Raw genomic sequence first — 144,179 nt, 5'->3', positions numbered from 1 at the left:
CCCCCTGCTGAATTCCTCAGTCAGAGCCTGCTGGAGGGGTAGCGGGCAGGGCGGGGGTATTGGGCCTAGCGGCGGGGAGGGGGGTCGGACCCCCCCCTCCCTCGCCTGGGTCCCCGTCCTGGGTCCCCGTCTGAAAAACAATGCTTGATCATTATTTCCAACCAGATAGTATTAGTTTTTTTAATAGATTTTATTAAGTTCAATGTTTTTATTGAGTCTAATGCCTTATCTATTAAAAATATCTAATAGCGTGGTGGCCTTAAGAGAACCTCTAAATTGAGAGGGACACGGAGGCTGCCATATTTGTTTCCTTTTAAACAATATCAGTTGCCTAGCAACCCTACTGATCTATTTGGCTGCAGTAGTGCCTGATTAACACCAGAAACAAGCATGCAGTTAACCTTGTCGGGATTCAGTCAGAAACACCTGGGGCTTGATTCACAAAGCGGTGCTAACCTACTTAGCACGTCTAAAGTCTTTAGACGCGCTAACCAGGGTGCTAAGTAGGTTAGCACCGGATTTCTCAATCAGATCGCGCGCTAACTTTGCGAGCGCAAAGTTTTACGCGCGCTAAGTCCCATAGACTTTAATGGGCACTTCGCGCGGAGCGCCCTGCGCTCTGTGCAGTACGCACGTAACGTTTTACGCGCGTAAAGTTTTATGCGTGAAAAGCTTGTTTAGACGTGCTAAGGGGGTTTTCACAGGCGTGCTAACAGTTAGCACCGCTTTGTGAATCAAGCCCCTGATCTGCTGCATGCTTGTTTAGTGTCTATGGCTAAAAGTATTAGAGGCAGAGGATCAGCAGCAGGACAGCCAGGTAATATGCATTGTTTAAATATAGCAGCCTCCATATCACCCCTCACTTCATGTGTGTTTTTAATAGTGTATTCACACTTTGTGGGTTGTGTGACGTGCATGCTATAGGTAATGTGAGGCACACTATGCGCAAAAACACATGCGTGATATTTCATAGCACAATCAGTTGCTGCGGAAGGTGCACATTTTTTTGCAGATGTTATCCAGAAACGTAGTAGACGTGTGTTAGCATAACAGGATCCATTACAACACAGAGATGTGAATATGCCCATACTATTGTGCGGGCAGTCACAGCGCATTGTGTTATTGCGCAATGAGCACCCTTAAAGGACATCCAAGGTGAAAATAAACTGATGAGAAAAACAATTGTATCTATCCTCCTTCTTCTAAAAATTAACCTTTTTTAGATATCCCACAGTTTTATTTTGTATTTAAATCTAGTTTTTAAGTTTTTACTGTTTCATTGTCTCTGCTCTATGACACCTTCCCTGAAGTACCGGTATGCTAGAGCTCAAATGTATGAATTATTGACTCTTTTTATCATTTTCCTACTCCCAGAAGCCATTTACTGACAGGAAAGTGTATCATGGCTATAATTACTTATCAGTGAGGGTTATCTTACAGTCTGACGCAGTCCGCCCCGGACAGAAACTGTCACTTGCATACCTGATGTTTAACTTTTTCAGGCTGAGAAAGAAAAAAAGGAACACAGCCTAGTTATTTGTGCTTGCCACTGTACATAAACGTCTATCTCATCGTGTCACATGTCGCCTCGGTTGTCCTTTAACCACTTCAGCCTTCAGATGTTTTTCATCTTATGCATCCAAGCAATTTTCACCTTCCATTTATTCACCAATAACTTTATCACTACTGATCACAATGAATTGATCTATATCTTGTTTTTTCCACCACCAATTGGGCTTTCTTTGGGTGGTACATTTTGCTAAGAATTATTTTTTTCTAAATGCATTTTAACCACCTGAGCGGTCTAGACGAGCTCAGCTCATCCAACGCCGCCGGAGGCTGCCGCTCAGGCCCTGCTGGGCCGATTTTAATGAAATAAAAAGCAGCACACGCAGCCGGCACTTTGCCAGCCGCGTGTGCTACCTGATCGCCGCCGCAGCGCGGCGATCCGCCGCGTGCAGCGGCGAAAGAGGGTCCCCCCAGCCGCCCGAGCCCAGCGTACAGTTCCGGCCAGCGCTAAGGGCTGGATCGGAGGCGGCTGACGTCAGGACGTCGGCTGACGTCCATGACGTCACTCCGCTTGTCGCCATGGCGACGAGGTAAGCGAAACAGTGTTACTTCTGGCCGCCGGAGGCGATTAGAAGAACGCATCCGGAGCGCCCTCTAGTGGGCTTTCATGCAGCCAACTTTCAGTTGGCTGCATGGAATAGTTTTTTTTTTATTTAAAAAAAACCCTCCCGCAGCCGCCCTGGCGATCTTATCAGAACGCCAGGGTGGTTAATGGGAATATTAGCTTTAAAACAATACATGCTACCATACTTAAAACCCACATATTTTATTTGCCCATTTGTCCCGGTTATTACACCATTTAAATGATGTCCCTATCACAATGTATGGCGCCAATACTTTATTTGGAAAGGAAGGTGCATTTTTTCAGTTTTGCATCCATCGCTATTTACAAGCTTATAATTTAGAAAATAATAGTAATATACCCTCTTGACATGCATATTAACCATTTAAGCTGCCTGGATGTTATTGTTACATCCAGGCGGCTGCTGTTGCGCTGCTGTGCATGCCCCCGCGCTCCGTTGCCGCCCCTGTTAACCCGGAGATCAATGAACGGGAACATAGTTCATTGATCTAAGTCCCCGGTAGAAAGACCGACGGCTTCTTGTTCCCGTTGTAGCCCGCATGCTGGTCCGAGATGCATGCCGGCCCTCGTGATGACGCATCCGAATTCCTCTAGCCTTGCACGGCTATAGGGAGTCGCACTCGTGGCACCATTTTTTTTCTGCATTCCATCCGTTTTTTTCCCCGCTCACAAAATGACTGGCAGCCTATTAATTTCAGTAGGCTGCGTATCGCTGTCAGATTCTCCTGCAGGGCAAACACTGTCCTGAAGATGGCAATACATCTAGGGATGATGGGCAGATTCGACCAAGAGACAAATCTCAAATTGAATCTGTTTAGAGAGAGATCTGTCGGCTGCCCATACAACGCAGGCCGATTCCAGATAAATTTCATGCTGAAATCGATCCAGAATCCGACCGCCTTGCCGCCCTGACGCTAACCCCCTAATGTGTAATGTTCCCCCCGGTGCCCAGTATATACATTACCTGTCCACGGCCTCTACTTGTCCCCTGCTGGCTCCGGGCGCACTCTGTTCTGTAAAATTGTGGGCAATGGATATTAGCATCGGGGTCTGCTAGAATTTTGAGCCCCTTTCAGACATTAGATGATCATTAGTGAGTGTTTCAGCTGACAGACTGATGTCAGATTGTCCGTACAGGCATCACCAGTCTTCCGTGTGCATCCAATCTTTGGCAAGTAGCAACTTAGGGTGTGTATACGCTTCCAATTTTGATAGGCCAGTCACCGGCCAACCTCACCACCTTCATGGTGTATGATGGCCAAAATATTTTAAATTCTATGAACAGATTGTGTAGATAAGCTCTCATACTTAAAGAGACACTGAAGCGAAAAAAAAACTATGATATTATGATTTGTATGTGTAGTACAGCTAAGAAATAAAACATTAAGATCAGATACATCAGTCTAATTGTTTCCAGTACAGTAAGAGTTAAGAAACTCCAGTTGTTATCTCTATACAAAAAAGCCATTATCTCTACCACTTTTAAAGTCGTGGAGAGAGCGGTTATCTGACTTTTATTATCTCAACTGTAAGTGAACTGTTTACTTTTCCTCTGCTAGAGGAGAGGTCATTACTTCACAGACTGCTCTGAAAGACTCATTTTGAATGCTGAGTGTTGTGTAATCTGCACATATTAGAGAATGATGCAATGTTAGAAAAAAACACTATATACCTGAAAATAAAAATATGAGAATATTTTCTTTGCTGCTAATCTTCTAGTAATTATTCATAGTACACAACCAATTCATTATATCATATATATTTTTTTTTCGCTTCAGTGTCTCTTTAATGGAAGTGGTAAAATTGGCCAATCAAAATTGGATGTGTGTATGTACCACTACTGTGGCGGGATGTTTCGGCTTCCTGCTCCTCCCCGCGCTGTAGGACAGAGGAAAAGGAATGGTTTATTGATGTTTACGACAACTCAAAGAGTATATAGAGGTTATCACTACAGCACCAGTAAAGAACTAATACATTGACTGGAGGAGGTCCTCATGTGGGCCCCTCAGTACCGACATTCCGCGCCACTGCCAACCGGAACATCTCCCGCCCCCATCTTGGCAAGGTCTGCGATTTCCCCCATTACATAAACATGAGGAAATGTCACTCCAGCCACTTGCGGTGTCATAGGTGAGCTTGGATATGAATATAATGTAAATCAATTTACACAAAAAGCAAAAACATACGCAAACAACGTAACTCTCTAGACATTGTGAACTTTCAGACTACACTGTGAGGAAACGCGGAAGAGCCGCCGTCTCTCATAGTGAGGCGGCTGTTTCCGCGTCCAGCAGGGCGTCACAACGCGGAAAACCCGCCGCATGCCGCTTAGGCAGAGCGGCGGAATCCGCATTGGGAACGGCGGAATCCGCATTGGGAACGGCGGAATCCGCGTTGAGAACGGCAGAATCCGCATTAGAGGCGGCCCCCGCAATCGGTTCACAAAATACATTGCTAGACAGTACTGGTGTGGCTGGGACTGATAGTCCACCAAGGCTCAGAGTGACACGCACGCGCGCGCGCTCAGAGGCTGAGTTTAAATAACAGCCAGAAGTGAGTCAGCTGACCAGGCGGGTCGGCTGACATTTTCCACAACTCTCATTGGTCCAGCAATTAGGGAGGTCCTGGAGAGGTCCTTGTGTATATATACTGCTGGCTGTTCACTTGCTCTTTGTCTGGCGTTGCGATCACATATGTGGGAGCACCCAGATCCGTAGTCAGATCCGCAAGTGTGCCGGGACCAGCTGGAGCTGTAATCCTACACTTAGCTAGATTCTGTTGATAGCTAAAGTACTAGTTTGATTGTATTTATTTGTTATGACTTTTGCCTGCCTTGACTACCCTCCTGAACTCTGATCTTGTACCTCGATATTTCTGATACTCTGTTGCCGATCCCCGGCTCGTTCCTAGACTCCACCTCAGCCTCCTGATTCTGTACCTCGATATTTCTGATACCCCGTTGCCGAACCCTGCCTGTACTTAGACTCCGCCTTTGTCTCCTGATCTTGTACTGTATCTGTCCGTGTGTGTACGACCTGGCTTGTCCGACCTCGAGAACCGACCTTACCGTTAGAGGCGGTTCCTCGCTCTGTTAGCGACCCTTCCTCCTGAGGGTCACTTTCAGACATCCTTCCTACTGTCAGTCTGACTCCTCCCGTCTTGGAGAGCTCAGGTCTGCGGAAGGAATCTGTGCAGTACTCCTTGCTGCACTGAGGCCTAGTCCTCAAAGTGTTACTGTCACACCAAACACTACACTCTACTCAGGTGAACAGAGGTTAGCTAGTATATCGGTGATACTGCAGATCACTTATAATCTGGTATATATCTGTATTCCCAGTGATACTGCAGATCACTGGTAATCAGATACTCTCTGTGCTCACCGATCGTTACATACACAAGTCAAGTGCAGTTATATAACCATCTTCAGTGAATACCCCCCAGGCAGTCTTGTGTAATTTATTGTCCAATACTTGGGCAATGCGCCAATACCAGTATAGGCTCTGCAATGTCACAGTGAGCTGTGTGCTTAGATAATAACATACTTTGCCTCCCAGAGGTAAGCTCGCCCGTAGCTACTAAGTTCAAACACAAAGGGGCTGCTCACGTAAGGGCCAGGCTGCTCTTATGTCAGGATTACCAAACAGAATCAGTGGTGTAAGCCTGCTCACGCACATTAGTGCCTCTCACGCACATTCACCATTTGCCACAAGAAGGTTTTATTGGGGATTGTTGTTTTTTTTTCCTTTCTACAATAAATACAAGACCAAGTATAATTATTTCGGTTTCATTTGTTTTTGTTTCTTCATCTACTTTTTAGGACTTGAAAGTGACAATGAAGCGAAAAAAAAAAATGATGAGATTATGAATTGTATGTGTAGTAGAGTTGGCCCGAACAGTTCGCCAGCGAACGGGTACAGGCAAACTTTGGGTGATTCGCCTTTGCTGGCGAACTTTCCCGGAAGTTCGGTTTGCCCCCCAAAATGCTCCATTAGGGTCAACTTTGACCCTCTACATCACAGTTAGCAGGCACATTGTAGCCAATCAGGCTACACTCACTCCTGGAGCCACTCCCCCCCTTATATAAGGCAGGCACCGCCGGCCATTACACTCACTCGTGTGCCTGCAGTAGTGAGAGAAGGGACAGCTGTTGGCAGACTCTCATAGGGAAAGATTAGTTAGGCTCTTGTAGGCTTCTTAGCTTGCTCCTGGCTTATTGCTAAAATAGCACCCCACAACAGCTCTTTTGAGAGCTAATCTTGTTCTTGTGATCTTTTTTTTTCTGTGTGTCCCACTGACACTTGTGTTGCATAGACAGCCTTGATAATTCATACTGTGTGTGCCACTGCCACACACAAGACAAGACAAATAACATTTATATTGCGCTTTTCTCCTGGCGGACTCAAAACGCCAGAGCTGCAGCCACAAGGACGTGCTCTATAGGCAGTAGCAGTGTTAGGGAGACTTGCCTAAGGTCTCCTACTGAATAGGTGCTGGCTTACTGAACAGGCAGAGCCGAGATTCAAACCCTGGTCTCCTGTGTCAGAGGCAGAGCCCTTAACCATTACACCATCCAGCCACTACTCACTACACACACAGCACACACAGCAGTGACCTGTTGTGTTCAGTGAACCCACCTCATCACTGCATATACAAAACTGCAAAGACTAAAAATCCTGAACCTGTCTGTTTCTATATGAGAAATTAAGTGTTCATCATATGGCTATAAAGATGTCTCACTGAGAAGCTTGGACTATTTTGTCAGACTGCAGTAAGTCTATGGAACATTATTCAGATAGAACCTGCATAAGGATTGTATGCTGGCGGACTCGCTTATCTGATCTAGTATTTATAGCTCAGGAACTCTCATGTAATCTGGTGCTTAACTACTGCAGGACGCCAATGGGCGTGGCCGCAGCGGGAGTCTCAGGACCGCCTAACACCAATTGGCATCAAGTCCTGGGGCTGCAGTTTGCAGGAGATCGCGCGCATCTCCTGCTTGGGGGGAGGAGCTCTGCCCCGCCTTCAGTCTCACCCCGCCTTCAGTCTCTCGAGAGACTGTTAGACGGCGTCTTTTCTGTTAGTACAGCACTGCGATCAGAGAAAAAGGGGGGGGGGAATCACTTGTGTGCTGAGTTGTGCGACCCTGCAGCTATGCCTTAAAGCTGCGGTGGTCAATTATGTAAAAATTGGCCTGGTCTTTAGGGGGGTTTAACACTGCGGTCTTCAAGTGGTTACATTTCTGAGATGATGCTAACAGCATGCCTGATGAATGTCCCTCGCAAATTTTGAAGCTATCAATATATACTTCTGAGCAGTGTTTCTGGCTTTGGAACTAAGTACCATCACTACCATATAAATGATGACTTTTTTCAACAGGGGATCCCTCCAAAAAATTTGAACTAGCTAGTTCTCAATACTATAGATCCATTTATTTTTATGGTGGCTGGGACCATATTTATGGTTCCAATGAAATGTGCAGTTCCACCCATTTGTGTGCTCTGGTCATTTTAGAATATTTTGTATTTTGGTAAAAAATAAAGTATTTTTGTATTTTATGGTAATTTTATCTCTCCTACCATTTCTCTTGTCTATACATTTTTCAGCCATTATAGTTTTAAAATAAAACATGCTGATATGGATAAAACTCACACATTTTATTTGCCCATTTGTCCCGGTTATTACAACATTTAAAATCTGCCCCTAGTACAATGTATGGCTCCAATATTTTCTTTTGAAGTGAAGGAGCATTTTTTCTGTTTTTCTTCCGTCACTAATTACAAGCCCATATTTGCAAAAATACCAGTAATATAGGGTTTATTACTGTCATTTTTTGCAAATATGGGTTTGTAATTAGTGATGGAAGAAAAACTGAAAAAATGCTTCTTCATTTCATTTCATGACGTACATATTAAAAAAAGTTCAGTCCCTCGATCGAACGGAAAATCGACTGAAAACACGCATTGTGTGTACCTAGCATAAGATTAAAAAAAAACAAAAACATACAGATAAGTTAATTGGCTTCACCTTAAATTGGCCCTAGACTATGATACAAACGCTACACTACACATACATAGACATATGCCAATGGTAGGGGGATTAGATTGTGAGCACCTCAAAAGGACTGTTAAGTGACAAGACTATACTCTTTACAGCACTGCTGAAGATGTAGGCGCTATATAAAAATATAATCAATAAATACAAAAAAAAAAAAACAGCCTGCCAGCCTGCTTCCGATCCCTGGCTGGCAGGCGGGGGAGCCAGCGGTGGAACACAGGAACCGTAGGAGGAACGGGAAGGTTCTGTAAGACCCAGAGCTTGGCCAAATAAAATGGATTCTGATATCAGCAGAGGCATCACGTGTCACTGGCCACTTTACAGCACTCAGCCCTAAACTGTTGCCTAGAGGATCGCACCCCGATTTTTCCGAGCGATACTACCCGTAAGGGGCGTTGCTAGGATCCTAAGTGATCCTGGGCACTTTTGGGCACTCCAGCTGGAAAAGTGGGTGTGGCCATGCACTGGAATGTTTGTCGTGGGTGGAGCCATATTTACATAAACTTAAAGGGTCACTTAAAGTGGATCCGAGGTGAACTTTTACTCATTGCATAATTGTGTTCCTTTCCTATTGTTTATAGGGCATTCCTCAAGCCAAATACTTTTTGTTTTAATACTCTAATTCCCTATAAACTAAATAAACCACGCCCACAGGTTTTCAGAGAGCCTTGGCAGTAGCAAGGGCTCATGGAAGCTCAGTCTGGGCAGGAGGAGGAGGAGGTGTTACTAGCCATTGATTTCAGAGGCAGAGGAGAGGAGGGAGGGGATTAGGTTTTTTTTCACAGGCTTACTGATCAAGATACAGATAAGCCTGGCTCTGTAATGTTTACAAACAACATGGCTGCTGTCATTGTATCACAGGAAGAAATAATCATTTTCTATTAAAGCTGTTTGCAGCTATACAGTGGGTTGCAAAAGTATTCGGCCCCCTTGAAGTTTTCCACATTTTGTCATATTACTGCCACAAACATGAATCAATTTTATTGGAATTACACATGAAAGACCAACACAAAGTGGTGTACACATGAGAAGTGGAACGAAAAGCATGCATGATTCCAAACATTTTTTACAAATAAATAACTGCAAAGTGGTGTGTGCAGTCAGTTGCCTATAGACATTGCATGATGAGTGCTAATGACTAAATAGAGTGCACCTGTGTGTAATCTAATGTCAGTACAAATACAGCTGCTCTGTGAGGGCCTCAGAGGTTGTCTAAGAGAATATTGGGAGCAACAACACCGTGAAGTCCAAAGAACACACAAGACAGGTCAGGGATCAAGTTAGTGAGAAATTTAAAGCAGGCTTAGGCTACAAAAAGATTTCCAAAGCACTGAACATCCCACGGAGCACTGAAATGGAAGGAGTATGGCACAACTGTAAACCTACCAAGACAAGGCCATCCACCTAAACTCACAGGCCGAACAAGGAGAGCGCTGATCAGAAATGCAGTCAAGAGGCCCATGGTGACTCTGGACAAGCTGCAGAGATCTACAGCTCAGGTGGGAGACTGTCCATAGGGCAACTATTAGTCATGCACTGTACAAAGTTGGCCTTTATGTAAGAGTGGCAAGAAGAAAGGCATTGTTAACAGAAAGCATAAGAAGTCCCGTTTGCAGTTTGTCACAAGCCATGTGGGGGACACAGCATTCATGTGGAAAAAGGTGCTCTGGTCAGATCAAAAATTGAACTTTTTGGCCAAAATGCAAAACGCTATGTGTGGCAGAAAACTAACACTGCACATCACTCTGAACACACCATCCCCACTGTCAAATATGGTGGTGGCAGCATCATGCTCGGGGAGTGCATCTCTTCAGCAGGGACAGGGAAGCTAGTCAGAGTTGATGGGAAGATGGATGGAGCCAAATACAGGGCAAACTTGGAAGAAAACCTCTTGGAGTCTGCAAAAGGCTTGAGACTGGGGCGGAGGTTCACCTTCCAGCAGGACGATTACCCTAAACATAAAGCCAGGGCAACAATGGAATGGTTTAAAACAAAACATATCTATGTGTTAGAATGGCCCAGTCAAAGTCCAGATCTAAATCCAATCGAGAATCTGTGGCAAGATCTGAAAACTGCTGTTCACAAACGCTGTCCATTTAATCTGACTGAGCTGGAGCTGTTTTGCAAAAAATAATGGGCAAGGATTTCAGTCTCTAGATGTGCAAAGCTGGTAGAGACATACCCTAAAAGACTGGCAGCTGTAATTGCAGCAAAAGGTGGTTCTTCAAAGTATTGACTCAGGGGGCTGAATAATTACGCACACCCCACTTTGCAATTATTTATTTGTAAAAAATGTTTGGAATGATGTATGATTTTCGATCCACTTCTCACATGTAACCACTTTGTATTGGTCTTTCACGTGGAATTCCAATAAAATTAATGCATGTTTGTAACTATCTAAACTTTATATAAGATATATAGACAAATTACTTGTTATAGTTAGTTTTTCATTTCGGATCCGCTTTAAGGCTATAAAAAAAATGAGTTTTACTCATTTCCTGGCCGCAATAGCGCCCTCTATACTGCTATTGCGGCCAGGAATGCGAAGAATCACTCGCGTTCCCAGGCCTGTCGCTGAAAGCGGAAGTAGCTGCCGGCGGGGCCAGGAGGATCCGAGCGAGACTGCGTGGGCACCGGACAGCTGCAGGGGGCTGGTGGAAGCCCCAGGTGAGTAAAACTCATTTTTTTTATTGCCTGTGTCCCTTTAACAACTGTCTTAGTAGACCTGCCCAGCAAAATGTTGGATTAAGCTCCCCTCTCCAATAATACAAAAAAATGCAGCATATCACATATATAGGCAGTGTGACGTAAACTTAGCTAGGCTTCTGTTCTGGCTGGTCTGGGTTTCTGCTGGGCCGTCTGGCCTGCTGCCAGGTTGTCTAGCAGTCCCCCCATAGCATTCCCTGACCTCCTATTGGTCCCACTCCCATGCTCACACGGGCCTACCATTAAGGCACCACAACTCTCAGCATGACACCAAAACCACAACTCGCTGCATGCCCCTATGAAGACATCACAGCACCCAGCATGCCCCATAGAGGCACCACAGCAACCAACATGGCGCCACCGTACTCAGCATGCCCTCATAGAGGCATTACAGCACCCAGCATGCCCCCCTATTGGTGAGTGCTATGCTGCATGCTATGGTGTCATGCTGGGTACTATGGTGCCTCTATGGGGCATGCTGGTTGCTGTAATGCCATGCTGGGTGCTTTGGTGACTGTGTGGATCAAGCTGGGTACTCTGTGATGCCATGCTGGGTACTGTGGTGTTTCTACTTTGCCTGGGGACATCCGGGACACTCTAGAATAGACCCGGGGCACGTGCCACTGATCTTTGGGGCTAGCAACATCCTTGCTACTCATAGAGGTGTACAGAGATTTAGGCTTTCAGTTTGTAGACTTTTTTTAAGGTTTGGAGACAGCAGCTCCTACAAGTTAAACTTTAAACTGGGTCAGGAAATATTTATGGTTGGCCAAATGATGCAACAATAAAGCATTTAATAAAAGGTTGACACCACTCTCTGGACAAGTCGGGGCTTGCAGAGAAGGATTATTATCACCTGCATCTGACATTGTTCTGCTAAGACTGCAGGCCACAGTGATGGGTTTATCATCCCATTTACTATCAGTCCCAGGAAGTTGTGCCAGCCCTGAGTCACTCAGACATCTATATTCATCACTGCTAATGGAACCACACCAGAGCGCACCTAGCTCTGAACTACAAGGAAGTCACGTGGTCATTTACTCATGAAAGTCTCCAAAGGGCTAACAATGAACACAATTGCATGTACAGGGGTTGGACAAAATAATGGAAACACCTAACATTTTGGCATCATAATCTTTGAACATGTTTTAAGCAATCAAAACTTGACATATGTTAAATTTTTTTGTTTATTATTTTTGTTATTTGATATGTTTAATTAAAATAGGGTTTTTTTTACAGATATTTAAACAAAAGTTGGTTATAATTTATAAAAATGGCAGATCTCTCAGACTTTCAAAGAGGCCAAATGGTTGGTGCTCGTATGGCAGGCGCTACTGTAACAGAAACTGCCCGAATGCTTGGCATTTCAAGAGGTACTGCCTCAAAAGTAATGACTGCCTTTGAAAGAGAAGGATAAACGTCCTCAGCAAAGCACAATTGTGGCCGAAAGTCGAAGTTGTCTGAGAAAGACCGTCGGACTCTAAATCGAATTGTTAGAAAAGCTTGCAAGACCACGGCTCCTAAAATCACTGCAGAGCTGAATGAACACCTACAGAACCCAGTTTCCACAAAAACTGTTCGTCAGGAGCTGCACAAATCTGGATTCCACAGAAGAACTGCAATTAGAAAACCTCTGCTGTCAAAGACAAATGTTTCAAAGCGTTTAGAGTGGTGTAGAAATCACCAGAATTGGTCCCTCGAGCAGTGGAAAATTGTGATTTTCTCTGACGAATCAACGTTTAATTTATTTCCGACCTCCAAAAAAATGAGAGCAGTGCTCTCCAGCTCAGTTAGTCATGAGGTGATGACTAACTTAGCTGGAGAGCACTGCTCTCATTTTTTTGTTTTTCATATGTTGTGATTGTTAATTTATTAAATATGCACCTTGCACCCTAGCACTTAGCACTTTTATTCCCTGACGACGGCTCCAAATGGGGAGCTGAAACATGTCGGATTGGTGGTGGGGGGAATCTTATTAGCACTTTAGCAATCTCAGTGAGGAATAGGAGGATCAGATGTATGCTACAATATATTATTATCTGATCATTGAATTCCTAACCTACCTCAGTTAGTAAGACATATGAATTATTTTTAACATATTAAATAAAAGTTACATTTTATAATGTATACACTCTAGTTGGGAATCAATCCTGTGCCTCTGGTCTAATCTCTGTCAGAAAAAGTGGGCGTGGTTACTCCTTGTTTGCCTTTGTGAATTGTGTAATCACTGAATGTTAGACCAGGTCTAAAAACAGGTCCAAAACATTACACCAAACCATCAGTAGACTAAAAAACACCTGTAGACTAGTCTAAACTACTTTGTGAATTGAGGCCATAGTGGTAAGAATACAAATAGCCATCAAAAAAATCAACCAGGAATAAAGTGCTGTATCAAGAATATCAACAAAGTACCAAGCGCATAATAAAAAACAACCTGAAAGCCCAGTGTAACAAATAGCATACAGGTGAAAAGTTATAGGGCCCGATTGGCAGGGCCGGCCCGACCATGAGGCGGGGTGAAACGTTTGCCTCAGGCGGCACTTCTGGGGGGGGGGCGGCACCTGCGGCGTAGCAGGAAGTGACGTCAGTGGAGCGCAGGCTGGAACGAGGAAGAGGTGAGTGATCCCCGCCCGTTGCCTCTTATAGCTGCAGCCAGCCAGCGACGTAACAAGCTGGAGGGGAGCGGAGGATGGGGGACCCAGGCGAGGGAGGGGGGGTCCGACCCCCCTCCCTGCCGCTAGGTCCAATACCCCCTTCCTGCCAGCTATCCCCTCCAGCTCGGGCGGCCCCCCACACCCACGGCTTGGGGGGCGGGGGGGGGGCGGCGACGATTTCTTTAAAGTTTGCCTCAGGCGGCAAATGGTCTAGGGCCGGGCCTGCCGATTGGGAATAGATAAAAATATAGTGAGAATCAATAAAGTGCAGGAGTGAAATAGTGAAGAGCTTACCCACAGCCCGACACCGGGAGATTCGGGGAGACAGCCTTACACGCTCGCAGCTCTTGGATGCTTCTGATTGAGCCCCCAGAATGGGGCATACTTTCTTGTTTGTGCTGATCCAAATGGCTAACAGGTAACAAGCATAATCCCCCTGAATTCTTAACACTTACAGTGAGGAAAAATAAAATAGGGACAGGCTAGTTCTAAGTAGTGACTGTATATACAATTATGACTCTATATACAATTATCATAGGTACAGACTAACCAGCAAGCTCATGGTGAACCAGAACTCATTGGAGTGTGTGAGGGGGTACAATGGTCCTAAAAGCCCCCTTACTAAAATGCTATAGAAAACAAAAGTTTGCTTTCTTAAAACAGAAATAATTTGCGATAATTCAGGTTGGTGTGAGCGTGAGATTTCTCCCAGAGCAACACTGCTGAAGATATGCAAATTAACCATTGTTGCCCTTAGATTAAGCTAAACACACCTCCAGATCCGCTGGATTGCAATGATGTGTCAGCTTGTAATTAGTACAGAGCCATAATAATCCAACATGCATACAGACTGTTTCGGATTGGTTGATCCTCATCAGTCCATGCCATACACTGATGAGGATCAACCAATCTGTATGCATGTTGGATTATTATGGCTCTGTACAAATAACAAGCTGACACATCATCTGGAGGTGTGTTTAGCAATGGTTAATTTGCATATATTCAGCCGTGATGCACTGGGAGACATCTCGGAGCACACTCCACCCTGAATTATCGCAAATTCTTTCTGTTTGAAAGCGGGATTGTCACCATAAAAATCAAATTTCAACAGCAAGTTGTCTGAGTGTATTAAGTGATAAAGATGCTAATCCTGCATTCAAAACTTTCAAAACTTTTTCTGCTGTTATGATTTGGAGTTATCACATACTTAAGGAGCACTGGCCCTTTAGTAGTCAGTGCCAAACAGTTGCATGCTGGGGGTTCTTTTTATCTATAATATATTCCTCCTCTTTCATTTATTTCCCTGCCTAGCTGCATTTCTGAAACACGATCCCCTGCTCACTTGTGTTTACAAGCAAGGCTGAGGTGACTCAGCGATTGGAGGAGAAAAGAAAAAAAATAAAGGGCAGAAATGACATCAGGATTTAGCCTAAACTGCAGGCAAAAGACATGGTTCCCACCAGGAACAGAATTCTCTTCATTTACTATATAACATTCACTGAAATCAAAATGTGGACAGTACAATACATGTGTTAACCCTCCTGGCGGTACGCAGTTTCAGTGGCTGCGTCCGCGGGAGGGATTTTTGTAATAAAACTTGTTGTAATAGTTGTAGCTAGCACTAAGCTAGCTACCAGTGTCCCCCAAGTCCCCCGCACCTCTCTGATCCCCCCGATCGCCACTGATTATATTTACCCAGCCGCGATCCTGCGAGAGCCACAGCCTCTCCAATCAGCTTCAGTCATCGCTATGGCGACGATCGGACATGACGTCATGCGCAGTCCCGATCCTCCCCATAGCAAAGCCTGGAGCTGATCGGGAGGCTGCGCCATCGCGGGATCCCTGGGGGGTATGTATTGCGGCGGCGATCGGAGGGACTTTGGGGACACAGGTAGCTAGCCTAGTGCTAGCTACAACTATTACAACACGTTTTATTACAAAAATCCATCCCGGGGCCATGTGATCCTCTGTGGCGGCTTCCCAGAGTGTAGGTCGGGGTTACCGCCAGGAGGGTTAAGTAAGTAGCTCAAGTATTTATCTACTTATATATGTGTTGTTTTCCCTGCCATAGTATGGCTGATCCTACTGCTTTATGAAAGCAAACTTTTGGTATACAATTATGTTACATGTCACTTTAACCCATGTCCTGTCAAACACTATCCGTGACCTTTCACTTGTGCCTAAGGCCCCATTTACACTTAATCAGTTGGTTTGCATGTTTTTTTCTTCTTCATAGCAGTGCATTATGAAAAATCTTTCAGTTAAAGGAGAACTGTAGAGAGAGGTGTATGGAGGCTGCCATATTTATTTCCAACTGAAGCAATACCAGTTACCTGGCTCTCCTGCTGATCCTCGGCCTCTAATACTTTCAGCCATAGACCCTGAACAAGCATGCAGCAGATCAAGTTTTTCTGACAATTTTAACATATATGACAAGATTAGCTGCATGCTTGTTTCTGGTGTGATTCAGCCACTACTGCAGCCAAATAGACCAGCAGGGCTGCCAGGCAACTGGTATTGCTTAAAAGGAAATAAATATGTCATCCTCCATATACATCTTACTACAGTTCTCCTTTAAAACACGTATAGTGTGAACTGAGCCATTGGGAAATATGGGCATTACTTTGAAAATCAGTTGTCCTTTCAGTTATTACTGAGAGCAACTGATTAAGTGTAAATGGGGCCTAATTCTAACCTTTACCCATTAAGGCAAACCTATGAGGAGAAAGAAATTCCCCAGAATCCGTCCATTCCTTACACAAGAGGCTACTGAAATGCTTGTACATGCTCTAATCAGGTCTCGTCTCAATGACTGTAATACCCACTCTGTGGCCTACCAAAAACAGACTGGCACCTCTCCAGTCCCTACTGTACTCTGCTGCTAGTTTCATCCACCTCTCCTCCTGCTCGTCTGAGGCAGCCCCTCTGTCATTGGCTACCAATCATCCAGTTGGAACTCCTAACACTTCCATATGAAGCTCTTCATAGACTATCCCCTCCATACATTTCCTCATTAATCTCCAGAAGATATCATCCATCGCAGAACCTTCGCTCCTCCCAAGAGATCCAGCTTGGTCACCTTTTCTCACTCACGCATCCAGGACTTCTCACGAGTATCATCTCTCCTTTGGAACTCTCTACCACAGCCTGTCATGCTCCAAGCCTGGAAATTTTAAAACTTACCTTCAAGAAGAACTTATTTATACAAGCTCATAATTGGCTATAGCTAGAATTTAAAGCTTACTGTCTCATCTGCTAACCCCATTGTCTACTCCCCCAGTGTCTCAACCCCACTACACTCTAGATTGTAAGCTCACAAGGGCAGGGACCTCCCCATTTTGTTTCCCGTTTCTGTGCCATTTATCAAATGAACATCTATCAGTATTGGTGATGATATTCAAACTACTCATCAGTTGTATGTATCGGTACTTGTGTCACTGGTTGTACAGTATGGTGAACTGCTCTCTGCTCATGTATCTATGCTCCCCATTGTTGTAGATTTTGCACGTTGTACAGTGCTACGGAATATGTTGGCACTCTATAAATACAAATACAAATAATAATAAAATTGAAAGTTAGAGACTTTACTAAGTAGTGAGAAGCCTCTGGATACTTCTAGGGCTTCCTAGCTCCTTTTTGACCCCACCGCTGCTGGCCGAGACCCTCTCTTCTTCTTCGCGGCTGCGCTCCAGTCAATGTGCAAGTGCAACCATTCTACACATGCATAAGTACTTCCCCAGTCGCACAAAGCTACTTGTGCATGGTATGCCACGCGCAGTATGGCAGCGCTCATTCACGGACCGAAGCACGAACACAAAAAGCATATCCAGCCATCCTTGTCGGATATGCTTAGAGGGACCCAGCACTGGATCTGTGAGCTTACAGAGGATCAGATGCCAAAAGAGCAGAAAGTCTGGCACTATGAGGTTTATTGAACATCAGGGAAGTGCCAGTGCATACAGTAACAAGCTAGCCTCAGTAGAAGCCAGGAATCACTCTGCGAAACGGTCGTCAGGCCGTACTCCACAGGCTTCCACTCCAGCTCATCAGAACTGGACTTTGACTTTGCACTTGCACGAGACTGTGATTTGCACTAAAGCTTGCAAACACATGCTACTGTATGTACCATCACTTCCCTTATGTTCAATAAGGCCCGGTTCACATCTGCTAAATGAGCCAAAAGGATCTGGTGAGCGGATCCGGTCTCCGCTTCACCGGATCCAGATGGCTCCGTCCGTTGCTCGGTTCACAAATGAAACCAGATCAGATCAATGATTGATCGGATCCGTTTTCATTCAGCAAATACATACCTAATCTTCTGCAGCAGCCGGCGATAGAGGGTTCCTCTTCTTCCACTGTGACTACACAGCGCGTCATGTGACTAGTAGTCAGATGACGCTTCATGTAATCACATGACGCGGAAGAAGACGGAAGCCTATACCAACGGCTGCTACGGAAGATTAAGTATGTATAAACCCTCCCTCACCCACCCGCCCTGCTGCTGCACCCTCCCCTCACCCTCCCGTCGCTAGATTCACATCGGCCCATCCCCTGTGGAACGGTCCGTTTCTTCACTAGTGTGAAGAAACGTTCCGTTTCCCATTGCCCCAATGCTGCTGCATTTTTGTCCAGATCCGTTCCGCTAAGCAAAACGATCCGGAAAATTAGGGCTTGCAGCAATGTTTAGGCCCGGGGACCGGAACGTATCCATACCAACGGACGCATGTGAATGGATCCATAGGTTAACATTGGATCAATTCACATCCGTTCGTATAGTATAAGTTCCGGTTACGTTCCGGAAAAAATTGCTAATGTAAACCGGGCCTAAACCTCATAGTGCCAGACTTTCTGCTCTTTGGTCATATTCAGTGCTGTCACTGTCATCTTGAGCAAATGAAGGTTCACAGGTGTGTCCACCTTTGACAGCTGCCCCTTTACCACTGTTTTTTAACACACGTTCTGAGTACCAGCTTTTTCTCCTATTGTAGACAAATAAATGCGCGCTGCGTGTTACAACCAGGACTATAGGATATTATGTCCAAAGTGAATCAGTTCTCCAATGCCAGTGTCAGACAATGAAAGGGGGAAAGGTAGTGTCCAGAGCAGCTCTCTCAGCGGTGGGATTTGACAAGTGTCTGTATCAGAAAAAGGAGAGAGAAGAGAGCACCTCTATGGTGCAATACCTTTAATTCAGTTTGCAAATTGCAAAAGAATTTCACGTACAAGATTGCATAAATTTGCAAGCATTTCTCACATGCTTAATGTTCCACTCCTCGGTCGTCGACCGTGGCCAGCGGAGGACATAAACAATGACGATGCGTTTCGACACACCAGTGTGCCTGTCAAGTCAGATCCTGACTTGACAAAGATGCACTGGCGTGTCGAAACGCGTCGTCATTATCACCCGACACACGAAGCGTGCCTGGACTCCAGACCTACCACGGACCCTTGTTGATATCCCACGCTGGCCTAGGTCGATGCCCGAGGAGTGGAACATTGAGCATGTGAGATATGCTTGCAAATTTATGCAATCTTATACGTGCATTTCTTTTGCAATTTGCAAACTGAATTAAAGGTATTGCACCATAGAGGCGCTCTCTACGCTCTCCTTTTTCTGTTTTTCTCTCATTGCACTGGTTTAACTACCTAACGACCGCCCCAAGCGAATGAGCAGAGGCGCGGCGGCAGCCCCAGGACCGCCTAACGCCAATTGGTCTCATGGCCTGGGGACAGCTACTGCAGGAGATCACGCGCAGGCTGCACGCGCATCTCCTGCTTGGGGGGCGGAGCTCCACCCCACCTTCATTCTCCGAGCGGCGACTGACAGCGAAACCGCCGGCTGTCCCCCTGGGGCACAAGAGAGTGATCGGCTGTCATAGGCTGAAGCCTATGACAGCCGATCGCTATGATTAGCTGGCGGGGGGGGGGGGGGGGGGGGGGTGTTCAGCAAGGAAAAAAAAAAAAAAGTTAATTTATTTAAAAAATATTACAATAAATATTTGTCAAAAAACAACAACTGGGGGGCGATCATTGTGTGGGGGGAATCACTAGTGTGCTGTGTTGTGCGGCCCTGCAGCTTGGCCTTAAAGCTGCAGTGGCCTATTTTGGAAACAATAGCCTGGTCTTTAGGGGGGTTTAGCACTGTGGTCCTCAAGAGGTTAAAGAGGATCAAGGAAGTAATCCTATCCTAATACTTTCACCCATAAACCTAGCCCAACCCTGGCACACTCAGACACAAATGTCCCTGAAGGTGCCCATACACTGCCTATTCTTAGGCAGATTTGGTGACAGTGCTCGAATTTGCAGAAGACTGATTCCCCAACATGCTATCCAATCGATTTCAGGCTGAAATCAACAGACACTACTAAGCAGATTGGATGTATTTTTTTTTTTTTGGGTGGTTGAAAGGGTTTGGGCAAGAGGTGTGGAAGGGGTGTGGTGGTGTCTACGCGGGTGGCCTAGAACTGATAATGGGCGTCCCCCAGGTGTCCTCCCTGCTAATAAAGCTTCCTGCTGGGAACCAACACTGCTCGATTGTCATCTGACCTGCACCCTTTCTACAACCACCAATCTGTTCTTTAACTACCTGCCCCTCTTCAGCGGGCCTTCTTGTTTTCTCCAGTGGGGGAATCCCAGGGGCTGTGACCTGGTGGACACTTGCAGCAAAGTAGTCAATTCCCCAGTAAGGGTAATGACCCATCACCCCTTGTGGAACTCTCTGGTGATAGCTAGTAGCCACTTAAAGAGAACCCGAGGTGGGCAGATGGGACACAGAGGCATGTTCTCTGCCTCATGAAATGCCGATAGGCGGCGGCTGGTCGCAGTGGTGTTTCCATGGAAACATTCCTGTCAGTTCACGGAGAGAGTCTCTGTGAACAGCCTGCGAGCCTCCGATCGCGGCTCGGAGGCGAAATGTAAATTGTTCGGGGATCGCCGGCATCTGATAGGCTGAAGCCTATCTGAGGCGGTACAGGACGGATCGCTGTCCTGTACCGCCTATCTTGGGCAGGAGAGGGAGGGAAGGAGAGGGAGGGGGGGGGGATAGCACTGCGGAGGGGGGCTTTGAGGAGCCCCCCCGCTACACACAGATACCCGGCGGCGATCAGACCCCCCCCCCCAGCAGGACATCCCCCTAGTGGGGAAAAAAGGGGGGGGGGGGAAGTCTGATCGCCCTGCCTGAAACCTGATCTGTGCTGGGGGCTGAAGAGCCCACCCAGCACAGATCCTTGAACATTCCTGCAGTCCTTAAGTGGTTCTGCGCCCCGGAATTTGCCCACAACTGGTGTCAGGGTCAACAGGTACCTGACTGTGTAATGCTGGGAATACACGGTGCGTTTTTTGCGGCTTGATTCTGCTGCCCGATCGATTCCCCACTCAATTTCGTGCCTGATTCTGTTATCTTCCATTCGGTTTTCTTATCTTTTCCCATTGTTCCCTATGCGAAATTGAGCGCGGAATCGATCGGGTGGGTGATCGGACATGTCGGAAATTATCAATTGAGTCATCTAAATGGCTCAATCGAGTGGCAAAAACGTACCGTGTATTCCCAGCATAACAGACGAGGAAGCTATCTATACGTGGAGTCCAGGATAACAAGGAATACATACTTTCATAGAAAAATCTGGCTAGGATTCTCCTCAAAAAAGATTTAAGGTGGCCATACATCTCTCAATTTGGCTGCTGATCAACCATCTGATTCGATAATTATTATTTTGGAATTCAAATCGAATTGGATGAAAAATCTGTGCCACCAAGAGCATGCCCAATTGACGATGCGACCAATTTCGGGTCGAAACTGGTCGCATGCATCGATCGAACATGTTGCAAGATGTTGGGCCATCGTGGTCGGTCAGGTGCACGGCAGTAACGGCAAGTGATATCGGGACAAGAGACGAAAGTGATGAAAACCCCAGCGCTGCCCCATAGTTTATAACTGTTGCCCCCGTGTGTGTATTTATACATAACCTATCCTGTGTTGCCCACCGTGCATTTCCCACCTGTCTTCGGAATCCCCCACTCTGCCATTTGCAGTATACATGCCACTGGCATGACGACACACACACGCCACATGCTATACACCGATTCCTAAGAGATATGCTGAAATTGATTGGGAATCGGCCTGTGGTGTATGGGCAGCTGCCTGATCTCTCTCTAATTAGACTCAATCAGAGAGAGATCTGTCTCTTGGTCGAATCAGTACATCCAATACACAGAAAAAGAACAGAGTCTCCGGGCACCTTCCGTCCACTCGTTTTTATTGCAGTGTACAAATCGTGCATCTACATTGCAGCCATACGACTGTTCCTCAAGTGGTGATGTGGTGGAGGTGGGGGCAGGCCCCAACTGGTGCTCGATGCCCCCCCACCTCCACCACATCACCACTTGAGGAACAGTCGTATGGCTGCAATGTAGACGCACGATTTGTACACTGCAATAAAAACGAGTGGACGGAAGGTGCCCGGAGACTCTGTTCTTTTTCTGTGTATTGGATGTACTGATGGCTTTCTTCTTCTATCCCGATGTGCACACGTCCCAACAGCAGGAAGCGTCGATGACCCGGTGAGAATGGTGGTTTTCTTTGCCCATATATACCTACACTGCTCCAGGTTAGTGAAGGGAGTGCCACTCATATCTACTTTATCTTGACAACACTCTTGGTCGAATCTGCCCATCATTGCTAGATGTATGGCTACCTTAAAGCGGATCCGAGATGAAAAACTAACTATAACAAGTAACTTGTATATATATATATATATATATATATATATATATATATATATATATATATATATATATATATATATATATATATATCTTATCTAAAGTTTAGATAGTTTACACAGCAAATCTAGCTGCAAACAGCTTTAATGGAATATGATTATTTCTTCCTGAGATACAATGGCAGCAGCCATGTTGTTTGTAAACATTACACAGAGGCAGGCTTATCTGCATCTTGAGAAAAAAAACCTAATCCCCCCTCCTCCTCCCCTCTGCCTCTGAAATCTCTGGCTAGTAATGCCTCCCCCTCCTCCTGCCCAGACTGAGCTCCCATGAACCCTTGCTACTGTCTGAAAGTGCCTTGGCTCTCTGAAAACCTGTGGGCGAGGCTTGTTTAGTTTATAGGGAATAAGAGTATTAAAACAAAAGCAAAAAAGAATTTGGCTTTAGGAATGCCCTATAAACAATAGGAAAGGAACACAATTATGCAATGAGTAAAAGTTCATCTCGGATCCACTTTAAGGGCCCTTTTCCACTACCCTGCGTTTTGCAATCTAATTCCAATCGCTAACGGACTGCAAAGCTAATGGAAACGGCAGTGGCCATTTCTATTAGTGTGTTCTGATTGCGTTAAAATCTTGTCCTGAGTGCAATCGTCATCCTGCTGCGTTCTGGATGCAATTGAGCGCCTATACTGAGTATAGCAACTCAATCGCATTAGTGGAAATTAGCTTGAAACCGGATTGGAACACAGTGTGATTGTGATCGTGTTTTATAGTGGAAGAGAGCTCTGAATCTTGGATTAAGTGGTGAAAAATTGCAACTTCTATTGTTTCTGTACTGATAAAATAAACAAAACTGCACAAGATGATATCAAGGTCACATTTATTTCATTGTCATCTCACTACAAACATTTTACAAGGTCAGGAGCTTTCGTTCTTTCGTTTTTTTGTTGTTTTTGTCCGGGGTTTGGAGGGGTTGTCCGCACTCTGGAATCTCTTGAGGTCAGAGCAGAACAACACCTGGATGTAGAGAGAATTAGAGGGATGAAACGAATGAGGTTATTGCTTATTACGCAGAAAATGACTTGAGGTTCCCAATTACACCAACAAAAGAACCCAAAGCAGTTAAAGATGGAAAATGGAAGAAGAACTTGGCCAAGTAATGGAAACATTCAGAGGCAGACGTATGAATTGAGAGGTCACGTGACTTTCATTCATTGGCTGCCCGTCTACACTATCTGCTTCACATTAAAATGTACAAAGTTTCCGCAGAGTTTTTCCACCGCTCACAAGCTCCTTGGAGTTAGCCTTCCCTCAGACCTTGTCTTTGTTCTTCGCGTCCAGCGCATCTCTAACTCCAAAATATGACCAGTTCCTGATTCAATAGTCTTTGTGCATTCCCTTGTTTTATCCCCACTGTATACCACTCCCTATCTGCAGTCCACTCTTCCAATCCCAGTGGCGCAGCTAAAGAGCTCTGGGCTCTGATGCAGAATTTGGATGTGGGCCCTCCTCGCCAATTTACTAGAGACCTATTTTGGAACCCCTGACAATCACAATCGGTCCTGTGGGGGTGGCAGCAAATCAGGAAAAAGAGGCCAGGATAGGCCATCTACTCACCGGAAGTCTATGTTTGTCTCTGTGCAGACAGTCCATGAAACTGGAGAGGACAGGTAAGCCAGGGAAAGACTAATAAACTACCCCACAGCAGGCACACATGCACTGTCTCTGCCTGCGGCTCACACAAAGAAGGGGGTAGGAGCCAGGCTTGCCAAAGATTTCTAGTGCAGTGCCAATTAATCTGGAGGGTAGAGGTGCAGAGTGCATTGGTGGTGGCGGCAATGCTCAACAGAGGTGGTGCCAGCCGCGGTGGAGGAACAGCGATGCAGGGAAACGGCACATGTAGGGTTTGGAGCAATGAGTAAAATACCTGCCAAAGCTGCTGGCACACAGGGGGTGGTCACGGCCTAGGACCCTACACCAGTGTCCAAACCCTTCCCCAGCTTCCAGTTTACCCAAGAAAAATATTTAGACCACTATGCTTTGCCTTCAAATCATTTCATGACTCGGGTCCTCACTACATTTGTGATACACAACTATACTCCAAGAAACCTCCTAATGTTCCTCCATCAACCTATGTATGTCTTACTCATGCCTAATGGCCTTCCGCACACGCCTGTATGACTTTTCTCAGATTGCCTTCTCGAAGGAAACCTAAACTATAAAACAAATTGACCATTTACTCACCTAGGGCTTGTTTCAGCCCCCTGAAGTCTTCCTGGTCCCCCTGCTTTCATCCAGCACTCCGCCGTTCCTCTGGTGTCCCCCTCCAATGCTGGATGCGCTGACCCATGTCACGTGCGTCCTCTATCATGCTCCTCGCTTGCACAGTAAGCAAGAATTGCTACCACGCACGTGCAGAACGTTCCCGGTGGAGCACGATGGAAAAAGCACGCGGTCATCGCTGCGCATGGCCTGCTGGCTCGTCAGTTGGCCAGACACATTATCTATTTTCGTACATGTTTTCTACACAGAAAAACGGATTTCAACTGAGAACTTATGTTAATCAATGGGCTAGTTTACACTTAATGCGGTTTTCCTGCACAGACATCTGAAGGATAATTCTGCACATTTTGCCAGTTTTCTCTATCAATTACATTAGCTGCTGTGGATAAAACGTGCGTGTTTTCCTGCATATAAAACACAGATGGAGTGCAGAACACTGAAAGACAAGTGTGTTCCCTGCCATTTATTGCTCAGTGCTGTTATGCTGGATACACACCATGCGTTTCCGCGTCGAATGCGTCCGTTGATACGCGTCGATTCGATTATTTCCGAGCATTTCCGAACGCATTTCGCTGATTTTGAGGTCGATTGCCATGTAAAGTATGGCAAATTGACCTAACGATCCATCGAAGCTTGAATCGGACACGCCGGAAATAATCGAATCGATGCGTATCGACGGACGCATCAAACGCAGTAAACGCATGGTGTGTATCCAGCATTATACTGTATGTCTACGGACACAAGACGTCCACAACAGTAGTCGTGTCAGAAGTAGAAGCAGTGACACCTGGTGGTTATAAGAGGTGTGTGCAGCCCAAAAAGAATTTACTCAGTATTATTATTCTTACAATTTTTTATTTCTATAGCGGCAACATATTCCATATAGCTGTACAGAGTACAAAACAGACAATAGTGGGGAGCATAAATATATAAGCAGTTCAACACATTGTACAATCAAAACATCCAGCAACACAAACACAAAATACATGCATAGCTTATCAGCTCCTCAGTCAGGGACATGACCAGGGCTGTGGAGTCAGAGTTGGAGCAATTTTGGGTACCTGAAGTCAGAGTTGGAGTCGAGTAGACGGAGTCTGAGGCATTTTGGGTACCTGAAGTCGGAGGTTTCATAAACTGAGGAGTCAAGAGTTGGATGATTTTTGTACCAAATCCACAGCCCTGGTAAGTATTAGACTAAGGAGTCGGAGTCGGAGAGCCTGAGCCATTTTGGATACCTGGAGTCAGAGTTGGAGGTTTCATAAACTGAGTAGATGGAGTGATGATTTTTGTACCGACTCCAGAGCCCTGGGCATGGCTAAGTACTCTGTAAAGTGCTGCACAAGATGTCAGTGCTATATAAATACATAATAATATGATAGGACATTAGACTATGAGTATGGTAGGGATTAGTTTGTGAACCTCTCTGAGGACAGTCTGTGACATGACTATGTACTCTGTAAAGTGCTGCAGAATGTTTCAATGCTATATAAATACATAATAATAATATGCTAGGCTATAATACCATGACTATGGTAGGGATTAGATTGTGAGCTCCTCTGAGGACAGTCAGTGATATGACTATGTACTCTGTAAAGTGCTGCAGAATGTTTCAATGCTATTTAAATACATAATAATAATAATAATAATAATATGCTAGGGCTAGGCTATAAAACCATGACTATTAGATTGGGAGCTCCTCTGAGGACAGTCTGTGACATGACTATGTACTCGGTAAAGTGATGCAGAAGATGCCAGTGCTATATAAATACATAATAATAATATAGTAGGACAGTAGACTGACTATGGTAGGATTAGATTGTGAGCTCCTCTGAGGACAGTCAGTGACATGACTATGTACTCTGTAAAGTGCTGCAGAATGTTTCAATGCTATATAAATACATAATAATAATAATAATAATATGCTAGGCTATAAAACCATGACTATGGTAGGGATTAGATTGTGAGCTCCTCTGAGGACAGTCAGTGATATGATTATGTGCTCAGTAACGTGCTATAAGCTGTGGATACTATATACCGGTAAATACATAATGATAATAACTTACTCCTTGAGTCCATCCAGCGTAGGGACCCCACAGCTTCCGAAAGAAGTCTCCTGCAAGAAACCAGCATTAGTTGAAAGTTTGGAGTGAGCACAGCGGTCATTCTCCCCATATTAATCTCTTCCTGTAAATAGAATATCAACCTGAGAAAAGCTTCCCTGGCTTTCGCATGCCATCAGCATATATCATCCATCATACAGTATCATTAATGGGACACAAGCCAGGAATAAAAAATCAGTTTTACACACATGGGGCTTCTACCAGCCCCCTGCAGCCGTCCTGTGCCCTCGCAGCCACTTACAGAGCCTCCGGTTCCCCGCCGCCAGCTAGTTTCGCATTTGTTAACACGTATATTTCTTCGTGCTCCCATCCACAATAGCATCCTGCGCCTGTGCAGGACGCTATTGAGGAGGGGAACATGAAGAAGGATACGTGTGGCCAGGCCTGCGCAGGCACAGAAAGCCCGCCGACTCCCTGTCAGAGCCTGCCAGCGAAAACAAAACAAGCTGGTGGCGTGGGACCGGAGGCTCCGTGAGTGGCTGCGTGGGCACGGGACGGCTGCAGGAGGCTGGTAGAAGCCCCAGGCAAGTAAAAATGATTTTTTATTCCTGACTTAAGTGTCCCTTTAAAGTAAACCTTAAAGGACAATAATCAAAACTAATCAATTATGTGCAAACACCATGAAGGAATGAAGCAACATCTTTAATAAAGGACTCTCCTAATAATATCCGTGTATAGTGTGTGGTTTTCAAACTGTACCTGAAAATTGGCGTAAAACAAGGATACCGACGGATTAAGGAACAGTTCATGTTGGCAGGAGACGCCGCTCTGGGAAGAAGAGTGTGGACTGATCTACTTCCAGCCTCCCCCACACGACAGTGTGTTTTGAGGCATGTGACTGTCTATGTATGATAGCATAAGGCATGATAGACAACTACTCTGGCCAGCAAATAGTTGTAAAATTGACTTTTTTTTTCTTTAGATATCACACACCGTTTTTTGTTATGTTTATAAACTTAAAAAAGTAGATTTAATGTTTTGTCTGTGCACAATGACAGTGTTTTTTGTGTCCCAGAGAGCTAAAATGTGTGAACTATTCTCTGTCAGGAAAGTGTTTTAGGGCTTTAATTCCATATCGAGGATTACGGGGTTAACTCTTTCAGGCAGAGAAAGAAGAAAAAGAGCACAGCCTAGTTATTAGCATACTTGGTTCTGTACATACACGTCTATCTCAGCATGTCACTAAGGAATAACCTCTTCATCCTTGTGTCCTCCACACAGCATTTTAAACCTGTAACATCAGAAACCTGAATCTGGCCAAAGCCCCTCTCCCAGCTATAATAAATGCTGTATCAGTGGCTGAGGAATAATGACGTTACTAGGGACAGGGCAGAGAGGTGGGAGGAGCAGAAGGCTGCTGTATCCCAATATTGCATCAGGAAGGTTCATCAGTTCAGTAAAGGACTCTATACCCACAGCTTCGCTTATTATTTCAGGGAACCAAACACCATTTTTTTCCCTGCAGTCTCTACTAGTTTTTAATAGCTATAGGAGCTGCCATGTTCCCCCTCCCGTTCTAGCTGCCCGTATTTATCCAGGGGAAGGTGTGAAGATAGCATGTGTGACTTCTCTAAACTATTTGAAGCGGAGTGTCCTATTCCCCTCCCCCTCTGAAATCTTTTGTTTGCTTCTTGCCAATGTGTGCGGTACAATAAATTACATCAGTCTTTCTCTGTCTGAAATTCCTGTGGTTGGGCAGGCCCTGTCATCTGCAGAAGGAGGGTAATAAATGCCTCTGCTAAACTTATAAATGTAAAAAGAAGAGGTAAAATAGAAGGGGTTTTTTTAATCAATGAGCCACATTGTTAGCATGCATTTTTAATGTGCTATTGAGATGCCCTGGTTGCTAAAAATGGTGCTCGGTTCACTTTAAAGTGTATCCACATTTTACCAAAGATATTCTACGCTGTTTGCCTCCACCAAACCCCAAAGACAGAGCACAGCAGGGGGAAGAACACATTCTAAATCATTTATTTGTGACCAATAATCTGTATTAAGTCAAAGCGCCAGAGAACAGCAAACATTCTGCCTGGGCGGGTCCTCAGCCCTCACCGATGCGTCAGAATCCTATCCACCTATCCCTGTGTATCGCTGTATTACAAAACCAGCGGGATGATTAGGCTGGCGATGCGCCGGTTGCTATGGATGTGGGTGTGTGTTGGGTGGGTGGGGGAGAACAGAATATAGAGCACAATATGGAGAGGCAGCGGGAAGGTGGAGCTTGGAATACTGTAAACAGACTGTACCATCAGAATCCTATAGTGAAAGAATAAACAGAATAAGTGGGAGGATTATCTTACCGATTTCCCTGTAAACCCGCTCGGTGACGGTCTTGTTGCCCTGGCCCAGCTGGGGTAAGTAGTCTCTCTTAGCTATTTGCCAAACATGGGTGTCCACAGGCACGGCTTGTGGTTTGTCCAGCGCCATCAGGCATACACAGTCTGCCACCTAGACAGAAACACACAATAGTAAGTATCGTCACTTATGCTATTTGTGCTCCCCCCCCCCCTGTGCTCCCCTCCCCCCCCCCCCCCCCCAATTCATAAGGCTACACATCGGTCAGTGCGCTCCACTGAAGATCTTCTGTAAGGCCCCTTTAACACTAAATCAGTGGTCCTTAGTTATAACTGAAAGAAAACGGAGTTTCAACGTAATGCCCCTTGTTTTCCTATGGCTCAGTTCACACTATACGCGTTGTAACTGAAGTCTTTTTCACAATGCACTGTTATGGAAAAAAGGCGTACTAACGCATACTAACCCACACCAACGCATTAAAGGACAACTGAAATGAGAAGAATAATGAGGCTGCCATATTTATTTCCTTTTAAACAATACCAGTTACCTGGCAGCCCTGCTGATGTATCTGGCTGCAGTACTGTCTGAATAACACAAGAAACAAGCATGCAACTATTCTTGTCAGATCTGCTGCATGCTTGTTCAGGGTCTATGGCCAAAAGTATTAGAGGTAGAGGATCAGCAGGATAGCCAGGCAACTGGTATTGCTAAAAAGGAAATAAATATGGCAGCCTCCATATGCCTCTCACTTCAGTTGTCCTTTAAGTGTAAAAGGGCCTTTTACACTTAATGCATTGGTATGCAATAGTATGCATTTTTCCATAGCAGTGCATTGTGAAAAAGATTTCAGTTAAAACGCGTAAAGTGGGAACTGTGCCATAGGAAAACATGGGCATTACTTTGAAAATCAGTTTTCTTTCAGTTTTAACTGAGAGCAACTGATTAAAGTGGATCCGAGTTGAACTTTTACTCACTGCCTAATTGTGTTCCTTTCCTATTGTTATAGGGCAGTCCTCAAGCCAAACACTTTTTTGTTTTTGTTTTAATACTCCAATTCCCTATAAACTAACTCGCCCACTGCTTTTTCAGAGAGCCAAGGCACTGTAGCAAGGGCTTATGGGAGATCCGTCTGGGTAGGAGGAGGTTACTAGCAAGAGATTTCAGAGGCAGAGGGGAGTGAATTTGTCACAGGTAGAGAGCTGGAGATGCTATCAGCTTTGCCTGTGTGTAATGTTTACAAACAACATGGCTGCTGTCATTGTATCACAGGAAGAAACAATCACATTCTATTTAAGCTATGTGCAGCTAGCAGGCATGGGCTTAAATTCGGCTTCGGGTGATCCAGATACAGTAGTTACTACCTGGATTTCACCCAGTAATGCTGTGCGGGCTGGGCGGGGGGGGTCAAGCTTACCCGTCTGACGTCTTCTTTGCTCGTCCCTCTGCGCCTCCCACGATGTGTTCCAATGCGCCGTCACGTGATTACAAACACTTCCTCCTTCCGGGTTGAAGGAGGAAGTGTTTGTAATCACGTGACGAGCGTGGAGCGCGTCGTTGGAAGCACCGAGGGACGAGCAAAGAAGACGTCAGACGGGTAAGCTTGACCCCCCCGCCCAGCCCGCACAGCATTACTGGGTGAAATCAGGATAGTAACTATCCGGATCACTCGAAGCCGAATTTAAGCCCATGCCTGGCAGCTAGATATGCCTGTAACGCTCCCCCAACGTACAGCAATGTAACACAAGTGGGCTGTTCACACTGCCCACGTTGCGTTACATGTAACGCTGCACGTTGTTCCGAAAGTGCAGCATGCTACGGCGTTACAGCGGCTTAAGCCGCGTTAGACTGTTTGCACATGCGCAGTCATGTTGGGAAGGAGCAGAGAGCGGCCAGGCACATGGCTAATTAATATTCACTACACGTTGTGACGTGCAGTGTTTACTTCCTGGTGCGGCGATTTTCCGGCGGGACCACGTGATGCCGCATGTGTCCAAGAGTATGCATCACGGACGTCAGAGTGAGCTGCACAGCGCGGCTCACTCTGACGTCCAAATCAAAGAGCACCAGGCCTTGCGTTAGGTGCACGTTATGCGACCTTAACGTAGCACCTAACGCAACGTCTTGGTGTGCAAGTAGCCTAAGTGTAAAAAAGAGCCTAAGTGACCTCTCCAGAGTCCATAAGACATAACAACAAAAGTGGTTTATATGATATCTTTAGTGCTGGTTCACATGGACGACAGACGGCATTGGGACGGCCGGGAAGCCGCGTCGTCCTGTGACGTCTCGTTCGGGGGCGGTGGTGGTCGGCTTCCCGTCAAAACCGGTGTTTCTCGTCCCTGTAAGGGAACATGAAGCCGCCGTGGCTAGCTGAGCCTGGACGTCGCATGTGGCTTCTAGGGCCGGCCGAAACGACGCGTTAAATCGGGATCGGAGCGCCGCGTTTGCACAATCGACAGTAATCGCGCGATGGTAAACACTCCCATTCACTTGAATGGAAGCATTTAGCACAGTCCCAAATGCTTGGTGGTAAACGCCGCCAAGTGTCCGTGTGAACCAGTCCTTCCTTAATGATTAACCTTACAAGATTTATTTGCAAGCTTTCGAAACTTTCTTCTTCAGCCATGTTACAGAACTGGATTAGAACCATACCTGGGTGGGGAGATAGAACACTGTGCTTCAAACAGCTTAGAGAAGTCAGATGCTATCTTTACACCTGCCCCTGTATAAAAAAAAAAGTGCAGCTAAATGGGGAGGGGGGGGGGGGGAACATGGCAGCTCCTATCGCTCCTCCTATCACCCCTCTGCAGAAGCTGCTGAAATACGATTTTCATACACAGCTCAGTGGGGAGGAGGTCTGGCAATGCATACACCACTTCAGGCACGAGTAAAAAAAAAAAAAAGTAAGGGAGAAAATTACATCAGGGTTGGCTTGAGTCATAGGCAGTAAAGATGGAAAATGCCTGGAACAGTTTTCTCTTTATTTACTAAATAAAATTCACTGTATTTTCTTGTCCTGGGATAGTATGGCTGTCCCTGCTGCTTTAAGCAAACTGCACTCACCTTGGCCCCAACTCCCGGCAAGGCGCACAGAGCTGATCTGGCCTCTTCATAGGGAGCACGGCGCAGACTCTCCAGCCAATCGGGGCCATGTTTATGCAGGATGGTGCGTGCGCTCTCGCTGACAAACTTGGCTCTGTACCCAAAGCCGAGATTGCGGAGCTTGGCCTCTGTGTCATCAGCTGCAGTGAAGAACAAGGTGACAATGTGGATCAATCACAAATGGGCATCGCTGGATGAGACGGGAGTCCCGTTTCCCATTTTTTTTGAGATTGGACATTTTGGAAAATTCAGACCAACTTTACCAAGAATTATATGGTGTGATGGAATGTCATTGTATTAAACCAGAATAAATTGTATAGAACTATTCAGTACATAGCAAACTCAGCGCCTGCTATTTTATCAAGTGCCTCCTAGTGCCTAACTTCTATTGCTGCACATTGCAGCTCTGCGGAGGGGGTGTTTGTTGGGGGGTAGGTTAGGTTTATTCATAGTACAACATCGGTAAAGATTGCCACTGTTTAATATTCAAATTTAGGCCTGGTACACACCCAGCGGTTTTTGAAGCGGTCCGCAAACCGCTGCTGCCAGTGAAAATGCTTGGCTAATGTATTTCAATGGGATGGTGCACACCAGCGGTTTGAGGTTTTTAGCAAACCGAAAACGTGGCTCCTGCAGCACTTTTGCGGTTTGCAGAAGCGTTTCTGCCTCAATGTAAAGTATAGGAAAGTGGGAAACCGCTCTGAGAAACGCTACATCACAGCAGTTTTCCAGGCGTTTTGTTACAGAAGCTGTTCAGTAACAGCTTCACTGTAACAATATTTGTAATCTGCTACACAAAAACGATCCAAAAAACGCTAGGCATGTTTAGAAAACCTCTCTAATGCCTAGAATCGCTCTGAAATCTGCTTCAAAAACCTCTAACTTTTTGCAGATCCGCTAGAGGTTTTTGGTGTGCACTGGGCCTCAGTAGTAGTATATTGCCAATTGTAACGTTATTCTGCTAGGGGCAATCCCCTGCACCCATTTTACCAGGTGGGTTTTTAACATATGCCTAGATGGAACCTTAAAAAAAGCCTCCCTAATAAAAAAAACAAAACAAAAAAAATTATCCTAAATATAAATTTGCCTCCTGTTTTAAGTAGGCCAATTTATATAACTGTACTATTTGGCAAAGAATAAAAAGGAAACCATTATATTTTTATATTTAATAAAGAAATGTTGTTTTCCAGTTGGTACAATTCCCTCTCTGTGTAGTTTGCTGCCGGGATACAATGTAAACCCCTCAGTTTATTGGTCTATATGACACACAGTAGTTTTCTGCAGCCAGTGGGGTCGGCCTGTTACCTGCCTGCCAGCGCCTGGAGATCGGGGAAGGAGTAATAGTCCACAGAGTCCAGCCGACACAGTTGTCTTCCCAGAGCGCCACACAGTCGCTCGATCATCCCTGTGATGCGGGAGATGTGGTTGTTGGAGGTACAGATGAAGGAGAACAGGCACTCTATGGGATCCTGACGCAGAATGCGAATTCCTGCAGAGAGACAACAATGGTAACACCCGACTGTAACACAAGCTAAAACTGTGATGGTTAACCTTGGCACTCCAGCTGTGGTGGAACTACAAGTCCCATGAGGCATTACAATACTCTGACAGCTCTAAGCATAACTCAGGGAGGCAGAGGCATGATGGGATTTGTAGTTTTGTCACAGCTGGAGTGCCAAGGTTAGCCATCACTGAGCTAAAGGAAGGAATTACAGTGCATTACAGTGGCTTTAGTGGTTCCCATGGAGCGGAATGGCAGTTGCCAAGTCTACCTGTCAAAATAGTGTGCAAATTAGTAGGGAGGCTGGCTGGTATCATACTATTTAAACTGCTGTTCAGGAAATGCTTTTGAAAACCAAGAAAACTATGAGAATCCCCCATGAGAAGATGAGCTAGTCTAAAACCTGTCAGTTTTTAACTGCTTACTATTTTTGCTGGAGTGGTACTTTAAAAGTGGCCCTCCCAATTTTCTCTTCCACCATCTGTACAACACCTAGGATATTTAAAATTATCACTAACAGTTTTAAAGGGGACAGGAAAAAAAACAAGCCTGATCTCCTACCCAGAATGCCTCACGTTTATCCATATTGGCAGCAGAGTTTGATACTTGAGAAAAGTCTGCTGTTTCTCACTGCAAGGCTTCTTTCGTTGGATGACTCTCCTACCCATGTCCATTTCTCCAACTACTCACGAGGGAGGGTCCATGGCATGCAAATAACCCAGAGTAGATGCAAGATAATGAAATTCTGCATATAAATATATGTGGCTTGTAAAAAGGCCAATCCAACCCCACCAAGGTTTAATGTGATTGGTCTGTTTTCAAGCCACACCCATTTAAAACGGATCATAAAACTGAGAACTGTTACTACAGAACTTCAGATAATCCTCAGATTATTACCTGGAAAGTCTTTGGCCACTTTTTGGAAGTTCTTGTCAGAGTCTCCCCACTGTCGATAAAGTTCATTGAGACTGACGCGTAACTGGAAATAGTCCCTCAAGGTCTCTCCATCCTTCTCATACACTTTAGAGGAATCAGTAATGATAGGTCCATACTCCACACTACTGGTATCTTCTGTTTTTATATCTTCAGGAGGTATCGTGTGTTGGGGCGTGGTCTTCAGCTTCCTCTTGGCTGCTCTTTTCGGAGTTCCTGTTTCTGGTTTGTTCCCCTCTTCTTCTATGTTGGGGTACACGGTGTACCAGATGTGCTCATCCTCCTGTGTTAGCGTCCACACACGCCCGTGTAACACACCAGTCCAGAACCCGGGGCTGCTCTCCCTCCACCTGTGTGACCCAAGACAAGCAGAAAGGGTGAGTCTTTCCAAATCTCAAAGAAAAGCCAAAACAAAATATGAGTAGAATAGAATCCCTTGACAGTACACTCCAAGGGACAAGGCCAAGTAATTTACTAGATCAGAAATTGCCATACTTAAACATACAGTATAAAGTGTACTATAGTACTGTATCTTAAAGTGAACCTCCAGACTAAAAATCGACTCAGCAGCACTGAAAAGGCTTTGTGTTTCTTTAACAGTTTCACAGCATCAGAACTTTGTTTCTCTTATACAAACCTCATTTTTAGCTGCACAGAAGAAAACTGCCCGGGCATTTTCCCCCTGATGCTGTGCAAAGCATGAAGGGATTTCTGATGTTGTTCTTGTTCTGCTGTTTTGGTGTAATTTTGTTTTTTTACATTTTGAATTTGACATTTGAAGCCTAGCGTGTGCAGCTGGGAAGGGTGATCAGCGCACAGGACAGTTGGAACTTTGTCTCATGCTCCCTGTCACCTCCTTTCAACCAAAAAGATGGCTGCCCCCATGACAAAGATGGCAGCCCCCATGACAAAGATGGCAGCCCCCATGAATCACAATCACTGTGATCGGCTGTCATAGACTTCACCGCCGACACAATGGAGGGGACAGCCGTGCCACATGGCTGTCTCCAGTACAGCGCTGCTGCAGATTACAGCGCTGTACAAAGTAATTAGATGGCGGTTTCGCCCCTGGGAGACTGAAGGCGGAACGGCCCCATAGAAGGCCGGTCACGCCAATCGGCGTGGAGCGGTCCTGGGGCTGCCGCAGTGCTCACAACAATTGGCGTGGAGCAGTTGGCAAGTAGTTAAAGGTCAACTGTAATGAGAGTCATATGGAGGCTGCCTTATTTATTTCCTTTTAAGCAATACCAGTTGCCTGGCTGTCCTGCTGGTGATCTGCCTGTAATACTTTTAGCCATAGACCCTGAACAAGCATGCAGCACATCAAGTGTTTCTGACCTCAGTCAGATCTGACAAGATTCGCTGCATGCTTGTTTCTGGTGTGAATCCAATCTCTACCATAGTCATAGTCTTATTTCCTACCATATTCTTACTATGTATTTATATAGCACTGACATCTTGAAGCGGATCCGAGATGAAAAACTAACTATAACAAGTAACTTGTATATATATCGTATCTAAAGTTTAGATAGTTTACACAGCAAATATAGCTGCAAACAGCTTTAATAGAAAATTATTATTTCTTCCTGTGGTACAATGACAGCAGCCATGTTGTTTGTAAACATTACACAGAGGCAGGCTTATCTATATCTTGATCACAGCCTGTGAAAAAAAACCTAATCCCCCTCCTCCCCTCTGCAATCAATGGCTAGTAACACCTCCTCCTCCTCCTCCTCCTGCCCAGACTGAGCTCCCATGAGCCCTTGCTACTGCCAAGGCTCTCTAAAAAACCGGTGGGCATAGTTTATTTAGTTTATAGGGAATTAGAGTATTCAAACAAAACCAAAAAAGTATTTGGCTTGAGGAATGCCCTATAAACAATAGAAAAGGAACACAATTATGCAATGAGTAAAAGTTCACCTCGGATCCACCCCGTTCGCGTTCCGTCGTTTTCACTTGAGAAATGTTCACCTCCCATTCATTAGCCTATAACTTTATCACTACTTATCACAATGAACTGATCTATATCTTGTTTTTTCCGCTGCCAATTAGGCTTTCTTTGGGGGGTACATTTTGCTAAGAGCCACTTTACTGTAAATGCATTTTAACAGGAAGGATAAGAAAAAAACGGAAAAAAATCATTATTTCTCAGTTTTCAGCCATTTTATTTGGAAATAAAGGTGCATTTTTTCCGTTTTGCATCTATCACTATTTACAAGTTTAAAATAAAAAAAATATAGAAATATTTCATCTTTACATTGATATTTAAAAAGTTTAGACCCTTAGGTAAATATTTACATTTTTTTTATTGTAATGTTTTTTTTTTTTTTTATTAAACATTTTATTTGGGTATTTTTGGGAGGGTGGGATGTAAACTATAGTTTTATAATGTAATTGTGTGTTGTTTTTAATTTTTTTTACTTTTAGTTGTAGTTTTACTTTTTGGCCACAAGATGGCGGCCATGAGTTTGTTTACATGACGTCACTCTAAGTGTAACACACGCTTAGAGTGACGCAGAGGGGAGGCAGCGGCCAGAAAAAGCACAGCTTCCGAGAGAAGCTGTCGCTTTTTCAGCGGGGGAGAGGAATCAGTGATCGGGCACCATAGCCCGATACATTGATTCCGTGGCTACCGAATCCGCGGCCGGGAGTGCGCGTGCACGCGCGCGATCGGCCGCGGGAGCACGCATGGTTCCTGGACGTAGTTTCTACGTCCAGGAACCACATAGACCTAGAACATTGTCATCTAATCACAGTCTTCTGTCCCTTTGTAACTTATGCCAATTTTGTCATCAGTGGAAACCCACAGACAGATCTGATCCCAGAACCTTATTGCTGCCAAGCGAGAGTGCTAACCATGCCTCCTTGTTGCCTGCCGACTTGAAACTGAAAGGACAGTCATTGAATTCTGTTTCTCTCTACAAGTATACTTAACAACTCACCGGAAAGACTGGCCAGCCGGAAGCACAAAATTCAGCCGCAGTTCATGCCGTGGACACGGGATGGAGCGCCAGAGAGCTGGCCAGGCTGACAATGATGTGAGATGCTGCATCCTGCGTCAGTGACCTAGAGACAAGTGTCTTTTTATTAGATTCAAAGGGATACTGTAGGGGGGTCGGGGGAAAATGAGTTGAACTTACCTGTGGCTTCTAATGGTCCCCCGCAGACATCCTGTACCCGCGCAGCCACTCACCGATGCTCCAGCCCCGCCTCCAGTTCACTTCTGGAATTTCAGACTTTAAAGTCAGAAAACCACTACTCCTGCGTTGCCGTGTCCTCGCTCCCGCTGACATCACCAGGAGTGTACTGCGCAGACACAGACCATACTGGGCCTTTGCAGTACGCTCCTGGTGACATCAGTGGGAGCGAGGACACGGCAACGCAGGTGCAGTGGTTTCCAGACTTTAAAGTCTGAAATTCCAGAAGTGAACTGGAGGCGGGGCCGGAGCATCGGTGAATGGCTGCATGGGCACAGGAAGTGTGCGGGGGACCATTAGAAGCCCCAGGTAAGTTCAACTCCTTTTCCCCCTACCCTCCGACAGTATCCCTTTAATAAGTCAAAGGCAAAACAAAATTAAATCCTACACTGGTCAAAATGTTATAATACTAAAGCTATATTCATCAACACTGAACTGAACATAAATACTAAAACTGAACAACTTATTGATTTTAAACAATACATCAACTGAAACCTGATTGGGAGAGGCAATTCATTTAATATTATTATTATTTAGTACTTATAAACCGCCGACATCTTCTGCAGTGCTGTACAGAGTATATATTGTCTTGTCACTTAAAGAGACTCTGTAACAAAAAAAAAACATCCCTGGGGGGTACTCACCTCGGGAGAGGGAAACCTCCAGGGGGAAGCCGCAGGGTCCCAATGAGGCTTCCCTCATCCCTGCAGCTGCAGGCAGTTCAGCGATGGCTCGCCCGAAGTGTCCCGGAATCCTCCCCTGACAAGCGATTATTTATTTACCTTCCCTGGCTCCAGCGGGGGCGCTGTTGCGGCTCTCAGTACGGAGAAAGGTGGAAATAGCCGATCTCTGACGGCTCTACTACGCAGGCGCAGGAGACTTGCGCCTGCGCAGTAGAGCGGACCGACAGCGATTGGCTATTTCTGCCTATCTCCGAGCGGAGAGCCGATACTGCGCCTGCGCTGGAGCTGGGAAGGTAAATATTTACATCCCCGCTATTCGGAGGGGCACAGCGAGACTGCCGTGGGACACAGGAGGACAGGGGAAGCCTTGATAGGATCCGGAGGTTTCCCCCACCTGATGTGAGTACCCCCCAGGGGAACTTTTTTTAGTTACAGGTTTTCTTTAATTGTTGCTCTTAACTGTCCCTCCGAGGAGGTCACAATCTACGGTAATCCCTACCATAGTCAAATCTAGGTAAACTATCAATATCAGAGAGATACTGATTATTTACCTTATAGTCTATCTGAGCCTCTACACTAATATTCCCATCACATGAAACTGATCTGAAGCAAATACATACAGGTGAAAAACAAAAAAATTAGATTATTAAGTAAAAGTCCATTTATTTCGGTAACTCAACTTAAAGAGACTCTGAAGTCTCAAAAAAAAATTTCAGATTGCTGTTAAGTATTAATGTGCCACCTAAAACGCTGCATACCCGCGGTTGAATACTCACTATAACCCCCCCCCCCCCCCCCCGAAATACCTGGGCAAAAATCCACGACTTTCTTGGCCGTGGATTTTGCTGCCTGGGGAGGCAGAGCTTTGGGCCGTTGCTTTGCCTCCATTTGCGTCCATCTGCGCTGATCGCTGCCTCTCCTCCGCCCCTCTCAGTGAAGGAAGACTGAGAGGGGCGGGGAGAGGCGACAATCAGCGCAGATGGACGTGAGTAGAGGCAAGGCATCAGCCCAAAGTTCTGCCTCTACATGGAAGCACCGCACGAATCTTCCACGGGGGATTTCAGGCGCTAGTCTACTTTAGGGGACCCACCGCAAATCCCCATAGACACTTTCAGCTGGGCTGCAAAACGGAACAAATGGCTTCCGTTTGCTTGATGAAACCCCCACATGCCTTATATCCCCGGGTAGCTACGCATGTCCTCTAACGAATTTTGCGGGTTTCGGTAAAAAAAAAAAGTTTGAACTGACTGTGTAGGAGCCTCGGAACGACCGCAATTTCGGGTCCGTCGGCCATCTTGGTTTTGCTCTGCAGGTCGTTTCTTCCTCCTCATTGGAGGGATTGTTAGGTGGGGGCGTGCCAGCTAACAAACCCTCCAATGAGGAGGAAGAAAGAGACCTGCACAGCAGAATTAAGATGGCCGACGGAACCGAGATTTAGGCCGTTCGGTGGCTCCTACACGGCCAATTTAAACTTTCTGTTACCGAAAACCTCCCAATTCGTTACAGGGCATGCTTACCTATCCATGGGTATATGGCTTGTGGGGGTTTCAACAAGCAAACGGAAGCCATTTGTTCCGTTTTGCAGCCCAGCTGAAAGTGTCTATGGGGATTTGCGGTGGGTCCCCTAAAGTAGACTAGCGCCGGATTTCGGGGGGTACCCGCAGCAGAATACTCACTGACTGTAACTCCAAAAAAGGGACAGTTGGGAGCTATGGTTACCTCTAGTGTGTATATGAGGCTTTACATGCTGTCCTAGATCAGATGATAGGAGTAGAAGTTCCTAGAAGCCAGTTGGTATTGGAGGCAGTATATTCCACTGATCTTTCTTCTTTTCTCTCAGAAATCCTGGCTATGTCTATCTATATCCCTGCATGCAGCTTGTTTACACGCAGCCTCCACTTCCGCCAACACAGCTCATCACTTCCTGCACTACGGAAGGATGTGGGAGACAAAACTGTCCAGCATGTAACAATACAGAAGCACGCTGAGAGCTGTTACTATGGAGATAGACCAGCACACCAACACTCATTGCAACTCTGACATAGTTTATGGCAATTGCACCATCTTCAGGGGATGAAGAGTACTGCAATGATCTTTCTTTTTTTTTTTTTTCCCATCCCATCCAGCAGCAAATCAGAATTAAAATTGAGATAACTGTAGTACTGCACACACTTTAGATGGCCATACACCATACAATTAAAATATCCAATTTTTCAACAATTCGATTTTTTTCGATAAGTTGTCCCCAAAAAATTGAGAGCTTTTCATTCAATCGAGAAATCGTTTTTTTTTTCTTCTCAATTTTGGGAGATTGGATTTGTTGGAAATTTCAGACCAACTTGTTCAAGAATTGTATGGTGTGTGATGGATTGTCAATTATTTCATTTACAGTTTCAATTTTTTCTTAGCTTTCAATTATTTTATTCATGATTGGGGAAAAATTTAACATATGGGTGTGTGATATTGGTCAGATTTTTAAATTGTTAGTCAGAAAAATTGATTGCTATTCTTCCCAGTGTCCATGTTCCCCCCACAGGCTCCGTGGCTTGAATGCTATGCCGCTTCCGAAGACTGGTGGCTCTGTACTGCGCACGCGCATGTGCGTCAGAGAGGGTGCTTGCGCAGTACGGAGCGGCCCGTTTTCAGAAGCCCGAGTGCTTCCAAAAGGCTGCCGAAGTCTCTCCAACTGGAAAAGAGCAGTCCACGACCAAATTGGTTATATACTGCTAACTGGGAAGCCTGCGGGGGAATGCGGACACCGGGAGGAGAATGGGAAGTTCTACTATGACTAAGGCCTGGTGCACACCAGAGGAGTTTTTCTGAGCGTTTTGAGTTTTTAAATCTGCTGCTAATGTTATCCTATGTGTCTGTGCACACTGGAGCAATGAGGTTTTGTAAAAAACCCCATAGCATTACATTGGGAAGAGCTTTTAGAGGTTTCAAAAGCTCTTCCCAATGTAATGCTATGGGGTTTTTTACAAAACCTCAATGCTCCAGTGTGCACAGACACATAGGATAACATTAGCAGCAGATTTAAAAACTCAAAACGCTCAGAAAAACTCCTCTGGTGTGCACCAGGCCTAAGGGCAGATTGTATGCCCGACATGTGTCAGTTGATCCTGTGGTGGTGTTGCACTTCTCCTGTGGAGCTTAAAATAAAATATACCAAGCGGTTTCTTCAACCATTGTCTGGCTTGCGGATCCTTCCTTATCCATGTCTGCGTTTGGCTTGGCTCTCCAGATCCTGCACCGACTGGTATGATGCTTAGGGGGTAAAGCGTACATTAACTTTTCTTCATCATGTAGTGTGTAGGTAGCTTAAAGGAGTACTGTAACCTGAAAAAAAATAAAAGACTTCAAACTTACCTGGGGCTTCTAAGGCCGCCGATCCCCCCCCCCCCCCCCCAGACGTCCTGTGCCCGCGCTGGAACAAAACGATCCTCCAGTTCCCCCGCCATGGGTCGCTTTCGGTTTTTGTGACTTAGATGTCGCAAGCAACTGCACAGCCCTGGCCACGTGCGTCCTTGCTCTTGGTGAAGTGGCCGGGAGCGTACTGTGCAGGCACAGTCTGCATACTGCTCCTGCGCAGGAAGCTCCTGGCGACATCAGTGGGAGCGAGGACGCACAGCCAGGGCCACATAGGCGTAGTTGCTTGCGACATTAAAGTCGCAAAATCCAGAAGCAAGCTGCATCAAGGACCGGAGGATCGTTTTGTCCCGGTACAGGCACCGGACGTCTGCAGGGGGCCGGTAGAAGCCACAGGTAAGTTGAACTTTTTATTTTTTACAGGTTACAGTACTATCTGAGACAAGTAAGGATGAGACAAGGTTTACAGTGGGACTCTGAATTGCATTCCCTAGGACAACAGGAATGCAACAGATCGGGACAGCAGTGCCACATGATATCCACACATTGGATGAGGTACAGTGATGCATACATCGAATGAAAAGTATGCTTTACTTTTACGGTTAACATACGTGTTTAGCAGTAATGCATTGCAAGCATCATTATAAAAACGGTGGTTACACCACACCATCCCCCTGTGAACCAGGACTACAGGATTTTAACCTACCTAGGGTGTCTTCCAGCCCCTTGTAGTCCGTTAGATCCTTAGTATCTGTCCGGTCACCTTTGTTCTCCTGCAGTCAGCCCCAGTAAAGTCCCAGACTTAGCCAGTTGGAGATTACAACATATGTATGGCCCTGGCTGTGCGCCTCCTTGGTCGCCTTCCCATAGCACAAGCGCAGAACACTCCCAGCCACAGAAGCATGATTGGCGAGTCAGCAGCTACTGGGCTGACAGTGGAAGAACAAAGAGCGTACGTGTAGCGGCGCTAGTCAACTGTAGGGGCCCCAGCAGGAAACCTCATAGGGGAATCCTCTCAAACTGCTAGGTTTCCAATAGGTTGTAGTAAACTACATTCAATTCAGCCAATCACATCCCTTTGTGCTGTAGAAGGTGCGGTGATTGGAAAACTGTTCCCTATCAGGCTTCCTACTAGGGTCTTCTAAACTAGAGTAGCCCCCTGTAGCAATACGGCCAGTTGGTTGCTGGGGTGGTGCCGCTAGTAAAAAAAAATAATAATAATTTAATTAAAATGTTACTACAGACCTCCATTCTCACACTAACCTAATGCCTGACATAACCTCCCCCTCGTTATACCCAACACTAATCCCAGTGTCTAAACGACTGCTATTTGTCTGTTTGAAGACGATCGGCTGCAATCACTATTCACTATGTTGCAACCGATTGACTACCATCTACACCAACTCACCACCTAGGTGCCCGATTACCGGTAATTTGCATTGGCGACTATCAGACTCCTGCCAGTCCTGCGCTGAAATGACCTGTAGCCCTGTCTTCCTGCCTCCTCTCTCCATTGAGCAATACACACAGATTGGCTATAGCCGAACACCATGAAAGTACAGCGCTCCGTTCCACACTGTCGCCCTAATTAACTGAGTGTGTGTACTGGGCTTAACTACTTGTGTACCAGCAGTCTCTGGCCCCTTAAAGAGAACCTGTACTGAGTAAAAATATTTAAAATAAACACATGAGGTAACTTCAAATGAACATTGCATAGTTACCTTGCCATCAGTTCCTCTCAGAAGCTCACCATTTTCTTCTGACAATATTCCCTTCTAGTTCTGACAATATTTTGTCAGAACTGAAATATATCCATTGCTGTCAGTTATTTATCAGTTGCTGTCAGTTATAGCTGAGAGGAAAACTGATGTACCAGGTAATGTCCATGTTTCCCTATGGCTCAAGTGGGCGATGTTACAGTTTAACTGTGTGCTGATCAGAAAGCTGTTATGGGGTAATGGCCATTTTCAAAATGGAGGACGGAAAATTCCCTTGATCACAGTGAACAAACAGGATGTGGGACAGGAGAAAGACACTGAGGAGTAGACTACATGGAAGGTAAGTATGACTTATTTTGACTTTTAATTTTCAGTTCAGGTTTTCTTTAAGAGCCAGAGATTGCCGGTACCAGAAAACGGGGCTTACCAACAAATCGCCACACTGATCCCCCGCTCACCCCTCCCTCTGTTGTCGCTATGATGGCAGAGCTCTGTGAGCCAGTCAGGAGCAGATTTTATTGGCTCCTGACCCTGTCATCAATGTGAGCCAGTAAGATTGGCTCACTATGATCACGGGGTCAGGAACCAATGAAATCGGCTCCTGACCAGGTCACAGAGCTCTGCCATCATAGTGAGGCTGAAATCAACGGGTCCGTACGGCGCGGTAATTGAAATCACGCCCTGGCGGGAATAAGCAGCCACAAACAGGGTGTAGATTTCAATAACCGCGGTCCGAAAGCCGTTAAAGAGGAACCTTACTGATTATAACAGAATACCAGTAGATACAATGGCTTACTTTTTTACATTATTCACTTCTAAACTAGTCAATGTTTGCCTATTTAGTCAATGTTTGCCCATTTGAGGAATAATAAAATATTACAGTACAACAGCTGTTCCAAGTAGACAGGTTTATTTTTCTAAGAACAATATATCTTCTTTCTGAAATAAATACAAAACAGAAAAAGGCAATAAGACTCAAAAGGATTATAAAAAAACAAAACAAAACAAAAAAAACAAAAAACAAATGGAAGTAATGAAAAAGCATCTACTGGACGAGATAGATCGTGCCATCTAACTGTACGGTATTCAAAAGAACTCTTAAGAAGGCCTGTGTCGTAGTCGGATTTTAAACCGTCAAAGTTTAGTGAAAGAAATTTTTATACTACATACATGTTAAAAACAAAACAAAAACAAAATAAAAACATCGGCAGATAGTTTTTTCTTTCTTTAGAAAAGAACTCTTAATGTTTACAATTGAGAATAATTTAATTCTCCTCACACATATACATTATTTACACAGACATGCTAAAGTTAGGAAGGTACAAACAAAGTAGATTCATTGCCTGAAGCAGCCTTTTTTTTTTTTTTATAAACGCAGCAACCAATCAGAAATCAGCTTGCATCAGTGTGGAGAGGAGCAGCGTGTTGAGTGGTGGTCTAATGTGTGCACACTCTGTCAGTATCCTCTCAAAGCTCTTATGGAAAGGACTACAAACATTAAAGAGAAAACCAATCTTGTGAATTGGAATTATGCTGTAAACAGAAGGGTGTGTCATGAAAACGAATCAGGGAGAGGGTTGGTGATGAGGGGATTTAGCTTTACAACGCACAGCCCTTGGGTAGTCCTTAAACCAATATTTAAAGTCCACAATCTAGACACAATCGTGAACTTTTGGCTCTCTAAAGTAAACCAGTTATGCAACCATGCTTGTCCATGTTTCTTGAGTGTGGACATCTTGTGGTGGCCTTGACTTCCTGCGGCAGGCCTAAGATCAGCTTGTGTGAAGCTATGGAGCCATAGAGTGCCAGCTACAAAGAGATCTTGTAAGTGTGGATATCTTGTGGTGGCCTTCACTACCTGTAGAAATCCTAATAACAGTTTGTGTGAAGCTATGGAGCCCTAGAGCGCCACCTAAAGGAGATCTACTGTGTGTAGATATCTTGTGGTGGCCTCAACTACCTGTGGAAATCCTAAAATCAGTTTGTGTAAAGCTATGGAGCCCCGATGTACCATATACAAGGAGGTCCTCCATTTCCCAACCAAAGGCCCCAGATGCTAATCCATCCCTCCAGTCACTTTCATCTATGTCCAACTGTCTTATAGTCCAGAGCAAGGTGCCACCGTTAGAGAAAAAGGCTTTGACAATGGACTGGGGGTGGAGGGGGTGTTAAAATTATGTAACCTAAATATATTTCACATTTTTTGAAGAAGGCACGCATTCCTCACTATGAAAGCAGTCATTTGAGGGAAACTCATTTTCTCAAACATTTTCAAAATATTGTATCTTTTCCCATATAGTCTACATTATCCCTTAATATGCGTGACTGATATTTGTGCAAACTTGCTACTTATAAAATAATTATCACAGATTATTAAAGGGTTAATTGAGAAGGCAAGACAAAGCCTGGAAGACGGGGTGACTTTGCAGTAGTCAAAGGGTAGGCATACACTGTACAATGATCATTGGTAGACTAGTTAGATCTATATCTGCCTGCCCACCTGGTCTAGTCCCTCACGCTAGTAGACAAGACTATATCAGAAATGTTAATTCCAATCACACCACATTGCCCGATGCTGTACAAAGTTAGGAAAATGTCACTTGTGTACCACCCCTTCTCCCACATTTTGCAGCCGGGCACTTATTCCAAAACAAAACAAACAAACAAAATAAAGGGGGGTGGAGGGGAGCCATGCCTCATTAATATTTTATTAAAACATTGATCGGATACGCTGTAGTTTATAATATTCTCGTTAAAATCTATTTTCTTTAATCAAATCTAATTTACAACCATCTCATATTGCAGAGATACTGTTAACTGTAACTGATAACCTGAACTGTCAATTTGGTCTAACTGGCTGGAAGCACAATGTTGGTAATATAACAGGGAATCCCCTTAGTCTTGTGACTAAGGCAAGATGCGGGTGCGCAGGTGCGTACAATCAAATTCGCCACGACCAAATTTTGGAGCAGGCTGAAGCCAAAAGGGTTCTTATCCTGCATCTTGTGAAATTCTGGGGTGAAGGGGTATGCTTGGGGAGGGGGGGGGGGGGGGGAAGCGGTGGACATATGTACGTAATTCAGGCACCGGCGATTGTCGGTGGCTGAATTACCTCGGTTTTTTCTAATCGCCCACATTTGTCACTGAGCGCCGCTATAGCCGTAATCCACATTGCGGCCTAAGTCAGCGCCCAAATCATCGACGCAGCTCTGCGTCAAAATTAGCTGTCTCGACGCAGATAGGGGACGTGCTCTTAAAGAGTACCTGCAATGGGCGAAAAGAAAGGATTAACATTAGATACTTACAGTTAAAGGGGAACTGAAGAGAGAGGTATATGGAGGCTGTCATGTTTATTTCCTTTTAATTAATACCAGTTGCCTGGCAGCCCTGCTGGTCTATTTCTCTGCAGTATTATCTGATTAAAACCAGAAACAAGCATGCAGCTAGTCTTGTCAGATCAGACTTATAAGTCTGAACCACTGAAACACCTGATCTGCTGCATGCTTGTTCAGGGGCTATGGCTAATAGTATTAGAGGCAGAGGATCAGCAGGGCTGCCAGGCAACTGGTATTGTCTAAAAGGAAATAAACATGACAGCCTCCATATACCTCTCTCTTCAGTTCCCCTTTAAGGGAAGACTCTGCAAAATCCAATGGCTTCCCCCATCTTACTCCACTGCACCAATCCAGCGCCGGGACCCTTTGTTTTCACGGCCGCACTCCCATTCCTGTACAGACGCGGCAGCATTGCGCAGGCACGGCATACGCCAGCGCTGCAGCATGCAGACGCTCGTGCACGGCTTTTTTCCTTCGTTCACAAGCAGCTCTGTGCTGCAGGCATGGGCCATACTTGCGCCTGCACAGTGTGGCAGCGCTCATACATGGAATGGAGCATGGCCGTAAAGTTGAAGGGGGTCCAAGCAAGCATCCATGTGGTGGATAAGGATGGGAGGTAAGCATCTAACTTTACTTCTATTTTTTCTTCCCACAGATTCGCTTTAATCAAAAGCAAAGCAATCCAAACACTATTAGATAACTCAATTGGAGAAAATCACCCAGCAGACCTGAGTCTACACAATGTGTGGGCAGTGATGCTGCAAATGTACCTAAATTGACATGTGACGTGATATATACTGATATAGTACAAGGCCTACTAAGAACTTGCCTATGTTCACCATTTCTTTTTTTTAATTATACGGGCTAATTAACCAGTGATTTATCTATGCAGATGAGGCAGTCAGACTAGAAGCTCTCCTGAAAAGTAATTAAAATGGTTCCTGGCTGAACAAACACTCCTAATAACAGGACAGTGCTAAAAAAAGTTCAAAAGATCATTATTTCTGTGTGAAAGCTGAATGAAAAAGATTTTATGCCACACTGACATGGCTGTTTTCAGCCCTTAAACTGAAAATAAGAAAAGTTTGATTTACCGTTACTACTGCACATTGCAAATCATGAACTCATAATTATGTTTAGTTTAAGTTTGCTTAAAAGCGATAGACAGATAGCCATATTTTCCATCTCTGCCCCTGCATATGGCACAGAAATCCTATGCATGATTAAAAGGAAAAATAAGGCAAAAAATAATCTAATTACGTTTTCTCTGGCCTAAAATCATTGTTACATACACTCAAGAGCCATGACATATCTCATGATTAAAGTCTTCTAATGCTCTAGGATCCTTTCTCCCCCACCCCACTGGCTGCTGTCTTTCCCTTAGACATATTCACAATTAATGTAAATAATTCTCAGGCAACTGACCACGGGCACAAGAGAAACAGAGGATGAAACTGATCAGACAATCTCTTCGGGAGCTTTCCTCTGACTTGCTCCTTTCACAGGCTGTGCAGGCAAGAATCATGGTCTGGCAGCAGAGAGGACACTCATACAGAAATTATAGGATTAAAGTTTAGGCTATAAAGGAACACAATTCTGATTTTTAGGCCATTGAATTTCAGCCAGGCACTGAAAACGAGACATCCCTATTTCTGTGTTTGGGGGTGAACCTGACACTTTCTTTTCATTAAAAAAAGATCCACTATAGTCAGAAGACGGAGGAGAAACTATAGAGGAAGGTTGTTAATTCTCGGCAAGGCAGTGGTTCGATTTCACCAAAAAAAATAATCATGGATTTTAGGCTCTCCATTGCTTTGGAGCGCCAGGAGATAGGGACGGAGGGGTTCATAAGAACTTAACAAGTGTGAGTACGTTTCTGGTGGGACAGATTAGCTAGTGGCACACATTTCCTGTTCAGCTGTTCGGTGGTGGAAAGGCTCAGATGAGTGATGTGGGAGCAAAGTGAAAGTACCTGGCCTCTTATTCAGGACTGCCAGAAGCAGTTGTCTCCCATGATGCTTAGCTGCACACATCCTGATCCGCGGCATGCTTGCTGGTTTAGTGACTACAACTCTCTATGCTTCTAAGTAACGAAAAGCCCTGAACAATGTAACAGAATGATTTGTATTTCAGCAGGGACTGACAGCCATGGGAAATCTCATGATTAAACGATCTCCATGCAGGTGTTTACCACAAAACGATGTCCCAAAGCCACAGTCCTGCCTGGAAACTGATTCTGCTCTAGAATATCAATATTGTCTAACAACTTCCTGCAAAATGGACCTATTGTCCTATTTTTGCACTTTTTTTAGTGCAAATAGGATGTTTTATAAACATCCATTTAGCAGTAGCAAAGATCCAATTACACCCACGGGTGCACATGCACGGCTGTTTTGTATTGTCTATGGGCTGATGAAAAATGTTTAAAGAGTATGTTAAGTGAAATATTTTCCCCCACTTTACAGTACCGTTTATCCTCGAATACAAGTCGACCCCGTGTTTAAATCGACTCCAATACTTGACCCTCTTAAGCGGGAATTTTTAATTGACTCAATTATAAGTCTACCAAGCAAAGTTAATGGCTGCACTTGGGGACCAGGAAGAATTAACAGCTGCACTTTGGAGCAAGGAAAGGTTACTGACTGCACTGCTTATAGAATTGCAGCCATTAACCCCTCCTGTTCCTTACGTGCAGCCAATACCTCCTCCAGGCCCCCAAGTGCAGCAATTAATCACTCCCCCTTCTGCGGCCCAGTATTTCCCCCCTGCTCCTTTCCTTAATTGTGGCCAGGACTTTCAGACCTGTGTTTTCTTGGCATTTCCTTTATCAAGAAAGTGTCACTTACCATATGGTAAATTGCTGCAGATGCTCCCTATACTTTTATTTAGTGAGTCAGACCTAAATTTCTAGACTTATAGTAGAGTATATACAGTAACTTACCTCTGGCTTCTTCTAGCCCACTGTAGTCCTCCCGGTCCGTCGCTCTGCTCCCATCCACCGTTGTACCCCTTTGAAAAGCTGGCTGACTCAATCAGTCGCCGGCTACTGCGCACACATGGCCACCCGCCTCCTCGAATGCACTCCTGTACACGGAGCGTCTGGCCCATTTGCAGTAGCAGTTTTTAGTCGTGTGGCCCCGGGCTGCGCATACAGCTTTCCGACGGATACCGTGGCTGATGGGAGTAGCGTGGAATGATGGCGAAGGACCAGGAAGTCTACAGGCAGCAAGAAGAAGTAGAAGGTAAGTTAAACTGCTGTCCCTGTTACAGTGCAGAGATTTTCCTCATCCCCTGTCCCTGGGACCTCCATAACCTTATTTTAAGCTTAGTGGTCCCACAGACAGCAATAACAACTTGAAGGTTGCTCTCTGCTTTACAAAAAAAACAGGTTTTATTTTCTGCTGTAGGTTCCTGTTGAGGAGGTTGACCCACTTCCTGTAACTAACAGAATTAAAGGGGAACTGAAGAGAGAGGTATATGGAGGCTGTCATGTGTATTTCCTTTTAATCAATACCAGTTGCCTGGCAGCCCTGCTGGTCTATTTCTCTGCAGTAGTATCTGATTAAAACCAGAAACAAGCAGGCAGCTAGTCTTGTCAGATCAGACTTATAAGTCTGAACCACTGAAACACCTGATCTGCTGCATGCTTGTTCAGGGGCTATGGCTAATAGTATTAGAGGCAGAGGATCAGCAGGGCTGCCAGGCAACTGGTATTGTCTAAAAGGAAATAAACATGACAGCCTCCATATAACTCTCTCTTCAGTTCCCCTTTAAGCATAACTCTCCCAGGTAGGAAAACAGAAATCAATAGAAACCAGAGAGGTTCTTGCTCTGTCCATGATTTTTGGACAGGTTTAGAAAGTGACGACTTGCAACTGCCTTCTGTTTTAAAGGGTTATTTAAGCCCCCTCAAAAAAGCAGTTTTACTTACCTGGGTCTTCTTGCAGCCCCCTGGAGTCATCCTGTGCCTGTGCCGTCCTTCCAAGTCCCTTCAGCGAGCAGCGGCAACCCCCGCAAAGCTGGATGGTCGCGGCCAGTCTGAGGATACTGCCCAAGCCGCTCGCACCCTGATCACACTCCAGTTCACGGGAGCGTTCTTTCCATGCGCAGCAGCAATTTTCCCATACTGCATGCGCAGCATGTTGCTGCCAACAAAAGCACGTTCTGAGTGCACGTGGCCGGCCAGCTTTGCCAGGGTCATCGCTGCTTGTTGGAGGATTGTGGAAGGACGTTGCGGGTACAGAAGGACTCCAGGAGGCTGCAAGAAGCCCCAGGTAAGTTGCACTGCTTTTTTATTTTAACTTAAGCTTGCAACAATTACCCATTGTGACTATCCATGCCAAATGTGCTTTAAATGAAACAATGTATGCAGTCCTACAAAGTGAGATGATCAGGAACAGAGTAATAGAGTCCGAAACCGGACCAGTCAGCACCACTTCTTCACAATAACCAGGCTTCTCACGGCTCTATAAACACACACTATTCAGCTGATTTGGGGAATCCATGATTAATGGGGAATTCACAATTTACAACAACAAAAAAATTCTGCCCTCCCCCCCCCCCTCCCCCGAGAGCCCTCGTCTTGGTTTACTTTAAAATGGTCAGCCAGCGACCATAAGGATATCTGTTTAGAGAGTCCCTGTTTCCATATGACAAGCAGTGAAACTGTAAAGTCTTCTGTTTCTTGCTCCTCTGTATTATGCTGGGCCACAGCTTCGCCGCCCTCGCAGTGTCCACACGCTGCTCGCTGTAGGGTGATCCCTCCGATTATGGCGTTTTTGTTGCCCTTAGCAATAGCAGCACAATGTGACGCAGGTGGTCAGCCATGATAACGGAAGCTACTAGTCGCTCTCACTGGACTCGCTGCTCTGGGCGCCTTGGACTTTGTTGCGGTGCTGCACGGCCCGCTCATAGGCGATCTGTACAGATTTACGAATGTTCGATTTCCTCCCTTCCAGCATCTTCTCCTTGTCCAACTCGCGGTTCATCCCCAGAGGGACCAGCTTTGTTCTTGGCAGCCATTGCCTGCGGACAAGGGAATCACATATGGGACATTATTAAAGAGGAGCCTTAAAGAGCACCTGAACTCAGAACTTCCTCTCTGCTCTGAAAGATAATACGCTTTAAAGAGGAACTGTAACGACAAAACGTCCCCTGGGGGGTACTCACCTCGGGTGGGGGAAGCCTCCGGATCCTAATGAGGCTTCCCACGCCGTCCTCCATCCCTCAGGGGCCTCGCTGCAGCCCTCCGTGCAGCGGTGACGTCAATATTTACCTTCCCGGCTCCTGCGCAGGCGCTCTGACGGCTGTCGGCTCCGAAGTAGGCGGAAATACCCGATCGCCGTCGGGTCTGCTCTACTGCGCAGGCGCAAGTTTCCGGCGCCTGCGCAGTAGAGCGGACCCGACGGAGGTCGGGTATTTCCGTCTATTTCCGTGCCGAAAGCAGCCACAACGCCCCCGCTGGAGCCAGCAAAGGTAAATATTGAAGCTACAGTCCGGTCTGTCGCCGGCTGTTCGGAGGGCTGCAGCGAGACCCCCGTGGGACAGAGGACGGCGTGGGAAGCCTCATTAGGATCCGGAGGCTTCCCCCACCCGAGGTGAGTACCCCCCAGGGGAGGTTTTTGATGTTACAGAGTCTCTTTAAAGGAAAAACATTTCTTTGTTACAGAGGATACAAACCCTTCAATAAGTCTGCAGTGTGTCTACTTCCTGCTTTCAGGGAGGCAAACATAAGGTTAACATCCTGTGTTTACAAATTAGCTGCTCTCCCGAGGCAGCCAGCTGGCACAACTGAGAGATCAAATTACAGTTGTGATAAGTCACAGGCTAAACTCTCTAAATACACACTGGGTACATTTCTCCAGGTTTTCCTTCTGTCCTGTGCAGGAGTTCAGGTCCACTTTAGCCACATATAGTAGAATGCAGTCAATAATTTAGAATACAAAAAAAGTACACTTCCTATGGCTATATATCGCTGTATATTTTTATGAATCAATAATTAATGGCACTGCACTTTCTAAGGGATGATTATTATACAGTTATGTACAAGGTTTAAAGCCCTTTTCTTACTTTCCCAGATTTTACATTGTTTGTAAAGGTAAATAGGGAACCCAGGATGATGCCCTGGTGGCGAAACAGGTCGGGTTGGCAATGGAGCAGACAGATATGTGGTTTATTTGATTACTTACATGTGCTCATACGTGATAGGATCCATAATGTGAGGCTTTGCATTTTTCAGAAAAGATTGATGTGCGTTTAGCACTTGTTTTTATATTTTAACCGATAGTCCACTGATTTATCTGTTTCATCCATGTGGTGGTGATTCAGTCAACTGAGTGACTACAGGACTCTAAAAAGGAGCAGAGTGCGGTGGCTTTTTTGAGAAGTGTACATTTAGAGAGACTACTGATCAATCAATTTGATCAAAATCTATGGTTCTAGAGACAAAGTCCTTCACCACTAAGGGTCCGTTCACACTTTGTCCGTAGCGTGGCAACAGACAAAATCCTTTCACCATGCCGCAAATTCAATGATAGTCCCTTGGGATAATGCAGTGGATGCACTTGCAAGCCAGGGCTTCGAGAACATTCCTGTTCACCAATCCCTGCTGAGTAAGTCCCGCCATGAACAAGCGGCGCGTTTGCTGCTGATTGACAGGACACGCCTGTACGTCCTGTTTGCGGCACAGTGCCACACACTGGACTGGTAAGACTCTCTGTATACACAAACTTCATGACACTTTGGCGAAAGGGGTGTTCAAATTTGGACGTTGGAGACCTGCCCTGCTGCTGTTAATACATTAGAAGAACAATACTGGTCACCCATTGGTGATGCCATCACTCGTGGCATCAGTAGTGAAATCATCACTCCTAAACTCACATTAGATTTTTGAACAGATTTTCTACGAAAAATCTTTGAGGCTGCCAAAAATCCAGCATCTGTACATTGCGGGTAAGAAGAAGGTCTCTCTAAAGCCAATTCAGGAATTATGAAAGCAGAAATCTGGGTCAGATGGCATGATACTGGCCTTGTGTACTGCAGTTCTATTTGGTTAGCAACTGCAGGATATAACAGTAACATAATAACACTCTGTTTCCTTTATATTGGATCCTGTCCATATAGAAAACTACTCTACCAATTTCTTTGACCAAAGTTACAATTTAAAGCAGAATTGTCAGCCACAAAATGAAATTCCATTTACCCCCTACTCTGTGTTTATTACGCAGCTGGCAACCTGATCCTGCATTGCAAGCACTCTAATCCAATCAGAAATGTTTCTGCTGTAATGAATCTTATCTCAGTCAGCCTGGCTCTATTTGGACCATTGCCGACAATAAGGAAGCTTGTCATCTTCCCTCCCACATTTCTGATCCTCCCTGAGGGCAGTCCAGTGAGCAGCTGAAATACGATCTATGCTGTGCTCTCATGTGTTTACAAAGCAAGCTAGATATGACAGTGCAGTTTCTAGGAGGAAAAAAAAAGTAAGGGAGGAAATGACATCAAGATTGGCTTCAATCAGAAGAAGTAAAAATTGAAAATGCCAGGAACAGTTTTCCCTTTATTTACTATATAAAATTCACTGCAATTAAAACATGGACAGTACAATACATCTGTTATGTAAGTAGAACAACTAGTTATCTACTTATAAATGTGTTGTTGTTTTTCCTAGGATAGTATGGCTGTCCCTGCTACTTTAAAGAGTAACTGTGGGGCATAAAATCAAAAATCAATTCTTTATTTTTATCTGGTAAACAAGTAATAAGGATGCTAATCAGGCAATCCAAAAGTTAAAATCACTATTCCTTTTCTTGTTGATAAATTATCATTCCCCAGTTTACATGACTCTTATTTGGTACACAGAAAATTTGGTACACAAAAGAGAAGTTGCAGGGCATGCTGGGTTGTCTTTTTTTGCTTCCCTCAGACTTACCTAATGCAGCCTGATTGGCTGAAGCCTCTTTCCCTCCTGTTTTCCCCTCCCACACCTCTGTTCCTCTCTGATTGGCCAACATTTCTCAGGCTGAAACAATGCACTTTCTATAGTGAAGTGCAGGCAAATCAGGCAGAGGAGACTAAGGGCGGATATTACATCACTACTGGCTTCAAAATAGCCACAGTAAATATGGAAACTGTCTAGAATAGGATTCTCTACTTTTCCTTTATAAAATTCACAGGAATCATAATGTGGAGAGGGCAATACATCTGTTATGTAAGTAGAGCAAGTATTTATCTACTTATATGTTTTTGTTTTTTTCCCGAGATAGTATGGCTGACAGCTCCTCTTTAAAGTGGTGTCAATACTCACCACGTCCTCTTATTGTCAAAAAACAGAACGAGGTAGAGATGCTCTTGTGCTTCTTGAGTCATCTGCTCGCCCAGCTTGAGAACATCTACGGGTGGTACAGGAATTGGCACCCCGTGGTGAAACATTCCTTCTCGGGGCATCTTTGGGTCGATAATCTTGATAAAAGAAAGAAGCAGTTAGAATCCCGCACGGCTTAAGCCTCGGCAACATAGCGATTAGAGACACGAAAAAAAATAAAATAGCTCATGACAACTAATTTTCAGCAAGTTCAACAGACCCACAGTGATCGGTTACGGCGTACAATTATACAGCTACGGTAACAACGAGCAGAATAATAGGGGAGGAACTGATCTCTACCAGAGCCGGATAGGAGGGGTATCCCCGACACTTGGCCCACACCAAGTCTAAGGCTTCTAGAGTGGAATCTTCGTCTTCGGACAGCCACCCCGCCCCTCGTCCCTCCATTCCTTTGCGCACCACTATCAAACAACAGAAAAGGTCACACGTCACAGGCCTGCCTGGAATGTCACATCATACAGTATGATAAGAGCTCTAAAGTTTCAAATGCAGCTGGTCTAGTCAATTTTTTTTTTAAAGTGAACCCAAGCCGAAGCTCCGGAAAAAAGGAAATACTTACCTAAGCAGAGGAAAGCCTCTGGATCCTAAAGACTATTCCCAGGTCCTCCTGGCTCCTGCCACCGCTCGCCGGGTCCCTCCTTAATATCGGGGGCGCTCTCCTTTTCTGACATGCACAGCTCCGGCTTACTGCGCAGGCGTGGCTGTACTCACACAGGCGCAGTACTGTCGTGTTCACGCGTGAAGAGGAGTGCGGCCCCAATCAGAGTTCCGACAAGCCCTTGTTGAAAGTCTTTGGGTGTCCGGGAGCGGCAACGGAGGAACGGAGGGCGGCGTGGGAAGACTCTATAGGACTTAGGTAAGTATAAGCTTTTGTACTTGAGGTTCGCCTCGGGTACACTTTACGTTTTAAGCCTATTAATGACAGCCATGCTATGGCTTGAAGCAGTTAAAATATATTCATTAGAAATCAATCATATTAAATTGCAAGACACTGTGCCTCGCTTATAATTATCTACAGGAGGAACAGATTCTTCTCCCCACAACAACCAATCAGCTTGCTTCCATTCTTTTATACTGCGTTTGAAACTGAAAGGCAAGAATCTGATGGCTGTAATGGGCAACAAGAACTGTTGTACTTAAAGAGGAAATAAAATGTAATTACAGTCTGGCATAACATACATTTCCCTATTTGTTATTGCTCTACTTGCTTGTGTCCTAAAGTAATGTCATCTATGTAAAGAAAATAAAATCACAAATCCCCCCAGCTCAGAGTACAGCAGTGCTGGGAGCTGCCACTGCATGGGCATATTATATTATCAAGTTATTCAAAAATGTAGGCCTGCAGAGAAAAATGCTCTGCTGTACTGCCTTGGGAGTTTCTGATCCAGTGCAGCAAGGATAAGCTTCCAGCAATTTGTTACAAATAATGGTTTGTCCATAGGAGTTCCTATTGTGTGGCTAGCCAGCTGGAGCAGAAAAGGAATTTTGACTATAGTTTCACTGTAAAGCCCAACAATTAGGACAAGGCAAATGATTTAAGCAATCAAGCTGCTTGCTGTAAACTTGTGGCTGGTTTCAAATATGGTATGGTGTGATTGTCCTGTGGCATGAGAGCCAAGGCAGGATAATCGCACCTTACTAAGACACACAGCCTAGCTGCTTGTCCTTAGGGTGTCCATCAATTATCCAATTTCTTGAACCTCTGATCCGTTTGATGCAATCGATCAGAAATGATCGTTCTGACCATTAACAAAGGGAAAAATGATGAACAATCTGATCAGGCTAAAAGAATAGTTCTAAAATTCTGATAGACAAAACAATCGATTGACGATTATCGTTTATCACCACCTGATCTGATCAATCACACGGTCAATCATTCTGGAGGTTGTACCGTTAATGGGCACTTTCAGGGCGCTCAAAATCCTCATTTTCAAGCCTCATACACACAGTAGATGAACCTTTGCTAAGGTGGCCTATAACATCAGTATCTGCCAAGAATTTAGCATGTGTAACGTGGCCGCAATCCCCCTTAGCACAATGACAAAGGATCAACTCAGCCAAGGGCATTGTTCTCTCCACTCACTCCACCCCCTGTGTGCTGCTCAGTTGGCCCTCCCCTGCATAGCAACAGCACGTGTTGCTAGTCTAGAGGCTAGCACCGCACCTGTACAGCCTTGGATCCTCACTATCACCCAGAGTCCTCATCCCTGCTAGGCGACAGTCCTCATATGTGTGTACAAGGCTGAACATTAGATGGTGTATGCAAGCTGCAGGAAAGGGAAGCAGGCCACACCCCTCTATACCAGAAAAACATTCATGCTAAAGAGTAAGGCAGGTAGGGCAGTGCTGTACTTGCAGCACTAGCCCCATTGTAAGATTTAAGCTTTTACATTTAGATATGGTTTAAATTATGGCGGTGAATAGGGCTAGGAGACAGGTAGGTGTTGCTTACAGAGGGGATTGGTTACAGTTAGACAACCGATGGGAGATAAGCTAGTATGACACGGTGGAAAGCAATTGTTTGCCAGTTGTTGAGTCAATATAGATCTTTAATGAAATTAGAAAAAAAGCAAAAGTAGAGATAGAGGATTTGGGCAGCAGACCGCTTCTAGTTGCATATAACTTTATCTCATCCTAAGCATGAGAGATAGTGAGAAAAGTGTGGACAGCCTGACTGCCGTTTTGCAGGTTTCACCCGCTTTGCCAGAAGCCACGATTGAAGTCCGTGGCCTCTGAGGGAGCAGGTAAAACCTGCGAAACTACTGCCAGGCCGTCCACACTTTGCTGCCCGTCTTGCTTAGGATTAAATAAAGTGCAACTAGAAGTGTTCTTGTGCCCAGATCTTTTATATCTACCTTTGCTGCGTCAATTGTCTGGTGTACAGGAGGCACAGCCAAACACCTGATTCCTTCAGAGACTGATCAATCGTTCATTTAGTGGTGGCTGTATTGCTTGCCTTATCTTGGGTGGGATAAGGGAAAAAATTGTAAAGATGTTGGAGAAGAATATTTGGTTTACAAAGTAGGTATTCTGTCTGCTGTTTACAGTTCCTTAAAGGGGCATAATAGCAAAAATTAGGGTACTAGGACCACCATGGTAGCATGTACCTAATATTAGGAGCATACATTATTTTTTTCCTTATGTGGACTTGAAAGGTTGGAGAGCATATGCAGAGATCCTGCCCATTACTTTCCAAGCTATGCCACGTGTACTACTACCTTCTCCTGACTCAGGCTGTGCTGTAACAGCTATTTCTCCTCTCCTCTCTCCCTGCTGAATCTGTATGGCAGATGCAGGCTGCTCAGCCAGTGCTCAGGGAGTGCTGGGGGAGATCGTAGCACTGGGAGCAGAAGGAGCTGAGCCCAGTGTAAAAACGCAGTGTAAACAAGTCATTTCTCTTGCCAATTTCTTTATTTACGATCTTCCACACCACTTGCTTAGCGGCCTGCATTCCTATGTCCCCTTACAGCAGGGGTCTCAAACTCAATTTACCTGGGGGGCCGCAGGAGGCAAAGTCAGGATGAGGCTGGGCTGCATAAGGAATTTCACAATTGCGGCGCATCGCCGCCTCTGCCCGCCCCTCTCACTCTTCCTTCACAGAGAGGGGCGGGGGGAGGCGGCGATTGACGTCAGGAGGGGCAGAGCTGAAGCTGAAAGCTCTGCCCCTTCCAGGAAATGCCGGCGGATTGCCCCCCGGGCGATTTGGGGGCTCTGCAGCCCTCGTTTAGCGGTGGGGATGTGGCGGATTACTTGGGAGCACTGAAGCAAACTATAAGGAAGCTTTTGCCGGCGAGGGCCACAAAATATTGTACCGAGGGCCGCAAATGGCCCGCGGGCCGCGAGTTTGAGACCCCTGTCTTACAGCTTAGCTTGTAGTGAGGAGAGCTGTTACAGGTGCAGCCTGAACCACCAGAAGGGGAGGACAGGCAGGATCACTGCATATGCTCTATATAACCTTGCAAGCACACATTAAAAATAAAAAAACATAGTATCCGATGCTTCTAATATTAGGTACATGCTACCAGGGTTATCCCAGTAGCCTAAATTTTCACCATAGTGCCCCTTTAACCTGATGGCTGTTATAATTTGCCTTGTTCTAGTCTGGATTGTCTCTGGGCTTAAAAATCAGAAGTGAACCCAACCAAGTAAACCAGTCCAGCTCACAGCAATGTTACAGTGACTGCCCAATATAAAATGTAAAACTAGTGATGTACTACATGTCACAGTGACTGCCCAATGTAAAAATAACAATGTACTACTAGTTACACATTCAAAGTACTATTCTGTGTGTGTCTTTTTTTTTTTAATTCCTAGTCAGCGGCTTTGAAGTGGTTCAATAATCATACTTGAAATTAACTGCCCCATACCTAGGCCTGGCTGAGTATATTTGTGTACCTGAAGGAGAAGATCTAACTGTCCCTTAACAACAAACTATAACAAAATAAAATAAAAAACAAACACCTGATCTTGAATATAATAAACAGCAACGCTTCATTTCCCCAAATGCCAGACTAGCCAGGTTTATCTTTAAACAAACTCTTGCTGAGAAATGTGGAGGCTGCCATTGCGGATCTAAGAACAGCTGATCTGCATATTCGTTCACTGCAGCTGGAGGATTCGTGTTACAATCGGAGATTTTAGCATGGTTTTGGGAGGTTGTGAACGGCGGCCTCCACAGTTCTCCAGCGCGAGAATTACTTGTGCATTTGTGTATAACAGTTTCTGCAATTCTCTAAGATTTAAACTTTAACAGAAGAGGACAGACTGGGTGGGCCAAGTGGTTTTTTAGCTAAATTTTACATCTCAGCCAAAATTAACTAAACTTTCAAGAAATTTGAGCTTATTCCACATAGATAGTCTAACAGCACAGCATAGAAGACAATGACGGAACCTTGAGAGTTAAGCTTACGTTTAAAGTACCCTATCCTAACTGAACCCCCCTCGGCCCCCACTGGCAGGGGACTTCCGCACTTGCATCAGTTTAAATGGTGTTTGTTCACTTACTCGGGTGCTGCCCCCTACTGTCACTAGATGGTACTCTGCACTAAACGATTTCAATTTCTCTTGATGGAAAAATTGGCAATTGTTTACTGTGCAAGGTTTGCAGGGTGGCTGCAGGCAAAGCAAGTAATTTGGGCGCTGGGGATGTATGAGTGCTGCCATAGGCACCCATATTATTTGCTGCGTTTAGCTGTGGCTACAAATAGTGGTCATGGGCATGTATGGTGGCAACATCCTAACAGAGAACATGGGTGCTTATGGCAGCTCCCACACTTCCTGGCACCCGATAAAATAGTGGGCGCCGGATATAAACCACTGCACTATTTTATCGGGTGCCAGGAAGTGTGGGAGCTTCCTGGCATGGATATTGACAGGGATTGTGCCGGGATGGGATGTGTGTGTTAGCATTAAAGTGGATCCGAGGTGAACTTTTACTCATTACATAATTGTGTTCCTTTCCTATTGTTTATAGGGCATTCCTCAAGCCAAATACTTTTTTTGTTTTAATACTCTAATTCCCTATAAACTAAACAAGCCTCGCCCACAATTTTTCAGAGAGCCTTGGCATTTTCAGACAGTAGCAAGGGCTCATGGGAGCTCAGTCTGGGCAGGAGGAGGGGGAGGTGTTACTAGCCAGAGACTCCATAGGCAGAGGGGAGGAGGGAGGAGGAGGGGATTAGGTTTTTTCACAGGGTGAGTGCTCAAGATGCAGATAAGCCAGCCTCTGTGTAATGTTTACAAACAACATGGCTGCTGTCATTGTATCACAGGAAGAAATGATCATATTCTATTGAAGCTGTTTGCAGCTAGATTTGCTGTGTAAACTATCTAAACTTTAGAGAAGATATATAGACAAGTTACTTGTTATAATTAGTTTTTCATCTCGGATCCGCTTTAAAGGACCACTATCATGAAAAGCTTTAAAATGTAAAAATACATGAATAAAAAGTACATTTCTCCCTAAATAGAATGTACTATGAATTACTTTTCTTCTCTGTTGCTGTCACTTACAGTAGGTAGCAGAAATCTGACAGAACTGACAGGTTTTGGACTAGTCCATCTCCTAACGGCTGATTCTCAGGGTTTTCTTTATTTTCAAAAGCGATTGCTTTTGTAAAGAATAAATGAAACACCGAGAATCCCCCATGAAGAGATGGACTAGTTAAAAAACTGTCAGTTCCGTCTGATTTCTACTAACTACTGTAAGTGACAACATAGGAGAAAAGTATTTTATTTATTACTTATTTCACTCTGAAAGAAACATACTTCTTATTTGTATGTGTTTATATGAATTTTAAATTCTGCTATTCTTAGCGATATTGGCCCTTTAAGTCCTGGTTAAGGGGTGATGGTTAGGCATTGTTTGGGGGGGGGGGGGGGGGGGAGAGGAGGTCGGTTAGGGATAGACATTGTGTGTGTGGTGGGTTAGGTTAAGGTTAGGCATGGATAGAGAGAGTTTGAATGAGAATATGGTCAGGTCAGGCGATAGTAAAATAATCTAAGAAATTATCAATGTTCAACCATCAACTATCACAATTACATACATTTTACCGGTATTCTACTAGCCACCATCTCCGGCAGCCATATTATCGCGGCACCCTTATTTCAGTAGTGTGGTAAGTAAACAAACACCCCATGATGCTGTACACAGTTAGACCCCCAGCAGTGATCTGAATGCAGGGAGATGCAGGCAGAACAGGCATTTATCCGAGAGGGAACAGTCTGGATAGGGTACTTCATTAACTCCCGTTACCCTCTAACAGCATCCTAACATAGAGCAGCTGCTCCAATCAGAAGAGTTCAGGAAGCAGGAACTTACAGCCATGCCCAACTCGTCCCCCCATGGAATAGGACTCGTTTTCGGTCCCCGATGTGTCCTCGCTGCTGTAGTCGTGGTAATTCTCTCTCGAGAAAGATGGCTTCCCCCGTCCCTGCTTAGAGGGTGTAGTGCTGCAAAGGAAAAATGGAACGGCTTATTTTTACGACTACTGGGATAAGTGTACCCACTTCTGGCACAGGAGAAGCAGACATAGTGAACGCATTTCCATGTTGGCAGGGCAAACGGATCCCTGTACAAACAGGGGTACCAAATACAATCCCTGAGTACCACCAGAAGAGGGACTGAGGCACGATAACACACTGGTCCCTAATTGCACCATCTTCCTGTTGAGAAAGACAACACCACCTCTCCCTTATGGAAGCACAAACAGCAAATAAAAGCACATCGTTATGTGGGTTGAAAAAAAGACGCATGTCCATCGAGTTAAACCAGAAAACTAAACCAGCACAACTAAAGAGGATATCTAACTCCTTCATACTATATCCATAACTAAAAAAAAATAAATATAAAGTAAAAACGTTGTCTAGAGAAGAGGTGGATGACAGTTTAAAGGGGAACTGAAGTAAGAGGTATACGGAGGCTGCCATATTTATTTCCTTTTAATCAATACCAGTTGCCTGGCAGCCCTGCTGGTCTATTTCTCTGCAGTAGTATCTGAATAACACCAGAAACAAGCATGCAGCTAGTCTTGTCAGATCTGACTTTAAAGTCTGAAACACCTGATCTGCTGCATGCTTGTTCAGGGGCTATGGCTAATAGTATTAGAGGCAGAGGATCAGCAGGGCTGCCAGGCAACTGGTATTGCTTAAAAGGAAATAAACATAGTTGCCCCCATATACCTCTCTCTTCAGTTCCCCTTTAATACAGTAGCTTGGTCCATAATGAATGTTTCAACATATTTTTATACACAAGCCAGTAAAAAGTGTCCGTTTCCATATCAGTATATGTAATCCTTGCACGGCTTGTTATCAGCGCCTGTGAAGGGGAGGGGAGCCTTGTGAGCCAATCAGGATCAAGTTCATTGCATAATGGTTGAAGTCTATGCTGACCACAGGACAGAACAGGTCAGCAAAGCTTGAGTCTTCACCGCATCTTTGCCATTACAGCCGCCCGGATTATGCGGGGGGTCACCTGGCCATAACGTACCTAACGATTGTTGAACTCCATGGTTATCGATCAAGAGTCATTTATATGGATTATTCTCAATTCCTACATCAATGCTTGAGAAAGGGTTCGCTGGAGCCTGAAACTAATTGATGCTGTTGCGGTTATCACTTCCTTTAAGCTAGACACACACGCTAGACTCCGGATGTTGGAAAAACAAGCGATGCCCGATGGTTAGCGACAAAGGAAAGTCATCAGCGCACATTTGAATTCAGTGATGGCATAATGACGGTCTACCGATTAGATCGTTAACAGAAGCGTGAAACTGAGAACCCGGAAGAGTGAAATTCGCAACACATGAGGCTTTATGAATGGATCGGTGCGGTAAGAACGATTAACACATATTATTGACTACACCCATGGACGATTATCACATTTTTTTTACCTTTGTCGGAAAACTTTTTTTTTTTTTACTTTCTAACTATTCTCAGCCAACCCATTGTTTATCTTTCATTCCACATAACCACGGGTCTACTGTGTGTACAAAGCTTTATGGATCCGCAGAACATTGATTGAACTTTGGCTGCCTAATAGGTAGCTGCATCTCATTTTTTTTAATACATTTTCACATTTGGAGACGATTGAGACTGTATGCGGCCATAACTTATAAATGGTTTTGTCTTATCAGAAGGCTGGGGGAGGGCTTTGCTCACATTTTGTACAGCAGAGGGGATGCAAAGAGCAGAATACAGAGGCTGAGCTTTCTTTCCTACATGTGCACACTAGTGGTGGTCCTGTCTAGCAGAACTCATGGAGAAGCATGTGATTTGTTTGATCAGCTGATAGATTTGCAAAGCTCTTATTTGCTGTGATCACATCATCAAGACTAACAAATCAGGAGACTTGCATATTTTCCACCTGACCAAACTGATCACATGCTTCTCCATGAGTTCTCCTAGACTCCAAAGCATAACGTCAAACATTATGTAGAAATGAGGTTGACCCAAAAGGCAAACATGAGTTGCTTACCTGGTTCTGTCGGAGGCCGCACTGCTGCTGCTGGTGGTGCTGGACTCAGAGTCTGAGCTGCTTCGGGGGAGATTGCAGTCAGTGCGGTAGATTAAAAAACTCTTTTTCACCTGCTGGTTGCTGCTACTGAAGCCATTGGTGGGCAAGTCTGCAAGCAAGAAGACCAGATTAGAGGACAGGGATTCTGGCTTACTCTGGATGTTAGTGAGAGATGAGTAAGGGTGCCCACACATTACATTGATTTTAGGAGACGATCAATCTCTTGATAAAATAATTTTATGGACTCTACAGAAGAATCTGTGCAGCAATATGTCCACCCAATCAACCTTTTGATCAATTTCCAGACTAATACAGTTGAAAGGATCAATTAAGAGTGCTGGAAAAACTTGGTTACAAGGTATCAGAGTCCTGTTCATCTCAGCACCGGTGATTGGTGCGGGCACTTCCAGGAAGTGGAGTCTACGTGAGCGCGGGTCTTCTCCAACGCAAGGGATGATGGTCCGCCACCCCTAATGGGTGGCCGACTACTCTGCTGCCTGGTGCCCACCAGGTCGCAACCCCTAGGACTGCCTCACTAGAGACGAGAAGAACAGGAGGTGTTACCTTTCCGTAAGCAAAGAGAAAGATAAGCAAAACTGACTGGCAGGACTGGGTTGACAATCGACCAATATCTTCCATCCGGCCCAATAGAGTAAATTGGTTGTCCAGATACTGGACAACTTCCATAGATCGAGCAGAATAGAACATAGTCGATTCTCCCCCGATCTGATAAAGTTATTGAATTGAATAGTTAAAGGGGCACTATGGCGAAAGATTGTAAAACTTAAAATATGTGCATACATAGACAAATAAGAAGTATGTTTTTTCCAGAGTAAAATGAGCCACAAATTACTTTTCTCCTATGTTGCTGTCACTTACAGTAGGTAGTAGAAATCTGACAGAAGTGACAGGTTTTGGACTAGTCCATCTCTTCATAGGGGATTCTCAGCATGGCTTTTATTCTTTATAAAGATATTCCCTAAAAAGGATTTAAACAATGATGCTGGCCAGCCTCCCTGCTTGCTACACAGTGTTTTGGCATTTGGACGGAGCAACTGACATTCACTAAGAGCTTTTGAAAATAAATAAATCCCTGCGAATCCCCCCTTCCCCCCATGAAGAGATGGACTATTCCAAACCCTGTTACTTCTGTCAGACTTCTACTACCTACTGTAAGTGACAGCAACATAGGATAAAAGTAATTTATGGCTCATTTTACTCTGGAAAAACCATACCTTCTTTTTCGCCATAGTGCCCCTTTAATCGAACAGGAAAATTAAATAATGTATGGACCTCTGCTCACTGGTCGTTCGCCATTACATTCTGCCCTGTTTCAGGAAGTCATATCTACACAGATTCAAGGGGGATAAGTCAATCCCAGAAAATAAACATGTCCAGATGGGATAGTGGAGGGCTTTACTCTGACTTGCTCCATTTGGAGGGTAGTCCTATCAGAATTGGGATCAGGCAGTAAAGGATAGAATGTATACACAGCTCTGGACATTATGTACTGGTATGTCCCATATAAGGTATTCTCTATGTCAGTGACGATGCAGGAAGTCAGGCTTCACACCTCTTAAAGCGGACCTGAACTCAGAACTTCCTCTCTGCTCTAATAGATAAGCAACATCATAATAACCTTTAAAGAAAAACATTTCTTTGTTACAGCTGATACAAACCCTGCAATACATCTGCAGTGTGTCTACTTCCTGCTTTCATGGAAGCCGACATAGTGACACAGCTGAGAAATGAAACTACAGTTGTGATTACTCACAGATGAGTGGGAATTAGACAGGCTAATCTCTCTAAATACATACAGGGTGCATTTCTCTAGGTTTTCCTTATGTCCTGTGCAAGAGTTCAGGCCCACCCATACAGTGTAAGATGCCATTTTCAGGATGGAGCATACAGTTCGATGAAATCATTCAAAGATTGTGAATGTATAGAAAAGTAGGGCCTGAACTGGCCAAGCCCGGACTCAGTACTGATCGAACATTGACTGAGAATGGGTGTTCTTTTAGTAACTGAGTGGCTGTGTGAGGGATACAGGCACAACGGCAGACATCTGGTGTCGGTATAGCTTCTTACAGCATCAAGTTACAGTACAAAGCAAGCAGTAGTGCCGCTCTGGTCTGTGTTCTGCTGAAATCATAACAATAGCAATTCGTGCACACCAGGAAATCAGTGGATATCTGAACAGAATATTGATTGCTTATCAACCTGGGTACACTATGCTGACTGTGTGGGTTCATTTACAATGCTACATTCATATTAGCACCACTTCACAACTACACTAAGGCAGTACTTGGCTCCTGTAGGGAGGGTAGCCTTATCCAATAGAATAAAAATGGTGGGCAAAATTTCATTACTGCACTTAAAGGGAACCTGAAGTGAGTAAAATTATTTAAAATAAACACATAATGTAGCTGCAAATTAATATTACATACTTACCTTACCGTCCGTTCCTCCCAGAAGCTCACCATTTTCTTCTTACAGGGATCCCTTCCAATTCTGACAATATTTTGTCAGAACTGAAATATACCAGTTGCTGTCAGTTTTATATAAGCAGCTGTCAGTTACAACTGAATGTGCAAGGTAATGTCCATGTTTCCCTATGGCTTAAGTGTGCGATATTACAGTTTCACAGTTTGCTGACCAGGAAGCTGTTATGGGGTAATGGCCATTTTCAAAATGGAGGATGGTGAATTCCATTGATCACAGTGGACAAATGAAACGTAGGAGAGGAAAAAGATTGAGGAGTGGACTACACAGGAGGCAAGTATGACGTGTTTATGTTTATTTTGAATTTTAATATTCAGTTTAGGTTCTCTTTAAGTCCTTTCCAACCAAGCGTTACCCCCTTTCCTACTAAGCCACACCCCTCCACTACATCCTGGCTGTGCCAAAGTCAATTCCAACCAGGCGTAACACATTCCCTGCTAGCCATGCCCCTCAACTATGTCAAGGTTGTGCTAAAGTCCATTCTAACCAATCATAACCCCCCCTTTTTTTTTACTAAGTCAAACGCCTCAACTAATCCTGGCTTTGCCAAAATCCTTTTTACCCAATTGTAACCCCTTTTCTGCTAAGCCACGCCCCAACCTGTCATAGTTGCACCAGCAAAACAAACAAAATAATTCCGCAGCTGAATTCCCTCTGATTCTTGATGGATAGATGTATTTCTCTAACTTTGCAGTTTAAGGCCACATGCAGGTAGTAAAGCATTTTAGTCTGGATAGCATGGTAAGAGGTTAAAGGTTCCTTTGTGCTTTAATTGTTGTCTATGCCTTTACTGGGAAGACTCCCACTCACTTTCTATCCCTGGAATAACTAAGGACCTTCAGGGTGTTACTATGAACCCTGGTAGCCCGAGTGACAAACTACTGGTCAGCGATAAAAACTTGACGAGTTAACTCTTTCCTGCTGCTTAATACAAGGTTTTATTTCTTGCCATCTCACTCCAAGAGGCCTATTTCCTGTCCAGGCAGGAAGTGAGGGAGATATGATCAAACTGGGGCACAGGAAGAACTAGAAGCCAACAGACATTCACTTAATTATAAGATGCAGTTTTTGCTTCTTCACGTCTTTCCCGCAAGAACAGTTTCACCACCTCAGAGCCGGCAATCGCTACTCCAAGTCTTAAAGTGGCCACTAACTGTCCAATTTCTAGCGAAAAATCGTTCGAGAGATCAGAAATTCTGATCGGATTGATTGAAAATAATCTCAGTTGATGTGCACAATCGATTATGAATGATTATGAAAATAGTCGTCCGATTGGATTTTTGTCAAACCAAAATTTGGATTTTCTTGATTGGTTGTGATAGATAGGAAGCAAACATTGGTTCGTTGATGGTGTAGTGAACTATGTTTCTTCAGACCAGAATTTCTGATCGCGCAAACGATTTTTTTGCTAGAAATTGGACCATTAGTAGACCCGTTTACACTTAATCAGTCGCATTTTTTTTCTTCTCCATAGCAGTGCATTGTGAAAAAGATTTCAGTTAAAACGCGTTAAGTGTAAAAAGTGCCATTGGGAAACATGTGACTTACTTTGGAAATCAGTTCTTTCAGTTATAACTGAGAGCAAGTGATTAAGTGTAAACGGAGCCTAAAGGGTCCACCCTGGAAGCTGATCCTCAGTCAAACCTTGCCACCAATCAAGGCACTTTCTTCCAATGAGAAGGCGGGATATCCTGCAGATTTCACATTTGAAATGTCATGTGACCTATTTAAAAACGTCTATTTATGTCTATTTAAAAACGGACCTGAACTCAGAAATCCTCTCTGCTCTAAAAGATACGCAACAGCATAACAACATGTAAACAAAAAACATTTCTTTGTTACAGCTGATACAAATCCTAAAATAGATCTGCACTGTTTTTACTTCCTGATTCATGGAAGCAGACATATTGTTACTCTCCTGTGCTTTCAAATGGGTTTACTTGCCATAGGCAGTCATGTGACACAGGGGGAAGATCAGATTACAACTTGTGATTAGACACAAATGAGGGGGAATTAAGAAGGCAAAAACTCTAAATTCATACAGGCTGTATTTCTCTGTGTTTCTTCAGTCCTGTGTAAGAGTTCGGGGAGGCAACAGCAGTCTCATGTACAAAGGCCATTCTGTTGCCATGTGCATTTAGGGCCCATTCACACTTGAGCGTTTTCCTGGCAATTTTGGCAAAATGCTCAAACGCTAGCGCTTTTGAAAGCGCTAGTGTAATAAAACCCTATGGGCCCGTTCTTACTTGGGCGCTAATCACCGCAAATCACCCAAAATCGCGAAACTAACGCGTAGCCTGCGCCTTTTTCCGGCGATTTTCCGGCGATCGCGTTTCAAGTCTATAGAAGCGCTAAACGTGATCGCAGAGAAATCGCTGCACTGTGCAGTGATTTTTCCGTGTCAAATAGCGGAACAATCACTCCCGCGAAACGCCGGCAATTTGTTTTGCGCTTCTAATTGTGAATAGGCCCTTACTCTTAAGTGCCCTCGTTTTTAGCAACAAAGGTTATATTTTAAATCTAGTATATAGGGCATGATCCTCTCAGTGGGATACATTTATACATAATATCTTCCCTGATGCATTACAGGCCAACTGTGTGATACGTGGTGATTTTCCAACCACATTTCAACTTGATAAAATATGAGTGGTTAAAAACATTGCCATTGGGGTGCATTACGCAGCGGACTGGCAGCTGAACTCCTCAGGAAGGGTGCAGTTAAGCCTTCAACTGAACTGGTATTGGGTAGGACGGAGGCGCCGTACGTGTATACTATTTAAAGGGAACCTTAACTGAACGGGGGGTAAAGAGTTTCACTTACCTGTAGCTATTACCAGCCCCCTGCAGCAATCCTGTGCCCTCGGCGCCGCTCTGGAATCCTCTGGTCCCCTGCTGTCACTTAGTTTCGTTTTTGACGACTCACCAGTCGCCGCCCGCTATGCGTATTTGTGGACGCATTCACCAATGCAATTAGTGCTATTACGGACCGCAACACGTACAAAAATACGCGTTGCCGCATTCCGCACGCGTAGATATGCATCAACGCGTATTTTTGTACGCGTTGCGGTCCGCAATAGCGCTAATTGCATTGGTGAATGCGTCCAATAATACGCATGGCGGCCGGCGACTGGTGAGTCGTCAAAAACGAAACTGAGTGACAGCGGGGGACCAGAGGATTTCAGAGCGGCGCCGAGGGCACAGGACTGCTGCAGGGGGCTGGTAATAGCCCCAGGTAAGTAAAACTCTTTACCCCCTGTTCAGTTAAGGTTCCCTTTAAGGGCCTATTTCCACTACACGCAGATTGGATGCAGAATTGATGCAGAATGGATGCAGAAAAACTGACTCCAATAAATGCCTATGGGAAAATCTGCATCAGAAAAAAATCGCGTTTAGTGGAAACAGGCTCATAGGCTTTTATTGGAGTCAGTTTTTCTGCATCCATTCTGCATCCAACCTGCGTGTAGTGGAAATAGGCCTGTCACGGACGAGCCGTGGGAAAATAGAACACAATCGCAATCTGTTTATTGCCCAATTGTCGTTGCGTTGCCCGACATAGATTGTCTGTCTGTGGCTATCTGCAGTCAATCTGGGCTCTCTTTCTCTCAGCAGAGAAATAGCAGTAACTAAGGTACAGGATGCCTGTGATTTGTAATTAGCATATGACTGCCATATGGCTGCCTGAAAGGAAGCCAGGAAGCTAGCTCCCCAGGTGGCCCTGGATGAGCTAGCCAGTGCGGCACCGATGGGGGCAGATTTGAATGCATGTGTTGTATGATTTCTGTATGTTACATGGAGACCGTGTAGAGCACAGCTATGGAATTCATATAGTCTTATTCGTTAAAATCTGCCCAATGTGCTGATATAAAATTCATCGCAATAACCCGTCCGGTTATTGGTGTATGACCCTTCTCAGGAACTGGACCCGCTGCCCTAGTCACGTCTGACGTCATAGGAATTGGCATAATCTGAGTAATATTAATCTGTTATCAGCGCCAATGTGGCATTTATCGGTTTTGAGTTACAGCGTTTTATAAGTTTAACCCTAAATCTCTCTCCAAGGACTTGAACTGTGATTGGTTTGTAATTCAGAGGGGGCAGGCATTGCCACACCCCCGAACCAGCTTCATCAAAAGCACATTGCCAGCAGGCGGACCTCAGTCCTCCCCTGTGTACCTTCACCTGATCAAGCCAGCCAGAGGACCATGTGGCTGGCGGCCGTTTTCCTGAACTGAAACAAAGGACAACTTTCCATGTGCTCAGATTTTCCCAGAAAGGACATATTTCCACGAACTTTAAGTATTTTCTCCATTTTTATTTTCTATACTGTGTTATCATTTGTCTCTATAATTGTTGATTTTAACGATTTTCTGTGTATATTAATTATTTATATTGCATTTTAATAAAACGACGCTAACGCCATTTTGTTTATTCTGCTACCCTGCTATTCAGCCGCACAAACTGAACCTGGTCTCTGAAGAGTCGCTACTATTGTCGCTAACTAGACAGAATACAGTGTGTTTAACCGTTTTTATTTGCAGGTCTAGACTCAGCCAGTCAGTGGGCTCCTCTGTCCCATGGTAACAGAGGTGGTGGCAGTTATACCCTGAAAGTGTGTAATTTGTAATTACCGTAACTCACAGGCTCCCTTCTAGTCGGTCTGCTGCCAAAATTCCAGCGGTTTCTGCGCACAGATTGCGACCACAGCTTGCATGGTCTGTGTGCTGAAACCGATTGGAAGGCATTTTGCGGTCCGGCCACTAGGGGCCCTGTGACAAGGCCCTTAGGGTTTCTTTTAAAAATTATAAAAAAAAAAAATATTGGTAATCGCTTACCTCTCCAGATGATAGACACCAGTTCAACTGGAAAAAAAGTTTATCCAAAAAACAATCCGACAACACTTTTCATTGGTCATGGCCTGCTTCCTCAGGTCAATGCAAAGTGCCATAATTGCATAGGACACAGGTGCCCACACTTTTTCGGCTTGTGAGCTACTTTAAAAAATTAGCAAGTCAAAATGATCTACCTAGGTACAATTTTAGGAGCACACTTGTATATAGAGAATGGAAAATGTAGTGGGGTCGGGATCTACCATGAAGCCCTTCGCTACCTACCTAATGGGCACCCCTGGCATAGGGGCTAGTGTGTAGGTGCCCACACTCTTGCAGGAACTGCAACCCATCTTTGTGTGTATATATCTTTATACTTTCATCCTTCTTATGCCAAACGATACTGCACTATTGGGCTCCTAGTCTACTTCTCGCCCAGGTATTCTTGGTCCCTCTACAATATTCATGGAAAAAATACCTTCAAACTGAACTGACCCTTAGGGGAAATGTCTTTACCTACCCACATCTCTGGGGTAGGAAGGGGCCAGAAATCGAATGCGGAGAAAAGTAGAAACCTGATGGAGATTCTAAGTTTGAAATGTATTTTTTTTTTTTTTTTAAAAGGTGACGGGTGTCTCTCTGCTGCTCTACATGCAGTGATTGGCACTTAGAAGTCATGTCGGAGAGCAGGAATCACGTTCCTTCCCATGTTTCTCAAGCTGCAGTGGAGGAGATGCCTTAATCCCACCGCTCCTTCTAGACTAGTTGATAGAGTATTAAAAAAGCAGATCTAGCACCAGCCGTTTCGCAGGTCTCCCTGCTTCTTCAGAGGCACATAGTGCCTCTGAAGAAGCAGGGAGACCTGCGAAACGGCCGTCAGGCCGACCTTTTCACTCCGTGTTTGTATGCTGTACTCACTGGATTAAAGAATTTTGGATTACTGCAGCTGGTGCTAGATCTGCTTTTTTTCTACTCTATCAAGTATCAGTGTGTTACAAGGATTTTAGCATGGTGCAACGGTGACCAGAATCCAGCTGCTGTTTCCAGTCCTTACCTTGAGTGCCAGTCACAATATTTTTTTCTCCTGTATTCCTTCTAGACTAGAGGTGTAACAGATGTTATCGGCCAACAACATGCACTGCAACATACAGCCAAGCCTGAAGGACACAATATTGTTTACCAGCATCGCCCCACATGACAAACATTTGTCCGAAGTATCCGGCCTTGGACTTACCTAGCGAGGCCCCTTCTTCCGACTTGTCGCTGTCACTTTCGCTCTCTGAGCTGGACGTCGGCCTGGGGCTCCTGCCCCTTTTTCTCTGCCTCTGGGACCCCCCTATGATAGACAGCTGAGGCGGTCCGATCGGGCTGCTGATCTGTTTCGATGACAGCTGGTTGTCTCGGTTCTTGGGTGGCCTCCCGGGTCTCTTCGGAGGTCCGGCTGTTTTGGGGTTCTTCTTGGAGAAAAGGACAGATGTCCTCCTACCAACTTCGTGTGCGGGGGTGGAGGAAATGTTTGGGCCAAGTCCTGAGAGGAGAGAGAGACGGGCAGAGACAGCGCAGGGTATTAAGACTTAGAATAGGAGAGAAAACACTGCTTAGGGGCACAAAGGATAGAGAAGGAAGGCATATAGCGTGTGAGGAAGAGGAAACCCACAATGCATCCTGTCTCCAGACACAACAGTGTGACCACTCCCACATTCTCCTAGCAGGTGCTGTGGCTTGCATACCCCTACATGCAGCTCTGCAACCCTTACCTGGCACCAAAAACACAAACCGGCCAAACGTTCAGGTTTCAATAAACACGCTTTATTGAAAGGAAAAACATTTTTTGAAGACATTTCCCAAGTATCATAATTGGAATGTACAACTCGATTACAATTCAATAAAAAAAAATAAGCTCCAAAAAATATATATCTATCTATATATCTGCTAAACCTCACATTCTGAGAACTTAAACAGTGTTGCAACGTACGGATGAACGCAAGGCAATAGAAAACAGCAGTTCAAGGGCTAAACTGGTAAGCTTTGCTTATACATGTACACATAATCACTGTACAGAGTAAAGGAAAGTATATAAGTATACAGGTATACAGGACAGCCATATTTGCCAGGCGTCCAACTGATCTCTTTGGCTGCACTAGTGTCTGAATCACACACTTGAAACTAATGGCTAATTCAGTCAGACTTCAGTCATGATCTTCATACTTGTTCAGGGTTTGTGGCTCAAAAGTATTAAAGGCAGAGAATCAGCAGGACAGCCAGGCAGTATGTATGGTTAAAACAGAAATAAATATGGCAGTCACCATATCCCTCTTAGTTCTGGTGTGTTTAGAGTGAGTGTAAAAGCAAAATAATAATAATAAAAAAGTTAAAATACTTACCTATGGACATAGAGGATCCTATAGAGCAGGGGTAGGGAACTTATGGCTCGGGAGCCAGATGTGGCTCTGTTGATGGCTACATCTGGCTCACATACAAATCAGTAGGGTTTGATTCAGACGGACTGCTGTAGCTTGCACTACTAACTTACTCGCGCTACCCCAAAACGAACGGCTTCTCCAATTGTCCCACTCCGACCCTGTCAGATCCAGTGAATTTGTAGGACAAGATCCCCGCACTTTGATTGGCTCAATAGGCTGCCTGTCACTTAACAGGCAGCCTATTGGGCCAAAGAGCAGGGATCTCATCCTACAAAGTCAGCTAACTAATTGTACAAGCTGTTAGTCGGTATTTCTCCTGTCTGGCTCTCGGGGGAAATTGCTGATGTTGCTGAAACCCAAGAGAAGCTAAAAACGTGTCCGACACTTCCGTTGCCTGCTGCCATCACCATGGCAACATGGCCCTCTGCTGTGCATGCGCACACTGTCCCAGTTTGAAACATTGTATGGCTCTCACAGAATTACATTTTAAAATATGTGGTGTTTATGGCTCCCGCAGCCAAAAAGGTTCCTGCCCCCTGCTATAGAGCCTTCCCTGTCACCCCTTGTCCCCCTCCTTCCAGCGCCATCACCCCCAATATGTGTACTCCACCAATTGGTTGAATACACCTGCAAGCCCTAGTGCCCCCCATTGCTTCCATAAACGGGCGGCTTCGTCTTACACATGTGTAAGCGCCCCTGCATTCGCGCAATTCAGAGCCACCCATATTGGTGGAGCTGGAACAAGGGGTACAAGAGGCCAGGAAAGGTTCCACAGGAACCAGAGCCTTTCCTGTCTGAACACTGCTATTCCAGCGCAGGAGATTTGGACGCAGCCAGTGCCACCATAGACCATAATAGGAATTCCGGCCATAGCTGCACAGTCAGTAACTTCGGCGCCGTAAGAAGCTGAAGTTACTTTTTAAACACTGTGATTCGGCCACTGGCAATAGCTAGAAGCCGGATTTCATCATTCCCCACTATCCATGGCGGCCTGGAGGGGGAATAGTATTTAACGCCACCAGGAACTTGTGCAGAAGCAGGATAAGCCATACTGACAGTATCCTGTCCCCAAGTCTCCCGGCGGCGATTCCTCTCATACGCCTTTCCTGTCCACCGGTAAGTATCTAACTTTTTGTTTTACATTTACTTTAAAAAAGGCAGGTTGTGGCTCCTTCTTTGTAGTGATGCAGTATTTTACTCCCCCTCTTTTCATTGATGCAGGTATACTATTCTGCTGTATGCCATGTGTGGTCTGTGTGGCTTTTCCTATAGGCTGTGTTCCCACATCACGCGCGACCAGCGGGAGCAGACAGTAGAATGTCCACTCTGATGGTCCGCAGTGCGTCTGGAGCTCGGGGCAGATGTGCTCCCCCTACAGGCTATATGGGGGAATGCATCCGCCTGGCATTATCACTGACTGCACAGAAGTGCGCTCCACTGACTGCCGCGGATCCGTTGCAGCGTGACAAGTGTGAACTGCCGCTATGTATAAAACATAGGAAACCTTCACTCTCCGCTTAGCAAAGAGCTGAGAGAACCGACAAACAACAGGCTCTGTTTCCACTAGAGCAGAGAACTGACTTACACAGGAGGACTCCACAGTTATGGGCTATACAAGGCTGCCCTAGAATCTACCAAACTAGATGTGAATGCAGTTAGTGAATCATAACAGGTTACTTCCATGTAAAACTTACCATAACTGTATGCCCCTAGCGGAAACACACTATAGTTTCCATTGTAACAATGAGAACCGTTACATTCATTTGTCGCAAGTCTGTCCTACATCGCGCCCATATGACTACAGATCACTCACAGTGTCTTTAACGTGCCACTGTGACAACAAACGTACTGGGAAGACTTCTGCGTGTCATTCATTGCATAACTTCTACAGTGTGATCTTGTCGGCAGTTCTGCTCCCTTCCCCTCTGCAGACACATTGCTCTCTTTTGGACTCCATTCACTAAGCAGTTTAGAGTAGTCTACTGATGTATTGTCAACAGTAGGAAGCGCCCTTCAGTTTTGTGATAAAATGGTGTACTAATTTCAATTCAAACAGGTAAGAGTTCAAAGTCTTACCTGAGTAATGAGGACTCCTAGACAGGTAAATGATTGAGTAGTTTTGATTGAGTAGTTTATTAGCACTGGACCAGTGCTAATAAACTACTCAATCATTTACCTGTCTGTGAGTCCTCTTACTCAGGTAAGACTTTGATCTCTTACCTGTTTGAATTAAAATTAGTACACCATTTTATCACATAACTGAAGGGCGCCTCCTACTGTTGACAATACTATAAACTTCACCCCATTAGCTAGGGGTAGCGATCCTATTCTTATATAGGGCGCATTTTTCAGGAGCAGCGACCTACAAGGCCGAGTGGAGATGGTACTTCTCCACATGTACTGAGTGGTTGCCTTCACAAGCAACCCACACATGTGAGTATAACACTCTTTACATTCGTCCAAAAACTGACGGTATCACGCGATATTGGGCTCCCAGTGTCAGTGTTTTTTGTCATTTTCTACTAGTCCGATCTAGTCGACTGATGGTTTGGTCAGTTGCATTAAAGGGGAATTCACTACCCTATTAGCAAATGTTTTAGACCAGGTCCAAACCATTTGGTAATTAGGTGGGTAAAGCAGGGGAAATTATCAAAAGATGCAATTCACAAACTAGTAGCTATGACTGACATCCTTCTCCTTTGATGAGCTCTCCTCTGCATACAATTAAACTCCTGCATAATTAATTCAAACAGTCCCATCCACTTGTATTGCCTATGCGAATCCGCATGTGTTGTCTGCATGCGGATTCGCGCTAGTAGAAACGGGCCCTCAGTGAATTGAGGCCTAGTCACACTACTGATCTGACAGCTGCAGGAGGGGAAAGGCTTGGATGGATTGCTGCTCCCTAATATCTCCCCTTTCTCACTTTTCCTATGGGATTGGGCAGGTTTGCATTCCTGCTATCTTGGGCTGTGTCTGCAGTGAGTCTTGACTGGTCTGCATTCACTATGGAGTGACTTAACCGCTTCCAGGCACTGGTAATTGAAATCTACGCCCTGTGTGGCACCCGTTATCCCTGATTGTAATTAGTGTGCTAACCCCACCTCAGACTCTCTTTGGCAATGTGGACTGTACAGTCCGTTTATGGCTTAATCAGAACTCAGAATTCCGTGGAAATCAGCTTTGCTCTTGGAAGCATTGGACCAATCAGAAAATGCTGAACTTTTCTGCAATTGGACGACCACGGTAAGTTTAGCCCAATCACAAGACTGATTTTCTGGTATTCTGATTTTTTTTTTTGTGTCATTTTTTACATTATCTGATGCAAAAAAATTACAAATCAAATACCCCTCAGGATCGGGAAAAAAAAATAAAAAATCAGAAATTGGCATCGTCGTAAATTGGAAATTTCCACGGTATCGGAAATGGGAATCTACTACAGTACAGAAACTATTGTACAGTAAACTCATGTTACCTAAACCGATTGTGATGATTTCAGGCGAGTCTTCTGTCTGCACATGTATCCTCCAATGTCACCCCAACACTGGCCCCTCCCTCCTCAGCTGTCCATGAAGTCAGAAAACCTTTGTCCAACTATTACGCTGCCCCCACTGAGCGGAAGAAAATCGAGAATGTCTGTACGCATCACTTGAAAACCTTCACCTGGATCAACAGGGTCAAGAAAAAAACATTTCTGACAAGGTCCTAAAGAGTTCCTGTACTCTTCCAGCACACTTACCTAAGTAAATAGAGTTTATGTGGAGGCTCCTCCCCCAGGGTCAAAGAGGTGATGTCACGAATGCGGCTATTGTGAAGTGCTGTGCTAGTACTCCGGAGCCCCCCTCACCATGATGCTGCTGCTGCCCTTATTACTGATGCCCAGGCTGGGTAGAAGTAGCAGGTATGCGTTTGATGTGTACTTACCTGTTGACTGTAGCTACAAAAGCTTCCTTCAAAAGACAGCCCACTGGCGGTTCTGCCTGCCCAACCCCTCGCTTAAAGTTTGTGGCATGCTTTAAATCCTTTGAGCGTTTGACTAAAGGCTGTAACAGAAGTTGTGTGATAGTGCGATGCATACAGTGTTATGGCTGGGAGACCATCTCTTTAAAGTGGGATTGTCACCATAAAAATCTAAATTTCAACAGCTACTGGAGTGTATTTGCATCTATCTGCGTGGATCGCAGCCTCTCCCTGCCCCTCTCAATCTTCCTTCACTGAGAGGGGCGGAAGAGAGGCGGAGATCTGTGGTGAATTGACACGAATGGAGGCAGAGCTGCAGCTCAAAGCTCTTCCTAACCGGGCAGCAAAATCCACGACCAAAAAAGTAGTGGATTTTGCAGGGGGAGTTTGGGGGGAGTTAGAGTTCAGCCGCGGGGATGCGGGGTTTAAGTTACGGCAATCAGTTTAACAGATTTTTTTAAATAAAAAAACATGATTTTAATGAGACTTCAGAGCCTCTTTAAGTGATAGAAATGCTAATCCTACATTAAAAGCTTTCAAAACTTTTTGGTTTGGAGTTACTACATACCCTAGGAGCACTGGCCCTTTAATAGCCCTTATGGTCCTTTTGGCAATATGAGATAGGAGACATGTCAGAAAAATTGACAGTTGGGCCCCCTGACTCCCACTAGGCCCGAGGCACCTGCCTTGGTTGCCTTGTGGATGACCCTGCTCCATGGCAAGTATGTCAATTTCTTGTATCCTGTTACAAATAAACCTGACTAACAGACTCATTTCATTTCAAGCATGTCAGCACAGGCAACTTTCATATTATGTAGCATTTACCTCTAGTTATAACAATATCGTAGCCCTTTGCCTATAACAAGTATACAGATTTGAGATACCTGATCTGCGGAATAGCGCCAACTGAGCTATTTAGTGTTGCCATTAAAGGATTTGCACTAATCTGGTGATTTTTTTCTTTGTTTATGTCAACAATGGCAGCCTCCATATTTCTCTCAAATAAATTCAGAGCAGACTTGAGCACTAATTGTAGGTTTGCTTTAACGATTTGATCTGGATCAGGGAAGCTGCACAGATTTTTCCTAAAAGTCCTGGCAGCCAGCTGACCTTGCAGGCTGACACTTTCAAGCCCGCCTGTAACTTTAAGTACACCTGAAGTTAGAGAGATATGGAGGTTGCCATTTTTGTTTCCTTTTAAACAATGCTGGTTGCTTGGCAGTCCTGCTGCTCTCTGACTGCAGTAGTGTCTGAATCACACACCAGAAACAAGCATGCAGCTAATCCAGTCAGGCTTCAGTCAGGAACGCCTCACCTGCTGCATGCTTGCTCAGGGTCTATGGATAAAAGTATTAGAGGCTGAGGATCAGCAGGACAGCCCGACAACTTGCATTATTTAAAAGGAAATAAATATGGCAGACTCCATAGGTCTCATTTCAGGTGAGCTTTAAAAACATACAAAACCCCCTAAGGCTGCATTTTCACTTGCAGCGTAGTTTTCTGCGGGTGTTTGTTCTGGACACTATGTACTAAGTTATCCCACAGGAAACGCTCGATTTTTCACAGTAGCACAATGTAAGTAACCGAAAAATCTTCCAGTGTCCAAAACCAAAATGGAAGGATGTATTTTCCTCCACGAGAAAAAAAAACAAAAAAAACTGATGTGAACAGCCATAGACTATCAGATAAGAAAAAAATAAAAATAAAAAAAGAAGTATCTCCAGTGTACACATTCATAGTTACTCTTATGGTTATTTTTGTGCCCGACACTGTGGCCTCAATTCACTAAGCTTTATCGAACACTTTATTGAATGTTTGATAAATTACATCATGAGTAAAATCTAATTTTGAATTCAGTAAGGTGTTATAGACTTATCGAATGTTTTATCGATAAAATGTTAAATAAATCTATAACACCGTAGTGAATTCAAAATTAGATTTTACTCATGAGGTAAATTATCAAACGTTTGATAAAGTGTTCAAAAAAGCTTAGTGAATTAAGGCCAATATTTGGTGTGAAATGAGAGCCGTCTGCGCTTCCTCAGAGCAGGCATCGGTTTGGGTTAGTATAGGGCAGCACAGACAATTATCGTATTTTCCAGACTATAAGACCCTCCCGACCATAAGACACACCTAGGTTTAGCGGACCAAAACCAGGGGAAAAAATATATACTAAACCTGGTGCATCCATGGTGAAGGGGCATCTTGTGGATTATGCCCCCTTTGTACCTCATGCCCCCTTGTACATCTTGTGTCTCCATGTGTCCCCCTTGTATCCATCTCTGTCCTCTATGCCCCTTTGTGTCCCCCTGTGTTCTCCATTTGTCCCCGTGTCCTCCTCTGCATGGATACAGTACAGGGAGTCCCCGACATTCCCGCGTGTATGAGGTTCGTATTGGCAGGCGTTCACAAGTCAGGAACTCCCTGCATTTGGACTATAAGAGGCAGTTCCTTTTTTCCCCACTTTTGAGGGAGAAAAAGTGAGGCTTATAGTCCAACAAATACAGTATATCAGTGCAGTGACAAGACGCATTATATGCCAGCAGGTGACTGGTGTTCTCTGTTCTGCACAGTGTTGCTCTGTTTCCCAGTCAGACAGGATCACATGAGGAGGTAGTAGGTTAGCCCCGATGATATGGGCCTTGTCTCCACTATACATTGGAGGTGGCCGGGCATCTGTACAGGAAATGAGCACTCAGCACCTGTGTTGCTCTTCATTACAGTGGTGATCCCATTCAGTGATGGTAAGTGGAACGCCACTGTGGGCTAAATGCATGCAGCAGTTTGTTGGGATAAGGCTGTGTTGTGCATAAATGGGAACATCGGTCAGTGTAATCTAATCTATGCTCTCCTGATGTCTTTCCGCACTGCACACTTTATATGCGTTACTGAAAAGCACAGGAGTGAGGATTTTAGATGCTTCATTAGTTATGTAGTTTGAGATAAGTGCAATGCTTTTGACCTCAGTCGGCAGAGCTCGTTGTGCTGTAAATTCTTGGAATGCTTTGATCTCTCTTTACTAGCAAAAAACACAGAAACTGAAAGCATAAGTCCTCGGTTATTGTCTCACACTTCCCCATGGTGACGACAAGTGGCCATAAATACACATTACAGCAGTACTAATTAGAAGTTAGGAAATGTAACAAAGAAGACATTTTAAAAAAGTGCTAAAATAAATTGGCCTGGAGCATTTGCAAGCCTCTAAATAAACTGGTTGCAAAAGGGTTAAAGGATACCAGAGTTCAAACTACATAGTGTTTTGTTTTGTTTTTTACTTATCAGGGGCTTCTTCCAGCCCCCTTAGTCTTGTAGGTCCCTCGCTGTCCTCCTGTTCTGCGAATGTGCCGACTAGTAACCGTACTAGCACCAGGAACATGAAGGAGGCACACCGTCAGGCCAGCGCATGCGCAGTAGTGCATGACTTGACCAGGTCACGCACTTTACCGAGCCACACAACAGATAGAGGGTGAGGACCGGGAGGACAGCAAGGAACCTACAAGACTACAGGAGTAGGAAGAAGCCCCTGGGAAGTAAAAGAACACTATATGCAGTTTCAACTCGGGTACCCTTTAAAGTGGACCTGAACGATCTGTGCTAAAAGGTAAGCAACAGCATAATAACCATTAAAGAAAAACATTTCTTTGTTACAGCTGACACAAATCCTGCAATAAATCTGCAGTGTGTCTATTTTCTCCTTTCACAGAAGCATACATAGTGTTAACATCCTGTGTTTACAAATTAGCTACTCTACTGAGGCAGCCAGCTGACACAGCCAAGAGGTCAAATTACAATCTGTGATTAGTCAGGCTAAACTCTCTAAATACATACAGGGTGAATTTCTCTGTTTTCCTCCTGTGCAAGAGTTCAGGTCCACTTTAAGCTGGCCATACACTGGTCGATTGTTCCCATAGATATCCTTCCGATTCAATCATTTGATCAAATCTGCTAGAAATCAATGCCCCAATACGCTAGCATGATCAATCTAATTGGTCAACAGCGCCGGGCGGTCAATTTCAAACGATTGGCAGTGGGTCAGGACTGGCGACAAGATGGACAGCCCATAGCGCTGCACTGCTTCGAACAGTGCAACGCTACGGTTAGAAAGATTTGTAATAGATTTCATGCTGGCCATACATTTGGTTGATGTGGCCCAAAGAGATCGCTCTCATATCATAATCTGATCAGAGAGGGATCTATGTGATCAAATCCCTCCGCGCACACACACTAGCTTCCATCCAGTACAATCCACACTAGCTTCCATCCAGTACAATCCACACTAGCTTCCATCCAGTACAATCCACACTAGCTTCCATCCAGTACAATCCACACTAGCTTCCATCCAGTACAATCCCCACTAGCTTCCATCCAGTACAATCCCCACTAGCTTCCATCCAGTACAATCCACACTAGCTTCCATCCAGTACAATCCCCACTAGCTTCCATCCAGTACAATCCACACTAGCTTCCATCCAGTACAATCCACACTAGCTTCCATCCAGTACAATCCACACTAGCTTCCATCCAGTACAATCCACACTAGCTTCCATCCAGTACAATCCACACTAGCTTCCATCCAGTACAATCCCCACTAGCTTCCATCCAGTACAATCCACACTAGCTTCCATCCAGTACAATCCAGTACAATCCACACTAGCTTCCATCCAGTACAATCCACACTAGCTTCCATCCAGTACAATCCACACTAGCTTCCATCCGGTACAATCCACACTAGCTTCCATCCGGTGCAATCCACACTAGCTTCCATCCGGTACAATCCACACTAGCTTCCATCCGGTACAATCCACACTAGCTTCCATCCGGTACAATCCACACTAGCTTCCATCCGGTACAATCCACACTAGCTTCCATCCGGTACAATCCACACTAGCTTCCATCCGGTACAATCCACACTAGCTTCCATCCGGTACAATCCACACTAGCTTCCATCCGGTACAATCCACACTAGCTTCCATCCGGTACAATGCACACTAGCTTCCATCCGGTACAATGCACACTAGCTTCCATCCGGTACAATGCACACTAGCTTCCATCCGGTACAATGCACACTAGCTTCCATCCGGTACAATGCACACTAGCTTCCATCCGGTACAATCCCCACTAGCTTCCATCCGGTACAATCCCCACTAGCTTCCATCCGGTACAATCCCCACTAGCTTCCATCCGGTACAATCCACACTAGCTTCCATCCGGTACAATCCACACTAGCTTCCATCCGGTACAATCCACACTAGCTTCCATCCGGTACAATCCACACTAGCTTCCATCCGGTACAATCCACACTAGCTTCCATCCGGTACAATCCACACTAGCTTCCATCCGGTACAATCCACACTAGCTTCCATCCGGTACAATCCACACTAGCTTCCATCCGGTACAATCCACACTAGCTTCCATCCGGTACAATCCACACTAGCTTCCATCCAGTACAATCCACACTAGCTTCCATCCAGTACAATCCCCACTAGCTTCCATCCAGTACAATCCACACTAGCTTCCATCCGGTACAATCCACACTAGCTTCCATCCGGTACAATCCACACTAGCTTCCATCCAGTACAATCTACACTAGCTTCCATCCAGTACAATCCACACTAGCTTCCATCCAGTACAATCCCCACTAGCTTCCATCCAGTACAATCCAGTACAATCCACACTAGCTTCCATCCAGTACAATCCCCACTAGCTTCCATCCAGTACAATCCACACTAGCTTCCATCCAGTACAATCCCCACTAGCTTCCATCCAGTACAATCCCCACTAGCTTCCATCCAGTACAATCCCCACTAGCTTCCATCCAGTACAATCCACACTAGCTTCCATCCAGTACAATCCACACTAGCTTCCATCCAGTACAATCCACACTAGCTTCCATCCAGTACAATCCACACTAGCTTCCATCCAGTACAATCCACACTAGCTTCCATCCAGTACAATCCCCACTAGCTTCCATCCAGTACAATCCCCACTAGCTTCCATCCAGTACAATCCCCACTAGCTTCCATCCGGTACAATCCCCACTAGCTTCCATCCAGTACAATCCAGTACAATCCCCACTAGCTTCCATCCAGTACAATCCCCACTAGCTTCCATCCGGTACAATCCACACTAGCTTCCATCCGGTACAATCCCCACTAGCTTCCATCCAGTACAATCCAGTACAATCCACACTAGCTTCCATCCAGTACAATCCACACTAGCTTCCATCCAGTACAATCCCCACTAGCTTCCATCCAGTACAATCCACACTAGCTTCCATCCAGTACAATCCACACTAGCTTCCATCCGGTACAATCCACACTAGCTTCCATCCGGTACAATCCACACTAGCTTCCATCCGGTACAATCCACACTAGCTTCCATCCAGTACAATCCACACTAGCTTCCATCCAGTACAATCCACACTAGCTTCCATCCAGTACAATCCACACTAGCTTCCATCCAGTACAATCCACACTAGCTTCCATCCAGTACAATCCACACTAGCTTCCATCCAGTACAATCTACACTAGCTTCCATCCAGTACAATCTACACCAGCTTCCATCCAGTACAATCCCCACTAGCTTCCATCCAGTACAATCCCCACTAGCTTCCATCCAGTACAATCCAGTACAATCCCCACTAGCTTCCATCCAGTACAATCCACACTAGCTTCCATCCAGTACAATCCACACTAGCTTCCATCCAGTACAATCCACACTAGCTTCCATCCAGTACAATCCACACTAGCTTCCATCCAGTACAATCTACACCAGCTTCCATCCAGTACAATCCCCACTAGCTTCCATCCAGTACAATCCCCACTAGCTTCCATCCAGTACAATCCAGTACAATCCACACTAGCTTCCATCCAGTACAATCCCCACTAGCTTCCATCCAGTACAATCCACACTAGCTTCCATCCAGTACAATCCCCACTAGCTTCCATCCAGTACAATCCACACTAGCTTCCATCCAGTACAATCCCCACTAGCTTCCATCCGGTACAATCCACACTAGCTTCCATCCGGTACAATCCACACTAGCTTCCATCCGGTACAATCCCCACTAGCTTCCATCCAGTACAATCCCCACTAGCTTCCATCCAGTACAATCCCCACTAGCTTCCATCCGGTACAATCCACACTAGCTTCCATCCGGTACAATCCCCACTAGCTTCCATCCGGTACAATCCCCACTAGCTTCCATCCAGTACAATCCACACTAGCTTCCATCCAGTACAATCCACACTAGCTTCCATCCAGTACAATCCACACTAGCTTCCATCCAGTACAATCCACACTAGCTTCCATCCAGTACAATCCACACTAGCTTCCATCCAGTACAATCCAGTACAATCCACACTAGCTTCCATGCAGTACAATCCACACCAGCTTCCATCCAGTACAATCCCCACTAGCTTCCATCCAGTACAATCCACACTAGCTTCCATCCAGTACAATCGATTTAATCGACCAAAAATTGATTGCTCGGGCCAGCTGTTGTGGCATTGATTGCTAGCAGATAATCCGCCACATAGCGGCAGAAAAAAAATCAAGCAGCATATTCGCCATCTTAAAAAGGAACTGTAGTGAAAATACAAAATTCATTTATAGATTATTTAGTCAGTGTTTGCCCATTGTAAATCTGTTCTCACCCGGATTCACATTCTGAAATGTGTCACTGGTGGTGACATCTTTAGTTCTGCCAGGTGATCTGTACGGAATGTTTGTTACTGAGAGTTCTATGCACAGATGGAGATACTGCTTGCTTGGCAGTAGGGGGGTCTGGAGTTGTCTTCTACTTACTTGGGGCTGCTTTCAGCCCTCCTAAACTTTTTCGGTTGCCTTGCTATTCTCTGGGTCATGCCTGCTGTTCCGCTGTCAGTCAGCGACTCGGCTGGGTCGCCCACAGAACGGCGCAATCGCTGTCTCTGCCATGTGCTTCCTATATCTCGCAGCCAGGAGCACTCAGCGCGCACCCAGTTACACGTCTTAATGAGCTGCACATGTGAAAAACACTCCCAGCGATGGTAGAGTGACCGAGAAGGCGCATAGCCGAGACAGTGCATGCGCTATGGAGCGCAACCCTGCCAGGGTGGCTCTCCAGCGACATCAAAACAGAGGGGACTAGAATTCAAAGTGACGCTTTTCTCATTCATAACAGCGGAAGTTTAAAAAAAACTGTATACTTTCCTAAAGGGCCATACACAGCTACAACCTAAATCGCTCAAAATTATTGTGCATGATAACTTCAATTACAGGGGTCACATGATGTCCGCAGACTGTTAGGTATTGGCTGGACAACCATGCCTGCCTGCCATTGTTCTGTATCACTGGCAACGTTCTTGCTCATCCACCCCCATCCCCTCTCCAGGGAGCAGAAAAATTGCATACCTGGTGGGAAAGGTTTAGGACAGTCTTTTTGGGGGACCTTTAAAGTACACCCGAGATGAAAAACTAACTATAACAAGTAAAGTTCCATAGATCTTATCCTAAGTTTAGATAGTTTACACAGCATATGTATCTGCAAAAGTTTCAAAAGTTTAGGATTATTTATTCCTGTGATGCAATGAGGGCAGCCATGTTCTGTTTGTCACATTGTCCCAAGCTAAGGGCTGGAGATGCTATCAGCTTGCCTGTGTGTAAATTCACTCCCCTCTCCTCCTCCCTCCTCCCCTCTGCCTCTGAAATCAATGGCTAGTAACACCTCCCCCTCCTCCTACCCAGACTGAGCTCCCGTAAGCCCTTGCTACTGTCTGAAAACGCCAAGGCACTCTGAAAACCTGTGGGCGTGGCTTGTTTAGTTTATAGGGAATTAGAGTATTAAAACAAAAACAAAAAGTATTTGGCTTGAGGAATGCTCTATAAACTATATGAAAGGAACACAATTATGCAATGAGTAAAAGATCATCTCGGATCCACTTTAAACTAAGCAGGAGCGTACAAACGCCCAAATAATGCAAATTGACTAATTCATCCAGGAATTGTCTTTTAAAGAGAACCTGAAGTGAGAGGTATATGGAGGCTGCCATATTTATTTCCTGGCAGCCCTGATTTTCTGTCGTAAGTTGTGTCCAGTAAAACCTGAGTCGGCTGAGTCAGAGTACCTGATATGCTGCATGCTTGTTCAGGGTCTGTGGCTAAAAGTATTAGAGATGCAGGATCAGGGGGACTGCCAGGCAACTTGTATTGTTTAAAAGGAAATGAATATGACAGCCTCATTATCCCTCTCACCATGGGTTCCCTTTAAATCTATCAGTTAGTGTTGAATTCCTTCCACGCTGCACACTGGATTAGATTTCAGAACACATATATTGAACCTGGATGAAACCACAAGTGTTGTACAGCCTGTGGCAGTGCACTGTGCCCCTCAATCCCCCTTCTACTGCACCCGCCCACATAGAGGTCTTCCAAAATATTACATCTTTGTTCAGTAAACTGCCCAATATATAATCTGAAAGTGAATCGATCGGATATGCTGGACGCAATAGAGGTCTGGCAGATTTGTTCAAAGTGATGAAATCAGCTGGAAAAATCAGTATGTGTGCGCAGCTTTATTTCCAGTGTGTCAGGAACTCTAGTTTGGCCGCCATTTCTATTCAAAAACCTTTCCTCATAGTTTATGTGGCAATGCGTAGATTACAGACTGAAGAAGGACAAGAAAACTAAATTTCCACAGATTTTACCCCATCAAACCGGATAATAGCTGCTGTCAAAGCAGAGGGCAGCAGACCAGCAAATGTGCAGATAAACCGATATATACAGCACTATAAAGTCATTTTGTTTTGAAACTTCATTTGCCCTGGGCTGTGGTCACATGATTATGCCTAAAGGAAGTTGCTGGCATGGATAAGCATGCTGGGAGATAAATCCAGTATGAACAGATGGTGAGTTTTATTCCCAACATGCACCTGGGAGTGTGCAGCTTCCTGTAAGCATAACCATGTGACCAAAGCCCAGGATAAAAGAAAGCAAAGACTTTTCAACTTCAAAAACGACTTTTACAGTGCTGTTTATTTTAGGCAACAGGGAGTGCAGGGCATTCATTTAAAGGGACTCAGAGCACCTCTCATGGGCATGCCTTTAAGACTCCGACCACTACTGCAAAGTACTTAAAGATGCATACCTTTCTGTAGCTTGTGCTCTCCTCTTTCATTTGATGTCCGAATCACCGTTCTACACCAAATAGTTTTCTTTAGATTTTAATTTAAAAATCGCGGCTGCCATCTTGGCTATGTTATAACTTCCGAGTCACCCCTGTCTTCTCTGTTAGAGAAGTGCATCACTGCATGAAGCAGGAAGATGAAGTGACACGCATGGCCATTGCAAGAGGCTCCTACAGAGGGGTCATAGCATGGCTTTGTTGGTAGTCATCTGTCTTAAAGGAATGCCCATGAGAGGTGCTCGGAGTCTCTTTAAAGCGGTATTGTCACCATAAAAATCAAATTTCAACAGCAACTGGTCTGAGTATATTATGTGATAAAGATGCTAATCCTGCATTCAAAACTTTTTTTGCTGCTATGGTTTGGAGTTATCACATACTTTAGGAGCACTGGCCTTAGTGCCAAACAGTGCCAAAAAGTTGAATGCTGGGAGTTCTTTTGAATGCTGGGAGTTATTTTTATCTATAAGTCAGGGAGGATATGATGTCAGCATTAGCTTGGCAAAATGGCCACTGCCTAGACTAGGATTTTCTGCTTTTCCTTTATAAAATTCACAGGAATCATTACGTGGATAGCACAATACATCTGTTATGTAAGTAGTAGTATTTATCTACTTATATATGTGTGTTTTTTATTTCTAGGTTAGCATGGGTGTCGCTTGTTCTTTAACACAATAAATGTCCACAACATGTAGACTTCATCCCCGCCCTTCTTATCTAAACTGAAGGCACTGTATCTAAATATCTAATGAGAACAAGCAAAACATGCTCTTATCCCTGCCCCAGCTTCTACTTCCTTTCCACAGCAAACAAGCAGCAAGAGGCGGAGGACATTCTTACTCAACATAACACAATTTGGGAATGCCGACACGTGCCTTGTAGTAAAGCGCCTACCGGTAGATCCACTTTAAGCTGAGATAGGCGTCAGATACAACATATGTAAACGCATGATCAATCCTAACAGATAGCAGCAGATTTCACATCCACAGTAGGTCATAGTACAAAAAAAATAAAAATAAATATCTATAAAAAATAAAATGTACAAAACGGTGATTTTCTATATATAAAAAAATAATAAAGAATCGAGTGCACATCGTATAAACTATAAAGCAGACGCCAATGTGTTACTCTCTAGCAAGGCATGATGGGATTTCTAGAGCTGTACAGTGTCACACACTGACCAGCAACGGTACGTGAAAACAAGAACAGTAATAAAATAAAAGTAGAAAAAAAAAACCCCAACATAAACAAAGTGCTGAATGAAAGCGAACAATCACACACAAACGCATGTAAACAGAACTGAAACTACGCAGAGCTGCAGAAGAGGCCCCTGAGAACAGAAAGCAGTCAATTAATACAGGTCAGTACCTTTCCCCGTCTCCTGACTGCTGCTCTCTTCTGCAGCACTGTCCGTCTGTCCATCCTTCTCTGAAGGGCCGCGCAGGGGCAAAGATCCTCTGCCACCGCTGTGCCTCTCGCTGTGCCGCTCGCTATGCCTCTCGCTGTGCCTCTCACTGTGCCGCTCGCTATGTCTCTCGCTGTGCCGCTCGCTATGCCTTTCGCTATGTCTCTCGCTGTGCCGCTCGCCGATCGATTCCCTTCTGGACTCCTGCTGGTGGGCCATCTTACGTCGGATGGAGGTGATCTCCTTTCGAATCATCTTGGCACGGCGTGCTTTTCCTATGCTGTGCTTGGCTGCGTTCACCTCGTCCAGCCTGGCCAGCTGGATCTTCAGCTGCTCCTCCAGCGTCAGGGGCTTCCGACTGTCAGGCTGGGGGGTCCGCTCAAACTCTGCCGGAGCTGAGAAATAACATATTAACAGAAACTCATTAATTACGGTATGTTATTTGCGGCAGAACTGCAGAGAACAAAAACAAACATTATTTTATGTGCGTCAGGATAGGTTTACAGTGACAAGGCGCTAAGCTTAGCGCTGTCTAACCCCTGTAGATCAACTGCTGCCAATCACGTACTAGCAGGCATGTGGGAAGACTTGACAAATGCATGCTCTGTCAGTGTATGGGAATGCCCATTAGCAGGGGCATAACAATAGACCTGGCAAGGGATACAGCCGCAGGGGGGCCCAGAAGGAGGAGGAGAAGTTTATTTTATCCTGTCCCGAGAGACTGACAAACTAAGGGCACGGAAACTTTCTGCTCTCTGCACAATTGTTCTAATGACTGCATCTGCTTAGCCACTTATAAGGAATCATACAAAGTTTGACAGACAAAGATTTGTAGACGGTCTCAGCAGGGTCTTGTGTATACTGCCCTACCCCAACCTTTCTACCCCTCCCAAAGTGCTCTGTACTGTAGTGATGCTGGAGGAGTCTGGACAGAGTGAGTGTAATAAGCTGAGTCTGGGAGCACACTCGTCTGTCAGTTTTCTGTATGCGTTTTCTGCACACTATGTACGTGTAAAAACATGCACGTTTTATCACAGATGCTAATGTAATTGATAGAAAAAATGCACACTTGGTTCTCAGTTTACTTGTGCAGAAAGTGAGGGGGGGCATCCAAAGTTTTGCATGGGGGGCCCAGTGATTTATAGTTACGCCCCTGCCCATTTGTGAATGGTTGCATGGTTTGTACTGCATCATTTATAAAGTCTGTTACAACACATGATGGCATACGGTTACAGTGGGTTGTCATTGGACACTGCAGTCAACATTAACAGTCATACCATTAAATGCTGTGGCAGCCCAATTTTCCACTGACGGTAAACAAGGGGCAAAGAAAGTGTCAGGAAAACACCTGTTTTTTTTCCCCTCAACACCTCTTTTTGTTTTCTAAGATCTAAAAATACTATAATAAAGCAAAGGGTCTAAATATTAACAAAAAAAAACTGAAGTGACCAACCAGAGGCTTTGAGGCAGGAGCTGCTACTGGTATCTAGCTCAGGCAAGAAAGTTAATTCGGGCGCCACATGCCGGCCGGGATTTGGGCACTGCTATAGGACGTAATGCGACTTACAGCTATCGCAGTTCTCACTGACTACTTAGGGCGCCGGCAGTAGCCAAAGATCAAATTACGATAAAAAAAGGGCAATTTTTGGGGCACTGGCAAAACATGGGGCTTAAAGAACAAGTGACACTCATGCTAACCTAGAAATAAAAAACATATACAAGTAGATAAATACTAGTTCTACTTACAGAACAGATGTAATGCACTGTCCACGTCGTGATTCTTGTGAATTTTACAAAGAAAAAGCAGAGAATCCTATTCTAGGCAGTTTCCATCTTTGTTACCTTTGACCTCCTGACATTTCCTCCCTCACTTTTTTTTCTCCTCTAGCTAACTGTGGCCTCAATTCACGGAGCATTATCAAACGTTTATCAAACACTTTATCAAACGTTTGATAATTTACCTCATGGGTAAAATCTCATTTTAAATTCACTAAGGTGTTATATATTTATCGAATGTTTTACCGATAAAACGTTCATCAAACGTTTGATAAAGTGTTTGATAAACGTTTGATAATGCTCCGTGAATTAAGCCTGTGTATTCGTCACCCGCCCTCCTCCCAGAGTCTTCAGACACTCCCAATGAGGTCTATACTAGGAAGTGCACGGTCTTAGGTCATTAGAAGGAGGGGGAACTAAAGGGAAGAAGAGGAATATATTATAGAAAAAAAAGACCCCCAGCATGCAACTGTTTGGCTCTTAAAGGGCCAGTACTCCTAAGTTTTGTGATAACTCCAAACCATAACAGCAGAAAAAATTTTGAACGTTTTGAATACAGGATTAGCATCTTTATCACTTAATACACTCAGACCAGTTGCTGTTGAAATTTGATTTTTATGGTGAAAATCCCGCTTTAAGCTTCTTGACACGTACCATTTTCCCGGGTATGTCGTCCGGTCTCGTTGCCAGCTGTGACTTGCGGAAAATGCATGCCTGTCTCAAAGTCAATGCCGATCTTTTCTGCTTGCCGTCGGGCCTGACGTATCACTGCTGTCCCCTGATCCTTGAGTCGGACGGCCGCTCTGTAGAAGATGGTGTCCTTGGCATTGTACTTGATGCAGTTATTAACTATTAAACCAAAGTCCTCCTCAAACTGGTCAAAGTTTTGGTAACGATGAGCTTCTAGGTTAACCTTCATGGTCTGAAAGTCCATCGGCTTTTTAATGTGCTCAAGGTAGTCTGGCACCTGAGAGGGGGGAGCAAAAACAAAATCATCAAGACCTTAAAATCAGAATTTATTTGCCTGTTACTTTAAAGTTCTGTGGTAGTCTAAAACTCCAACAAGCTGACACTTACCTGGGGCTTTTATCAGCTCCCTGCAGCGGTAATGTCCCACACTGCCCTCTTCCTATGCGCTGTTCCCTGCCGCCGGTCCCGGTGTAATCATGCGAGTGATTACACTGCGGCTGCGTGGCCGCGCGCATGCTCGCTCCCGCGCGCTCCTCATCGGAGCTTACTGCGCAGGTGCAGTACAAGAAAACGGCGTACTGCGCCTGCCCAGTAAACTCCAGATGACGCACGCGGGAGCAAGCATTATTCGTCTACTATTAAACCGGGACCAGTGGCGGGGAATGGGTGATCGGAGGAGGACGGCGTGGGACATTTCCGCTGCAGGGGGCTGATAGAAGCCCCAGGTAAGTGGCAGCTTGTTTGATTTTTAGACTACCACAGAACCCCTTTAAGGTGCAATTACACTCAAAATTACATTTCTGCCTTAATGCGTTAAAGGGATACTGTAGGGGGGGGGGGGGGGGGTTGGGGGAAAATGAGTTGAAGTTACCCGGGGCTTCTAATGGTCCTCCGCAGACATCCTGTGCCTAATGGTCCCACGCAGCCACTCACCAATGCTATGGCCCCGCCTCCGGTTCACTTCTGGAATTTCAGACTTTAAAGTCTGAAAACCACTGTGCCTGTGTTGCCGTGTCCTCGCTCCCGCTGATGGCACCAGGAGCGTACTGCGCAGGCCCAGTATGGTCTGTGCCTGCGCCGTGCGCTCCTGGTGACATCAGGGGAAAAGTCTGAAATTTCAGAAGTGAACCGGAGGCGGGGCCAGAGCATCAGTGAGTGGCTGCGTGGGCACAGGATGTCTGCAGGGGACCATTAGAAGCCCCGGGTAACTTCAACTCATTTTCCCCCGACCCCCCTACAGTATCCCTTTAAAGAGTAACTGTCAGGCTGCAGAAGCTAATTTAAACCTCTATTCTCCTGTGTTAAACAGTTTAGAAGGAAGCTCAAAAGCCATTAGTGAAGATAAACATTTCAGTTACCTTTGATGTGTGCTTATCTTAGTCTGTTATAGACCCATAAAGACGCAAGCCGCAGCTAAACTGCAAAGCATTCTGGGGCCCTCCCCTCGGCTGCTAATGAGACGGTACAGGAGCTTCTAATCAGTCCATCGCGAAACACTGATAAATCTCGGGGCAGAGTTTCACTGCAGGAGTCAGCTATTGTTCCTAGCCACATGGCTCATTAATATTCACTGCACACCGTGTTGTTCAAGAACCAGCTTATCTGTGATCAGAAGCAGGCAGGACATGACGACACATTTGGCTTCACAAACATGGAGCCTGCCATGAGCTGTCAGGAGCATCTATCTCTGCATATACTATATACAAATTCTGTGAAATCCAAACGTGGACAGTGAAATGCATATGTAATGTAAGTACAGCCAATCTTTAGCTACTGATATATGTGTTTATTTTCTCTGAGACCCTATACCTAACAGCTCCTCTTTAAGCACAGTAAAAAAAATAATAATTTGACACACTATAAGATCACTTTGAAGTCGTTTCAATGCGATGCGATCATGCTTTCATGGCCAGAACTACTGCACCTGCGCTGAACTCTATGGACGTATGTCTTTTTTCAACCTAAATAACTATGTAATATATAATTGTTGCATGTCATTTGTGCCACAAGATGGCAGCAGAGCAGCCAAGCAGTAAAAGACTGGCATCTGCTGCCCACTAGATGGCAGGATACTTCAGGAGCCGAACAATTCTGCTGGCTTATCTGGAGTAATGCTCGAGTTTATAGGTGGCTGTTTTTTTTTCATAGACATCGGAGCCCAAGTAACTCTCTAGGTTAAAGGATACCCGAACTGACATGTGACATGATGAGATAGCCATGTGTATGTACAGTGGCAAGCACACAAATAACTAGAAAGTGTTCTTTTTTTTCTTTCTCTGTCTGAAAGAGTTAAATATCAGGTAGGTAAGTGGCTGACTCAGTCCTGACTCAAACAGGAAGTGACTGCAGTGTGACCCTAACTGATAAGAAATTCCCCTTTTTACCTCTTTCTTGCTCTCAGAAGCCATTTTCTGCTAGGAAAGTGTTTTATAGTTGGAATTTCTTATCAATGAGAGTCACACTGTAGTCACTTCCTGTCTGAGTCAGGACTGAGTCAGCCACTTACATAACTGATATTTAACTCTTTCAGGCAGAAAAAGAAAAAAAGGAACACAACATAGGTATTTGTGTGCTAGGCACTCTACATACACATGTCTATCTCATCATGTCACATTTCAGTTCGGGTATCCTTTAACATTAGGGAAGTTAACATGTGCTCTACTAATAATTGGAAGCCTACATGCTCTGGTCTCATTGCATCTACACTGAACTAGTTAGTCCTTAACCTCCCTAGCGGTATTGACAGATATACCCGTCCATACAAAGCATGCTGTGAACAGTATTGACATGCATACAACTTAATTCTCTCCTGCACTGTATACTAGACCCCTATTTGACACATTTTGGCAAGTTACAGGAAAAAAACAAAGGTTATAAAGATTAATTAAATCAGTTTTTGCACAGAAATCCTGGGGAAACTGAACGCCAGGGAACCAGAGATGAAGCGCCCTCATGTATTTTACCATATATATCAGTGGGAATATTACAGAAAACACCTACCCTGCTCTCTGTTTCATCCTTAAGGGCCCGTTTCCACTATTGCGGTGCGGAATCGCCGCATATCACCGCTGATGAAATCGCATGCGGATGCGATTCCGCATGCGGAATTTGCAGCGATTTCGCATAGGCAGGGTATATGCGATTTTAACCATGTCACTGCCTGTGTCAATTTACATTCCTTTCAATGCGAAATCGCGGGAAAAAAACGCATGCAAAAAACGCATGCGATTTCCCTATTAAATACAATGTCTGCGATTCGCCTGCATTCCACACGCAGGCGAATTCAGCAGGGTCTACCGTGCAGAAAAATCCTGCACAGAAAAACGCAAATGAAAACTGACAAGTGGAAACAGTCCCATCCACTTGTATTGCCTATGCGAATGCGTTGTCTGCATGCGGATTCGCGCTAGCGGAAACGGGCCCTCACTGCTCAGCCTGCTTGTTAACAGCCCTGATAAAATCCCTGACTGAGCATTCAGTCTGGCTTTGCTCAGGAATCATAGCTGAGTCTGTCTTCTCCGATGTCTTTTCAATCCCAAGCCTGCCCCCTTCTGGCTCTGCTTTCCTGTTCTGTATATTTGCAGCATCACAGAGAGCTGTGATGAGATGGGAGGAGCTGCTAATGTAAGGGTATATTGAAAAACTTTTTTTTTTTTTTTAATCTATATTAGTCATAAGAGGTTTTTAAGAAATGCCGATTTCATTTTGCACACAGTCCACTGAATAATATGATTTTCTGAAGAAAGGTGTCCGGGAGCGCAAAGCGCATGACGACACTGCGTCATGCACATGGTGCCTGCGCAGTAAGTCCCGACCAGGCCGACTGGAAGAGGATCCCAGGGGAGCTTTTTAGGCGAGTTAAGATTTGGGCCCTGGTATCCTTTAACCCTTTACCAGCCAAATAAATTACTTTATTTAGCAGCAGAGCCAAGTTTTTGCTGCCGCTGGTGAAGTGTGCCTTCCCCAGCCTGGAAGGGTATACAGAGTGGGCGGCAGGGGGCTTTTATAGTTACCTGTCCACCATGGTGGCAATGTCACCCCGACATTTCTTCTAGGTCCTGATCACATGATATGATATGACTGGGATCCAGGAGACAGCGTCAGCGTTACAGTGCCACCTGGTGGTGTGTTCTCCCTATGTCTGTGAGGGTTTTCTCCCCAAAACATACAGATAAGTTAATTGGCTTCCCCCTAAATTGGCCCTAGACTATGATACAGACACTACACGATACATACATAGACATATGACTGATAGGGATTAGAGCAGCGATTTTCAATAGAGTTCCCCAGGGATCCTGCTTTCCCCTTCCGTGGGACCAAAATAGTCCCACTTGTTCTCTGATGGGACCGGCAGATCGATTCAATCTGCGGTGCATCATGCCGCTCTCTTACAGGGCAGTTTTCGTGCCCTTCAGTGCTGCGTAAAAAAGCTAACGTGGTGGACATAAGGAGGCAGCGGCAAAGGAGACAGCAGTGAGCGGAGAGGAGACCGGGAGCAAGGCAGTCACCAGGTGAGTATGACTTGCACTGTCATCGTGTGTCAGCACACAGGGTGGCTGATAGGCTGAGGATGCACAGGACTCCGGGGGCTGTGTGTTACTTCTCCCCACACACTGACACCTATTCCTGCCTACCTTTAGGCTTCTTGCACACTGCAAGCGATTCCGATTCAGATTCCGCTTTTTAATCAGTTTTTACCTCCGATTCAGATTCAGATTTGCAGTGTGCAGGGAGCAAACTGCAAATCTGAATCTGAATAGGAAGTAAAAACAGATTAAAAAGCGGAATCTGAATCTGAATTGCTTGCAGTGTGCAAGAGGCCTTACTGGGAACATCTATGTTTGCCTACCTATGGGAACACATATGTCTGGTTACCTTTACTGGGGGCCCCTATTCCTGCCTACCTATACTGGGAACACCTATGTCTGCTCACCTATATTGGGAACACCTATGCCTGGTTACCTATACTGGGGGTCCCTATTCCTGCCTACCTATACTAGGAACACCTATGTCTGCTCACCTATATTGGGAACACCTATGCCTGGTTACGTATACTGGGGGTCCCTATTCCTGCCTACCTATACTGGGAACACCTATGTCTGGTTATCTATACTGGGGGTCCCTTTTCCTGCCTACCTATACTGGGAACACCTATGTCTAGTTACCTATACTGGGGGTCCCTATTCCTGCCTACCTATACTGGGAACACCTATGTCTGGTTACCTGTACTGGGGGACTATTCCTGCTCCCAATACTGGGAACACGTATACCTGGTTACCTATACCGGGGGTCCCTATTCCTGCCTACCTATACTGGGAACACCAATGTCTGGTTACCTGTACTGGGGGTCTATTCCTGCTCCCAATACTGGGAACACGTATGCCTGGTTACCTATACCGGGGGACCCTATTCCTGCCTACCTATACTGGGAACCTCGATGTCTGGTTAACTATACTGGGGGTCCCCTGTTGATTGGTGCAATTTCTATGTGGTATGATTGCCACGTTGCATACAGGGGTGATAAATGCATTTATTATGCGAGTCAATTACTGCATTTGCTATGGCAGTAGATTGGTGCAATTTCTATGTGGGGTGATTGCCACGTTGCATACGGGGGTGATAAATGCATTTATTATGTGAGACGATTACTACATTTGTTATAGTTGCAGATTGGTACAATTTCCAGGTGGGGTGATTGGCGATGTTTCTCGGCATCATTTTCGTGCAGGGGTTCCCTGAGATTTCCACAAAAAAAAAAAAAAATTGTTCTGGGTTCCTCGGCCCAAAAAAGGTTGAGAAAGGCTGGATTAGAGCGTGAGCCCCTCTGAGGGACAGTTAAGTGACAAGACAATATACTCTGTACAGCGCTGCAGAAGATGTTGTATATAAATATTACATAATACAAGCAGGTAACGACATTTCACAAGCATAAATGACATGGAGATTGGATTCTTACTTCATAGCGCTCCGTTACCTCCGAGAGAGGCACAGCCTGAGTGAATATATTGCTGGTATCTTTCTCCTGTAAGAGGTCTAGCGTTTTCCTCAAAAGAATGAGAAAAGGGGTCAGCTGGACCTCCAGAGCCAACTGCTGGACTTTAATCTGCAACAGAGAAAGAGGGGAGAGGTGATCAGCAGGAGGCGGAGGCAGCATGCGCGGGGGCGACGCAAGCTGCGCAGCCACAGTTCACCCTGTACCGTTTCTCTCTTCAGCTTCTCTCGCTTGCGTATCAACTCTACCAGCAGGCGCGCCCGCTCCAGATCGTGCCGGAGCCTCTGCCACGACTTCAGCTGCTCCTTCAGCACCCAGTTCTTGTCTGTTGGGTCTTTCTGTTAAAAGAGAGTTTTATTATACTTAAAGTTTCTCAGAAAGTACAGTTACATTATCTAAAGTGTACCCTTAGTAGCTTCAAAAAGGAAATACTTGCTTAGGAAGAGGGAAGCCTCTGGATCCTGTAGAGGCTTCTCAGGGAGTCTTTCGGCCCCCGTTTCCATACATGCCCCCCTAAAGAATTCTAACAAGGGCATGTGGGAAATCTCAACTCAGCACACAAGTGATTCCCCCCATCAACAGAGCTCTCTGTTGGTGGGGTCTGATCATGTTGTTGTTTTTTTTTTAATTTATATTTATGTCTTTATTTTTTCAATATTTTTTTTTCGCTCTTCCCTCCTCCCTCCCTCCGCCAGCCAATCAGCACGATCGGCTGTGATAGGCTTCAGCCTATCACAGCGGATCGCTTTTGTCCCTCTGGAGGGGACAGCCGAGTGACACGGCTGTCATCTGTACAGCGCTGCCTTAGATCGCAGCGCTGTATGTACTAAATAGACGGAGGTTTCACTAACAGTCTCCTAGCGGCTATCGCCTACCAAGCAGGAGATGTGCGCGCGATCTCCTGCAAAAGCCAGCCCCAGGACTTTACACCGATCAGTGTTAGGCGGTCCTGGGGCTGCCACGGCTAGCGGTTAAAGGACCACTATTGCAAAATATTTAAAAATTTAAAGTACATGTAAACACATACAAATAAGAAGTATGTTTCTTCCAGAGTAAAATGAGCCATAAATGAGTTTTCCCCTATGTTGCTGTCACTTACAGTAGTTAGCAGAAATCTGACAGGTTTTTGCCTAGTCCATCTCTTCATGGGGGAATCTCAGTATATCATTTATTCTTTACAAAAGCACCCCCTGGCAAAAAAAAAAAAAAAAAAATAATATAAAGATGCAGGCTGTCCCCCCCTACCTGTTTGCGCATTATTCTGGGAGTTGGACTGAGCAACTACCATTCATTAAGTGCTTTTGAAAATAAAGAAAACTCTGAGAATACCCCCGTAAGAAGATAGGCTAGTCCAAAACCTGTCAGTTCTGTCAGATTTCTACTACCTACTGTAAGTAACAGCAAAATAGGAGAAAAGTAATTTATAGCACATTGTACTCTGGGAGAAATGTACTTTTTATTTAATGTGTTTTCATGTATTTTAAACTCTTACCATTTTTCACGATAGTGATCTTTTAAAAAGACACTGAAGCGAAAAAAAATTATGATAATGAATTGCATGTGTAGTATGGAAAATTACTAAAATATTAGTAGCAAAAAAATATTCTCATATTTTTATTTTCAGTTATATAGTTGTTTTTTATAACATTGCATCATTCTCTAATATTTGCAGTTTACACACTACTCCGAATTCTAAATGATTTTACAGAGCAGGCTACTGAACCTTTGAACAGTTCTCTGCAGAGAAAAAAAAAAAAAAAAAGATACGACTGACAGTTGAGATAGCAAGCTTCAGAAGACAGAGCTCTCTGCGACTTTGCAAAACAGCCATCGAGCTCCACGACTTTCAAAGATAAGAACTGGAGTTTCTTAAAGAGACTCCGTAACAAAAATTGCATCCTGTTTTTTATCATCCTACAAGTTCAAAAAGCTATTCTAATGTGTTCTGGCTTACTGCAGCACTTTCTACTATGACAGTCTCTGTAATAAATCAATGTATCTTTCCCCTGTCAGACTTGTCAGCCTGTGTCTGGAAGGCTGCCAAGTTCTTCAGTGTTGTGGTTCTGCTATGAACTCCCCCTTCCAGACCCCTCTATGCACACTGCCTGTGTGTTATTTAGAATTAGTGCAGCTTCTCTCTTCTCTCTTATCTTTTACAAGCTGGATAAATCGTCCTCTGAGCTGGCTGGGCTTTCACATACTGAAGAATTACAGACAAGGGCAAAGCTGTTTGCAGGAAGAAACAAGCAGCCTGAAACTTCAGTGCATGAGAGATGCAGGGGGAAAGAAACACACAATGATCTCTTGAGATTCAAAAGGAAGGCTGTATACAGCCTGCTTGTGTATGGATGTATTTTCTATGTGTGGACATACTGTACATCAACCTACTTCCTGTTTTGGTGGCCATTTTGTTTGTTTATAAACAAACTTTTTAAAACTGTTTTAACCACTTTTAATGCGGCGAGGAGCGGCGAAATTGTGTCAGAGGGTAATAGGAGATGTCCCCTAACGCACTGGTATGTTTACTTTTGTGCGATTTTAACAATACAGATTCTCTTTAAAGGGAAGCATAGCTGAAAACAATAAAGAAGTTATACATACCTGGGGCTTCCTCCAGCCCCATACGCGCTGATCGATCCCACGCCGCCATCGTCCTCTGCCCGCAGCTACAAGAACCGGCTCCGCGCTGATCCACCAGTCGGAGCCAGTCTAAGCGTAGCAGAGATGCGCTCTTTGTGTATCTCTGCAGGAGTGTATGGAGAGATACGTAGAGGGCACACTTCTCCTGCGTAGCCGGCTCAGATGATGTCAGCGACGAGAGCCGGTTCTTATAGATGCGGGCAGCGGTGGATGGCGGCGTGGGAGCGATCCGTGCATATGGGGCTGGAGGAAGCCCCAGGTATGTATAACTTCTTTTTCATTTTTTTCATATACAGTGGAGGAAATAATTATTTGACCCCTCACTGATTTTGTAAGTTTGTCCAATGACAAAGAAATTAAAAGTCTCAGAACAGTACAGACTAACCAGCAAGCTCATGGTGACCCAGAACTCATTGGAGTGTGTAAGGGACTACAATGGTCCTAAAAGCCCCCTTACTAAGATCATTTTTGTTTTTCTTAACATCTTAGTAAGGGGGCTTTTAGGACCATTGTAGTCCCTTACACACTCCAATGAGTTCTGGGTCACCATGAGCTTGCTGGTTAGTCTGTACCTCTCGGTTTACAAGCCCTACTCCATAGAGCCAAATTAATCCATGCCATGCACTGATGAGGATCAAACTATCCGAAACAGTCTGTACGCATGTTGGATTATTATGGCTCTGTACAATTTAACAAGCTGACACATCATTGCATTCCAGCGGTTCTGGAGGTGTGTTTAGCTTCTAAGGGTACAATGGTTAATTTGCATATATTCAGCAGTGGTGCCTGGGAGACATCTCGAGCTCACTCCAACCTGAATTATCGCAAATTCTTTCTGTTTTAGGAAAGCACATTTTTGTTTTTCTTAACATCTTAGTAAGGGGGCTTTTAGGACCATTGTAGTCCCTTACACACTCCAATGAGTTCTGGGTCACCATGAGCTTGCTGGTTAGTCTGTACCTCTCGGTTTACAAGCCCTACTCCATAGAGCCAAATTAATCCATGCCATGCACTGATGAGGATCAAACAATCCGAAACAGTCTGTATGCATGTTGGATTATTATGGCTCTGTACAATTTAACAAGCTGACACATCATTGCATTCCAGCGGTTCTGGAGGTGTGTTTAGCTTCTAAGGGTACAATGGTTAATTTGCATATATTCAGCAGTGGTGCCTGGGAGACATCTCGAGCTCACTCCAACCTGAATTATCGCAAATTCTTTCTGTTTTAGGAAAGCACATTTTTGTTTTTCTTAACATCTTAGTAAGGGGGCTTTTAGGACCATTGTAGTCCCTTACACACTCCAATGAGTTCTGGGTCACCATGAGCTTGCTGGTTAGTCTGTACCTCTCGGTTTACAAGCCCTACTCCATAGAGCCAAATTAATCCATGCCATGCACTGATGAGGATCAAACAATCCGAAACAGTCTGTATGCATGTTGGATTATTATGGCTCTGTACAATTTAACAAGCTGACACATCATTGCATTCCAGCGGTTCTGGAGGTGTGTTTAGCTTCTAAGGGTACAATGGTTAATTTGCATATATTCAGCAGTGGTGCCTGGGAGACATCTCGAGCTCACTCCAACCTGAATTATCGCAAATTCTTTCTGTTTTAGGAAAGCACATTTTTGTAAGTCTCAGAACAGTATCATTTCAATGGTAGGTTTATTTTAAAAGTGGCAGATAGCACATCAAAAGGAAAATTGAAAAAATAACCTTAAATAAAAGATAGCAACTGATTTGCATTTCATTGAGTGAAATAAGTTTTTGAACCCCTACCAACCATTAAGTTCTGGCTCCCACAGAGTGGTTAGAAACTTCTACTCAATTAGTCACCCTCATTAAGGACACCTGTCTTAACTAGTCACCTGTATAAAAGACACCTGTCCACAGAATCAATCAATCAAGCAGACTCCAAACTCTCCAACATGGGAAAGACCAAAGAGCTGTCCAAGGATGTCAGAGACAAAATTGTAGACATGCACAAGGCTGGAATGGGCTACAAAACCATTAGCAAGAAGCTGGGAGAGAAAGTGACAACTGTTGGTGCGATTGTTCGAAAATGGAAGGAGCACAAAATGACCATCAATCGACCTCGCTCTGGGGCTCCACGCAAGATCTCACCTCGTGGGGTGTCAATGGTTCTGAGAAAGGTGAAAAAGCATCCTAGAACTACACGGGAGGAGTTAGTGAATGACCTCAAATTAGCAGGGACCACAGTCACCAAGAAAACCATTGGAAACACATTACACCGCAATGGATTAAAATCCTGCAGGGCTCGCAAGGTCCCCCTGCTCAAGAAGGCACATGTGCAGGCCCGTCTGAAGTTTGCCAATGAACACCTGAATGATTCTGTGAGTGACTGGGAGAAGGTGCTGTGGTCTGATGAGACCAAAATAGAGCTCTTTGGCATTAACTCAACTCGCTGTGTTTGGAGGAAGAAAAATGCTGCCTATGACCCCCAAAACACCGTCCCCACCGTCAAGCATGGGGGTGGAAACATTTTGCTTTGGGGGTGTTTTTCTGCTAAGGGCACAGGACAACTTAATCGCATTAACGGGAAAATGGACGGAGCCATGTATCGTGAAATCCTGAACGACAACCTCCTTCCCTCTGCCAGGAAACTGAAAATGGGTCGTGGATGGGTGTTCCAGCACATCAATGACCCAAAACATACAGCAAAGGCAACAAAGGAGTGGCTCAAGAAGAAGCACATTAAGGTCATGGAGTGGCCTAGTCAGTCTCCGGACCTTAATCCAATAGAAAACCTATGGAGGGAGCTCAAGCTCAGAGTTGCACAGAGACAGCCTCGAAACCTTAGGGATTTAGAGATGATCTGCAAAGAGGAGTGGACCAACATTCCTCCTAAAATGTGTGCAAACTTGGTCATCAATTACAAGAAACGTTTTACCTCTGTGTTTGCAAACAAGGGTTTTTCCACTAAGTATTAAGTCTTTTATTGTTAGAGGGTTCAAAAACGTATTTCACTCAATGAAATGCAAATCAGTTGCTATCTTTTATTTAAGGTTATTTTTTCGATTTTCCTTTTGATGTGCTATCTGCCACTGTTAAAATAAACCTACCATTGAAATGATACTGTTCTGAGACTTTTCATTTCTTTGTCATTGGACAAACTTACAAAATCAGTGAGGGGTCAAATAATTATTTCCTCCACTGTATAGTTCATCTGTGATTCCCTTTAACTCTTCCTGTACTGCAAACAATATTAGACTTATTACTGGGAGGGAGCGCCTTCTCCCTCTCAGTAATATCCCACACCATGGGTATGTTGGTTTCTTGGAACCCTTACACCCCTTTTTCTTTTCCTGGAGAGCGACCTACATTGACGAAGAATATAGAACCCGAGTGAAGACGGGCTTTCCTCACCAGCCGTTACACTGTGGTTGCTGGTCTTGCAACCTATTCTTGTGAGTATTCTGCACATACGGTTGTTGAGTGTCCCATACCCTCAACATGCTACACTATCAGGGGCTCCTGGTATCCCTGTCTCTTTTTTTGTCTCCTTTGGAAGGTCCTCAGACTCCATTGGTACCACAACCTCTAATATTAGACTCTGCTCCTAATGTTGTATTTCTTAGCTGTACTACACATACAAATCATTATATCATTTTTTTTTTACTTCAATGTCTCTTTAACCTCCCTGGCGTTCTGAAACATTGCGGCGCACAGCCGCGGGTGGGTTTTTTGAAGGAATTTTTTTTTTCACATGTAGCTAGCCTATCGCTAGCTTCATGCTTCCCCCCTCCCTGCGGCGTCCTCCCGTACCCTCCGAACGCTGCCGGCGCTATTACGCAAATCGGCCCACCAGGGCCTGAGCGGTGCACAGCGGCGCTACTGGACGAGCTCAGCTCGTCTGTAACGCTAAGGAGGTTAAAGAGAACCCGTACCCAAGAACTGAACGTCATCCCAATCAGTAGTGGATATCCCCTTTTACAAGAGAAATCTTTTCTTTTTCACAAACGGATCAGCGCTGTATGACTGATATTGTGGTGAAACCCCTCCCACAAGAGACTCTGTGGACCATGTTCCTGGCAGTTTGTTACTTTGTGGGAAATAGCTGTTTACAGCTGCTTCCAACTGCCAAAAAAGCAAGCAGCAGCTAAATCACCTGCCAGCAGTAAAAATGTCACCATGTGATAAATGTCAGAATGTAAATTAGGGATTTAAAAGCTATTACAATAGGCAAACACTGACAATCATTTATACACAATTATTGTAAAAAGGAAGCACTTTTTTATTACATTATTTTCATTTCAGTGTCTCTAAGCATAAGCTTGAATGGCTGCGCCTGCTCAGTTAGCTGATTGTGCAGGAGCAGCTCCGTGCTACTGATCAGATGCGGCCATTCTCGTGCTTGAATAAGACCGTGGCCCAGATCCTCTGCAGGGTCCCAGCAAGCAGCAGGAGGACCCGGGAAGCCTCTATAGGATCCATAAACTTCCCTTTTAGGCATTTCCTTTTCACTGTACGCCTCAACTCGGGTTTACTGTAAAGCCCATTTCCAGGCACAGATCTAAAAGTACTGAATCATCAGCATTTATACTTACCTGGAGCTTCCTCCAGCCCCCTGTAGGCCGTGCTTCCGGGCAGTTCCTTCCCCTGCAGTCTTCTCTAGTAAAATCCCCAGTCATGCTTCATCCCGTTCTGCTCCTACGCAGCAGAATACTACTGGCTACGAAAGCACGACCAATGACTTGTGCAGCCAGGGCAATGCATGCAGCTGGCTGAGGGTGAGCAGAGCAGCCTGGGAGGAAGGCGAGGAAGCCCACTGCTTACAGGGGGCCCGGAAGAAACACCAAGTAACTATTAATTAATTACCTTTCAGGTTTCCTTTAAATGCAAATGAACACATGAAGAGAAAGCTCTAATCCCTGACTTTGTGTGCGAATACCGCTGAGGACAGCATGTAGATAAATCATAATTCATTGTTAAAGCCTCCTTATAATCACCTGAAGTGTTTGGTCTCCAATCTCCTCGTTTGTTTGAGAGATTGCCCCCTGGGGAACAGAGGTCTCATCAGACAGAGGTATTCTCCACTTCATGTCCTATCGGGAGGAGAAAGGCTTTTATTTAGCGGTTATCATGAGAAGTACTTACCCATCTGTAATAGAAGTTTTAATGAATTTCAAGATCTCTAGATACAGTCAATAACACTACACTTATACGGTAAGGGTAATTGCTTTATAAACCCACAGAAGCATGTGCACTGCTAACAGAAAGCTTGAGCTTCTTCCTGTATCTACTGACGGTACTAGGACTGGTTCATTATCGGTCGATCAGATCCGTTTTCACTCTGCTTCTGTTCAGTTTCCCCATATTCCCCCCCCCCCCCCCCCCCCCCCCACAAGTGGATTTTGCCTCTTAGAACAGTCAGTTCCTTCACTAGTGTGAAGAAACATTCCGTTTTCTCATTGCCCCCAATGCAGCGCTTCAGCTTCCTGTTCCATTCCTGCTGGGCTTCGCAGTCCGGAAAAATTGATGCAGCAGGAAACTTGTGGCCCGTTCAGCGGATCACGTTGAACAGATACATAGGTTTACATTGGATCCATTCGCATCAGTTCCGGAACGGACAGTTTTTTAGCACTAATGTGAACCAGGCCTAAAGGTGTGACCCTCTGTCCTCGGTCTTGTACAGTAAACATTCTGTGTGGCACCTATTCAATGCATGGCCAGATGGACCATTAGATAAAGCCCTATTAATGAATCTGACCAGAGAAGGATGTACTGCCTGACCAAACATTTCCATGAAATCTACTGAAAATTGCCGAAGCGCCGCTGCTTGCCGGGCCTCTCCCAAGTGTATGTGCGCCCGTTCCACCCCCCGAGTTAAAGGCTCACCCCTCCGCTGGCGGGACTGCTGACCTCCTCCGGTGCTGCCGTGTTTCCCCTAAAGTAAGACATCCCCTGAGAACAAAACCTAGCAGGAATTTCAAGAATGCTTGAAATGTAAGACATCCTCCGAATTTAAGCCCTAGCTAGGCAGCATCCCACATGACACCAGCAAGTTACGCTCAATACAAAGCCTGGATACAGGAGAGCAGCATTATAATGTGAGTTCTACACAGTCCTGTATATGTGTCAGGTAATTTGTGTTTTTGTTGGAGCCAGCCCTCCTGATCTGTTGTGATAAGCATCAACAGCACTTCCCAGGACACACAGCTTAACCTATCATAGCTCTGGGGAGCCTGACAGAGCTCTCTGCCTGCAAGAAATAGACTCTTAAAGGAAAACTTAAGTGTCCTAAAAAAAAATGACTTGTACTCACCCGGGGCTCCCTTCAGCCCCCTGCAGCTGAACGGTGCCCTCGCCGTGTCTCTCCGATGCAGCTGGACTCGCCGGCGGCCACTTCCGGTTTGGCCGTCACCGGCCGACAGGCTGGGAACGCGGCTCATTAGCCGCGTTCCAGCCGCAATAGCATTAAAGAAGGCGCTATTGCCAGTGACGGCCAAAAAGGAAGTGGCCGCCGGCGAGTCCAGCTGCATCGGAGAGACACAGCGAGGGCACCATTCAGCTGCAGGGGGCTGAGGGGAGCCCCGGGTGAGTACAAGTCATTTTTTTTTAGGACACTTAAGTATTCCTTTAATTACATGATCAGCAGAACTAACTTCTTGTAATTGAGAGTCAATATCTGCAAACCACAAGCTCTGTGTATGTTGCACATGGCATACACTATGTAAATTTTGTATAGGAAAACTACTGCCCAAAAATAAGACACCCTCTGAAAATAAGCCCTAGCACATCTTTTAGAGCAAATATTAATACAAGACAGTGTCTTATTTTCGGGGAAACACGGTATAAGTACACCCATACCATGTGACACTGTGCATAGTGACATCACAACATGTATCCGTATCGCGTGGAACAAGCAATTGTGGACACAGGAGGATTGACGCAGGATGCACTATTTATTACAATCAGGCTGATACTATCCTGCAGCTCTGGCCTGGTACACACCATGCAATTTCCTGTCACATAGATGGGGTGAATCGGTTATTTCTGACAGGTCCTATCTGATTTCCAATCATTTTTCTGATCGATTTCATATAGAAAAAAAATCAGAAAATTGGTCAGACGAATGACTGGAAATTAGTGACCGGAAATAATCGGTTCGACCTGAAATCGGACAGGAAATTGCATGCTGTGTACCAGGCATAAGTGCAGGTGTTTACATTAGCTAACCTGTTGCATTGTTTTATCTGCTTAAAGGGAAGGTCTGAGCAGATAAAAAAAAATAATAATAATAATAATCTACTTGCCTGGTGCTACCTCCAGCCCCTGGCACCCGTCCTGAGCCCTCGCCAAGCTCTGCTCCCAGCCGGTCCATCTGCAACAAAGTGAACCCCGGGCCACTGGTGGGGGATCAGAGCTGCGGTGAGGGCTCAGGACAGCTGCCAGGGGCTGGAGAAGCCCCAGGTAAGTAGTTCCCTTTAACTGTTACAACTATTAATTAGTCATGTTATTGTTTTCATAGCCACTTGTTACTTGAGGGCAGTGTGAGACAATAACAGATGACTTCTGTTTCCAGTTTGTATATTCTCTGCTAGGAGGGAGACATCAAAGCATTCCAAAAATTTACAGCACAGCCAGTTCTGCGAGCTGAGGTCAAAAATTAGGCTGGCAGAAACTTATTCGGCTGGCAGAAACTTATTCCTGTCACCAAAATGGCTATGCAGAAAGGTTCAAAAGCAAAACTATCATCACTTTCCTAATTCAAATCCTCTCTCTGTTATTTGTACTCACTAGTGATTTTTGTTTTATTTCAGTGATTTCGAGTTTACTGCTATGAGGCCCTGCTGTTGTTGCTGCACTCTGAACTATGCAGGCGGCAACAACTAGCAAAAGAGGTTAATAAAATGAATATACGGTATGCTTAGGAAAACACAGAGCTGCTAATGGGTCCTATCTACATATTTCACCACTGAACACAGAGATCTGACCTTGGGAAAACCATTAATTGCTGCATCTCCAAATATGGACACGCCGAATTCTGCTATAAAAAGAGCTCATCAGTGTTGCTCTGGGGAAGATGAACCCCTGCTGACCTTCATAGACTTACAAATAGAGGAAATGTGGGCATTTCAGCTGATTCTGACCCCCCCCCCACCCTCCAAGAAAAAAAATCTGAAATCCAGTCACACCATCAGCATTTCAGTGCAGCAAAGGCAGAACGCTGCTCTTTCACCAACCTCCCCGCTCCATGTGCCGTTATCTGACCTGTTCATTGTTCCTTTGAGACTGCAAGTGCGTCTGCAGGCGGCGCAACAAGGGGACACCATTCCGCGACTGTCTCTTTAACGTCCAGTAGCTGTGTAACCGCTGCATAAACTGGCTCTTCCTCTGGATGGTCAAGCAGTTGGTGATCTTACTGAGCCTGGAAAGAGACGGAGAATAGATAAACTGATCACATATAAATGCAGCAGCGGTTTTGCATAGTACACACTTCCTGCATCTGCCGAAGGGCAAGACAAAGCGCAAGGGCTCATTTACACTACATGTGATTCCGATACTGGATGCAATTAAAAAAAAAAAAAAAGTCCTGCACGCTAGGCCCGAAAGATAAATTGAATTTAAACTGAAATCGCGATCACCAAGATCACGATTTCGGAATCGTCAAAGCAGCGATTTCTGTGATGATGTCATTTTTGCATGGGGAAAGTTTAACCACTTCAGCTTTCAGTCGTTTTCACTTTATGCATCCGAGCAATTATCACCTCCCATTCATTAGCCTATAACTTTATCACTACTTATCACAATGAACTGATCTATATCTTGTTTTTTCCGCCACTAATTAGGCTTTTTTTGGGTGGCACATTTCGCTAAGAGCCACTTTACTGTAATTGTATTTTAACAGGAAGAATAAGAAAAAAAAAAACTGAAAAAAATTCATTATTTCTCAGTTTTCGGCCATTATAGTTTGAAAATAATACATGCCTCCATAATTAAAACCAACATATTGTATTTGCCTAATAGTCCCGGGTATTACACCGTTTAAATTATGTCCCTATCACAATGTGAGGTGACAATATTTTATTTGGAAATAAAAGTGCATTTTTTTCCGTTTTGCATCCATCACTATTTACAAGCTTATAATTTAAAAAAAATTGAAATATTTCATCTTTACATTGATATTTAAAAAGTTTAGACCCTTAGGTAAATATTTACTTTTTTTATTGTATTGTTTTTTGTTATTAAACATTTTATTTGGGTATTTTTGGGAGGGTGGGATGTAAATAGTAATTTTTAATGTAAATATGTGATTTTTTTATTTTTTTTACATGTAGATGTAGTTTTACTTTTTGGCCACAAGATGGCAACCTTGAGTTTGTTTACATGACCTCACTCTAAGTGTAACATGTAAGCTTAGAGCAGCCTTTCTCAACCTTTTTACCCTAGAGGAACCCTGCAAATAACTTTTGGATCGCAAGGAACCCCTGCAAACAATTTTTTGATCTCGAGGAACCCCTGCATTTATTTTGCAGAAAGCATTGTCTTTAAAAGTATATGTAGCTGTTTATTTCACTACTCCCTATTACACTGCCACTCATTATACTGTCTCCTGAGCCCCCAATTTAGTGCTTCTTGTTACAGTACCACTTATTATAGTGTGCTCTATTATACTTCCCCCACGATGGGGAAAATGCCAAGGAACCCCTGCAGAGTGCTCAAGGAACCCTGGGGTTCCAGGGAACCCTGGTCGAGAAAGCCTGACTTAGAGGGACGTAGCGGGACGTAAGAGGCAGAAAAAGCGAGGCTTCTGAGAGAAGCAGTCGCTTCTTCTGCTGGGGAGAGGAATCAATCATCGGGTACCGTGTCCCGATTGATTCCTGGGCTAACTATCCGCGGCCGATCGCACGCGTGCACGCGTGATTGGCCGCGGGAGCGCACATGGCCTTCTGGACGTAGCTTCTACGTTCAGAAGGCTTAAATGGTTAAAGAAGCGGCTTCAAACTTACCCCAAGTCCGGGCGCGTATTGCCTGCAGCATCAGCAGTGTTGGATATACCTTCCGCACGTCCAACAATGTCCTCTCTTGCTATCTGCTGACTCTTGTGCATGGCATACTTCCTGGTTCCTGTATGTCACATGACATGCAGGAAGTATGCCATGCATTAGAGCCTACAGGAAGCAAAGTGGATAGATGGGCATCGCTGGACTCTTGCTGGAAGGTATGTCCAGTACTGCCGCAGCTTGGGGGCACAGAAGAGACACAGAGGGGGCAAGGGGACACAGAAGAGACAAAAAAGGCAAGAGAGAGACACAGATGGTGCTAATGAGAGACACAGATGGTGCACAAAGAGACGGGACAGAGGCGCACAGAGGAGGGGAACAATGCTTGATTTGAAGGAAATCGCGAATAAAATAGAAATCGTGATTTCGGAAAGAAATCACTCAATTCAATTTTTTTCTTAAATCTTTCAGGCCTACTGCACGCTGCATTTTTCTTCTTGTGTTGCTAGCATCCAGTGACAATCACAATCGTAAATCGGATTTTCAGGGTGCGGGGGGCCTCACATGGATTCAAACAACTCTGCAGAAGAGATTTACTAAAGCATAAAGGCTTGTATGATCTGGTAGCAGATCGACCATTAGATGGATCCCTCTCTGATTGAATATGAGGGATCTATTGCCTGCCTACACACTGCACAATTATTATTACTATTATTTATTGTATTTATAAAGCGCTAACATATTACACAGCGCTGGACAATAAATAGAGATGCATACAATGTAAACAAGGGGTGACAGACAAAGAGGTAGCAAACGGTTATACATACAAACGGGGTATAAAATGTGTTTTACAGAGACCCAGCAAATAGAGTCTTAGTTAGTCTATTAGAAGGGTGTCAGTGCTGGGGTAGCAAGATTAAAGATGAACTTCAGCCTAAACAAACATACTGTCATTGTTATATTAGTTTTGTTAATTAAAATAGATAGGTAATATAATGTCTTACCTACACTGTTTTAAAAGAACAGGCAAATGTTTGATTTCATGAGGGCAGCCATCTTTTTGGTTGAAAGGAGGTGACAGGGAGCATGAGAGACAGTTCCAACTGTCCTGTGTGCTGATCATCCCTCCCAGTTGCTAGGCAACATGAACAACAACATAGGAAATCCCATCATGCTCTGCACAGCTTTAGGGAAAAAAAGCCCGGGCAGTTTTCTTTGATGGGTGGAGCTTAGCTAAAAATGCAGCTAAAAATGATGCTTTGGTAAGAAAAACAAAGTTCTGATGCTGTGAAACTGTTAAAGAAACACCAAGCCTTTTCAGTTCTGCCGAGTAGATTTTTAGTCCAGAGGTTCACTGTAAGAAAGACACACTGAGGGCTCTTTTCCACTAGTAATCGCTAGCGTTCACGCTGAACGCTAGCGATTGCTGAATCGCAAAATGCAGACAAGTTCCGGCGATTGCGTTCACGATTTTGCTATGCTGTAGTGTGCATAGCAAAATTGCGGCAAATATCGCTCCGCAGCGCTATCGCGTTTGAGCCAAAACCAAATCGCGGTAGTGGAAATAACCTACCGCGATTCCTATGTTATTTAGCAAACCGTAGCGATTTAAAAAAATCACTAGCGGTTTGTGATTTTGCGATTCAGCATCGCAAACGCTGCTAGTGGAAAAGGGCCCTAAAGGGGTGTGTGTGTGTGTGTGTGTGGAGGGGGGGGGGGGGTTCTCAGCATGATATAAATTCCAAATTATCCTGTTGCCGCCTTAAGCCCCCCCCCCAATGTATAACTGTCTTCTACAGCTCCCAGCGGCATTGCAGCGTCCTTTGTTCGGCTCCCCTGCAGCTCAACTGATCCGCATTGGACCTGCCAGAGCCGTGCGCAGACAACAATGCAAAGCTGCTGGGAGCTGTAGAGGAAAAAAAGACTGGCACCGGATGATTCGTAAGCGATTCACACCCACTCCACTGCTTCTCCACTGAGGGGTGAGGGTACTGTTATACTTAAAGAGTAACTGTCTGGCATAAAATCAAAAATAAATTCTTTATTTTTATCTGGTAAACAAGGAATAAGGATGCTAACCAGGCAATCCAAAAGTTTAAATCTCTATTACTTTTCTTTTTAATAAATGATCATTCCCCAGTTTACCTGACTCTTATTTGGTGCACACAAAATTTGGTACACAAAAAGAAAGTTGCAGGGCATTCTGGGTTGTCCTTTTTTGCTTCTGTACTCCCCCTCAGACTTAACTAGTGTAGCCTGATTGGCTGAAGCCTCTTTCCCTCCTGTTTTCCCCTCCCACATCTTTGTTCCTCTAATATTTCTCATGCTGAGACAATGCACTTTGTATTGTGAAGGGCAGGCAAATCAGGCAGTGAAGAGTAAGGGAGGAAATGACATCAGGATTGGCTTCAAAATGGCCACAGTTAAAATGGGAAATGCTACAAAGGATTTTCTCTCTTTTTTACTGTAGAAAAATCACTAAAATCAAAACATGGACAGTGCAATACATATGTTATGTCAGTAGAGCAAGTATTTATCTACTTATATATGTGGGTGTTTTTCTGAGATAGTATGGCTGACAGCTCCTCTTTAACGCCAGTTGCTTGGCTTCTCAAGCAATCGGTACGAACACATATCAGGCATCAGGCAATCCCCATCAGTGCCAAATAAATGAGACTCTACTGTACTGACATTTTAGTGGACTAAAGTGTAAAGGTGCGTACACGCGCACTACCAGCGGCAACGACGGGTCCTCCGGACCCTCCCACTGGGCGGACCCGTCGCTGCTGGTAGTGCGTGTGTACGCACCTTAATTGTTATCATTAAATGTTTACATAGCGTTGACAACTTCCGTAGCGGTTTAGAGAGTGCAAATAATCTAATGTTTAAACAAGACAAAGCTCAGCCATCCTATAACAATACACAAAGGAAACCTGCTCAGGTGATGAGTGGATCCAGCTGCCAAAGTTACATAAAAGGACTAAATACAGAAACAGACTACAAAGTATAAGACTTTTAAAAATAGAGGATAGATCAAGAAATGATTGACTTGCTGAGAAATTGGTTCCTATTGTTTGCTCCTCTGTGCACTTGCAGGTCAGCATTTTATGTACTTCTGGCAGGCATTGAAAAAAAAAAAAATACCCTGACAGAACCAACTGCTCTCATCTATAAAAAAAAAAAAACAGATTTGGCTATTGACAATCACCTTAAAGGGACACTTAAGTCAAACAAAAAAATGAGTTTTACTCACCTGGGGCTTCCAATAGCCTGCTGCAGCTGTCCGGTGCCCTCGCCATCTGCCTCCGATCCTCCTGGCCCCACCGGCAGCCACTTCCTGTTTCAGTGACAGGAGCTGACAGGCTGGGGACGCGAGTGATTCTTTGCGTTCCTGGCCACAATAGTGCCATCTATGCTGCTATAGCATATATCATATACCATATAGCCACATAGAGGGTGCTAATGTGTCTGGGAACGCGAAGAATCACTCGCATCCCCAGCCTGTCAGCTTCTGTCACCGAAACAGGAAGTGGCTGCTGGCGGGGCCAGGAGGATCGGAGGGAGACGGCGAGGGCACCGGACAGCTGCAGGGGGCTATTGGAAGCCATAGGTGAGTAAAACTCATTTTTTTTGTTTGACTTAAGTGTCCCTTTAAAACCGCCCTGGCGTTCAATTTCCCCAGGATTTCTGTGCAAAAAGTGATCCAATTAATTTTCATAACCTTTTTTTTCCTATAGTTTGCCAAAATGTGTCAAGCAAGGGTCCAGTATACAGTGCAGGAGAGTATTGACATGTATGCACGCCAATACTGTTCACAGCATGTTTTTCTATTGATGTGTATAACCGTCAATACTGCTTGGAAGGTTAAGATCTAATGTACCAAATCATTACAGTGGGATTATGCTCTTAAAACTAGGATGATACAGATGGTACAAAATTATGCAGAATCAACTCTCAGGAAGATAGGGACATACTGCAACAGGATCTGGATAGGATGGCTATATGGGCACATACATGGAAGATGAAATTCAATGGCCTCAATTCACTAAGATCATGCTGGAGATAATAAGGCAAGAGAAAACTTACCTCCACACAGTGAGAGAGTAATCTTATCTCTTCATTCCTTAAGTTACCTCCTCTGTAGTTATTTTACCTCCTCTGTAGTTAATTCACCCTCTCTGTAGTTAATTTGACACGCCTGTCTTTAACTCTGGAGTTATTTTAAGGATTGGAGAGTTAACTTAAAGACAGAAGAGCTAACTTTAGGCTTGCCTGAGGTAAAATGTTTCCTGAATACTACATGCCTTATCACCATGGTAACAACTCTAGAAGAGTTATTAAAGACAGGAGTTAAGTTTAGTGAATTGAGGCCAATGTTGAAAAATGTAAAGTCATGCATTTTGGTCATACCAATGGTCTAGCACCATACAAAATAAACGGGATGCAGATGGGGACATCAAACTTGGAGAAGGACTTAGGAGTACTCTTCAACAAGTTAAATAATCGTACTCAATGCCAAGCCGCTGCAGCTAAAGCTAATAAAATTTTGGGATGCATTAAAAGGGAAATAAATACTTGAGATTGCCCTTGTTTAACTCTCTAGTAAGGCCACATCTGGAATATGGAATTCAGTTCTGGGCACCACATTACAGGAAAGATATTGCAGTTATAGAGCAGGTGCAGAGACTAGCAACAAAATTGATACGAGGGATAGAAGTATAGGTTAGATAAACTGGGTTTATTTAGTCTGGAGAAAAGACGCCTTAGAGAGGATCTAATTAACATGTATAAATACATCAGAGGGCAATAGAAAAGCTTGGCGGATGAGCTTTTTGTCACTAGGTCTTCACAAAGGACTAGAGGACATGATCTGCGCATGGAGGAAAAACATTTAGACATTTATTTAGGGTTCTTTACAGTAAGTGATTAATCACTTAAGTACCAGCGGTCTCTGCCCCCTTAAGGACAAGAGACCGCTGGTACCAGAAACGGCGGTACACCGACGAATAGCCGTACACACCCGCCGCAATCGCGGTCACCGCCGCACATCGGGAGCCCGGGCCACCCACTCTGCCATCTCTATGACAGCAGAGTTCCTGTGAGCTGGTCAGGAGCCGGATTTCATTGGCTCCTGACCCCGCCTATCAATGTAACCCAATGGGAGTGGCCAGGGATTTTATATGATTGCCACCTGGAGTCGGTAAGGAATTTTTCTCATTTTTGGGGCTAAAGTGGACCAGGGTAGCAGAGCAGGGTAGGGGGTTTCTCTAATGTTCCCACTGATATATATGGTAAAATACATGAGGTTCCGATTCACTCTTCAGCAATTCAAACATGCTTTCTGCTATGCGTAAGCTGCATCTAATCTGCATGAAGCACTGATTTCACTGCAAAGTGCATGTAAAATGGATTGAGCACACATACAGCCTACATAAACACACAAACCTGAAAGCTTAAAGGAGCAACAGAAAAATTCATAAAAAATATAAAAACACACTTATTAGTTGCACATTTGTCCTAGAAATAAAGTTAACTATTAATGTTACTCTCCCTTACAATAGGCAGCAGAAATGTGATAAGATTTGACAGATTTTGGACAAATCCATCTCCTCACGGGGGTATTCTCAGGAATGGCAGAAAAAGCGTGACAGAAAGGCGTGCCCATAAGGACAATGGCTTTCCAGCTCCATTGTAAGGGCCCTTTTCCACCAGCGTGTTTGCGCTGGCTGAATCGCAAAAACGCAAATCGCTAGCGATTTTACAATCGCTACGGTTTGCTTTTTAACATAGGAATCGCGTTAGGTAATTTCCACTACCGCGATTCGTTTTTTACTTGATCGCGATCGTGCCGCGGAGCGACTTTTGCCGCGATTTTGCTATGCAGTGCATAGCATAGCAAAATCGCGGCCGCGAACGTCGGGGAATCGCCGCTAATTGCGATTCAGCAATCGCTAGCGTTCAGCGTGAACGCTAGCGATTACTAGTGGAAAAGGGCCCTAAAGGTCTTTTCCAGGGAGTGCATTTGAAAAGAATAAAGAAATAAAGAGACTCCCCATGAAGAGATGGACTAGTCCAAAACCGGTCAGTTTTTTACTAGTTACTGTAAGAGACAGCTACATAGGAAAAAAGAAGTTTATACAGTAGAATCTTGTTCTAGTAAACTCTGATATAGTAAACCTCTGGTTACATTAAACTCTGTCTACAGGTCCCAGCAAATGAGTCTGTATAAATGTACAATGTATGAAATTCTGATATTGTAAACTTTTGGATATAGTAAACCACTTTTCCCGGTCCCTTGGGGTGTACTATAATGGGATTCTACTGTAGTGCATTGTACTGGGAGAAGTGTACAACTAATACACAGGTGAAGCAAACTACTTTTGCACATGTATTTAAAGAGACTCTGTAACACATTTTTCAGCCTTAGTTCTTCTATCCTATAAGTTCCTATGCCGGTACTAATGTGCTCTGGCTTACTGCAGCCTTTCCTAATTGCACGGTCTCTGTAATAAATCGTTTCTCCTTTACTCTGTCGGGCTAAGGCTTGAATGTGTGGAATGTGCAGGGCTGCTTGTGATTGGATAAAAGCGATACACACCCTCTGCAGGCCCCATGCACACTCTGTATGACTCACACACTCTGTTTATGTGAGCCTATCACAAGCTGGTTAGTTTGTTTGTAAACACTGCCTAAAACTGTTAATTACAAGCCAGGATTGCAGCAGAGAGTGGCAGAAACAGCCCAGAGGGGCACAGGAGAAAATAAGGAATAGAATGGTATGCTTTTTAGTGTAAGAATATTAGAGTACAGATTCTCTTTAAATAAGCTTTGAAAACAAAACAAAAAAACACACTTTAGTGTCCTTTCTACCCAAGTTCTCTAAACTTTACCACTCCTTCCAAATCTACATGAAACATTTTGCCTTGAGTTCTACTTCCAACACTGGCAAGCAATAAATGAGAAAGTTATAAAAATGTAGAACTCAGAACATATTCATAGAGTTCTTGTTTATTAATTGGGAACAGGCGGTGTGCGCGGATGGATGACACATGTAGCCTGTGCAGATGGAGAAGCATAGATAGATGAAAAGGAATGACATTCGATCCTACATCCAAAGCCATCCATAAGCTGCATTGTTAGATTACCACTCATTACACACTACGAGTCCTGGAGAATGGAATAACAGCATCTTATGCAGTAATATGAGCTACAACAGTACTGATGTACAGTGAGGAATAACTTTACTTAAAGGGGCACCATCACTAAATATTTATATAAAATACACGTGCACACATACTGTACTTCTAAAGAAGTAGATTTCACCCAGATTAAAATGCACTATGAAATTACTTTTATCCCCTTTGTTAGACCTGGTTCATATGTAAATCTGTACATTTCCGGGCCAGTCCTGTCAGTTTTGCATCAATTTTCTATCAGAATTGGAACTGTACACCTTTTATGTGAGAACATAGAGCCATAGCCATAGAAAACTCATCAAAGGACAGGACAAGACTGGAAATGTGCAGATTGATGTGTGAATCAATCCATAGAAAAAACTCATAGGCCCCGTTCACATCACAAACGCGGATGGCCATGCGTGCGCAACGCAACGCATGCGAACGCACGCCATTCGCGTTTGTGTGCGTTGCGTGGCTGATCCCATCACTGAAAAGTGAATGGGACAGCCACGCGTTTTTGCAAAAAATGCGTGCAGCATGCGTTCCCGGACCGCACAGGTCTGGATCGCATGCAGTGTGAACATCAGACAGTGCACTCTATGCACTGTCTGATGTCGTGCGTGTCGGCCATCTGCACGCGTTTCCAAAACGTGGCTGGAAACGCCATGCGCGCACGCAGTGTGAACGGGGCCATACAAAACCGGTGCCAACTGTCAAAAACTGACAGGACTGGACACCTTTTATGTCTGGCAAAACTGTGTGCAAGCGAATAGATAGGCTGGCTGACATTTTTGTATAGAATCTTTTCAGGGTACTTTTGTAAAGAATTAAAGGGATACTGTAGGGGGGGGGTCGGGGGAAAATGAGTTGAACTTACCCGGGGCTTCTAATGGTCCCCTGCAGACATCTTGTGTTGGCGCAGCCACTCACCGATGCTCCGGCCCCGCCTCCAGTTCACTTCTGGAATTTCTGACTTTAAAGTCAGAAAACCACTGCGCCGGCGTTGCCATGTCCTCACTCCCGCCGATGTCACCAGGAGTGTACTGCGCAGACACAGACCATACTGGGCCTGCGCTGTGCACTCTTGGTGACATCAGCGGGATCGAGGACACTGCAATGCAGGCGCAGTCGTTTTCGGACTTTAAAGTCAGAAATTCCAGAAGTGAACTGGAGGCGGGGCCGGAGCATCGGTGAGTGGCTGCGCCAACACAGGATGTCTGCGGGGGACCATTAGAAGCCCCGGGTAAGTTCAACTCATTTTCCCCCGACCCCCCTACAGTATCCCTTTAATTCTTTACAAAAGTACCCTGGAAAGATTCTATACAAAAATGTCAGCCAGCCTATCTATTCGCTTGCACACAGTTTTGCCAGTTTATCTTATAAACAACCGTGCAGCAGGCGCTTTTAAAAATAAAGACAGCTCTGAGAATCTCCCATGAGGATATAAACTAGTCTAAAACCTGTTAGACCTGTCAGATATTTACTGCCTACTGTAAGTGACCGGGATATAGGAGAAGAGTACTTTATAGTGCATTTTAAATCTGGGTAAAATCTCCTTAGAAGTACAGTATGTGTGCACATGTATTTTACTTTTTTTTCTTGTTAGTGGTCCTCTAACTCATACGTGGTGCACAGTTAAAGCGACAGGGATATGGGTGCTGCCATATTTATTTCCATTTAAACAATGCATATTGCCTGGCTGTCCTGCTGATCCTCTGCCTCTAATACTTTCAGCCATAGACTCTGAACAAGCATGCAGATCAGATGTTTGGATTCAGTTTGACTGGATTAGCCGCATGCTTGTTTCAGGTGTGTGATTCTCACAATACTGATGCATGAAAGATCAGCTGGACTGCCAGGCAAGCATTGTTTAAATGGAAATAAATATGGCAGCCTTCATACCCCCCTCACTTCAGTTGTCCTTTAAAAAGGAACTGTAAAGCTACATACACATGGCTGATTTGTTTAAACGACGGGTTGTGAGAGTCGCCCGCAGGGCGGACGTTCTGCCGACCGTTTCCCCGTGTGTGCAGTCTGTCGGCAGGCTGATAAGGCTTGTTTTGACCGATCCGCCGTGCGAGAAAACTGCAGGTCTGACGACCCGTCTTTTTAAACAAATCAGCGATGTGTACACGTACCTTAAAGGAGTCATCAGGGGTTTCAAATGAAAATAAGTGCTACTTACCTGGGGCTTCTTCCAGCCCCAAGCTCCCAGCATGTCCCTCGCTGAAGCTCTGCGCTGCGCTGAGCCGTTCGCAGCCTCTCCCTCCTGGTCCCCGGCGATGACATCAGGCCGACTGCGCAAGCGGCGCTGTCAATCACCACCACTTGGACCGGAGCGTATTGCGCAGCCGCAGAACTACTGCGCCGTATGCTCCGGTCCATGAGGGAATTGACAGCGCCGTTCCAGGTCGGCCTGACGTCATCGTCGGGGACTGGGAGGGAGAGGCTGCGAACAGCTCAGCACAGAGCTGCAGTGAGGGACATGCTGGGAGCTTGGGGCTGGGAGAAGCCCCGGGTAAGTAGCCCTTATTTTCATTTGAAACCCCTGATAACTCCTTTAAGGCCGGATCCACACTATAAGCGCTTATGTGAGAGCTTGCATTTGATTAGAGCTTGCTGAGTGCTTGTACACAAACACAAAACAAACAAACAAAAAAAACAATCGCTCCTGTTAACTTTCATTAAAGGGAACCTAAACTCAGAAGGATGTGGATTTTTCCTTTTAAAGTAATACCAGTTGCCTGACTCTCCTGCTGATCCTGTGTCTCTAATTCTTTTAGCCACAGCCCCTCAACAAGCATGCAGATCAGGTGCTCTGACTGAAGTCAGACTGGATTAGCTGCATGCTTCTTTCAGGTGTGTGATTCAGCCACTACTGCAGCCACAGAGATCAGCAGAATTACCAAGCAACTGGTATTGTTTAAAAGGCAATATCCATATCTCTCTCAGTTAAGGTTCCCTTTAAAGGGAACCTTAACTGAACGGGGGGTATAGAGTTTTACTTACCTGGGGCTATTACCAGCCCCCTGCAGCAGTCCTGTGCCCTCGGCGCCGCTCTAGAATCCTCTGGTCCCCCACTGTCACTTAGTTTCGTTTTTGACGACTCACCAGTCGCCATGCGTATTATTGGTCGCATTCACCAATGCAATTAGCGCTATTGCGGACCGCAACGCGTACAAAAATACGCAGATATGCGGCAACGCGTATTTTTGTACGCGTTGCGGTCCGCAATAGCGCTAATTGCATTGGTGAATGCGTCCAATAACACGCATGGCGGCCGGCGACTGGTGAGTCGTCAAAAACGAAACTAAGTGACAGTGGGGGACCAGAGGATTCTAGAGCGGCGCCGAGGGCACAGGACTGCTGCAGGGGGCTGGTAATAGCCCCAGGTAAGTAAAACTCTATTAAGTTCCCTTTAAGTGTCCCTAAATGAAAATGCATTAACTATTGACCTTTTTTCTATCTCCTCCTGGCTGTAATTTGCTTATCAGTGATGTTTACTATCTTCCTGACAAGGATGTTGCTTCCATGCCTGAAAATTAACTCTTTCAGGCAGCAAAATAACACAGCCTGGTTATTAATGTTTTGCACTGTACATACAAACGTTTATCTCCTGTCACATATCGCCTCGGGTACACGCTGAGGAGCTCTGCTTGACATGAGATGTGGAGAAGCACCAATCAATGGCAGGTTACCACGCATGAAACAGACTACCCAGGAAAAGCTAAATGTCATCACTAAATACAGGAGTAAATTATCAATAGTAGCATTCTACCCCTTTTATACCACAGTTGCCATAACAACTCAAGGAAGCCGACTTGTGCAATGCAGCAAGCAACGCAGTATGGGGGAGAATAACTGGCCACGACATCAAATGGGATCACGTTAGAGGACACATGCTCCAACGCAAAATGGCAAACACAACACTCCATACAAGGGTGCTACAAAACAAACATCAGGTTATCCTTCAAATAACCTCTGGAAAAGTTTTCAAACATCACAATAAAGGCCGGGTCACATGAGGTACACTGCCAGACTGTCTACTGGAGCGAGTGGCAGAGTAGCAACATGCTTTCCTATAGCCCCGTTCACACATGAACGACCACTTTCATATCACGAAGGATAATCTCGAATATGTTGCCATATTAACCACTTCCATACCAGCAGTCTCTGTCAGACTGCTGGCATGGTAAAACGCCACCTCCTGATGAATCGCCGCACATACCCGCCGCTCGACGCTGTCTAATCGCCGCAGGCTCCACTTTCTGCCATCTCTATGACGGCAGAGTGCTGTCAACCAGTCAGGAGCAGATTTCATTGGCTCCTGACACTGTCTATCAATGGGAGCCAATGTGATTGGATCTCCGTGATCACGCGGTCAGGAGCCAATGAAAGCGGCTCCTGACCTGCTTACAGAGCTCTGCCGCGAACTGCGGTGGGTGCAGAGTGGCGGTAATGCGCGATTCATTAGTACATTGAATCTACGTCCAGTCAGAGCCGCAGCAACACCTGCGGGACGTAGATTCGTACTGCGTCGGTTCGGAACCAGTTGAAGTACATCTGAAGTATGAGGGATATGGAGGCTACAATATTTATGTCCTTTTAATCAATATCAGTTTTCTGGCAGCACTACTGATCTCTTTGGCTACAGTACTTCTGCGCCTGCATACAAATCTCCCGGACATGGGAGCGCGTTTGCGAGCAGCCCGGCCGCATGATCGTGCATAGGCCACCAACCTGGCTGGCGGCTGTTACAGAGAGACCTCGGGTGACCAGCTTGGAGCAAAGCTGCAGCGAGGGACACATAGGCTTCCAGAGGCTGGAGGAAGCCCCAGGTAAGCATCTCTGATTATTTTTTTTCTTTTACAATTCCTTCTCTTGTCTTCCTCCTCTGCAGGCCCGTTCCAGCGCTGTGACCCCCGAAAACGAGCTTGTCCACAGCTTGCGAAGGCGCTAAAGCACTGCCCTACTCAGCTTTCTTCAGAAAAGCTGGATTACGTCTGGGCTGATGCACACCAGTGCTTGCGCAGCAGCACGGACCCGATCCAGCCTTTTCCAAAGAAGGCTAAGTATGGCGGTGCTAGTGCGGACTCAGCTATTCCGCCTGAGCAAGAGTCGCACAGGGCTAGTGTGAGGCCACTCTTCGGGGATCCGAGCACTGAAACGGGCTGACGTGCGAGGAGGAAGCCCCTTAAGGATGCAGAGGATTCCCCCTCCTGATGTATCTAAATGTGCACATAGCAACCCTCAGAGGTTTGCTTTAAATACACCCAAAATAGAAACTCAAATTTGAAGTGGACACCAGAGTAAAGCAGCAATGATTAATAATTAAAACACACATTTTTAAAACCATGATTGCAGCTTAGAGAGGAGTTAAAGAAAACTGTGAACAGAAAAAAATTGCCCCTGGGGGGTACTCGCCTCGGGAGGGGGAAGCCTCTGGATCCTATCGAAGCTCCCCCCCCCCCCCCCACAGCGGTCTCGCTGGGCCCCTCCGAACAGCGGGCATGTAAATATTTACCTTCCCGGCTCCAGCGCTGGCGCAGTAGCGGCTTTCGGCTCGGGATCAGGCCGAAATAGCCGATCCTAGTCGGGTCCACTCTACTGCGCAGTACAGCGGACCCGATTGGGATTGGCCGTTTCCGCCTTTGCCAATTGGGGAGCCGCTACTGCGCCATCGCTGGAGCCGAGGAAGGTAAATATTGCAGGTGCAAAATTGTTAGCTGCGCTTTCAGAGGGGAACAGCGAGACCACCATGGGACGGAGGAGGATGGGGAAACCTCGATAGGATCCAGAGGGTCCCCCCTTCCGAGATAAGTACCCCCCAGGGGAACTTTTTTCTGTTACAGAGTCTCTAACTAAAGTACACACAAAATGAAAAATTTAACTGCTTCAAAACCTAAATAAACTTATAAACAAGGGTAACAACTGGTTGTACATGCAGTAAAAAAAAAACCTGCTATATGTGCTGGTAATCATCAGTACCTGCAGTCACATTAAAGCTGGCCACACACTTACAGATATCCACCTGATGAGGCAAAATAATCGATTCTTCTCTCACTGTAATCAAATCAGAGTGGAATCGATTCCTGACACACACACACACACACACACACACACACACACACACACACAGCGAGGAATCTATTGAAAAATCTATTGAACCACGTCATTGCACTGTTTGATGCACTGCAACGCTATGAGCCATCGATCGATAACAGCTCCTGCCGAGCCCCTGACTGACCTAGATTTTTGGTCCTTTCCTATCGATTTTCAGACAAAAATCGATTGGACATTGTGGAGGATCAATTGCCAGGAGATTTCATCAGATGTGTGTATGGCCATCTTAAAGGGAATCTAAAGTGAGAGGAATACAGGGCTGCCATCCTCATTTCCTAACAATCTCAGTTGCCTGGCTGGCATGTTGAGCTTCAAGCTTTAGTCGTTTTCGACTCACACAACTGCAACAAGCATACAGCCAGTGGAGTCAGACCATCAAATCTGCATTCTGGGCCAGTGACTTGGGGTGCCTATACATGTAGTGCCCTCTCCACAGCTAGTGGCTCCTGGTCTCCTCCGCTGCAGGAGCCGACCTCGCCAGGTTGGCCTCCACTGCGCATGCGCAGTACATTCCTGATGATGTCGGCCAGACCATGCGACCCGCGCGGTGAGGCGCACAAGAAGCCGACCCGGCGAGGACAGCTTCTGCAGCGGAGGACACCAGGAGCCACCGGCGGGGAGCGGAGCTGCAGCGAGGGCACAGGACGGCTGCCAGGGGCTGAAGGAAGCCCCAAGTAAGTGGATTTTTGTTTTATCAACCTGCCTGGATGTATCCTTTAATGACATGCACACGATCGAGCATGTCGGCCCAAGATTTTCCAGAATGTCTGATTGATACATGCGACCAATTTCCACTAGAAATTGGTCAAATTGTCGATTGGACATGCTATTGGCAGCACCGATCAGCACAGAAGTCAAGCAACAGTCTTTTCACAGTCAGCTGCTTTGCTCACATAATTACCTGTGAGGAGGAATGCAAGGGACAGAGACCACAGGGGCAGCCGCTCTTTTCTCAGCGAGGATTTTCCGAGCTTTCTTCATTTTGATCCTGGACTTGGCTTTCGCCTTTTTCACTTTTTCTGAGCTCCAGACTTTGCCCTCCTCTTCCTCCTCGTCGTCTTCCTCCTCCCCCTCGCTGTGCGAGAGAGCGGGGAGTTTGCACACCGACCCGGGAGGGGTGTGAATGTCGCAATAGGCGGTTTTACGCACGCTGAAAGACGTGCCATTGGCCCCCGTTTCCCGCACGGGTTCCATTTTCATGTAGAGTCCGGCCTGCTGGGCGCAGGTGACGTGGAAGGCGGTGTAACAGTTGGCTTTGTGGCACTGGATGCAGGCCCCGGAGCCCCGCTGCTTACAGATGTAGCAAGTCAGCTTCCAGCGGGCCGGCGGGATGTGCTCAATGCTATCTATGGGTTCCAGGAAGACCGTGTTCGCAAAACACACCTCGGGGATCCAAAGGGCGCAAACCACGTGCGCCCAACGTCCATCGTCTGTCTGTTTAAAGGCCCCTCCTTTGTTTGGGCACAGCGCACAGTCCACGGCTCTAGAAGGCGACTGCAGACACCTCCTGCACAGCCACTGTCCCTCCGGTATGTAGGGCACCCCGTAGCACTCCTGGTGGACCGCTAGGTTGCACATGTCACAGAAAAGGATCACGTTACTGTTCTGACACTCGCCGTCGTTGCAGATACAGCACACGGCGTCCTCGTCTATTAACGCGTTCGGATCCCCTTTGTTATGGCTTTCAAAGTAGGACTCCTTCTCCAGCCGGTCCATTAAGTACTCGAAAGTCTCCTGTGGGATGCAGTTGAGGGACTCGGTCTTCCGTCGTTCGTTCATTATGTCCAGCCAGATGTAGTCCTCTTCGTCCATGTCATACTCCACCTCCTCGTCCATCTCCTCTGCGGACTTTTCTATGTACCTGAAAAGTCAAGAAGAGGAATTAACACGGAGTGAATGAGCAACCCTAGCCGAAGCTTCCTGATTGGTAGTAATCTTGTACTGAAAAGAATAGTGTCTTCTACGAAAAAGAGCTTGCAAAATGGTTACATTTTGGGGGTAGAACATACCGGTATCTGTTCTCGGGAAAGGGTGAGTTATTTTATTTACCAGCATCACAGCTGTGACTCTGCACTGTATGTGCTGTTGCCCTTGCTTGCAAGCTGTGATCTGCAAGCTATCGCTGCTTATTGCTAAATATTTGGCTCTTGCTGGCTTTTGAAACTGCCTGGCTGCTGTACTGATGTGTGTTGGCTTTTGTGCTTCAGGAACTGTGACTATTCAGATTAGCTATCTGGATTTGGAGCATTTAAGGTGGACAGTATACACAACGCAGTTAGAGATATAGGCCTGCATATTGTGGTGATCACCGCTATGAATGTGTTGTATGAGTGGTGGGAGGGTTGTGGGTGAGCCGGCGACCCTATAGGTTGACATTTTCATGTTATACTACTTAAAGTGGACTGAGACGCAAAACTAACTATAACAAGTAACTTGTCTATAAACTAAACTTTAGATAAGATATACACAGCAAATCTAGCTGCAAACAGCTTTAATAGTTTAGGATTATTTATTCCTGTGATACAATGAGGGCAGCCATGTTCTGCCTGTCGCAGGCTGAGGGCTGGAGATGCTATCAGCTTGCCTGTGTGTAATGTGATAAATTCTGTCCTCTCTCCTCCTCCCCTCTGCCTCTGAAATCTCTGGCTAGTAACCTCCTCCTCCTGCCCAAACTGAGCTTCCATTAGCCCTTACTACACTGCCAAGGCACTCTAAAAAGCGGTGGGTGAGGTTTGTTTAGTTTATAGGGAAATAGAGTATTAAAACAAAACAAAAAAAAGTATTTGGCTTTATAAACTATATGAAAGGAACACAATTATGCAATGAGTAAAAGTTTATCGCGGATCCATTTTAATAAGTCCGTTACATTTTATAACTAAAATGGACTGTGTTTGAGTATTAATTGGTGTGTACCCCCCTTCTCTATACCCTAACATTTTATTTGAATTATTTTATTTAAAAAAATAATAATAATGTTGATTTATGAAGATCGGTGTGAAAAAGTAATTTAAAAAACGCAGCGCAAGTGAAGCAGTTTCTCAGGTGACCAGTGAGCATCTGGGTTTCCCCTTTATTTAACCTGTGAGTTTCAGGGAAAGAAAAAAAAAAAAGCCAATGCTTACTTCAGGAGGGACTTCTGGATCCTGTAGGGCAGGGGTGTCAAACTCCATCATGTAAGGGGCCAAAATGTAAAACATAGTCGCGGGCTAAATTATTAAGATTTAACATGTACTTAACAGTCTCAAACTAAGTGGAGTAACTATACAGACTGGGGGGCTGCTCCTCCCCCTTCTGCAGAGTAGCACAGCAGCATATTTAGCTGCTTCAGGCCTCCTCTATTTTCCTGACAGCCACAAGCTCTGTCCTGCATACCTCTGAATGCATGTCATGTGATCAGGAGCTGGAGGTATGTAAGCACAGAAGAACAGAAGAGACCCAACGCATCGCTGGAGCAGGTCAATATTACTCTGCTGCAATGAGCTCCTCTGCAATGTGGAGATGGTGGGGGACCGGTGTGTGTGTGGGGGGGCGGAGATGGGTATGTGTAGGTTTGTGCGATTCACCAGCTGCATGAAGAGGTTTGGATGCCAGGAGATGCCAAGAGAGGGCCCGATGCTAATTCCCGTGGGGTTTTGCTGCTGAGTCACAGGATACTCAGATGCAGTCTGTACTGTTACTCATGGATGGTGGGGAAAGGCTGTGTACCCTGTAAGTTGGCAGCCTCTTCTACTAAACCATGCCAATTCAAATAAGCAAATCTTTACAAGCAAATATTTGCAAAGGCACTGCTATTTCTAAGCAGAAGCACGCTTACAGATTTTTATGCAGGCTGTCCTAAGTGGCAGCAGCACACCACACAACGGGCCTAATGCACGAAGCAGTGGTAGAATTGGTATGCACAAGTGGCGATGGGGTTACGAATAGCCCAGTCGTTTGTAATCATAATTTCGAGTAAGTCTTGCTTGCCGCGGCAGAGGAGGGGTTAACTTATCCATGTCGCCGCCTATAGCTGACGCAGGAGGGAGGAATCAGAGTGACGGAGCATGACGTGGACCACATCAGCTATAGGTGGCAAAATTAATACGTTAACCCCCTCTGCCGCAGCAACGAGCACTGCCAGGATACTTCTAAAACAGTAATCTAGCCCACCAAGGGCTTCGGTCATTTTTTCTTTAACTTCAGTGGAACTCATCAACACTGTCTGCTGTCACTAATGGGGCTCTTCCAAGCCTTTGAAGGCCCCCAAAACTAACCACAGTCACATGTAAGACCTAACACCCCTCAACCATATGCTACCTGTGTCTTGCCAATGTAGTGGTGAACAGGCTGGAGATTTGGCTAAGGCAGGGAAGGGGTTTGGTTGGACTTCCTTACTTGCCAGTACTGCTGACTTCAACGACCCCGCTGGGGCTTAGCACAGCCCTGTCACCAGCAGCAACAATCTCTGCTGAAGTGGCAAAACTATGTAGCAAGCAGTTTACATAATACAGTTCCTTTAAAGTGGTAAGGTCACCATAAAAATTAAATTTCAACAGCAACTGGTCTGAGTGTATTAAGTGATAAAGATGCTAATCCTGCATTCAAAACTTGCAAAACTTTTTCTGCTGTTATGATTTGTAGTTATCACATACTTTGGGAGCACTGGCCCTAGTACCAAAGAGTTGAATGCTGGGAGTTTTTTTATATCTATAATATATTCCTCCTCTTCAATTTCCCTGCCTAGCTGCTTATCAGAAAAACCCTCTGATTACTTGTGTTTACAAGCAAGGCTGAGGTGACTCAGCGATTGGTGGATAACACGGTGCAGTTCCTAGTATACACCTCAGTGGGAGTGTCTGGAGACTCTGGGAGAAGGGCAGCTAATGAATACACAATGAGCAAGAGAAGGGAGGGGGGAAAACAAGAGTCAGGGAGGATATGATGTCAGCATTAGCTTGGCAAGATGGCCACTGCCTAGAATAGGATTTTCTGCTTTTCCTTTATCAAATTCACAGGAATCATTACATGGTCAGTGCAATACATCTGTTATGTAAGTAGAAGTAGTATTTATCTACTTGTATATGTGTTTTTTATTTCTAGGTTAGCATGGGTGTTGCTTGTTCTTTTAAAAAAATCATTCACGTAATTAGTCTTTTAGAGGCTGGGCTGCATTCTCTATTCAACTTTAGTTCTGATTAAAGGGAACCCGAGGTGAGTGATTTGGAGGCTGCCATATTAATTTCCATTTAAACAATACCAGTTGCCTGGCAACCATTCTGGTCTATTTGGCTGCAATAGTGCCTGAATTACACCAGAAACAAGCATGCAGCTAATCTTGTCAGATCTGACAATAATGTCAGAAACACCTGATCTGCTGCATGCTTGTTCAGGGTCTGTGGCTAAAGGAATTAAGAGGCAGAGGATCAGCAGGATAGCCAGGTAACTGGTATTGCTTAAAATATGGCAGCCTCCATATTACTGTCACCTCAGGTTCACTTTAAGAAGAAACCAGCACATACAGTAAGATGAAAACCTTGGGGAAGATTTATCAAAACCAGTGCAAGAAGAAGAATTGGAGCAAATCTGGTGCAGATGTGTTGCTCAGAGCAACCAATCAGAATCCTCGATATGGACTCCTGCATCGGTTCTGCTCCAGTTTTCCTTGGTTTTGATAAATCTGCTCCGATGGTTCTAATTCCATAAACACTCAGGCTGTACCTATAATAGGATGAAGGACGAGCAGGAGCATCAGCTGTATCGAGGGCCAACTCTCGGTACACCACCTCTGGGAGTTTCGGCGTTGTGCCAGTGGATGCCGCGTGGTGATGGTGGTGGTTAGAGTCCTTCCTCTTCTCCTTGTTCTTGTGTTTTCCAGACTTAGGAGTTGCGGTGGGAGTTTCGTTATTCTCCTTGTTGCTCCCGTTCTCAGGAGCCTCCTCGGGTACATCGTCATCTTCAGAAACCACGTCTAGATTGTCAAAGATACTGATGCGATGGACCCTTCCATGAAGCTCCACTTCCACCAGCCGCTGGGCTTGTGCATACGTCATCACCTCCCTGGTGGGAGACTGGGACTGTTCAGAGTTAGTAGGCGATTGCTTGTTGGCAGAGCGAGGCTGCCGCCCTTTCTTTTTTGACCTGCGGATGGGGGTCTGCTGCTGAAGCGGTGGGTTGTCATGGTCATAGTGATAGAGGTGGTACTCGATCCCGCTGTAGCTTTTATAAATCCGGCGACAAGTGTCTACGGGACACTCGTAGGGTGGTTTTGTGGCTCTTAAGTTGTGACAAAAAGTCTTCACGTCAAAATCCACCCCCATTCTGTTACATCTGCAAAATACAGAATGCCAGTTAGTGTGGGCAAATAATAATAATAATAATAATAATAATCATCATCCCTAAAAATGAATGTTGTCATCCAAAGCGCCCGTGCATTAAAATCTATCACCTTCCCGAGTCCAGCTGCTTCTTGTTCCACATATTTGCATCCTTCGTGGCTGCCACGCATAGCACGTGTGTGACGTCACACGCACCAGTGTGGCTGCCACGCATAGCACGTGTGTGACGTCACACGCACCAGTGTGGCTGCCACGCATAGCACGTGTGTGACGTCACACGCACCAGTGTGGCTGCCACGCATAGCACGTGTGTGACGTCACACGCACCAGTGTGGCTGCCACGCATAGCACGTGTGTGATGTCACACGCACCAGTGTGGCTGCCACGCATAGCACGTGTGTGATGTCACACGCACCAGTGTGGCTGCCACGCATAGCACGTGTGTGATGTCACACGCACCAGTGTGGCTGCCACGCATAGCACGTGTGTGACGTCACACGCACCAGTGTGGCTGCCACGCATAGCACGTGTGTGACGTCACACGCACCAGTGTGGCTGCCACGCATAGCACGTGTGTGACGTCACACGCACCAGTGTGGCTGCCACGCATAGCACGTGTGTGACGTCACACGCACCAGTGTGGCTGCCACGCATAGCACGTGTGTGACGTCACACGCACCAGTGTGGCTGCCACGCATAGCACGTGTGTGACGTCACACGCACCAGTGTGGCTGCCACGCATAGCACGTGTGTGACGTCACACGCACCAGTGTGGCTGCCACGCATAGCACGTGTGTGATGTCACACGCACCAGTGTGGCTGCCACGCATAGCACGTGTGTGATGTCACACGCACCAGTGTGGCTGCCACGCGGGACCCGAATATGGACTCATGTCAGCCAGATAAGTGAGAAATTTTAATGCTCGGACACTGAGGAGGTGGGAGCGCGCATTTACATTTGGGGGGACAGCAGCCAGGGGTTGCTCGCCCCGATATTGCACGCCATTATTGCCGCACCCCATCATCCATGTAGGCCCGAAAATTTCCAGCTTGTTTGAATGATACATTCAACCTTTTCCGGCCCACAATCGAATTGTCGATTGGGTATGTGGCACCGATTTTCATCCGATTTGATAATTGAATCAGATAGTTGATCGGCCGGAAAATCGCTAGATGTACGGCCATCTTTAAAGCGGACCTGAACTCAGAACTTCCTCTCTGCTCTAAAAGATAACGGCATAAAAACGTTTCAATAAAAACATTTCTTTGTTACATCTGGTACAAATCCTGCAATAAATCTGCACTGTTTCTACATTACTCATGGAAGGAGACATATTGTTAACATCCTGTGCTTTCAAATGAGCTTATCTGTCATCTCCGCCATGGCAGTCATGTGACACAGTTGAGAGATCAAATTACAACTTGTGATTAGACACAAATGAGAGGGAATCAAGCAGGCTAATCTCTCTAAATACACACATGGTGCATTTCTCTACGTTTTCCTTCTGTCCTGTGCAAGAATTCAGGTCCACTTTAAATTGCCTCTGAATCAAACAAAGCAATGATAAAGCCTATTGGATTTGCCTGCTGAGATATGAATACCCACAAGCTATCTGCACACATCCTCCTCCCTCCACAGGGGACTATGTATAGTGTACTCATGTGAAAGTTTTACCTGTGTGACTAGTCTCATCACTGCTCTATATCCTGTCCCTGTATCTTCCTGAGCACAGATCAAGAGAGGAAGAGATGTGCAAGGGGGGGGGGGAGCAATGATAAGACCCAACTATAGATCACAGATATGCAAGCAAAGCGTTCACACAGAAACAGGGAACAGTGAAGGAGTTTGCAAGGCAAGGAATAGGAAGCTATCAAATCATAACAACAGAGAGGCAGCAGTGCTGCTGTGGATGTGAAGTGAATGTAAATAATCACTAGCCAAGAATTTTCAGACCTTTGCAGGAGAGCCAAATCAGTAGTGGTTTTGCTGAGTTGTGAGAAAAGTTTGCAACAGTCACCTGGGTCATATCGGCCACAGTAAGGACTGATGAAAGATTATTGAGTAAGCAATGTATAATCAATCTTGCATGTACACAATGAGATTTATTATAATAAATTCATCCCAGGCAGGCAGGCTTCAGGGCAGGCGGAAGGGCCACAAATAGAACAGGCAGGCAGAGAGGCCACAGTGAAAGCAGACAGACTGCAGAGCAGGCAGAGAGGCCACAGTGATAGCAAACAGGCTGCAGGGCAGGCACAGAGGCCACAGTGATAGCCGACAGGCTGCAGGGCAGGCACAGAGGCCACAGTGATAGCAGACAGGCTGCAGGGCAGGCACAGAGGCCACAGTGATAGCAGACAGGCTGCAGGGCAGGCACAGAGGCCAGAGTGATAGCAGACAGGCTGCAGGGCAGGCACAGAGGCCACAGTGATAGCAGACAGGCTGCAGGGCAGGCACAGAGGCCACAGTGATAGCAGACAGGCTGCAGGGCAGGCACAGAGGCCACAGTGATAGCAGACAGGCTGCAGGGCAGGCAGAGGCAAAAATGATAGCAGACAAGCTCCATGGCAGGCAGAGGCAAAAATGATAGCAGACAAGCTCCAGGGCAGGCAGAGGCAAAAATGATAGCAGACAAGCTCCAGGGCAGGCAGAGGCAAAAATGATAGACAACTCCAGGGCAGGCACAGATGCCACAGTGATAGCAGACAAGCTGCTGGGCAGCCACAGAGGCCACAGTGATTGCAGACAGGCTGCAGGGCAGGCACAGAGGTCACAGTGATAGCACGCAAGCTGCAGGGCAGGCACAGAGGCCACAGTGATAGCACGCAGGCTGCAGGGCACTGAGGGCAGGCACAGAGGCTACAGTGATAGCACGCAGGCTGCAGGGCACTGAGGGCAGGCACAGAGGCTACAGTGATAGCAGACAAGCTACGGGGCAGGCAGGCCACAGTGATAGCAGACAAGCTACGGGGCAGGCAGGCCACAGTGATAGCAGACAAGCTACGGGGCAGGCAGGCCACAGTGATAGCAGACAAGCTACGGGGCAGGCAGGCCACAGTGATAGCAGACAAGCTACGGGGCAGGCAGGCCACAGTGATAGCAGACAAGCTACGGGGCAGGCAGGCCACAGTGATAGCAGACAAGCTACGGGGCAGGCAGGCCACAGTGATAGCAGACAAGCTACGGGGCAGGCAGGCCACAGTGATAGCAGACAAGCTACGGGGCAGGCAGGCCACAGTGATAGCAGACAAGCTACGGGGCAGGCAGGCCACAGTGATAGCAGACAAGCTACGGGGCAGGCAGGCCACAGTGATAGCACGCAGGCTGCAGGGCAGGCAGGCCACAAGGACAGCAGGGAGGAAGGGGTGCCAAAGGGAGAGAGATAGGCTGCAGGGCAGGCCACACTGTGATCAGGCAGAGAGGGAGGCCACACTGTGATCAGGCAGAGAGGGAGGCCACACTGTGATCAGGCAGAGAGGGAGGCCACACTGTGATCAGGCAGGCTGCAGGGCAGCCAGGTAGGCCATACTGTGATCAGGCAGGTTGCAGGGCAGGCAGGGAGGCCACAAAGTAAGAGCAGGCTGTCTGCAGGGCACAAGGACAGCAGGCAGGCTACAATGTAATCAGGGAGGACACAGTTAGAGCAGGGAGGCTGCAAGGCAGGCAAGTGATCCAGGCAATGAAAGCAGGCAGGGGGCTGCATAGAGAGATGCAGAGGAGGGAGGGCAGATGGAGCAGCCGGCCAGCCAGCGCACACACACGTCCGCCTCAGCCAGCAGGCCCGGCGGTCACACTCACCAACTCATGTCCGGGCTCTGCGGAGAATGGAGGGCGGCTCGGCCTCTCCCTGGGGACTGGCAGCCGGAGGCCGCGCTCTGCCCGGGGAAACGGCTCCGCAACGCGGGGAAACAATGGAGACTCCGGAGGGAGCTGCCCGTGTAAACACACCGCCGCACATTCCGCTCCGCCCCCTCCCGCCTCACACCACCCGGATAAAAATCCGCACACCCCGGCCCCGGCGCCCGACACTCACCCCCGGCAGCCCTGGCCGGCTCCTTCCCGAATCCGCCTCTTCGGGAATTTCTCAGCCGCCAGACACGGCGTGACGAATCTGCTGCCGCCGCCTCCAGACAGAGGAAGCGGGCGCGGGGGGGCTGCAGGGGGTTCCGGAGAGGCGACAAAACAACCCCCACAGGCTCATCATTTCACCATTGTTACCTCTGTGTCCTCGTGCTGTACTGGGAAGCACCTCTATAGCGTTAGTGGTGTCCCTGTGGTGACAGAGAGGGCGGCTTCTCCTGCTGAGGAGGATCTCTGTTCCCCCTCACCCCCCAGAGGGGCCCCACTGCATAGGAACAGGGGCAAGTTTGTAAAGTTTAGCTGGGCCCATTCACACCAATACACATCTCAATCCCTTTATAGTAAACTTCGAGAGTCGTGGGCAAGCAGTTTACTATATCAGAAGTTTACTATATCAGGAGGACTGAGTTTACTGTAGACAGAGGTTTCCTTTACCAACAACAACAAACAACCTTTGTAAGCAGCCATGAGTGTCCTCATCAACCAATTACTAGTCTGAGTTTTGCGCTTTGATGCAAATAGTAAACAGCTAGCGCAGATGGCCGTGGGATCAGAACGCAACGCGTACGATCGCATGCCATCTGCGCTTCTACCCGCTGCGCTGCTGATCCCATCCATTGACAGTAATGGGTCAGCTCTGCACTTGTGGGCAAAATGCAGGCAGCAGTAAGCAAGCGCATTGCCTTTGAGGTGAAGGCAGAAGGGCTGTCTATGCCCTTATGCCATTCTTATGTGTCACCAGTGATGCTCATCCACAGGGGCGTAGCAATAGGGGTTGCAGAGGTTGCGACCGCATCGGGGCCCATGGGCCAGAGGGGCCCCAAAGGGCCCTCACTTAACTACAGTATTAGCTCTCTATTGGTCCTGTGCTCATAATAATCACTTCTATAGATGCTTTGAATAGTGGTAATCATTAACAAGTTGTTCCCCATCCCCTTCTTGCACCTCTGACACTGTAGTTGCCATTGGCAGGTTTTGGTGCACCGTATCAATTGTTATGTATAGAGTGCTTGGGGGGCCCCAATGTAAAACTTGCATCGGGGCCCACAGCTCCTTAGCTACGCCACTGCTCATCCAGATTCCAGATACCCGAACTATCCAGATATCCGAACTTTTTTCTGGTATCCGGATACGGATTCCAGATACCTGGATAAATCCGGAATGCACTATCCGAGCTAACTTAGATACCTATTAGGTATCTGGAAATCAGTCCAGATACCTAGTTTGGGTACCCGGATCCGGATAGCGCAACCACCATTGAGCCAATCAGAGGGCTCCCAGCCGAAGCCCTAGCAACCAATCACAGAGGGGAACCCTGGCCAGCCCCTCCAGTATATAAGGCAGGCGCCATGATGAGAATCTCGTCCTTGCTTGTGACTGCTCACTGAGAGACATCTCAAGTGCTGTTGGCTAAGCAAATGCTGTATTACTGAGTTAAACCTAGCGTTTTTGCTCCTAAACACTTGTACTACAGCAGTATTTTATTGTTTTTTAGTTAGCTAGCTTGTATTTTGATTTTAGTCAATGTGACAGTCAGACTCAGTGCTGCAGCTGCTAGGCTAGGTTAGGGCCTGCTGTGTGCACAGGCTAGGCCTGCTGCCAGCCTTAGCTACAGTATAGCTTGTAGGTTATTAGGGATTAGATTACTGTACTACTACTAGTCTTATATTGTCAGGGGCCCCAACCGTCCCGTTTTTGCCGGGACGGTCACGGGTTGGGGGAGGGGTCCCGCTGTCCCGGGATACCCCCCCTTGTGTCCCGGCTGGCAGCAGAGCCGGAGGTGACAAAAATGATCGAGGCCCCAGCCGGCGGCTTTGGTGTGTGGGATGCGGGTCTGGGGGATAATAGTGTCCCTCCCTCCCTCCGAATGTGCCTCCCAGTGTCCCCCTGTATGCAGAGATAACAGCGCAGCGGAGCGGGCAGTCTTACCATTCCTCCTCGTACCGGGCATCTCTCTTGCTTCCATCTACTTCCTGTGACGTCACAGGAAGCAGGAAGCGAAGAAGAGATAGAGATGCCCGGTACGCAAGGAGGAATGGTAAGACTGCCCACTCCGCTGCGCTGTTATCTCTGCATACAGGGGGACACTGGGGGGCACATTCGGAGGGAGGGAGGGACACTATTATCCCCCAGACTCGCATCCCACACACCAAAGCCGCCGGCTGGGGCCTCGATCATTTTTGTCACCTCCGGCTCTGCTGCCAGCCGGGACACAATATTTGTATTGAGTTAGCATACTTTAATTGCAGTGCTGTTACAGTGTGACAGATAGACAGACAGTTAGTGTGTCAGTGTGTGATACTCTGCTGCAGTGGTGCTCAGCAGAGCTCGAATATTCGAGTAGCTCGAATATTCGAGCTCTTTTTCAGCTATTCGAGCTCGAATACCGAGCTCAAATAGCTGCAGCTATTCGAATGGGCTATTCGAGTTAATTCGAATAGCCCATTCACTATTCGCGCTATTCGAGCAAACAGCGCTATTCGAGCTCGAATACCGAGCTCGAATAGCGTCATAGCCCAGATTGATGTCCTTAGAGCCAATCAGAGGGCTCCCAGGCCCTCTGACGGCAGCCAATCACAGAGGGGGACCCTGGCCAGCCCCTACCCTATAAATAGCGGCCGCCATTTTAGGTTTTTCCGTCCTTGCCTGACTTTGTACAGAGAGAGATCTGCTCCTTTGTGCTTTGGCTTAGCAAGAGCTTTATTGTGGTCAATCACCTAGCGTTTTTGCTCACATACACCTCCTATATACACCTATATTGTTGTTAGTTAGATAGACATTGTATTTTAGTTAGTAGCTTGTGTGTTACATAGAGACAGCCAGCTGCTGTAGGCAAGCTTACACAGCTTTAGGCCTCAGGGCCTTGCCTGTGTGGGCACAGCTGTCCTCCTGTCCTCTGTTAGTTTATTTCTCATCTATACCAGTGTTTCTGCTGTCCTTTACTACTGAGTGATTGTATTTTGTAGTATACTGTAACTGTACTAGGACACTCACTGTCACTGTTTGTGCGTTCATAGCTCCTGCGTGTGTGCGTGCACTGTCTGTACAGTACACACACTCTATTTCCTTCTGATTACTACTGATTATTGTAATTTTTAGTTGTACTTACTGTTACTACTTACTGTACTAGGGACACTCAGTCACTGTTCATAGGCTAGCTCCTGCGTGTGTGCGTGCGTGCACTGTCTGTACAGTACACACACTCTATTTCCTTCTGATTACTACTGATTATTGTAATTTCTAGTTGTACTTACTGTTACTACTTACTGTACTAGGGACACTCAGTCACTGTTCATAGGCTAGCTCCTGCGTGTGTGTGTGCGTGCGTGCACTGTCTGTACAGTACACACACAGGTGCGGAGCTAGGGGGGGTCGGGGTAGATCAAGTGCCCCCGGGCGCCGGGTCCCTAAGGGCGCCCAGCTGAGCTGTTTTTTTTTTGTTTTTTTTCTCTGCGGAGGGGAGCAGCGCAGAGAAGAGAAGAGGGAGAGCTATGCGGACGGTGGAGAAGGGGGCCATCTCCCCCCCTTCTCTCACCTTAGGGCAATCCCTCCCTCCCTCGCTGTCCCCTCCGTTATTGTCCGGGTGTCTGGCGCAGCGGGCGGGACTTACCTCCGTCTCGCTCCAGCGCCGGCCGGAAGTTCGGGTCCCGCAGCCGCTGCTCTGGTCTGGACTAGACCAGAGTAGCGGCAGATCCATCCGCGCTGCGACGAGACGGAGGTAAGTTCCGCCCGCCGCTGCCAGCAACCCGGATATTAATGGAGGGGACAGCGAGGGAGGGAGAGCAGCTCTCCCTCTTCTCTGCGCTGCTCCTCTCCTGCTGGGGAGCCAGGGAGGGGGACACCTGGCTACCTACTCTGGGCATATATACCCCCTGGCTACATATACTGGGCATATATACCCCCTGGCTACATATACTGGGCATATATACCCCTGGCTACATATACTGGGCATATATACCCCCTGGCTACATATACTGGGCATATATACCCCTGGCTACATATACTGGGCATATATACCCCCTGGCTACATATACTGGGCATATATACCCCCTGGCTACATATACTGGGCATATATACCCCTTGGCTACATCGACTGGGCATATATACCCCCTGGCTACATCGACTGGGCATATATACCCCTGGCTACATCTACTGGGCATATATACTCCTGGCTACATCTACTGGGCATATATACCCCTGGCTACATCTACTGGGCATATATACCCCTGGCTACATCTACTGGGCATATATACCCCTGGCTACATCTACTGGGCATATATACCCCTGGCTACATATACTGGGCATATATACCCCTGGCTACATATACTGATATACTGGGCATATATACCCCCTGGCTACATGGACTGGGCATATATACCCCCTGGCTACATATACTGGGCATATATACCCCCTGGCTACATATACTGGGCATATATACCCCTGGCTACATATACTGGGCATATATACCCCATGGCTATATGGACTGGGCATATATACCCCCTGGCTACATATACTGGGCATATATACCCCCTGGCTACATATACTGGGCATATATACCCCCTGGCTACATATACTGGGCATATATACCCCCTGGCTACATATACTGGGCATATATACCCCTGGCTACATATACTGGGCATATATACCCCTGGCTACATATACTGGGCATATATACCCCTGGCTACATATACTGGGCATATATACCCCTGGCTACATATACTGGGCATATATACCCCCTGGCTACATATACTGGGCATATATACCCCCTGGCTACATATACTGGGCATATATACCCCCTGGCTACATATACTGGGCATATATACCCCCTGGCTACATATACTGGGCATATATACCCCTGGCTACATATACTGGGCATATATACCCCCTGGCTACATATACTGGGCATATATACCCCCTGGCTACATATACTGGGCATATATACCCCTGGCTACATATACTGGGCATATATACCCCCTGGCTACATGGACTGGGCATATATACCCCCTGGCTACATATACTGGGCATATATACCCCTGGCTACCTACTCTGGGCATATATACCCCTGGCTACCTACTCTGGGCATATATACCCCTGGCTACCTACTCTGGGCATATATACCCCTGGCTACATATACTGGGCATATATACCCCTGGCTACATATACTGGGCATATATACCCCCTGGCTACATATACTGGGCATATATACCCCCTGGCTACATATACTGGGCATATATACCCCCTGGCTACATATACTGGGCATATATACCCCCTGGCTACATATACTGGGCATATATACCCCTGGCTACATATACTGGGCAATGCATATATACCCCCTGGCTACATGGACTGGGCATATATACCCCCTGGCTACATATACTGGGCATATATACCCCTGGCTACATATACTGGGCATATATAACCCTGGCTTCATATACTGGGCATATATACCACTGGCTACATATACTGGGCATATATACCACTGGCTACATATACTGGGCATATATACCCCTGGCTACAAATACTGGGCATATATACCCCTTGGCTACATATACTGGGTATATATACCCCTGGCTACATATACTGGGCATATATACCCCCTGGCTACATGGACTGGGCATATATACCCCCTGGCTACATATACTGGGCATATATACCCCTGGCTACCTACTCTGGGCATATATACCCCTGGCTACATATACTGGGCATATATACCCCCTGGCTACATATACTGGGCATATATACCCCCTGGCTACATATACTGGGCATATATACCCCCTGGCTACATATACTGGGCATATATACCCCTGGCTACATATACTGGGCATATATACCCCCTGGCTACATGGACTGGGCATATATACCCCTGGCTACATATACTGGGCACATATACGCCTGACTATATATACTGGGCACATATTATTCTCCTGGCTACATATACTGGGCATATATACCCCTGGCTACATATACTGGGCACGTATACCTCTGGCTACATATACTGGGCACACATATCCCTGCCTACATATACTGGGCACATATACCCCTGGCTACCTGTTCTGTGGACATCTCTACCCCTGGCTACCTGTTCTGGGGACATCTATACCGCTGGCCACCTATTCTGGGGACATCTATACTGCTGGCCACCTATTCTGGGGACAACTATAGACCTGGGGCTACCTATTTTTGGGGAACCACGTCAGATTGAGTGTATTTTGGAGAACTGCTGCCAGGTGAGAGGTGTCTACCATATTAAGGGGGCATTCTACCTATTTATGTGAAATGCTGTCTATTTATGTGACTCATGACTGCTGAATTTGTCTTGTTGGGGGCCTCATGGTTACTGAATTTGTCTTGTTGGGGGCCTCATGATTTGTTGGGGGCCTCAAGATCGCTGAATTTGTCTTGTTGGGGGCCTCATGATTGCTGAATTTGTCTTGTTGGGGGCCTCATGATTGCTGAGTTGGTTATGTTGGGGGCCTCATGATTGCTGAGTTGGTTATGTTGGGGGCCTCATGATTGCTGAATTTGTCTTGATGGGGGGGGGCTCATGATTGCTGAATTTGTCTTGGAACATGCTGGAAGGTACATACTGAGGGAGGGTGGGTGAGCGTGAGCCAGCTAACCTCCATATACATTTGGCTCCACCCATAACCACGCCCACATTTATTATGTGGCCACACCCCTTTTTGGCGCGGCGCGCAACCTTGACTTTGGGGGGCGCATTAATAGTCTTTGTCCCCGGGCGCTGAAAACCCTAGCTACGCCTCTGTACACACACTCTATTTCCTTCTGATTACTACTGATTATTGTAATTTCTAGTTGTACTTACTGTTACTACTTACTGTACTAGGGACACTCAGTCACTGTTCATAGGCTAGCTCCTGCGTGTGTGTGTGTGTGCGTGCACTGTCTGTAGTGTACTACACACACTCTATTTCCTTCTACTGAATCTGATTACTACTGATTATTGTATTTTCTAGTTAGTGTACTAGGGGACACACTCACTGTTCACTGTTCACACTTACTGATTACTGAATTATTGTATTTTGTATTAGTACTGTACTAGTAATCACTTAGCGATCTAATCACTTAGTGATTAGTGTCACCTCACCCACCAACCCACTCCATTAAAGTACCCCACTTTTTCACCCGCCTTTTTAAAAAACTTTTTTGTTTATGCCCAAAACATCAAAGATGTCTGGAAGTGGCAGCCAGCGCAGTTTGGGCAAGGGGAAGGGCAGCAAGGGAATCAGGAGGAGAGGGAGCAGCATTGTGGCAAGCCGCGGCCGCGCCACCATGCACAGTTCCGCAGCAGCTGCGTCAGTGGCTAACATTCCGCCTCTAGCCACTGGCCGTGGACGCCTTGGGCGCCGCCCAGCAGGAGCATCTGCAACTCACGCTGCAGAGACACAGCAGCAGCAGCAGCATGTAGTACCTGCTCCTATTTTCCTCCAGCCGGGTCGGAAACGTCCCATTGAGGAAAAGGATGCAGCCACTGTGGTGCAACTGATGACGGAGGAAGAGCAGCCCGCCATCAGCTCTGCATCCGAGGCCTCCACCCTCACCACCATCACCACCCCTGTTCGCAGCAGCCGCCCAGCAGGGCCTGGGGAGGAGGCCAGTTCACCGTCACTTGGCGATCTGTCATTCAGCAGTCTTTTGACCCCAGGCATCATGAGTAAATTGTCTGCTGTTGTTGGCGATTTTGAGGAGGAGATGCTGATGGGCACTTTGGGGGAGGAGGGATTGGACAGCAAGACTGTGGCGACAGTCAAGCAGCCCATCCATGCATCAGGAGAGGAGTTTGGGGGGTCATCATCCCAGCAGGACATGTTTCAGGAGGGGGAGGATGATGATGACACGGTGACAGACAAAGACTGGGTGCCACCAGCTCCTGGGGATGTCGTCGTCAGCAGCTCTGAGGAGGAGGAGGAGGATGCGCTTGTGGGCCTTGCAAGGAGGCGCATCATTGCAAGCATTGGCAGCAGTAGGCAGGTCCCACAGCCTGCTGGTGTCTCAGGCTCAGCAGCAGCAGCAGCATCTGCCAGTACCACCACCAGCCGCACCCAAGCCCCCCCCCCCCCAACCACCACAGGGAGACAGGCAGCAGCGGCTCCAGGCCGTAGGGGGTTGTTCTTGTCACCAATCTGGCGATTTTTCACAATGCCCACAGTGTACAGCAAGTACGCCACTTGCAACCACTGTCAGCGGAAGTTGAGCCGAGGTGCAGACCTCTTAAAGTTCAGCACCAGCTCGCTCATCAACCCCCTTGCTGCTAAACATTTCCATCAGCATGAGGAGTTCCAGAGGCTGAAGGCATCTGGTGCTGGCAGTGGCACCACACCCATCACTGCACAGCCTTCAGCAGCAACAGCAGCCACCCGCCCTCCTGCTCCTCCAGCAGCACCAGCAGGAGTGCGGAAACGCACTGCTCCTCCCCCCTCTGCAACTCCTGCCGCCGACACTGAGGCCTGTTCTGGCAGCCAGTCCTCAGTGGCCTCTTCTGCTGTGTCCGCTGATTCCCGTGCTAGCAAAAGGCCACGCCAGAGCCTTTTGAGCGAGTCCTTCCAGGGGGTGATTAGGGCTCTGCCTACCAGCAGCCGTCACGTGCGTCAGCTGAACGGCTTGCTGGCACGGGCCATGTGCTCCCAACTCCTGCCGTACACGCTCGTGCAGGAGGGGAGCGACATGCGTGCGCTGCTTGCTTGTGCAGCCCCAGACTGGCAGCTCCCCAGCAGACACTACTTTGCCCGCAAGGCCATTCCTGCACTGCACCGCTTTGTGATGGCCAATGTGGAGCGAGGGCTGGAGCACGCGGTTGGTGAAAGGGTCCACGTCACCATGGACTCCTGGAGCAGCCGCTTCGGGACAGGCCGCTACCTGTCCTTCAGTGTCCACTGGGTCAACTTGGTGGAATGGGGTGAGGATGGGAGAGCAGCAGCGGGCACAGCAGCAGCAGCAACACAGTGGGTGGTGCCACCCTGCAGGGTCAGGGGAACTGCAGCAGGTTCCTCCGATCCTCTGCCATCCTCCGGCACACCTGGCCAAACCCCCCGCCTCAGCAGCAGTGTGAAGGCCCGCCACTGCCAAGCGCTGCTGCAGTTGGTCAGCCTTGGGAAGACCAAACTGACGGCAACCCATGTGTTGGCCAAACTCCAGGAGCAGGAGAGGATTTGGCTGACCCCCAGAGGCCTCAGAGTCGGAGAGGTGGTGGCCGACAATGGGGCCAATCTGGTTGCCGCAATTGACAGGGGAAACCTGACCCACATCCCCTGTCTTGCCCACGTGCTGAACCTGGTGGTGCAGAAGTTCTTGCGCACCTACCAGGGGATGGGCGAACTGCTGGAAACGGCAAGGAACGTTGTGCGTCACTTCCGGCGCTCGGCTGCAGCCTGTGCGAGCCTGGAAGACGTGCAAAAGAAGCTGGAGCTGCCACGCCATCGGCTGATCCTTGACGTTCCAACTCGCTGGAACTCCACCCTGGCGATGTTGGAGCATCTGGTTGAACAGAAGCACGCTGTCAACCAGTACCTTGCCCTGGCCACTGTTTCCGCCGCTCAGAGAAGGGACAAGACCAGCAACATCCCGTCCATCGTCCCCGATGACGACTGGAGGCACATGCAGCAGGTGTGCTTAGTGCTGGCTCCCTTTCTGCAGGCCACTAACATGGTGAGCAGGGACCATGCTATGGTCTGCGAGTGGGTGCCCCTGGTTTGTCCGCTGAACAGGGCCCTCGATGCTTTGCTGGAACAGGGAGCGGCAAGCAGCTGCACAGTCCACCTCTGAGGGGGAGGAGGAGGAGGACTTGGTGGAGGTCCCTGACCTTGCTGCTGATGAGGGGGATCAGCACAGCGCAGCTGAGTTGGTGCAGGGCTGGAGAGAGGATGAGGACAGCACTGCCGTCGATGTGCCAGCACACGTGG

At 45.8% G+C, this 144,179-nt stretch overlaps 2 protein-coding genes across 9 annotated transcripts; both read right to left on the bottom strand.

Annotated features, from left to right (window-relative positions):
* Positions 1 to 23,152: 23,152 nt before the first annotated feature.
* Positions 23,153 to 40,338, bottom strand: OGG1 (8-oxoguanine DNA glycosylase). Of its 6 annotated transcripts, none has more exons than XM_068252569.1 (8): positions 40,077 to 40,337; positions 37,463 to 37,586; positions 34,485 to 34,870; positions 33,396 to 33,575; positions 32,048 to 32,226; positions 28,993 to 29,140; positions 26,636 to 26,685; positions 23,153 to 23,306 (listed from the first exon to the last, which is right to left on the bottom strand). In XM_068252569.1, the coding sequence occupies exons 2-8, from the start codon at positions 37,570 to 37,572 to the stop codon at positions 23,208 to 23,210; spliced, it is 1,152 nt and encodes a 383-aa protein (XP_068108670.1). In that variant the 5' UTR covers positions 37,573 to 37,586; positions 40,077 to 40,337; the 3' UTR covers positions 23,153 to 23,207. The 6 variants fall into 6 exon arrangements, with proteins under 6 accessions (XP_068108670.1, XP_068108669.1, XP_068108671.1 ...); XM_068252568.1 differs by having other exon boundaries at positions 40,120 to 40,337; XM_068252570.1 differs by having other exon boundaries at positions 40,145 to 40,337.
* Positions 40,339 to 46,873: 6,535 nt separating this feature from the next.
* BRPF1 (bromodomain and PHD finger containing 1) lies at positions 46,874 to 134,256 on the bottom strand. Of its 3 annotated transcripts, none has more exons than XM_068252566.1 (15): positions 134,213 to 134,256; positions 129,562 to 130,170; positions 124,766 to 125,725; positions 108,831 to 108,987; positions 105,566 to 105,661; positions 98,158 to 98,289; positions 97,916 to 98,062; positions 91,924 to 92,236; positions 89,457 to 89,888; positions 72,778 to 73,071; positions 64,177 to 64,324; positions 62,023 to 62,153; positions 55,482 to 55,603; positions 55,125 to 55,279; positions 46,874 to 51,844 (listed from the first exon to the last, which is right to left on the bottom strand). In XM_068252566.1, exons 2-15 carry the CDS (start codon positions 130,158 to 130,160, stop codon positions 51,661 to 51,663), a joined length of 3,870 nt encoding a protein of 1,289 aa, XP_068108667.1. In that variant the 5' UTR covers positions 130,161 to 130,170; positions 134,213 to 134,256; the 3' UTR covers positions 46,874 to 51,660. The 3 variants fall into 3 exon arrangements, with proteins under 3 accessions (XP_068108667.1, XP_068108665.1, XP_068108668.1); XM_068252564.1 differs by lacking the exon at positions 134,213 to 134,256 and adding an exon at positions 133,978 to 134,109; XM_068252567.1 differs by lacking the exons at positions 55,482 to 55,603; positions 134,213 to 134,256 and adding an exon at positions 133,978 to 134,109 and having other exon boundaries at positions 51,755 to 51,844.
* Positions 134,257 to 144,179: the final 9,923 nt, after the last annotated feature.

This window comes from Hyperolius riggenbachi, chromosome 9 (assembly GCF_040937935.1).
Source record: "Hyperolius riggenbachi isolate aHypRig1 chromosome 9, aHypRig1.pri, whole genome shotgun sequence".
Taxonomy (NCBI): Eukaryota; Metazoa; Chordata; class Amphibia; order Anura; family Hyperoliidae; genus Hyperolius; species Hyperolius riggenbachi.
This window is presented reverse-complemented; position numbering and strand designations above follow the sequence as displayed.

Excerpts from the sequence above, each read along its gene's own strand:
- BRPF1 (XM_068252566.1), bottom strand. The coding sequence starts at position 130,160 with ATGGGGGTGGATTTTGACGTGAAGACTTTTTGTCACAACTTAAGAGCC. Across the intron at positions 73,072-89,456 it reads CAGTCAGGAGACGGGGAAAG|GACTTGGCCCAAACATTTCC; the intron begins GTACTGACCTGT and ends CTCTCCTCTCAG. Across the intron at positions 55,280-55,481 it reads ACCCCTCCTATCCGGCTCTG|ATTATCGACCCAAAGATGCC; the intron begins GTAGAGATCAGT and ends TCTTTTATCAAG.
- OGG1 (XM_068252569.1), bottom strand. The coding sequence starts at position 37,572 with ATGCAGCATCTCACATCATTGTCAGCCTGGCCAGCTCTCTGGCGCTCC. Across the intron at positions 34,871-37,462 it reads CCGGCTGGCCAGTCTTTCCG|GTGGAGGGAGAGCAGCCCCG; the intron begins GTGAGTTGTTAA and ends TGGGTCACACAG. Across the intron at positions 32,227-33,395 it reads CGATCTCCAGGCGCTGGCAG|CTGATGACACAGAGGCCAAG; the intron begins GCAGGTAACAGG and ends TCTTCACTGCAG.